Source organism: Mobula birostris, chromosome 2 (genome assembly GCF_030028105.1).
Source record: "Mobula birostris isolate sMobBir1 chromosome 2, sMobBir1.hap1, whole genome shotgun sequence".
NCBI classification, from domain to species: Eukaryota; Metazoa; Chordata; class Chondrichthyes; order Myliobatiformes; family Myliobatidae; genus Mobula; species Mobula birostris.
The window spans coordinates 151,902,164-152,046,342 of record NC_092371.1 but is presented as its reverse complement, the minus strand read 5'-3'; positions in this window follow the sequence as shown (position 1 = coordinate 152,046,342).

Here is a 144,179-nt window from a genome sequence, read left to right as displayed (position 1 = left end):
TGCGGGACTGGACAGCATCCAGGGCGGGCTCTCAGGATGTGCATGGCACAACTGGCAGGTGTGCTTACAGACATTCTTCATCTTGCAAACATGAGGAAATCTGCAGATGCTGGAATTTCAAGCAACGCACAAGTTGCTGATGAACACAGCAGGCCAGGCAGCATCTATAGGAAGAGGTACAGTTGACATTTTGGCCTGAGACCCTTCATCAGGACTAACTGAAAGAAGAGCTAGTAAGAGATTTGAGAGGGGGAGATCTGAAATAATAGGAGAAGACAGGAGGGGGAGGGATGGAGCCAAGAGCTGGACAGGTGATTGGAAAGAGATATGAGAGGATCATGGGACAGGAGGCCTAGGGAGAAAGAAAAGGGGGTGGGGGGAACCTAGAGGATGGGCAAGGAGTATAGTGAGAGGGACAGAGGGAGAAAAGAGAGAAAGAAAAAGAATGTGTGTAAATAAATAATGGATGGGGTACGAGGGGGAGGTGGGGCATTAGCAGAAGTTTGAAAAGTCAATGTTCATGCCATCAGGTTGGAGGCTACCCAGACAGAATATAAGATGTTCCTCCAACCTGAGTGTGGCTTCATCTTTACAGCAGAGGAGGCTGTGGATAGACATATCAGAATGGGAGTGGGACGTGGACCCTCTCCCAGTGTAGAGTTCCCTCCTGCTTCAAAACATCCACCATTATTCCTGTACCTAAAAAGACCATCTGAATGACTGATGTCTTGTCACACTTTTCTCAATCATAAGCAAATACTTTGAGAGGTTAGTCAAGATCTACATCTGTAACATGCTACCACCCACACTGGACCCTCTACAATTTGCCTTCTGACACAATTGATCGACAGATGATGCAATAGCCACAGCTCTATACACTGTCCTTACACAGCTGGAGAAGGATGCTTATGTGAGAATGCTGTCCTTGGGCTACACTTCAGCATTCAACACCATAATTCCCTCTAGGCTCAACAAGAAGCTCAGACCTCTGCTTTCACTGTCTTGTGCAGCTGGATCCTGAACTTTCTGTTAGATTGCCGGCAGGTGGCAAGAGTCGGCTCCCTCACCTCTGTTCCTCTGACCCTCATTTCAGCAGCCCAGCAGGGCTGTGTCCTAAGCCCCCTCCTTTATTCTCTGTATACCCATGACTGTGTCGCCACCCACAGTTCCAATCTGCTAATCAAATTTGCTGATGGCACTACATTGATTGACCTTATCTCAAATAATAATGAGGCAACCTACAGAGAGGAAGTCATCACCCTGACACAGTGGTGTCAAGAGAACAACCTCTCCCTCAATGTCGCAAAAGCAAAGGAGCTGGTTGTAGGCTACAGGAGAAATGGAGACAGGCTCACTCCTATTGACATCAATGGATCTAGGGTTGAAAGGGTGAACAGCTTTAAGTTCCTTGGCATACACATTACTGAAGATCTCATGTGGTCTGTACATACTGACTCATTCATCTTAGAAGGTTGAAGAGGGGCACAACTGAGAGCATCCAGGCTGCCTGCTATGGGAATGTTAATTCTCTTAAGCGCAGGACTCTGCAGAGCATGGTGCGGACAGCCCAGTGCAACTGTGGTTGTGAACTTCTTCCCACTGTTCAGGACAGTTACAGAGACAGGTGTGTAAAATGGGCCCAAAGGAGCATTGGCGACCCGAGTCACCCCAACCACACTGTTCCGGCTGCTACCATCGAGAAATAGTGCTGCAGCATTAAAGCCAGGACCAACAGGTGCTGGGAGAGCTTCTTCCACCAGGCCATCAGATTGATTAAATCACGCTGATACAATTATTCCTCTATGCTTTATTGACTGTCCTGTTTACATACTATTTATTACAAATTACTATAAATTGCACATTGCACAGTTAGATGGAGATGTAACAAAAATTTTTACTCCTCATGTATGTGATGGATGTAAGAAATAAAGTCAATTCAATATAAAGTGTCCATAAGTATTGCCAATAGCCTCCACTACAGCCTTACACACTGATGATATGTTGAGAAGCCTCTTCTCAAGGACTGGTGTTCCAGTATACTTGGTCCATGACAATGGAACACAGTTTGTTGTGGAACAATTACAGTCATTCCTGAAAATGAATGGAATAAGACATATCACATCTGCACAGTACCATCTAGCTACAAATTGGTGTCCAGACTATTGAACTGGAAATGTGAATTTAAATCTCAATGGGAAGGCTGGAGAATTTAAGTGTAGAATCTTGGCATGAAATAAATCTTAAATGAAAATGTGAAAATATATTTTGTTCTGGAATAAGACACAAGTATTAATAACTGATAATGGGAGGGGTATTGAAAATACAGACTAGTCAATTTAACATCTATCATCAAGAAAAATATTAGAAGCTCTGATTAAAATCAAGATAACAGTTCAGTAAACCTCAAGCCAATGGGTGAAGACAATATAGTTTTGCACAATGAAATCATGTCTGACATTGGTTTAAACTAATATGGCAGGGGGATGGGAACCAGGCTGATAGGGCTGGGGATGAGTCTGCAGGTTTACAAGTAGATCATTGATATAACACGAATGTAAGGAAGGGCAAGCCGATGATTGGGTACAAATGCAGACAGTGCAAAGAATTAAATTGTACCACAGGGTCAAAATTCATCAGGGCGAAGAATGCAGGATTGAAGGTGTTGTATTTAAATGTGTGTAGCATTCAGAATAAGGTGAATGAACTAGTGGCGCGATTAGAGATTGGTCAGTATGATATCGTGGGTATCACTGAGTCGTGTCTGAAAGAAGGTCAGAGTTGGAAGCTTAACATCATATTAAAGGGACAGACAGCAAGGCATAGGTGGTGGTGTGGCTCTGTTTGTAAGACATGGAATTACATTTTTAGAAAGAGGTGACATGGGGTTAGAGGATGCTGAATCTTTGTGGGTGTAGTTAAGAAATTGCAACGATAAAAAAAAATTATGGGAATCATATACAGGTTTCCCCTGCCATCTGAAGGTAGAGCGTTCCTTTGAAACAGTTCGTAAGCCAAGATGTCGTAAAGTGAAGAAGCAATTACCATTTATTTATATGGGAAAATTTTGTGAGTGTTTGCAGACTCAAAAATAACCTACCAAATCATGCCAAATAACACATAAAACCTAAAATAACAGCAACATATAGTAAAAGCAGGAATGATATAATAAATACACAACCTATATAAAGTAGAAATACTTTTCTACAATGATTGCCTGCACAGATCTCCGTAGCGAACATCTCAGGCAAGCGCTCTCGGCAGAAAATCTCACACAAGCGCTGTTGGCATGAATGCGCTCTCCAGTAACCTTTAAACTATGAAGCTGCCAAATCTATTAAATAATACGTACAAATACACAGCCGATATAAAGTAGAAATAATGTATGTACAGTGTAGTATCACTTATTGGAATCGGGAAAACAGGGCCGAGCACATGGATGATAGTGTGTTAGACTGCATCGTCACAGGTTGGGGTGGTGCAGTGGCTTCTACCCTCCGGGCCACTGACCTGATACATTGCCGCAAAGCACGTAGCAGTAGCCAGGAGGCACACAGCACACCTTTAAGAAAATAGCCGAAATAAACATGCTAATTAATTAGGTGCTGCCCGGCACGTAAATATCGGTGCAGATCAGTGCCGATTGCATCGCCTCTGATCTGGGCGGACAATTACGTGTCGGCAGCACCTAAATAATTAGCATGTTTATTTCGGCTTTTTTCTTAAAGATGTGCTGTGTGCTTCCTGGCTACTGCTGTATTCTCCGCGAATCGGTACAGCATCTGTCCGGGGGTTGGGGTGGGGGGGATATAGGGGTGTCATCTCATCCATTGCTTCACTTTTGCTACTGCATTTGGTTTCGATTGTTATCCTTTCCTCTTCCAATAGCATCAGCTCTTCATCTAACAGTTCTTGGTCATGAGATGCCAAAATCTCTTTAACATCATCTTCGTCAGCTTCCACAAGCCAAACTCACTTTGTCCTTGTTTTGTTCACCATGATCGAAATCCTTAATTATGTCTAGTTTTACGCTAAGTGTAACACACTTACGAGCTCTTTCAGGCTTTTCCGACACCTTGGAACTCATCTTGCTAATGGCTGCTCAATGCAACGTGTTTAAGCAATGCCGTTCAGAATCCAGGGGAGAGTGGCTGCTCGGGGTGTGTGCTGCCTTTTATCGCGCGCTGATTTTTTATCACGCACTGCCTTTCTTCGTAACAGTGAAAACACCTTCTGAAAGCGAAAACAGGGTACCAATGTAGGTCTTTCGTAACAGTGAGGTTTCGTAAAGCGAATGTTCGAAAAGCGGGGGACACCTGTATAGGCCTTCAAATAGCAGCCAAGATGTTGGGATGAAATTGCAAAGGGAGCTGGAAAAGGCATTTCATAAGGGTAATGAGATAGTTGTAATGGGGAACTTCAATATGCAAGGGGATTGGGAAAATCAGGTTGGTGTCAGATCGCAAGAGAGGGAATTTGTTGAATATCTATGAGATGGTTTTTAGAGCAGCTTGTGCTTGGGCCTACTTGGGGAAAGGCTATCTTAGATTAGGTGTTGTATAAAAACCCAGATTTGATCAGGGAGCTTAATGTAAAGGAAACCTTAGGAGGCAGTGATCATAGTAGGTTTGCATTCATACTGCAGTTTGAGAGGGAGAATCGTAAGTCACATGTGTCAGTATTGCAATGGAATAAAGGGAATTACGGAGGCATGAGAGAGGAACTTGTGTTTCTATGTTGCTACTCTCATCCAGATCATTGATATAGGTGACAACAAAGGACACAGAACTGATCCCTGCAGTACACCACTACTCACAGGCCTCTAATTAGAGATGCAGCCATCTACTACCACTCTCTGGCTTCTCCCACAAAGCCAATATCTAAATCAATTTACTGCATCATCCTGAATGTTGAAAGACTGAACAATCTTGACCAGCCTTCCATGCGGGATCTTGTCAAATGCCTTATTAAAGTCCTTGCAGACAACATTCACTACCTTGACTTCATCCACTTTTCTGGTAACTTCCTCAAAAAGCTCTGTAAGATTAGATAGACATGACCTACCTCACACGAAGCTATGCTGACTATCTTTAATCAGTCCATGTCTATCCAAATACTTAAATATCCAGTTTCTTAGAATACCTTTCAATAATTTTCGTAAAGCTGATGTCAGACTCACCCGCCTACAGTTCCCTGGTTTCTGTTTAGAGCCATTTTTAAACAGTGGAACAACATTGGCTATCTTCCAATCCTCTGGTACCTCTCCTGTCACTAAGGATGTTTTAAATATCTCTATTTTAAATAGGGCCCCAGTAATTTCTGCACTTGCCTCTCGTAGGGTCCAAGGGAGCACCTTGACAGGCCCTGGGGATTTATCCACTCTGATTTGCCTCAATGAGGCAAACACCTCCTCTTCTGTAATCTGTACAGGGTCCATGAAGTTGATGCCGATTTGCCTCACTTCTACAGACTCAGTATCTGTCTCCTGAATAAATAAAGATTCAAAGAATTCATTTAAGACCTCCCCCATCTGTTTTGGCTCCACACATGGATTACTTTTCTGGTCTTTCAGAGGAACAAATTTGTCGCTTGCAATCCTTTTGCTCTTAACATATCTGTAGAATCCCTTAGGATTCTGCTTCACCTTGTCTGCTAGAGCAATTGCATGCTTTCTTTTATTCTTCCTAATTTCTTGAAGTGTTATCTTGCATTTCTTGTACTCCATAACCACTTTATTTGTTCCCATTTGCTAATACCTGCTATGCACCTCCTTTTTTCTTTTAACCAAGACCTCAATATTTCTTGAAAACCAAGGCTCCCTCCACCTGCTATCTTTAACTTTTATTCTGGCAGGCACGTACAAGCTTTGTGCTCTCAAAATTTCATTTTTGAAAGCCTCCCACTTTGCAAGTACACCTTTGCCAGAAAACAGCCTGTTCCACTTCACACTTGCCAGACCTTTTCTGATAACATCAGAATTGGCCTTTCTCCCATTTAGAATCTCAGCCCGTGGACAAGACCTATCTTTTTGCATAGTTACTTTCAAACTAATGGTATTGTGATCACTGGATGCAAAGTATTCCCCTACACAACCTTCTGTCACCTGCCCTGTCTCATTCCCTAATTGCAGATCCAGTATTGCACGCTCCCTCATTGGGTCTTCTATGTACTGATGAAGGAAGCTTTCCTGATCACATTTGACAGACCCTATCCCATCTGGTCCTTTTATAGTATTGGATTTACAGTCAATATGTGGAAAGTTAAAATCACCTATGGTAACAGCCTTATGTTTCTTGCAACAGTCTGCAATCTCATTACAATTTTTTTTTCACTAGGACTGTTGAATGGTCTGTAATATAGCCCCTTTAATGTGGTCATACTTTTCTTATTTCTCAGTTCCACACATGAAGCCTCACTAGTCAAGTTCTCCAGTCTGTCTTGAAAGAGCACTGCTGTGACATTTTCTTTGACTAGTAATGCCACCCTTCCTCCTTTGGTCCCTCCCACTCTGCCACATCTAAAACAATGTAACCTCAAAATATTGATCTGAGGTCTTGCTGCTACTACAACCAAGTCTCACTAATGGCTACAACATCATAATTCCGGGTGTTGATCCATGCTTTGAGCTCATCCACTTTTCCTACGATGCATCTTGCATTGATATATACGTAACTCAGGACACTAGTCGCACCATGCTCTACCTTTTGATTCCTCACTTTGTCTGAGGTCTTACCAACATCTGCCTCCACAACCTCTCTACTATCTGTTCTGGCCCTCTGGTTCCCATCCCCCTGCAATTCTCGTTTAAGCTCCACCATGCAGCATAACAATCTTTCCCACTATGATGTTAGTTCCCCTTCATCCCCCTAACTAACAACCCCCTATCACCACAGCATGCTGCCTCTCACACTCCCTTCCTTTCTGAGTCACAGAGGCAGACTCAGTGCCAGCGACACAACCACTGTGATTTTCCACTATTAGTCATGCCACCCAACAGAATCCAAAGTGGTATAGCTTTTATTGTGGGGGATGGCCACTAAAACACTCTGCATTAGCTCCTTAACTACCTTCCCCCTCCTGACTGCCACCAGTTTGCTTTGCTCTGCGTCTTGGGCACTACCTTGTTATATATCCTATCTATCACCCCTTCTGCCTTCCAAATGATCTGGAGTTCATCCAGTTCCAGCTCCACCTCCTTAACGTCGATTGTTGGATGCACTTCTTGTAGTCGTAGTCATCAGAGACACCGGAGGTCTCCCTGCCTTCCCACATTCTGCAAGGGGAATATTTACCTATCCTGTCTTGCACCTCTAATGTCCTAACTGATGAGATATAAAGAAGGGAAGGAAAAAATACTCTATATGGAGTTTTTCTTTCTTTTGTTTTCTCGGAGTGAACCTTCTTTTTGCTGAAGCCTCAAAAAGCTAAAGCATCAAGATCATTCTCTTCTGTCTATTCCGTCTCTACCTTCATTCCCCCCCATTCTTCTCCCCATTACCCATCTGAGTCTATCGACCCATTATCACCACACTTTCCTGGCTCCACTTACCACATAACAGCCTCCATCCCTACCTTTCTTATATTGGCTATCTCCCCTCTGCATTCTCAGTTCTGTTGCAGGGTCTCAAACTTAGACACTGACTATCTCTTCACTTCCACAGATGCTATCTGATCCATTGAGTTTCTCAAACACTTTATTTTTTAACAGCAGGCAGCATTTGTGGCAAGAGAAACAAAATAAACATTTCAGATGCAGGTTTATGATTTCCAGTATCTCCAGTTTCTTTTAATTTTTTTTTGCTCAACACAGTACAAAGGGATGTGTGCAAGCTAGAGATAATTTTCAAATTAAATAAAATGCTAATTGTATTGTTTCTCAGTCAAAGTTACTTACTAAACAATGAAGTAAATAGTTCATTGTTAACAATGAACAACAGAGAATAATAATTCTTTGGAATTCTCTATCCCGTTCAGCAATAGAATCATAATATTAAGCAGTATAGGAACAGGCCCTTCAGCCCATTAAGTACATACTGGTCATCAAAATCTCATTTTATTCTCACAATATCCGCCAGCCCAAGGTTCTGCCACTTGGCGACACATGCAGTTTACAGTGACTAGTTAACCAACCTTCACCTCTTTGAGATCTGGGTCAAAGTTAGAGGACCAGGAGAAGATGTGTGGTCATAGTAAGAACCTTCAAACTCCTTACGGTCAGCAGCTGAGGTCAGGATTCAACCCAGATCACTGGGCCAGTGATGCAGCTGCACCACTGAATTGTATGAGCCAAGTCAACTCTGTTTTTTTTTCTTGGAGCTTCTAGGAATTAAAGTCTGGTCTAAGCTACCCAAATGAAAATTCACCAATTGTACAGGGTGGGTTATTGAAGTATTTAAAGAGGAGGAAGATACATTTTTGAAAGATCAGGGAGTTGAGGTTTATTGGACACTGGAATAGAAGAGTTGAGGCCTGAGCTGGTCAGCCATGAGGGCATTGAATGGCATGACAGATTTGAGTGGCCTATTTCATTTTGCAGAGTTGTGTGTGTCATCTTAAAGAAGCAGATAAGCATTTATGACAAGTAGTAGAAACTGCCTATTCTTCCAGACATTATTTCTCACTGGCTCTTTTTTATTCTATAGATAGTAAAATAAACTTAAGATACGGAAGCAAATGAAACAAAAATATCTTCTTTCACCCACAGAAAGAAAGAAAGAGGAATATATTCCACGTGCAGAATAGTTGTTGCATATTCACAGGTTGTAGAATATCTTTGCAATTTAAAAAATGATCAGCTTCATGTTGTTACAAGTTATTTCCAAAGCATTTTTATCTTAACAACTCTCTGACTACTACCAATTCTGTCCAAAATGCCCTTTCAGGATCTAGTCATCTCAGTATGTTGTTTCAGCTATTTGGGATGTTCATAATCTAATATAAATGAGACAATGGTATCATTCAGATTGTATAAGTCTTAGTATATTTATTTTAGTTTATTTCCTGGATGGCTTTTGTTACGTGCCCACTGGTTTTGTTTACAGTGAGTGTCACTTTAAGAGATACCTGGATGAGGCGGGACTATGATATCAGTATAACAAGCTGTGAAAGACCGCTAAGATTTTCAGTGGTGGTAATGAGAGAGAGAGAGAGAGAGAGAGAGGGAGAGAGAGAGGGAGAGAGAGAGAGAGAGAGAGAGAGAGAGAGAGAGAGAGAGAGAGAGAGAGAGAGAGAGAGAGAGAGAGAGAGAGAGAGAGGGAGAGAGAGAGAGAGAGAGAGAGAGAGAGAGAGAGAGAGAGAGAGAGAGAAGAAGAGCTTTGGACAGCAAATTGCCAGTGGGAGTTTGCTGTGAAATGCGAAAAGTCTGATACTTTCCCATGCCCAAAAGATTGGATTGCTCGACAGAACGCAATGCATTGGATGTGGGACTGTCACTTCATATAATCCACACGTGGATTTTTTGTTGGAATATTCTGTGGGACCACTGTTGTTAACCCTTACCTGGATTTGGGTATGTTATGTGGTAACCACTTGGAAGAAGGGATATTTTGTGACTGTCACACTGTGATGTTTTACGTGGATTTTGGAATGACTCGACGGATAAGATCTTCGCCGACTGTTATTTTGTTTACCCAGTGTGGAACTTGTGGAATTTCTTAGTAATCGCCTTCTCTCTACATTTTAACGTGGATTTATAAATCTCTTCCCTCACTCATTTGTTCTATGGATTACTGAACCTTTCTACTTTGTCATCTGAATCTTAAGACTTTAAGAACTGTTCCTAAACTTGACTGTTTGGGAGCCACACACACGTATACACACGTAACACTATTAACTTCTGTTTATTTCATTTAATCTTTTACATTTTGAGTAGATACTAATAAAGATAGTGGTTTTAATATTAAAACCTGACTCAGTTTGTGATCTATTGCTGTTGGTATGTAACATAAATTGGGGGCTCGTCTGCAACATGAACAAAATTGGAGCTTATTGATTGATTGTTTATCGATCTGGTTATCTCCCTTTTGATTGATTTTGTGTGTGGAAACCAGCACCTTTAGATATTCGGGAATTTCTGACATTGCCAACCCCTAAGGTATTAGGGGATGCCAGAAAGGACGGCTTGTTGGCCATTGCTAAAGAGCTGGAACTCACTGTGGTAAAGCCGGCAATGAGCAAGGCAGTGATTCAGAGGAGAATAGCTGAGCATTATGTATCTACGGGGAAGTTTGAAGAGGTGGTGTTAGAAAGGTTTCCTGAAAGTAAACCAGTTAACCCTGAGATCCATTTGAAGCTGGACCAAATAAAGTTAGAGGCACTTAAATTAGAAGACAGGGAAAGACAAAGGCAGTTTGAGGCTGCAGAAAAGGAAAGACAAAGGCAGTTTGAAGCTGCGGAAAAAGACAAACAGAGGGAGGAAGCAGAAAAACAAAGGAGCTTTGAACTAGAGAAGTTAGAGAGACTACAGCAATGGGGTCTAGGATTTGACTCTGGTGATAGGTTTGTTGCCAGTTGGGAAGTTAAATTGGTCCCACCATTTGATGAAGCTAAGGTTGATAAATACTTCCAGCATTTTGAGAAAGTAGCTTAGAGCTTAAAGTGGCCAAAAGTTGGTTGGCCTCTTTTGTTACAGAATGTAATTAAGGGTAAGGCCGAGCAGGCTTATTCTGTTCTATCAGTTGAAGATGCAGCTGATTATGAGATTGTGAAGCAGGCTGTGCTCAAAGCTTGTGAGCTGGTTCCAGAAGCCTATAGGCAAAGGTTTAGGAATTTGAAGAAATCTGTGAAGCAGACTCATGTGGAATTTTTGTATGATAAGTCTGTGTGTTTTGAACGATGGTGTACTTCTAAAAATGCGGATGGTAATCTTGACAAACTGAAAGAGTTGTTTTTAATTGAAGAATTTAAAAGGTGCGTCCATAATGACATAAAGACATATTTAGATGAGAAGGATGCTGCCACTTTGCAAGAATCCACTAAGTTAGCAGACGAGTTTGCTCTAACCCATAAGTTTAAGTTTACCCCAAGTAAGACCTTCCAAAAGAGTAGCATGGATAGTCAGAGTAAACCAGAAATCAAACCTGGGACTAGTGACAAAGGTAAGGATGAAGGAAAGCAGTTAAAGGAGAAACATTCTGGTCCTACTTGTCACTATTGCAAGAAACCTGGTCATGTTATGGCTAAATGTTTCCTCCTAATGAAGAAGAAGGAAAAAGAAGTAGTTCCGGATGCCTGTATTCAACACGTTGAAACACCTGTGAACCCACAGGGTTCCAGGCATTCTGATAAAGCTCTGTCAAAGGCTAAGCCACCTGACCTAGTTAGGAAAGAATTCATTCCTTTTATGTCAGAGGGGTTTGCTTCAGTGAATGAGGGGTCAACCCCGGTACTGGTGAAAATTCTTCGAGATACTGGGGCTTCTCAGTCACTCTTGTTAGATAATGTTCTAAAGTTTAGTGATGAGACTGCCACTGATGAGGTAAATCTTATTCGAGGCATTGGGGACAAAATTGTTTCTGTACCTCTGCACATGGTAACTTTGGAGTCAGAGTTAGTTTCAGGACCTGTTAAGATAGGACTACAACCCAGTTTATCGGTGCCGGGTGTTTCTTTGTTGTTAGGGAATGACCTAGCAGGTGGTAAAGTTTTCACTGCAGTGCAGCTGATAACTAAACCAATCACTGCTGACCCAAAGATGGATTCTAACATTTATCCTTCCTGTTCAGTAACTCGAGCTCTGGTCAAGAAGCTAGCCAATGCGGATGGTGCTGTGCAGAATGAATCTGCTACCATGATAGCTCAGATCGGGATTCAGATCTTGATGACTCGTCAGCTACTTTCCTTCCTTCATTATTGGAACTGGATCCTTGTATTAGGTCTGACTATAAAGATTTGTCTTTGTCCAGAAAGGAATTTATACCAGAACAGACCAGAGACCCTGAGATTGCAGCCTTGAGGGAAAAAGCTCTCCCAGGTAATGATTCATGAGGAAGTGGAGACCATCTGATATTCCTGCAAGTGAGGAATGTGCAGTTATTCACCAGGTTGTAGTTCCTAAAGTCTATAGGAACGAGATTTTAACCTTGACCCATAGTATGCCTTTGGGTGGCCATCTAGGTGTGAATAAAACTGTGAACAAGGTTTTGAAACAATTCTTCTGGCCTGGTTTGAGGAAAGATGTTGCGACATTTTGCTGAACTTGTCACACTTGTCAGATTGTGGGTAAACCTAATCAGATCACCCCAGTGGGCCCACTGCAGCTTATTCCTGCATTTGGTGAACCCTTTTCCAAAGTAATTGTGGACTACGTTGGCCCATTGCCAAAGACTAAAACTGGCCATCAGTATTTGCTAACCATCATGTGTACAGCATCTGGATTTCCGGAAGCAATACCTGTCAGGAATATAAAAGCTAAAACTGTGTTGAAGGCTCTCATAAAGTTTTTCACCTTATTTGGTTTGCCTAAAGAAATCCAATCTGACCAAGGAAGTAATTTTATGTTGGGATTATTTCAGCAGGTAGTTTATAAACTGGGAGCGAAACAAATTACGTCCTCTACGTACTATCCAGAATCACAAGGGGCCTTAGAAAGACTTCATTCTACCCTCAAAACCATGATTAAGACATTCTGTGTTGAAAATGAGAAGGATTGGGATGAGGGAGTTCACTTGCTTTTATTTGCAGTAAAGGAGTCAGTGCAGGAGTCCCTAGGCTTTAGCCCCTTTGAACTTGTGATTGGACACTGGGTCCGAGGACCATTGGCATTATTAAAGGAACAGTGGGTTAACAATGACCAGCATGTTAATTTGTTAGACTATGTTTTAAAATTCAAAGACAGATTGCAAAGGGATTGCAACTTAGCAAGGGAAAATTTAAAATCAGCCCAGGAAGGAATGAAAACTTGGTATGATAAGAAAGCCCAAATGAGGTCATTCCAGGTGGGAGATAAGGTGCTTGTTTTATTCCTGGTCCAGACAAATCCTCTGCAAGCAAAATTTCATGGTCCTTATGAGGTTGTGTCTTTTGTTGGAATAGCCTGTGGGACCACTGTTGTTAACTCTTACCTGGATTCGGGTGTGTTATGTGGTAACCACTTGGAAGAAGGGATATTTTGGGACCGTCACACTGTGATGTTTTACATGGATTTCAGAACGACTCGACGGATAAGATCTTCGGCAACTGTTATTTCATTTACCCAGAGTGGAACTTGTGGAATTTCTTCATAATTGCCTTCTTCCTACATTCTAACGTGGATTTACAAATCTCTTCCCTCACTCATTTGTTCCATGGATTACTGAACCTTTCTATTTTGCCGTCTGAATCTTAAGACTTTAAGAACTGTTCCTAAACTTGACCGTTTGGGAGTCACACACACATATACAAGCATAACACTATTAACTTCTGTTTATTTTGTTTAATCTTTTATATTTTGAGTAGATACTAATAAAGATAGTGGCTTTAATACTAAAACCTGACTCAGTTTGTGATCTATTGCTGCTGGTATGTAACACTTTGGTCATGAACCAAGTACTTTTCTTTAAACCAAATATCACTGTCCTTTCACTCAGTAAAAGGGAGGATGTGGACTTAATTTACACAAAGTTATATAGGTTTAGTGTTTGTTGTGCAGTATTTTGCTCTGAAGAACCCACAATAAGATTTGTTTCATTTCAATTAATTGAAGGAAATTTCAGTGGGCCCAGCTGATCTGCTGTGCCAAATACCCAAGACGAGCCCCAAAAGATACATTTCTTCTTCCAGTGCTTAGATTCATAAAAGGCAACCTGTTGTACTTCCTTTTTGTTTAAAATACAAGCCAAAATTTAAGGTCAATTACCACCAGCATTAATTATCAATTTGGTGGATAATCTATGAATGAAAGGAATTCCTCTAAAAGCGTAATATAAACTGACAATGTTAAAATTACCATAGATCAGACAACAAGTGTGTCATGGAGTCATAGATTTGTACAGCACAGAAACAGTCCCTCCACCCCATTGCATCAATGCCCAGCTACAGTCCTCCTATCTCTCTGCATGAGGACCATGTCCTCCTATGCCGAGTCTATTTAAGTGTCTATCTAACTATGCCTTAAGCATAGTAATTGTATCAGATTCCACATATCAATCAGTCTTGGTGTAAAAAAAATTCCTTTCAAATCTTAAATCTCACCTTATACTGTACTATATTCTCTTGTTTATGATTGTTTTGATGCAGTAAATTAATATTTCAGATTGATCATCTTTCATTAGAAATAGTTTTCAGCATTTTATTTTCATATTTCCAAAAACTGCATTTTTGTTTTTACTTTTCAGATATATTTATCAGTACTTGGGTCATAAATATTAACCAATTTCTCTATAATCGATGCTCCACTTATTTCTGTTTCCATTCTGCTTAGATTCAGTGAACTGAAAAAAAAAACAAGAATCATCACAGATGAGTGCGAATAATTCAGTCTATTCAGACAAATTTATTTCGGTCATCATCTATCCCTGCATGATGTTGTACAGGATATTGAATTATCGACTGTGATTATAGTATTCTTAGAATTACTTGTAAAGCAGGTACAAAAGAGTAAATTCTTAAATTCATGCATGGATATTAAACCACACATTTGTCCCCCTGAAGATTTATACTTAAGAGTTTTGGGATGTACTTTTTGAATGGTTTCTAAAAGTATAGTAGTATAAAATATAATATTACACATACTCTTTACAATACAGTGCATTCAGGTTAATTGTGTCATCATTTAATCAAGGAGACACCTTAAGACAAATCTTAAACAATAAAAGCTAATTGAGAAAATAGCTGGTATTCCCTTCATTTAATTGGGTTACTATGCCGCTTAGTTGGGGCAGGAGACATTTGCCGAACTGTGTCTAACTAGCCTCTGACACATGCATTTGTGCAGCTGTTAGATATTACATGATGCTTAGAGCGAACAGTTTTTATAAAGCATCAGTTGTGTGTGCTTGGGTTCAAAAAGCTGACATTTTTGTTACTGATAGTTAGCCAGAAATAAGTAGGAAGACAATTCAGAACTGTTTTGCTCACCGCAATTTCAAGCATGGAGATACCAGAAATGGCCAGAGTGAAAGTATTTTTCATTCCTCTGGAATAGGAAATCAGAGTGTCTGCACTGATTTTGTTTATTTACAGTCAATCAAAAGAATATAGCATCATACAGATACACTGGATGAATTCCTCCATCTATATACTACTAAAATTCTCATGCTCTGTTTTTCTGTTTGTGACCTCCAGTTAGCCCAAACCGTGCATTACAGCGGCGTTTTTTGTCTAAATCGACTTAAAATATGCTAACTTACAGAATGCATGCAAAGTTCAGGGTTATATATTCATATAAAATTGCTCACTCATCAATCAACAGGCATCGCTTTCCACAACCTGAGCCGATTCCAGCTTTAATGGAAACCGCGACCAGACACCACGACGCATGCGCACAGCCAGCCTCAGCAGGGCCTCATGATTTGCTGTGGCGATTTCTGTAAGCTTCTAGCAGTTGTGAAATACGGAAATGATGCTGATGTGGAGAATTCATGCATAAAAAAATCCTACTTATGGAGAACCTTCATCAAGTTTCAACTGAAAGGACACACGCGATTGAGTGAGGAAGAAGGACGATATTCTGAGTTTTTATTGGATGTTGGAGAAGTCAAGATTGAAAAAAAAGGAAATGATGAAATCTAATTAACTGAAGATATGATTCGCCAGCAAAAACTATGGAAGAATGCATTGATTTCATCTACCTGACATTCGACAATCCTGCAGAACTGTTCTTGAGGAATTCTATCTTGGTTCCTCTCAATGAAATGGTGCGAAAAATAAACTTCACATGCATTAGACGCTTCCCTGGAATCATGAAAGAATACTGTTCCTTCAATGCTCTAAGTTAAGGAGCTAAAGCCACTCATTTTCCAACAGAATTCCCTGATTCGGTCGAACTCTCTGGACTGCCAACACATAAACTGAAATTGAAGCGGGGATCTCCCATCATTTCAATGAGGAACTTGGATCCACCAAGGCTTTGCAATGGAACGCGAATGATGGTGGAAGAACTGCACGACAATCTCATCGTAGCAAAGATAAACAGTGGTGCGTTCAAAAATGATCTCAAGAATTACTCTCAATTTTTCAGGAGGGGAAGATGTCACTCTTCAGCGGAGCCAGTTCCCGATACAGTCAGGCTTTGCTATGACTATACATAAGGCACAAGACCAAACCATGGAGAATGTGTTGATTTATTTGGAGAAACCGGTATTCCAGCATGGTCAGCTGTATGTGGCTTTAAGCCAGGGAAAAAGAAATGAAAACGTTAGAGTATTCTTGAAGGGTGGCAGATCAACCAGAAATGTTGTCATCAAAAGTGTCCTTCGTTAACCGTGGAGGAGCTATATTTGTCTTGCTACGCATCTTTCTTGTTTAATAAACTGAGTTTTTCTTCTTTAATTTCCAAAGCACATCACATCAGACTGCACTAACTTTCTCTCAAAGGGTGTCCCAATGGGTCACCGGGTTGTCTAGTTGATTATAATTCCAAGAAATACAGTTTTATATTACAGTAGTAGTATTGATAGTGTTCTATGTTTTTTGTATATCAATTAAATGCATAATTTGTTACTCAGTTAAACAGTAATTTGTCTCTTTTATACATTTTTAACTATTTCCATGAAACTTCAGCTGATTGGGGCAGGCATTTAACTGGGCCAAAATATACTAGTCCCAAGGTGTCCCACTAACCCAGAATCTACTGTATGTTCATGCTTGCCTTATGATTGGAGATAATTGTACAAATTTCCAAAATTAGTTTAAACATTACAAGCGCCAAATAACTCAAGATGATCAACCTTGTTTAGACTTTACTCATTAGCTCAGTGAAGGTTTCTGCAGTAAGCTGCTGACCAGCTCACAGAAGGCAATTTAGAACCTTACTGTGAAATGGAATCAAGAGGCTGCTTCTAAAACCAGTGTGTTTAAGTTATTGAGAAAAGAACAGCAATGTGATAGAGAAGCAACTGTAAATTAGATTAGATAATAGTAATATAAATTTATTTCATATTAGAGTCAAATAAAATAAAGACACATGAAAAGAAGAAAGACTAGGTTAAAGGAGGGAGAAAATCACAATAACAAAAGGGAAAGTTAAAATTTGGGATGTTTTAAATCTCCCTCTGTAGGTTGAAGTGTACATAGGAATAATAAACTTATGTCGTTGTCTTGTAGTGTAGTAATTGTGTTAGTCACTGGTTTGTATGTATTGTAACACTGAACATGTAATAAAGATAATTTATATAAAACAAAAAAAAAGGAATGACAAACTTATATTGATTGGCATTGTTGAAAGGATACAAGCTATTCTGGATATGCTCTGTAGGAAACTAAGTGCAAATTATGCAAATCCGTGTTCAAAGTAATGATGTAAGTTGCTATGGGTGTGATGATGTCTGTCTGAGGTAAATAGTAAATGAATCAGATAAGTCGGATCCCACCCTTGCATCCCTTATCCTGATTTTGTATTAAAATTGCTTCCTGCTGTTGTTCTTGAGGAATTATCAAGGAAAGTACCTTAATTCACAAGGCATAGAAGGCTCTGGACAAAGCGCTGATAAATGGGATTGGTATAGATGGATTCCTGATGGTCAATATGAACACAGCAGACTCTTACTATGCTACAAGTTACTCCCTGAACATTTGGCCTTAAATTTATAAATGGCTTGAGTTGTCCACATTCAAGGTTCACAAACCAAGAAAGGCTGAATAAGATCATCAGCCTGATAGGAAATGCTGTAACCCCGGATGCCTTTCGGAAAATAAAGTAAAGGCATCCGTTAGTCTTGCGAGACCATGGATCTGTGCCTGGAAAGTTTTCACTCTCCAGGGCGCAGGCATGAGCGAGGTTGTATGGAAGACCAGCAGTTGCCCATGCTGCAAGTCTCCCCTCTCCACGACACCAATGTTGTCCAAGGGAAAGACATTAGGACCCATACAGCTTGGCATCAGTGTCATTGCAGAGCAATGTGTGATTAAGTGCCTTGCTCAAGGACACAACACGTTGCCTCTGCTGGGGTTCGTACTCACGACCTTCAGGTCGCTAGTCCAATGCCTTAACCAGTTGGCCATTTTGGGAAAATATAGTACTGATAACTGAAGAGCCACAGTCTCTCCCTGATGACATCTCTGTTGCCCTGTGAGCAGCCCCCAGCATATCCTTGTACTGGTCATTGAGGTAAGAGGCACATTTTACTTTATGTTTTGATGTATGTACATGTGATAAATAAAGGTCATATTTCATCATTACTCTTTAGTACATGCTAAGGACCATGTACAGCCAACTATAACCAGTGGGAGCTTCTCAGAGCCAGAACTAAAATGTGATTGTTGACAATGCTACAAGTTACTGCAATTTCTCTTAAAGCTCACACATTGAGATCCAACAACATCCAAAGCAACAAATGGAAAGGTTTCTACTTGATAGTATGGATGGTCATTCATTGAATTAGTAAATAACTCTTGCGTTCAACTGCCAATTTACTAGGAAGTTAGTAATGTAATTATGTGATAATTTACTAGGATAGTTCTCACAACATGAATACCAGTCCTTTTGAAGGGGCATGGCCCAAAACATCAATTGTTTGTACGCTTTTCTATAGATGCTGCCTGGCCTGCTGAGTTCCTCCAGCATTTTGTGTATGTTGCTTAAATTTCTAGCATCTGCAGATTTTCTCTTGTTTGTGAAGCATATAGCTTGATAGTTTAACCTTTGGATCTTGCATCAGATTACTGTCTCAAGGAAACTAATCTATCAGTTACTGATAGTTATGTCTTCTATGAACACAACATTTTCTGGGTGCTCCTTTTCTACTTCTATTGCACAGATGGTGGTAAGGATCAAACCTTTTGTTTGAGGCAAGATAAGAGAATGTCAGAGCCATATGAAAAATATTGACACACAACCCACGATAAGTTGATGGGCTGACATGTAGTCCCTTTAAATGAAGTATCCTTGAACTATCTGAGGCACCGATGACAGGCTGGGAGAATTGATCGAATAGCTGTTTGTTATAATGGTGATTGAGTGTTTGCAAAGGTGGCTCTTTGTAAGTTCCCCTGACAACACTGTTGAGAAAAATAATGCATTAAGTAAGATAGTGACTGAAGGCCAGGGGGAGGAGAATCCAGATCGATCTTCAGCTCTTAACAAACTGTGAAGGAAAGGATTAAATTCACATTAATCTACGTAACACAGTTTAGACATGCCATATTATTGCCATTGCTCAGCATTCTTCACGAGACACAAGTGTTGAAAGAAAGCAGCTCAGATAAATATTGAAGCCACACTCAGGTTGGAGGGACAACACCTTATATTCCATCTGGGTAGCCTCCAACCTGATGGCATGAACATTGACTTCTCTAACTTCTGCTAATTCCCCACCTCCCCCTCGTACCCCATCCGTTATTTATTTACATATACACATTCTTTCTCTCTCTCTCCTTTTTCTCCCTCTGACTATACCCCTTGCCCATCCTCTGCGCTTTTTCCCCCCTCCCCCTTTCCTTCTCCCTGAGCCTCCTGTCCCATGATCCTCTCATATCCCTTTTGCTAATCACCTGTCCAGCTCTTGGCTCCATCCCTCCCCCTCCTGTCTTCTCCTATCATTTTGGATCTCCCTCTCCCCCTCCCACTTTCAAACCTCTTACTATCTCTTCCTTCAGTTAGTCCTGACGAAGGGTCTCGGTCCGAAACGTCGACTGTACCTCTTCCTAGAGATGCTGCCTGGCCTGCTGCGTTCACCTGCAACTTTGATGTGTGTTGCTTGAATTTCCAGCATCTGCAGAATTCCTTGTGTTTACTCAGATAAATATTGAGTTTGCTTGTAGTGTAGCATTTTGATGACAACCTAAGTTCCTAAAGATATTTCTGCCTTTGTTGATTCTAGAGAGAATTACCTTTCTTGTTTCACCGTTCAGGCTGTTCATAGTGGCCAGATATGTTAATGTTTTTGTGTTAAAGAAAATAGAACCCTCTTTCTGCACTAGTGAGGTCAAATAAAAAGTTACAGCATTTGCTTCATTGTGCCTAATCTTCAATTTGATTTGCTGGATGAAGGTACATAGTGCGCATGCGCTGGTCATGCATGCTGCCTGTTACAGCCGTTCCGATCAGTATTCTTACTTTTTTCTTCTTACTTTTTAACTTACGTTATTTTTTTTTTCATGGTAACACATCGAAGCTGCACCCTCTCTAACATGCTGGTAGAGAGAGTTTTATTTGGGTTTTTAGCACTGGAAATAGTTACTTCCCGACACGCGGGACGGAAGCATAGTGGCATTGTTCATTCCAGGGACCAGCTGCTTGCGCTAATGCTGGCCGGTTTAGCGAGCAGGGCGGCAGACACCACTGCTGAAATCTGGAGGAAAACACACAGAGGATGCAGAAGAGGATCACAAAGTCGAGGAAAAAGGACCAGGTCGAGACAACAGAGACTTCTGGAGAAGAAGAGTTCGGTGGGTAATAAAATGGACGAGTTCACGGCGCTAGCCAGGCGTCAGAGAACATTTCGGGAGTGCAGTGTTATGTGTTTCACTGGAACGGGGCTGCACGAGGACATACCCAATCAAAACTTCTCCATGGACGGCTTCCAGACCGTTCTGGCTGACCGGAAGTGCACTGAGAGCGGTAAGCGTAAAGGAGTTGGGTGCTTACTGTTCTGGTTAACAACAGATGGTGCAATTCGGGTCACATTACGATCGAGGAACATGTTTTAGACCGGATATTGAACTTTTTACTGTTGGGCTTCGGCCACATTCCACCGAATGAGGTACAACACCAGGCGGAACGGGAAGTCATTCCTGCCTGTGTCCATCAAACTTGCAGCTCCTCCTGTGGAGGGTCAGACACCCTGAGCCAATAGACTGGTTCTGGACTTATTTTCCATCTGGCATAGTTTGCATTTTGTTGTTTGATTGTTTGTGGTTTTTGTATTGCTATATTTATGCTCTATTCTTGGTTGGTGCGGCTGTAACGAAACCCAATTTCCCTCGGGATCAATAAAGTATATCTATCTATCTATCTATCTATCTATCTGAATCCATAGAGTTGGGTTTACTTTGCTTGCATGTCATGTTCCAACCTGCTCCCCTGTATGATAAGAAGACAGAATCATCTGCAAAATTAATGTCTTCAATGGATGAAAAGGTTGCCATACTAACGCACTATGCACTTTAATATGTCTTCTGTTGTACACTGCTTTGATTTTAAATTAGGCACCACCATTTTCTGGTTACAGCAAATGATGCCTGGATCTTCCTCCTTAGATGCTTTTGTAGTATAGAGTCTCTAAAGTCATGAATAGTGAGCTCCTGTTATCTTCAACAATCTCTGGCAAAATACACAAAATACTGGAGGAACTCAGCAGTTCAGGCAGCATCCACGGAAATGAACAGTCAACATTTCAGGCCAAGACCCTTCTGGCCAGAATAAAAAGATGGGGAGAAAGGAAGAAGAACAGCTAGAAGGTGACAGGTGAAGCCATGTGGGTGGGAAATGTAAAGGGCTGGAGATGAAGGGATCTGATAGGAGGGGAGAGTGAACCATAGGAGAAAGGGAAGGAGGAGGGGACCCAGTAGGAGGTGATAGGCAGGTGAGCAGAGGTAAGAGACGAAGAAGATAAGAGGGGGAGAGAATAGATTTTCATACCATCAAGTTGGAGGCTACCCAGATGGAATATAAGGTGTTGCTCCTTTCTGCTGAGGGTGGTCTTATCATGGCACAAAAGAACCAATAAGTCAGAATGTGAATGAGAATCGGAATTAAAATATTGTGCGGCTGGGGAGTTCTGCTTTTGGCGAATGGAGCGGTAGTGCTTGACAAAGTGGGTCCCCAATTTATGGTGGGCCTTACCAATGTAGAAGATGCTGTAAAAGGAGCACAAAATACAATAGATGACCCTAGCAAATTTGCAGGTGAACTGTTGCCTCACCTGGTAGGACTGTTGGGCCCTGAATAGAGGTGAGGGAGGCGGTGAATGGGCAGGTGTTGCATTTTGGCCGCTTGCAGATTTAAGTGCCGGGATGAAGATTAGTGGGGAGGGCCAAATGGACAGGGGAATCACAGATGGAGCTATCCCTGAGGAAAGTGGTGGGGAGGGGGGAAGTAAAGATTGTTTCGTGGTGGGGTCCCTTTGGAGATATCAAAAGTTGTGGAGAGTGAATTACTAGCTGCAGAGGCTCATTGGGTAAGGACAAGATATCCACCTGAGGACCCACCAACAGGCAGCCCCATAGGAGAACATCAAACTCAACTCAAGTGATTGCACTACTCCTAAGTGCTTAGAAGTAAAAATATTGCTTTGGTCAACCTATGTGTTGTCAGGTAAGTTTGTAGATTATGGAAAATGTAGAGAATGTACTAATTCGTCAGGTAAACTTGTCATAGGCTATAATTAAAATATTAATTGTCCTTTCCTTCTCAGATGGTAGAAGCTAGTGAAAGATATGGGCATTCTGAGCATTTAATGTGATAATTTCAGTAGAACACAAGGATCTGGAGTGAGTAATAAATTAGACGATTAGCAGGAGGAATAAAAGAGAAAGCTGTTGGAGTCAGGAACAGGATAAGTAATCACCAGAATAACAAAGATGAAGTAAAAGGTTTTACGAACTCTGGAAGAGAGCTGCTCTGGCAGGTTGTAATTACCAGCTGTAATTATAAATTAACTATGCAAATAGCAATTGATACTGGGTCAACCATTAATTTGAATCTGAGGTTGATAAAATTTTGCATTACTTGAAAATTAATCCCTAGTGAGGAATGCGAAATGCATTCTACAGTAAGTATAAAACTTTGTTCAGCTTCTTAAATTCACCTTCCTTAAAGTTAATCAAAATCATTATGAAAAGCTTGGCCTTTGCTGTGTTAAATGTCGAGCTTTATTGACAAGGACTGAAATTCAAGGTAATTATAGATGTAATGAAGGATCTTCAGTTGGAAATGTCAGCAGGTATTGCCTGGTCTAGTGAACATTTCCATTATTTCCTGCTTTATATTATCAAGGAACTATGGATTTTTTTTTTTTACTTATCAACCATGATCTCATGAATTGGTGGATATTGAAGTGCTTGCATCCTGCTTCCATGTTCTTACCTGCTGTGTACATACATCTATTGATGCTTCTGGACACATCTTCAGTGATGTTCCTGGAATCATCGGGTGTTTCGGGTCTTTCAACATCATACAATCTCCTCCAGGTGACCCAGCCGGGACTGATCAGACCCCAGCTTGTCCAGATGGCTAACTACTTATGACTCCATGGCTCCCCGCTTTTGAGCCACAGCCATCTTGAGGCCCTCTCTGCCGCATCGGTGGTACTGCGGATGGCTCTCCTCTTCCTCTCTCCCTCGATGCCCAAAATGCTGAAGACTCTAACTAAAGAACGGGCTACGAATCCCCTACAACCAACCTCCACTGGGAGACACCTCGCTCTCCATCCAGCCTGCTGACAGATGCTGACCAGTCCTGAGTATTTGGAGAGCTTCCTTTCAAAGGCCTCTTCCAAGTGACCTTCCCATGGGACTGTCAGCTCCAGCAGCACCACTTGCTTAGTAGACTCAGACACTAGGACAATGTCTGGTCGCAGGGTGGTGGCTGCGACATGTTTGGGGACCTTCAGCTGCCCTTCGAGGTCCACCAACAGCTGGCAGTCCTTTGCAGAGGTCAGAATGCCTGCAGATGTTCTTTTGGCAGGTATTGGCTGCTCCCCAGCTCTGACAAAGGCAATAGTCTGCTTGGAGGGTCGGGACCGCTTCGCCCACTCAATTCCTGCGCTGACGGCTTCAGCGATGGTCTTCAGGACCTGATCATGCCTCCACCTGTACCGTCCCTCACCAAGTGCCCTTGCACAGCCGCTGAGGATGTGCTCCAGAGTTCCTCGCTTGGAGTACAGTGGGCACGCAGATGACTCTGCCTTGCCCCATGTGTGCAGGTTTGATGGGCTTGGAAGCACATCGTACACTGCCTGGATGAGAAATTGGATGCAATGTTGTTCGGCTTTCCAAAGATCAGCCCAGGACATTTTCCTCTCAACCGCATTCTCCCATCTTGTCCAAGCTCCCTGTTGCTTCATTCCCACCGCCTTGCAGGCTCTCATCTCCTCCTCTACTGCTCTCACCTCCTCCTGAACTAGATGACGCCTTTCCTTCCCTCTGGTGTCCATTTGGGGAGTTGGAAAGGATCCTAGCCCAGCTCAGCCTCGTGTGACCACTGCCACCAGCCTCTTGCGACGTAGCCTCGCCTCTGCCTCCTGAACAGCTTCCTCTGCCCTCCACTTCCTGCCAGTACTTACTTGGATCCCTGCTCTAGCCACCTTCGGGTCACTTGAGTCCCTATACTGTAGCACTTCTCTGGCTTTTGTTACCTTGAATTCTTCCTCCAAGGATTTGAAAGGCACTTGCAGTTTGTTGTGGTGTCCATAGAGTGCGATGCTGCTCAGGCTCTTTGGCAGCCCCAGCCAGCTCCTGAGGTGGTTGCTAACCCTCCTCGCTAAGGTTTCAACTGTCGAGATCGGAACTGCATAGACGAGGAGGAGCCACAGGATTCTGGGAAGAATGCCATGCTGATACACCCAGGCTTTAAGCTTCCCGGGTAGGCCAGGCTTGTCCACAGATAGAAGGTAGAAAGAGAAGCAAGCAAAAATCTGTCAGGCAGTGAAATATCTAGCCCAAAATCATGAACAGCTTAGATTATTTGCATTAGGACATACAAATAGAGTCAACAGCTGCCATAGCCCCTCCTGATCCTGTGTGTGGCATCCGTTAGTCTCACGAGACCATGGATCTGCACCTGGAATTGGTCTCCAGGATGCAGGCCTGGGCAAAGTTGTATGGAAGACCAGCAGTTGCCCATGCAGCAAGTCTCCCCTCTCCACGACACCGATGTTGTCCAAGGGAAGGGCAAAGGCCAATACAACTTGGCACCAGTGTCATCGCAGGAGTTGCCAGAACGAGGTTGAAGGCAACGTCAGACTGCCTTAGGGACTCCAGCTCCGGATTTGTTCTCAGGGTTTACTCCCGAAGCCTTTCCTATGAGTGGATATGGCCGCAGCAGAGGTTTGAAATCAGAGTTTTCTCTCTCTTAGATGGACTGCCTTACCAGGCTGATGAGCTCCATCTACCCGAAGCACTGGTGTTAAGGCACCAGGACCCGCCTCCACCCCTTCTCCTGTCTGTAGAAACAGTTCCGCTGGGCTTAGAGGCTAAGCCACACGAGAAGGCCAGGAGTTGGACTTGGTTGTCAGAGGCTATTTGAGGCACATGCCATGAGGAGCACTTTTGGGTAGTGGGAGCTTGTTCCCTCTACCACTTCTCGGCTTGACAACCTTGGAACCCTCTTGATCCTACACTATAATCAGGTGTTCTGAACCTGAACTTGGCTTCACTTTTTTTGACTGTTCCCCATACCCGTTACTGATTACAGTAGATTAAAATGACTACACTCAAACATTCAGTCTCTACAGCTGCTTGAGGTTGAGAATTCCAAAAATTCACCACACTCTGAGAGAAAAAAAAATCTATGTACATATTCAATAGATAACTTTATATTCTGAAACCCTTGTTCTAGGTTTTGCCACATTACATATGTTGTCAGGTCCTCTCAAAAGGTTTCAATAAAATCATTTTTCTAAACTCCACTTTAATGCAGACCTAATCTACTTTTCTTTTTGGACAATTCCTTCATATCATGAATAAGCATGGTGAACCTTCATATCATGAATAAGCATGGTGAACCTTTTCCAAACTTCCTCCAGTGAAATCATAACCCCCTTCAAAATAGGTAGACAAAAATAGTGCACAATATGCCAGATGTGGTCTCACAGATATCATATAACTATATTACTTTTGTTTTTGACCCCTTTGAAATAAAGTTCAAATTTCCATTTTTTTCCTGATTATTTGCTCTAACAACATTGACTTTGTATTTCGTATATAAGCATGGACAAATCCTGTTATAGTACAGTATCTCTCCATTTATCTATGTCACTGCCCACAAAGTCATGAATCTTACCAGAAGACCATAAGATCATTAGATGTCAGAGCAGAATTAGGCAACCTGGACCATCAAGTCTGCTTCACCACTCCATCATGGCTGATTTATTATCCAGTTCAATCCCATTCTCCTGCCTTCTCCCCATAACCCTTGACACCTGACTAACCAAGAATCTATTGACCTCCAGAGACTTGGCCTCCACAGATATCGATGGCAATGAATTCCCCAGATTCACCACCCTCAGGCAGAAGAAATTCCTCCTTCTTTCTGTTCTAAATTGACATTCCTCTGTTCTGAGGCTGTGATCCCTGGTCCTAGACTCACCCAATATAGGAAAAATCCTCTCCACATCCATTCTGTCTAGGTCTTTCAATGTTTGATGGACTTCAATAAAATCCTCCCCTCCCCCCCATTCTTCTAGGCTTCAGTAAGTACAGACCTAGACCCATCAAATGCTCTGCATACATCAGTCCGTTCATTTCCAGAATCATTCTTGTGTACCTCCTCTGGATCCTCTTTAATGGCAGTTTTGGGCCACTTATTTTGGATAAGGGGCCCAGAAACTGCTCGCAATACTCAAGCGCGGTCTGACCAATGCCTTAAAAAAGACTCATATTTTAGTCCTTTCAATATGAGTCCTAACATTGCATTTGCCTTCCTCAATACCAAGTGAACCTTCAAGAAACCCTTAAGGGAATTCTGCATGAGGACTCCCTAGTCTCTTTGCACATCCGATTTTTGAATTTTTTTTCCTGTTTAGAAAATAGGCTCAGCCTTTATTCCTTCTACCAAAGTGCATGACTATACATATGACATCACTGTATTCCATCTGCCGCTTCTTTTCCCACACTCCCAATCTGTCCAAGTCCTTCTGCAGACTCCCTACTTCCTCACCACTACCTACCACTTCACCTATCTTGTATCATTTTCATGAAGCCATCAAATCTGTCATCCAAATTGTTGACATATAGCGTGAAAGGAAGTCCCAATACTTAGCCTGTGGAACACCACTTGTTACGTGCAGCCAACCAGAATAGTCCCCTTTTATTCTGACTGCTTGCCTCCTGCTATCCATGCTAGGATCTTTCCTGCAATACCATAGGTTCTTATATTGTTAAACAGCCTCATGTGTGGCACCTTATCGAAGGTCTTCTAAAAGTCTAAGTAAAAACAACATCCTTTGACTCTCCTTTGTCTATCCTTCCTGTTATTTCCTCAAAAAATTCCAACACGTTTGTCAGGCATGATTTCCCCTTAAGGAAACCATGCTTACTTTAGCCTATTTTATCACTCGCCTGCAAGTACGTTGAAAATTCATTGTTAAAAATTAACTCCAACATTTTGCCATCCACTGAGTTTAGGCTAACTGGCCTATAATTTCCTTTCATCTGCCTCCTTTCTTTGCTTCTTAAAGATTGGAGTGATATTTTCAATTTTCCAGTCCTTTGGAGCCATTCCAGAATCTCGTGATTCTTGAAAGATCATTACTATTACCTCCACAATCTCTTCAGCTACCTCTTTTAGAACCCTGGGGTGTAGTCTGTCTGGTCCAGGTGACTTATGAATCACATCATATGCCCTCTGTCTTGCTTTTATGCTGAATTAGTCATCCTCTGTCAACCACAGTTGCCTCATTCTCTCTTTAGGATACTACTTCTTTGGGATGTATCTATCCTGCACCTTTCAAATTGCCTCCAGAAACCCCAAGATTGCTGTTCTGCTATCATCCCTACTAATGTCCCCTTCCAATCAACTTTGACCAGCTTCTTCTCATGCCTCTGTAATTCCTTTTACTCCACTGTAATACTGATACATCTGACTTTATCTTCTCCCTTTCAAACTACAGGATGAATTTTATCAAATTATGATCACTGCCTCCCAAGGTTTCCTTTTCCTTAATGCTCCCAAATCAAATATGGTTCATTACACAGAAGCTAAACAAGATTTGCCTTTCTCCTAATGGGCTCAGCCACAAGCTGCTCTAAATAAACATCTTTTAGGCTTTCAACAAATCCCCTCTCGGGATTTAGTACCAACTTGATTCCCAATCTACCTACATATTGAAATCTCCTATGACTATTGTAACATTGCCCTTATTATATCCAGTTTCTATTTCCCATTGCAATTTACATCTCACATTCTGGTTACCATTTGGGGGCCTGTGTATAAATCCCATCAGGGTATTTTTACTCTTTCAGTTTCTTAACTCTACCTACGTGTATTCTATATCTTCTGAATATATGTCACCTCTTTCTATAGATTCAAATATACCAGATCTATGAGTTCCCCTTTCTTCCTACTTCATTTATTTCCATCTCATAAAACTACATTAGCTTTTAGAACATATGACAGTGTGCCACAGTACAGGACCTTCAGCCCTCAATGTTACTTTAACCCACTGCAACACCAAATTAACCCTTCCTCCCACATTCCTCTCCATTTTTCTTGCATCTGTATACCATCTAAGAGTTTCTTAAATGTCTCTAAAGTATCTGCCTCTACCACCACCCCAGCAACTCATTCCATGCACTTACCACTCTCTAGGTAAAGAACCTAATTCTGACATCCCCACCCCTCTCTACTTTCCTCCTATCCCCTTGAAGTTATGCACTCTGGTATTTCCTGGGGAAAAAAGTCTCTGTCTGTCTATTCCTATGATTTTGTATACCTCTACCAAGTCAGTTTTCATCTTCCTTCTTCTCAAAGTGAAAAGCCTAGATTTCCCAACCTATCTTCAAGATATGTTCTCTAGTGCAGGCAGTATCCTGGTAAATCTCTTCTGCACCCTCTCCAAAGCTTCCACATCATTCCAGAACTGAATATAATTCTGCAAGTATTTCTTCATTATATCCAACAATTACTTTTTTAAGGACAATGACAGAGCTTACAATGGGAGACCCATGACTGAAGCTTAAGACTTTACTTTAAAGTCTATGATATTGTTGTCAATGCAGGAGAATGATTAGAGCAGCAATTGAAAAGCTGTCAGATTTTCAAAACCTGGCATTGCTGAGACTGTCACAGAAAAACAATAGTAATGCTCTCCAGCCCCTTTAACAAAGAAATCTTCACAGAAATGTTCACATGGATTTTTCAATGGAAGACCCTTTTGAATAGATGTTTAAAACAATGAAACCAATAACCTGAATAAGTAATTATAAATTTCCATTGGGAATCCTTTGTACTGGCAGCTCACACGTCAAGATCCAATAGTTCAACTGGCCGAAAATCAGAAATGTTTATTAAGGCATTAAAATAAAATCTCAAAGAAGGAGAAATTGCGCCACTTATAGAATTTAAGATGTCTGTTGTATGTTTGAGAGCAAAATATATTGGATTTTGCTTTAGCTTTTATATAAGAACATAAGACCATAAAACATTACAACAGAATTAAGCCACCAAGCCCATCAAGTTTGCTCCACTATTTAAATATGGCTGATATAGTTTTGCTCTGAACCCCGTTCTCTTGCCTTCACCCTGTAACTTCCGAAGCCCTTATTAAACCTCTGCTTTCAATATAAAGTTGTTCAGAAGGGAACACTAGCTGTGATGATAGCACAACAACAATGGCTGGCATTTCTGAGAGCAATTTAGAAGGCACAAGATAGATACAGTACATCCCAAGGAAGAAGTACCCTAAAGGGCAGATGGTTCATACACAACACTCAATCCAGAACTGCATTTTCCCTAGTGTGATCAATCACAAGATGCTCTAAAATGCCATCTCATAGGTATTCTACAAATTCCCTCACTTGGGATCCAGCACCAACCTGATTTTCCAAATCTACCTGCACTTTGAAATCCCCTATGACTGTTGTAACATTGCCTAGATTACATGCTTTTTCTATCTCACATCAGGACTTTTTTACCCTTGCAGTTTCTTAACTCTGCCCATCTTCTGAGATTATGTCACCTCTTTCTAAGGATTAGATCTTATTTTTTACCAACAGAGCCCCCACCCTGTCCGCCTAACTGCCTGTCCTTTTGATACAATGTGTATCCTTGGATGTTGTGGCTATAAGATGATCATAGTTGGGTGCTTAACATAAAGTTCATCAGAAAATCGCTGAACATAAAGTTGCAAATGCTGGAAATCTAGAATAGCTGAATATTTTAGGACATAAAATTGCAAACTAAATAAAGTTACAAATGCTGGAAATCTAAAATAAAATTGGATAATGCTGGTAAAAACAGTTAGCCTGGAGAGTTCTGTAGAAAGGTCATCAACCTGAAACATTGATGTTGTTTCTGTCTACACAGATGCTTCTTGATATACAGTATTAAGAATTTCCAATGTTGCAGATTTGCATTTCAGTGATCTTTCAATGTCGATCAATAGGCATGCAGGTAGATTGGGAAAATCAGATCGGTTCTGGACCCCAAGAGAAGGAATTTGTTGAATGCCTATGAGATTACTTTTACAGTAGCTTGTGGTCAAACCCACTAGGGAAAAGGAAATTCTTGATTGGATGTTGTGTAATGAATCAGACTTGATTACGGAATTTATGGTAAAGGAACTTTTAGGAAAGAGTGGCCATAATATCACAAAATTCATCCTCCACTTTGAGAAGGAAAAGCTAAAATTGGATGTATTGATATTATAGTTGGTAAAGGGATCTAGAAAGGCATGAAAGAGGAGTAGGCCAGAGACAATTAGAAGGGGACACTAGCAGGGATGATGGTGGAGCAGCAATGGCTGGAGATCCGGGAGGTAAGTTGGAAAATGTGGGATCGGTTCATCCCAAAGAAGAAATACTCTAAAGGAAGAGTGAGGCAACTGTGGTTGAACGTCAAAGACAACATAAATGCAAAAGAGAAGGCATACAATATAGGAAAAAATAGTGGAAACCAAATGATTGGGAAACTTTAAAAGCCAACAAAGTGCAACTAAAAAAAAATTAAGAGAGAGAAGATGAAATATGAAATTAAGTTGGCTAATGATATAAAAGAGAATACTAAAAGTATTTTTCTGATAGTGCAAGAGAGAAAGAGTAAAAGAGAGGCAAGAGTGGATATCAGACTGCTGGAAATGCCACTGGAGGGGTAGTAATGGCCGGGGGCAAGGATATGGCAGATGAACTGAATAGGCACTTTGTGTCATTCTGCATTGTGGAAGATTCAGAGAGCATGCCAGAAATTTGAGGATGTTAAGTACAGAAGTGATTGCAGTCACTAGTTCAAAGGAGAACATACTTGGGTAGCTCAACAGTCTGAAGGTGGATAAATCACCTGGGCCAGGGTTCTGAAGGAAGTAACTGAAGATACTGTGGACGTATAAGTAGTGATATTTCAAAAAACATTACATTCTGGAAAGGTTCCAGAGGAATAGAAAATCACAAATGTTGCTTCACTCTTTAAGAAGGGAGGAAGGCAAAAGACTCAAAATCATAGGCCCGTTAATCTGACTTCAGTGGTTGGCAAAAATGCGAAACTCCATAATTAAAAAAGAAGTTTTGGGATACATGATAAAATAGGCTGAAGTCAGCATGGTTTTCTTCAGGGAAATCTTGTTTGACAAATCTGTTGGATTCTTTGAGTAAATAACAGTAGGATAGACAAAGGAGAGTTAGTGGATGCTGTTTACTTAGATTTTCAGAAGGACTTTGACAAGATGCCACACATGAGTCTGATAAACAAGGTAAACACATTATTACAGGAAAAAGACGACCATACAGAAAAGATTGACTTGTGACAGAAGGCAAAGAGAGATAATAGAGGGCCTTTTCTGGCTGGCTTCTGGTGTTTAGTGGTTTCACAGCGGTCTCTCTGCAGTCCACTTCTTTACACGTTGTATGTTAGCCATCTTGTTGATGCAGTTGATGGCTGTATGATTAAGTATGTGGATAACATAAAAAACAGGTGGAGGGGCAGGTGATGTTGAGGAAGCAGCGAGTCTAGAGAAGGGCCTAGCCAAATAAGGTGTATGGGCAAAGAAGTAGCAGATGAAATGAAATACAGTGTAGGGAAATGTATGATTATGCACTTTGGTAGAAAGAATGCAGATGTAGACCAGAGGGCACAGTCTCAGAATATAAGAACATTCATTTAGAACAGAGGAAGTTCTTCAGCCAGAGGATAATGAATCTGGAATTCATTGCCTTAGACAGCTGTGGAAGCCAAGTCATTCATTTTATTTACAGCACAGGTTCATAGGTTCTTTATTAGTCAGGGTGTTAAAGGTGACAGACAAAAGACAAGAGAACTGGGTTAAGGAATGCTAAATCAGCCATGCTGGAATGGCAGAGAAGACTAGTTCAGCCGAATGGCCTATTTCTGCTCCTATGTTGTATGGTCTTATGTTTGATTTTTCCCCTAAATCTACGAGGGGTGATTGATAGGTTTCTGGCCTAAGGTAGAAGGAGTCAATTTTAGAAAACCTAGCATATTTATTTTTCAATATAATCCCCTCCTACATTTACACACTTAGTCCAGAGGTCGTGGAGCATACGGATCTTGGACCTCCAGAAAGTGTCCACAGATGGGTGACTGATAAGTTTGTGGCCTAAGGTAGAAGGAGATGAGTTAATACAGCTCTCGTTATATGCAGATGCAGTTCAACTCTTTGAGTGATTATGCAGAAAGTTTGAAGTTAATAACTCATCTCCATCTACCTTAGGCCACGAACTTATCAATCACCCCTGATGAGTTATTAACTGATAAGTATAGCCTCAGAATAGGACATAGAATATGGAACATGGAACAAAGAACAGTACTGCTCAGGAACAGGCCATTCCGCCCCACAGTGTGTGGTGGACCAGTTGAGATGCATATCAAAAACACCCAAACATTAACCTCTCCTACATATAGAATGTCCATATCCCTCCATCTTCCTTGTATTCATGTGCCTATCCAAACCTCTCTTAAAAGTCTCCAAAGTATTTGCCTCCACCGCCTTATCAGACAGTGCATTTCAGGCATCCATGCCTCTTTGAGTAAGAAACTTACCCCTCACATCCCCCTTACACCTATCCACTCTCACTTTCAACGTCCTCTGGTACGAGACATTTCAACCCCACAAAACAGATACTCCCTGTCCACTCTCTCTATGCCTCTCATAATCTTGTAAATCTCTATCAGGTCACCTCAGCCTCTGATGCTACTGAGAAAACAACCCAAGTTTATCCAGCCTCTTGTGATAGCACATGTCCTCAAAATCAGGCAGTGTTCTAGTATACCTCTTCTGCACCATCCCCAAAGCCTCAAAATTATTTCTATTGTGAAGTGACCAGAACTGTATACAATACTCCAGATGTTGCCTAACCAGAGTTTTAAAAGGTTCAACATAACCACCTGACTTTTGAACTCAGTGGCTTGACTAGTAAAAGCAAACATTCCGTAAGTATTGACCTGTGTTGCCACTTTCAAGGAGCTATGAACTTGGATGCAAGATCTCTCTGCTCGGCAACACTCTTTAGAATCTTGTCCTTAACAGTGTACTGCCTCTATGCATTTGCCTACCAAGGTACAAAGCCTCACATTTATCTGGGTGAAACTCCATCTGCCATTTCTCAGCCAATATCTGCAAATGGTCTATATCATGCTGTATTTTTTGCCATACTACTACACTATCCACAGCTCCACCAATCTTAGTATTATCCACAAATTTACTAACCCACCCATCCACATTTTCATCCAGATCATTCATATATGTTACTAACAGCAGAGGTCCCAGCAAAGATCCTGGCAAAACTCCACTAAATACAGACCTCCAGCTCAAATAAGTCCCTTCAACCACTACCCTGTCTTCAATGCGTAGGCCAGTTCCAAACCCAAACAGCCAATTTGAGGCAGATCCCATGCATTTTAATCTCTTGGATTAGACTCCCATGAGGGACTTTGCCAAATGTCTTACTAAAGTCCAAGTATACAACATCAATTGCCCTACCCTCATCAATCTCTCTGGTCAATCAAGGCATTAAGACATGACCAGCCATGCACAAAGTCATACTGGTTCTCCCTAATTAGGCCATGGGTTTCCAAATGTTCGTATATCCTGTCCTTAAGAATTTTTTCCAGCAATTTGCCTGCAATTGATGTGAGACATCTCTTTGGAACAGAGATGTGGAGGAATTTTGTTAGCTAGAGCAGAGGTCCCCAATCACCGGGCTGCAAAGCATGTGCTACTGGGCCACGAGGAAGTGATATGATTTGACGATATGAAATGGTATGAATCAGCTGCAACTTTCCTCATTCCCTGTCACGCCCGCTGTTGAACTTTAACACATGCGAGGTCATCAGAGACCCAAGATGTGCAAAGGAATGGGTCCGTGACCCATTTGCGAATGTTTCCGGTGAATCTTCCATGTCAGTGCGGGAAAAAGACCAACTCCTCGAGCTGACAAATGACGGTGGGCTGAATAGTATGTTTGACAGAACATCTCTGCTGGCATTCTGGATCAAAGTCAAGGCTGAATATCCTGAGATAGGAACGAAAGCACTGAAAATGTTGCTTCCATTTCCAACATCATATCGCTGCAAAGCGGAGTTTTCTGCAATGAATGCAACAAAAACTAAATTGTGGAATAGACTGGACATAAGGAACCCCCTTCGAGTATCACTGTCCCCCATCACCTCTCAATGGGACCATCTTGTTGCAGGAAAACAAGCCCAGGGCTCCCACTGATTCAACAATATTGGTGTGTTGCAATGATTTTATATGTTAATTCGAGGAAAATATGCGCTGTGTGTTTAATATCCAAATGTTACTTAAAATGTTAGGATGCTATTGACTTATAAGTGCCTTATAATTCAGTGGTCCCCAGCCTCCGGGCCGCGAAGAATGCAGCGGTACAGTGGCAGCCAGAACGCACCCAGCACATCTTTAAGAAAAAAGCCGAAATAAACAGGCTAATTAATTAGGTGCCACCTGGCACGTAAATTTCGGTCCAGATCAGAGGTGATTGATGACTGCGTTGCTTCTGATCTGGGCCGACATTTATGTGTCGGGCAGCACCTAATCAATTAGCTTGTTTATTTTGGCTTTTTTCTTAAAGATGTGCTGGATGTGTTCTGGCCACCACTGTACTGCTACATTCTTCGCGGCAATGTTTCGGTCTGGGGCCCTGAGGTTTGGGACCACTGTTATAATTGATTTATCACTATATTCATGCGAGGAAAATACGTGCTGTGTGTTTAATATTAAATTCGTTAGATAAACCCCTTTAGAAATGAAATTGAGTGTATTCGCCACTTATAAGTGACTTATAGTTGACTTATCACCTATATTCTGGTCGTGATTAACACCCACTCCTCCACCCCACCCCAACCTGGTCGGCCAGTCTGCAAGAATATTGTTAATATTAAACCAGTCCGCGGTACAAAAAAGGTGGGGACCCCTGAGCTAGAGGGTGGTGAATCTGTAGGATTCATTGCCACAGACGTCTTTGGAGGCCAAGTCTTTGAGGATATTTAAAGTGGAAGTTGATAGGCTCTTGAATACTAAGGGGCATCAAAGGTTATGGGGACAAGGCAGGAGAATGCAGTTGAGAGGGATAATAAATCAATCATGATGGAATGGTGCAGACTTGATGGGCCAAATGGCCAAATTCTGTTGCTGTGTCTTATTGCCTTATAATGATAATCATTATTGCCTTAATTTACTCTCCGGATTACAGTCTGAATCCAACTGGTTCACATCTACCATTGGAAATACTGCTTAGCAAAAGTCACTTTACATGTTGGCTAATCAACATGAAATTTAATAATGCTACCGATTGTTGCTGCTATGTAACCCATTGAATATTTCATCATGAAGTAGAATGTACATTAAATTTGTTGCTTAAGACTTTAAAGTCATTCATGTCATTCACTTTTATCTTCAGGACCACTGATATTAGGCACTGCTTCTGTTTATCTTTGCCTTTAGGCAAGAAACATCAATAAAGCAATGGATATATAACAAGAGAAGATGTGGGACTTTAACTCAGAAGAAAGAGGGAGAGGGGTTGACATTGAAGATTATCCTCAAAGGAGTGATCAGTGCATCGGGACAGACATTTACACTTTGTACTAATATATAATAAATCCTGTTGTTAATGGGCAGTGAATTCTACAACATATTCTATTATTCATGATCTTTGCTTTATAGTTGGGTAATAATGCATATTGTAGAAAAACATATTAAATGCCTTTAACATTGAATGTGTCCTTAGTGTATAATACACATTCTAATGAACTCACAAACACAAAGGTTTGTGAGAAACTCAAAGGTGTGAGAACTGCAAGAAACTCATATTACTTCACTGGCAAGTTGCATACTTTAAATCAACTTGTGCAGCTCAAGAAAACGAAAGCTTCAAAATGAAATGACAGGAATATCAATACAAACAATTAAGCAACCTGACTGGCAGGATATTAAACTTTTGGATCTCAGCATCATCCTATAACAGAAATGAAGGTGCAGTGTGAATGTGTATAAGATCTGAGATACCAGTGGTATCTTGCAACAGACTTGCAATGGATTTCAGTGATAAATAAATTACTACCTTATAGGATATTATTAGGAGTATTCAGCAATCTGACATTTTTTAAAGGATTCTTAGAACTTATGTAAAAAATAAACCAGAATCATTAAGAGAATTAAATGTGGGATGACATTGTAGCACCAGTGATCAGAAATAAATAAAGATTAAGGAAAAATCAATAACAAAATAATAAAAACAAGGACTAATATCTTTTATACTTTTGGAGACAAAAATTGAACAAGGGAAAATAATCTGAGAATTTATTGGCAGAGACAATGGAAGAGCAGTGGAACACATTTAAAATGCCAATAAATAGCATGCAGGGAAAATAAGTTTTGGAAGACAATAATAAATCATTTTGAATAAATAATGAGACATAAGGTAATTAAAACTGAAGGAAGGGACATACAGGTAGGTAATGGGTAAATGGAATGGCGACGTAGTACAAAAGGACAAAGAAAGAAATCAGTTAGAAGGGCAGATATTAAAAATTAACTTATTCTACAGATCTATAAATGAAAAGCAAAATTCTAAATATGCTGAAAAGGTAAAATAAAGCAAAAAACGTTTGAAATAGCCAACAGCATCAGTGGAAAGAGAAGAAGTTAATGTTTGAAGCCATGCCATTAAATAAATAGAAAAAAGATATCAGCAGAGTGATGGTGGTACTAAAGAAGATTCACAGTAAGCTCACAGATAATGATAGCAAAACTACAGCAAAATTAAAGAAATATATTGCCAGTATGTACCAGGGATATCAACATGTTGGATGTAACAGATAAAAAGATTTAAAAAAATAAAGACATAAAGACAAAAAAATGGGAATTGCTTTTTAAAACAAAGCCATGGAAGGGAAAACAACAGTCCCATTACATATTTACATATATTAATAAGAAAAATAAATAATTCCAGAGAAAAAAGGGATATATGAGGAAAAATTTATATATGGAATTACATACATACTTAAAGGATTGAGAAAAGTTAGGTATAGACCAATTAAAATAACAATGACGGGAATATATAACGCAATGTAATAAAAATAAAATTTAATTCAGAGCAGCCAACATGAAATCAGACAGCAAAGTTGAGGATTGTGCATTACTATTAAGATTTTTGAAGCTATAATAGAAAAGTTTCTTCAATATGAATGATTAATTTCAATTTTCAAGAAGTATTTTATGTGGTATTTCTTACCATAGAACCATAGAAACTACAGCACAGAAACAGGCCCTTTGGCCCTTCTTGGCTGTGCTGAACCATTTTCTGCCTAGTCCCACTGACCTGCACACGGACCATATCCCTCCATACACCTCCCATCCATGTATCTGTCCAATTTATTCTTAAATGTTAAAAAAGAACCCGCATTTACCACCTCGTCTGGCAGCTCATTCCATACTCCCACCACTCTCTGTGTGAAGAAGCCCCCTCTAATGTTCCCTTTAAACTTTCCCCCCCCTCACCCTTAACCCATGTCCTCTGGTTTTTTTCTCCCCTTGCCTCAGTGGAAAAAGCCTGCTTGCATTCACTCTATCTATACCCATCATAATTTTATATACCTCTATCAAATCTCCCCTCATTCTTCTACGCTCCAGGGAATAAAGTCCTAACCTATTCAACCTTTCTCTGTAACTGAGTTTCTCAAGTCCCGGCAACATCCTTGTAAACCTTCTCTGCACTCTTTCAACCTTATTTATATCCTTCCTGTAATTTGGTGACCAAAACTGAACACAATACTCCAGATTCGGCCTCACCAGTGCCTTATACAACCTCATCATAACATTCCAGCTCTTATACTCAATACTTCGATTAATAAAGGCCAATGTACCAAAAGCTCTCTTTATGACCCTATCTACCTGTGACGCCACTTTTAGGGAATTTTGTATCTGTATTCCCAGATCCCTCTGTTCCACTGTACTACTCAGTGCCTTACCATTAACCCTATATGTTCTACATTGGTTTGTCCTTCCAACGTGCAATACCTCACACTTGTCAGTATTAAACTCCATCTGCCATTTTTCAGCCCATTTTTCCAGCTGGTCCAAGTCCCTCTGCAGGCTCTGAAAACCTTCCTCACTGTCTACTAAACCTCCAATCTTTGTATCATCAGCAAACTTGCTGATCCAATTTACCACATTATCATCCAGATCATTGATATAGATGACAAATAACAATGGACCCAGCACTGATCCCTGTGGCACACCACTAGTCACAGGCCTCCGCTCAGAGAAGCAATTCTCTACCACCACTCTCTGGCTTCTTCCATCGAGCCAATGTCTAATCCAATTTACCACCTCTCCATGTATACTTAGCGACTGAATTTTCCTAACTAACCTCCCATGCGGGACCTTGTCAAAGGCCTTACTGAAGTCTATGTAGACAATATCCACTGCCTTCCCTTCATCCACTTTCCTGGTAACTTCCTCGAAAAACTCCAACAGATTGGTCAAACATGACCTACCACGCACAAAGCCATGTTGACTCTCCCTAATAAGCCCCTGTCTATCCAAATGTTTGTAGATTCTGTCTCTTAGTACTCCCTCCAATAACTTACCTACTACTGACGTTAAACTCACCGGCCTATAATTTCCCGGATTACTTTTCAATCCTTTTTTAAACAACGGAACAACATGAGCCACTCTCCAATCCTCCGGCACTTCTTGGTGGTGGTGTTGTCTGTCATGTCTGATTATGACAGGAAATCTGTGCAGGAGAGCTTATAAGGTAAAAAAAACGGTTTCACTCTCTCGATTTCAGAGGTCTGGATCCAGTGCTACAAACAAGCATCACAAATGGGTTCTTTTCTTAGTTGTAATGGATAACCATGGCCATTTCTAGGCTTCGTCATGCCCTTCCCTCTCCATTCAGCACTGCAGAGACGCCTTCCTGGCTGTTGGATCTCATCTGCCTGGTCTGGTAGAGGTGACTTCGCAAGCTAGGACAGGCATATCCCTTTTTCACTGGGTTGTTAGACCACTGGCTACTCTCACGTAGTTTAGCCCATCTGTCAAGGGGATGTACTGCAGTGTGTCCACTGTCACGTGCAAACAGCTAGTTGGAACCACAGGTGAGAGCTGAATGTCTGGTGGGGATGAAAGATAAGAGTGTTGTCCTGGAATAGACCCAACAGGCCCCTTCTCCAAAGGTGCTAACCCTCCCTGGATACCCCATACATCCCATCTTGGTAGTCTTGTGACTAAGATCACAACAGATGAAGTCAGAGAAAACAATCAGAGTGAATAGTAAACTGGCAACAGAAAAGAAATCAGACAGCAGGGCTTATGTGCTATCCAGAACAAAAATATGATTACTGCGATTTACAATTCTTGATGTGTGGGCTGTCAACGTTCTCCTTTTCTATCAACTATTTGGATATAGAAATTTTTAAAAATTCAGAACTTATAAATAACACCAATTGTGTTTGAAATTAATTCAATTAATGACAGCAATGAAATAAAGGAAAAATTCAATATATCTGTAAAGTAGACATATCACTAGCATTTCTCAAAGTGCCTAGAGATAGAAATACAGCAGTGATTTTTTTTAAAATTGTCCAGAATATTTCCAGAATATTAAAAGGCCTGAGTTACAGCAAAAAGTTGTGTAAACTGAGACATTTGTTCCTGGAAGACAGGAGATTGAGGGGTAATCTGATCTAAGATCATTATGTGCTGCGTTGTATGACATAGACGATTATGGTCTCATGACCATGATTGTCCTTGACTAGTTTTTTCTCGAGAAATGTTTGATATTGCCTTCTGGGTAGTGTCTTTACAAGATGGGTGACCGCAGCCATTATCAATACTCTTCAGAGATTGACCACTGCCTGGCATCAATGGTCGCATAACCAGGACTGATGATATGCACCGGAGGCTCAGAGGATCATCCACCACGTGTTCCCATGGAATCATATGACCCTGATCAGGAAGCCACATCTTGCCCAAGGGCAACCTGCAGGTCAGTGGAGGGAAGGACACCCTATACATCCTTTGATAGAGATGTATCTCCACTCCACCAGCAAATGAGATAAAAACACATAGTCATCTGTCCAAGGTGAGGGTGCTAAAAAAAAAACAAAAGCATTGGTTTAAGATTCGAGGCAAGAGATTTAAAAGGGACATCAGGGCAAAGGGTGTTGCACATATAGCACTCGCTTCGCCTAGCAGCTTAATATAGGGGATGATAACCCCCCCCCCCCCCGCCCAGCCAAACTTAAGAAATCTTGTTTGAGTGGATGCTACATGATGTTTCCCCTGTTACAAATCAGTACCCCGAAATAACAAACAGTATATAATATGCGATTAAATGATTAAGCTTTATAACTCTTACTTTGACTATATGGTTAGTAGAGAAATGAAATATTAAAAAAAGGCCCAAATCTTATTAAACAGTCTGTGCACAAAGTTGGAGCTCACTCATAGGCTGAACGATCCCCATCGACCTCCTCTAATCGTCGCTGCCCTACGGACCCTCGCTCCGATACCACCCCGTCCAGCGGTCTACCAAATCACTCCATTTGCGTCTTCTCTCTTCATCTCTCTCCCTTTGGCAAAAGCCCTCAAAATCAACTACTTCCAGAGTCACAAGACAGGGCAACAAAATCCTGATTGGCTAACATGCATCCATAGTCCTGTTATCTCCAGCCGTAACCCAAACATTGCTGCTACAGAGAAATCGTTACTTCAGCAGTGAACATTACATAAAAACCATTACATTAACAGTGAAACCTTACGGCGCGTTACATGTATTTGGAACGAGCTACCGGAAATAGAGGCTGAGTTGGACACATTAACAATACTTAAAACCACCTAGATAAATACATGGATAGGAGAGGTTTAGAGGGTTGCGGGCCTGATGTGGGCAGATGGGACTAGATCAATGAGCAATAGTTTGCATGGATGAGTTGTGCTGAAGGGTTGGTTTCCATAAATCATGTCTCTTATGACTCTATGTCTTTAATTCCTGAAGCAAAGAAAGAAAAAAAAATAGACTGAGTATCTTTTCTCAAAAGAAATGAAGAATGTACACAAATTTAAGCTTATAAACTTAATAACATAGACATTGAAAAGGCTAAATGTCTTTTTGAAGAGGTAATTATGCAGAAAGGGTAGCAGGCATTATATACGTGAACTATAGAAAGGCTTTTGACAGAGTTTCATTTGGTACACTGGTCCAGACATTAGGCACATAAATCTAAAATTAGCTGGTTAATTGGATCCAAAATTGACTTGGTGATAGGAAGCAGAATGTGGTAGTGAAAAGATGTTATTCTGAATGGTAATCTGTGCCCAGTGACACACTGCAGGCTTTGTGCTGAGACCACTGTTGCTTGTGATATATATTGATGTCTTTGATGTGAATGATTAGTAATTCTGCAGATGAGACATAAGTTTTAGATAGTAAGGAAGGTTGTCTAAAGCTACGGCAGAATACAGACCAATAGAAAATTGGATGGAAAATTGGCAGATGGAATTTAATAATGACAAGTGTATTGTGATACACTTTGAGAAGTCAAATTAAAGTAGGTCATATACATTATATTGTAGGGCATTGAGGAATATTAATGAACAGAGAGCCCTTGTGATCAAGTTCGTACTTCCCTGAAAGAGGCAACACAAGTAGATAGGGTGATGAAATAGACAGATAGCTTGTTTGCCTTAACAGGCTAGGCATACAATATAAGAGTTGGGAAGTTATGTCGCAACTTTACAAATTACTGTTTAGACCACGCTCAATTCACTAAAGGAAGGATGTGATTGCACTAGAGAGGCAGCAGACAAAATTCATCAGGATGTCTCCTGGATTGAAGGACTAATAGTGGGGAGAGATTAGATAGATTGGGCTTGGTTTACCTGGAAGAAAGGAGGCTGAGGGTTAACCTGTTAGAGATATAGATCGGGTAGATAATAACAACTCCTTTGGTAATGAATACGTTCAAAGTACAAAGTGAATTTACTGTCAAAGTACGTATCTATCACCTAAGAGTCAATTTCTTGCAGGCATTCACAGTAGTACAAAGAAATACAATAGAATCAATGAAAAACTACACACAAAGACTGACAAACAACCAAGGTGCAAAAGAAAACAAACTGTGCAAATACAAAAATAAAATAATAATAATAATAAAAGTGAATAAATAACTAAAACTTCTGAGAACATGTGTTGAAAAGTCCTTGCAAGTGAGTCTGTAGGTTGTCAAATCAGGTCACTGTTGAAGTGGGTGAAGTTATTTGCACCGGTTTAGGAGCCTGGTTGATGAAGTGTAACAATGGTTCCTGAAACGAGTAATGCGAGACCTAACGCTTCTGTGTCTCTTTCCTGATAGCAGCTGCAAAAAGCAAGCATGGCCTGGATGCTTTCTCCAATGATAACATAATGCCTGCATTGAGAACGCAATGTTAACTGGGGAAATACCATCATCGTATATAAAAAGTGACGGGTTTCAGAATAAAACAGTCAGGTCTGCATCAATTCTTCATCAATCAGAAGTTTAGGTATATTTCACTTTTCTGCTCAGCCTCTATTTCTTTCAATATTCTGGTTTGTCAGGCCAGGATGAGATTAGTGGATTTTTGTACCCAATAAAACTAGGGATATGGAATAAAGTAGGGAATGTGAATTTGAGATTGAGTTTGGTCTTGATCTTGTTGCAGCAGTTTCAGTAGGTTTTGTGGCTTGTTCATCCTTCTGCTCTATTTGCTCTTAATCTTTTATTCTTTTACTGAATTTGATAATCTCTGCTTTTCTTTCTGACCAGAGTAGAAACAATCTTCACTGCTCATCTTTTCATTATTCATGAATTTTAAAGGGTTCATTTAGGTAAGATCCTTACGTGTCTTTGTTCCAGTGAAAGACCAAAGGCTTAAAAGTTGGTGGGCCAGAAGACCATTCCTGTTTGAGGTTATGCAAGCAATAAGACTGTTTCAAACTCAGGCAATCCAGAAAAAAGTTAGTGTCAGGGTGTTAATATCCAAATAAGCACCATTGCCAAAAAAATCAATAACCTCACGTGATCATTTGAGGGCAGTAAGTTGCTGAATATCATATAATTATCTTCCTCCAATGTTCAATTCATACCAGCCCATCACTGAACTATAGATAATTTCAATTAACGAGTACTTTTAATAATATTTTCCCTAATGAACCCTCACACATGTAACACTATAGGATGACTCATGACATACCTTATGGTTTCCAAGTACTGCAAGCCACTTTACCATGGTAACCTTAACACTAAGTACATTGCACTATACCAAAACACAAGCTTGAACCAAACAGTGCATTGGTGGCTGTGTGTCCTATCTTTTTGGTGAGAAGATTCAGCGGAAATTTGCAGATTCTGGAGTCGGACCTTACACAGTGCAGAGCATATGTTCTCATAATTCAATTTGTAAGTTCCCAGAAAACATCATCTCAACCACACAGCCATTATCAAACCTTTCACTTAAAATAGGTAAGAATCTGATTGTGCTGTAGAGGATGCAGAGGGTATTCACTGTATGTTGACTGGAATGGAGTGTTTCAGCTATGAGTAGAGAGTGAGGGACGGAGTGATTCTCCTTGGAACAAAGAGTGACCTATTAAAGCAAGTAAAACTACAAGGAACATTGATAGGGTAGAAGGCAATGGAGTATTACTTATTCTTTGATGAGTATAAAATATGTTGAACAGGGGACTAAGCGCACAGCCCTGTAGTGCACATGTGCTACACTAGATTATTCTTTAGAAGCATATACGTTCTATTACATTACTGCCCACTCCATACATCCCCTTTAATCATCACTCTCCAATAAACTCAAACTTTGCTAAACATAAATGGTCTTAAGTTGAAGCTGTAGAGCACAAGAAGGAAATAGGATGAGAAGGTTACACTGACAGAATAGATCAGGAGGGTTGGGGGAAGGTCCAATAAATATGTAAGCTTAAGTGCCTGTCCTTAAGCTATCATCTTTATGTAATCAAATCCATTGATGTTTTAAGTGAAAATCAAGTCTGCATGTAAATAGCCAAAGACTTGCTTTGGCACTTGCTTAAGACTTAGGTGCCCATCAAAGTCAAGGCAGCATGTATCTCTGTGTTCTCCTTATAAAGAAGAGGGGCTGTCAAGCTACAATCTTTGAATCTGTATCACAACGGTTTCTAGGATTCCTTGTCATCTACAAGATCTTATTAGAAACTTCTATTATCAATCATAGCTAAGAGGAACTCATAAGCTTTCCGGTTAAAGCTTAACTAGCCAGATGTGTGGATTAAATATCCCCGGCAGGACATAAGCATGACTGCCAATGAGAGGATCCTGTACGGAAGCAGTCCGTCTGGTCATCTTATCAACATTCCGGCTGCTGCTGATGAACTTCTGGATCTGAAGGTTAATTCTAAATGACTGTTTATTTCCCTCATGGGTGTTGCCTGACCTGCTTAGTTCCTCTAGTATTTAGCGTGTATTGCTGAATTTAACTTGTCTATAGGATCAATGGTTGAAGCCAGACTTCCAAGACCTAAACACTTGGTCAAAGTGCAATGGTCGGAAGGAATGTTACACTTTCTACTTTGTAAGACATTGGATAAAGCCTGTGCAAAGATTTAGATAAAACTTATACCCCTAATCACTTGTTTGAGGCAGATGTAAAAATCCTTATGGTACAGTTTAAAGAGAAGATAATTCTCAGCACATCCTTCTCAATATTATTCCATCAATCAATAACATGAAAAATAGATTAGCCAGCTAATCATACTGACTTGGAAATTTTCTTCTGCCAGTGGAACAACTGCTGAGCTTCAAAGCAATTTGTTCTATACGAGTTTTGTGAGAAATGTGATCAGTGGGGACATAACACAGTGCCTGTACAAAAGTACTGTTGAAACTGCTGCCTCACAATTACAGCCACTCAGGTTCAATCCTGATCTCTTGCATTGGCTATGGGCAGTTTGCGTATTCTCCCTGTAGCCCAGTGAGATTCTCTCATCCCAAAGACATACAGTTTGATAGGTTAGTTAGCCACTATAAGTTGCTTCTGGTCTAGGTGAGTGGTAGAATCTGGAGAGAAGTTAATGGAAATAGTCAGGACACTGGAGCAGGGATCCAATCGTAGTCCCAGTACTGTGCGCACAGTGATATTAATTGAGTAACAAACCCCGAGGTGCAAACAAGGTCGGCGTCAAAATTCAGGCAGAGATCAAAACATCCAGAGAAATCCAAAAACCAGAATTGGGAAACAGACAGAGTCAATATTCAGACGGACAGAGTACAAATACAAATGCTGGAAAAGCTCAGGAAAATTCACTGGCACAATCTGGCAACAAACAGGTGAAAACACGGGACTGAAATACACTGAGCAATAAACAGAGAGGCAGATGATAGGTGGAGCACAATGAGACAGAAGTGGCAGCAAAACAGGTAATAACGAGAAACAGGTGAGAGGCGGAGTACTCAGTAATACAGGGGCCGGAGTAGAGCAGGAGCGGGGACAGGAGCACATGGGGCATGAAAACATACAAGAGCACGTGGCGATACAAAACTACAGACTGACGGCTAGGGGGAAAACACACAAAAAGACAAAGTTCAACTGGAGGTACTGACAAATACGGAGGATTCTGGTTACTTAGGCCATTGGTTAATTGGGACAGCTGCTTATTTAGGACAACTCTTAAAGAACAAATACTAATCAAGAAAATAGCTGGAACACCCTTTGTTTATTTGGGACACAATGCTATTTAAATAGAGACCATTGCCAAAGTTTCTAATGAGTGTCAACCACTCGCACCTGTGTGGCCATTATACACTACACCGTGCTTAGAGTGAATAGTTTTTAAATAGCATCAGTTGCATGTGTTTGTCTTTGAAAAGCAGGGATTTTTGTCACTGATAGTTTGTAAGAAATAAGCAATAAGACAATTTGGAACCGTTTTGTTCACTGCAGTTTCAAGCATTCAGGCTTGGAGATGCTAGAAATGACTGGGAGTGAAAAAGAAACAATTTCCCTACTTCACTGAGTTAGGAACTACAAAGAATTTGAAGGTATCAACAATCATCTTGAAGGTTACAATGAAAATGAAGATTTGGAGGATGCAATCATTGAAAGGATTGTCTGATGGCAGTCTATTGTCTGCGTTGATTTTGTACATTGACAAGGCAGCACACACTGAATAAATTCCTCTGTCAATAACTATTAGGAACTACAGTTCTGTAATACTGTAGAATCATTGTTAGTGTTCTAATTTAGTCTGTATTTCATTTAAATCCATAATTTGTTACTCAGTTAAACAGTAGTTTGTCATTTTTACACATTTTTAACTATTTCCATGTAACTTCACCTATCTGGGGTGCCTCTTAGTTGGAACAAGATGTACGGGTCCTGATATGTCTGAATTAACTGTATAGATAAAATAAACTCGGTTTAATGTACATAGATTTAATATAAATAAGTATTAAATTTGATAGTCAGCACTGACTTGGGCCAAAGGGTGGATTTCTATTCTGTATGACTCAGCGACTACCCAGGATAAACTAAACAATCAAGGACAATCAAGAGGTGCATCCTGTTCACTGTTTCAATACTTTTTACAAGTTTCATCTTTGGCACTGTCACATCAGTTAGTGCTTCTGGTAAATTGGCAAATTGATTTATGACGTTCACATGCACCCAAATACAGTGAAAGCATTGTTTTGGAAGCCATCCATACTAATCATTCCATCATATCAGTTAATTGAGATAGCACAAAGGAAAACAACAACATAATGCAGAATGAAGGGTTTGTGTTTCAAAGTGTAGTAGAGGTAGCCAATAAGGTGCAAGGTAGATAGTGAGGTCAAGAGTCCACCTTATCATAGAGGGGAACCATTCAACAGTCTTATGCAAGCGGGATAGAAGCTAACCTTGACTCTGGTGTTATGTACTTGCTGGCTTTTATATCTCTAGCCCAATGGGAGTGGTGAGTCTTTGATTATGTTGCCTGCTTTACTGTGGAAGTGAGTGTTGCAGACAGAATATATGCAGGGGAGGCTGGTATCCATGATGTGCTGACCTCTGTCCATAACTCTCATCAGTTTCTGCAGGGGTAAATGCTACATAGAAACATAGAAAACCTACAGTACAATGCAGGCCCTTTGGCCGACAAAGCTGTGCTGAACATGTCCTTATGTGTGAAATTACCTAGGGTTACCCATAGCCCTCTATTTCTCTGAGCTCCATATACCTGTCCAGGAGTCTCTTAAAAGGCCCTATTGTATCTGCCTCCACCACCGTCACCGGCAGCCCATTCCACACACTCACCGCTCTCTACGTAAATACTTACCCCTGATAGCTCATCTGTAGCTTCTTCTAAGCAACTTAAAACTGAGCTCTCTCATGCTAGCCGTTTCAGCTCTGGGAAAATGCCTCTGACTATCCACGCAATCAATGTTTCTCGTCATCTTATACATCTCTATCAGGTCACCTCTCACCATCTGTCGCTCCAAGGAAAAAAAAAATGAGTTCACTCAACCTATTCTCATGAGGCATGCTCCCCAATCCAGGCAACATCCTTGTAAATCTCCTCTGCACCCTTTCTATGGTTTCCACATTCTTCCTGTAGTAAGGCGACCAGAACTGAGCACAGTACTCCAAATGGGGTCTGACCAGAGTCCTATACAGCTGCAACATTACCTCTGGGCTTCGAAACTCAATCCTGCAATTAATGAAAGCCAATGCACTGTATGACTTCTTAACCACAGAGTCTACCTGCGCGGCAGCCTGGAGTGTCCTATGGAATCAGACCCCAAGATATCTCTGATCCTCCACCCTGCCAAGAGTCTTACCATTAAGACTAAATTCCGTCATCATATGTGACCTACCAAAATGAACCAGCTCACACTTATCTGGGTTGAACTCCATCTGCCACTTCTCAGCCTATTTTTGCATCCTATCAATGTCCTGCTGAAACCTCTGACAGCCCTCCACATTATCTACAACACCTTCAACCTTTGTGTCATCAGCAAATTTACTATCCCATCCCTCCACTTCTTCATTCAGGTCATTTATAAAAATCCTGAAGAGTAGGGGTCCCAGAACAGATCTCTGAGGCACACCACTGGTGACCAACCTCCATACAGAATATGACCCGTCTACAACCACTCTTTGCCTACAGTGGGCAAGCTAGTTCTGGATCCACTAAGCAATTTCCCCTTGGATCCCATGCCTCCTTACTTTCTCAATAAGCCTTGCATGGGGTACCATGCTGAAATCCATATACACCACATCGACTGCTCTACAGTCATCAATGTGTTTAGTCACATCCTCAAAAAATTCAATCAGGCTCATAAGGCATAACCTGCCTTTCACAAAGCCATACTAACTATTCCTAATTATATTATGCCTCTCCAAATGTTCATAAATCCTGCCTCTCAGGATCTTCTCCATCATCGACAGTGATGAAATGTTTTGAAATGTTGGTTATGACCAGACTGAACTCCTGCCTCAGCAAGAACCTGGACCCATTGCAATTTGCCTATTGTCACAATAGGTCAATGGCAGACACAATCTCCATAGCTCTTCACACAGCTTTAGACACCTAGACAACACAAACACCTACGTCATTGACTATAGTTCAGCATTTAATATCATCATTCCCACAATCCTGATTGAGAAGTTGCAGAATCTGGGCCTCTGTACCTCCCTCTGGAATTGGATTCTCGACTTCCTAACTGGTAGACCACAATCTATGCAGATTGGTGATAACATATCCTCCTCTCTGACGATCAACACTGGTGCACCTCAGGGGTGTGAGCTTAGCCCACTGCTCTACTCTCTATATACACATGACAGTGTGGCTAGGCATAGCTCAAATACCATCTATAAATTTGCTGATGATACAGCCATTGTTGGTAGAATCTCAGGTGGTGACGAAAGGGCGCACAGGAGTGAGATATTCCAACTAGTGGAATGGTGCTGCAGCAACTACCTGGCACTCAACGTCAGTAAGATGAAAGAGCTGATTGTAGACTTCAGGAAGGGTAAGATGAAGGAACACATACCAATGCTCAGAGAGGGATCAGAAGTGGAGAGACTGAGCAGCTTCAAGTTCCTGGGTGTCAAGATCTCTGAGGATCTAACCTGGTCCCAACATATTGATGTGGTCATAAAGAAGGCAAGACAGCGACTATACTTTATTAGGAGTTTGAAGTGATTTGGCATGTCAACAAATGCACTCTAAAACTTCTATAGGTGTACTGTGGAGAGCATTCTGACAGGCTGCATCATTGTCTGGTATGGAGGGGCTACTGCACAGGACCGAAAGAAGCTGCAGAAGGTTGTAAATCTAGTCAGCTCCATTTTGGATACTAGCCTACAAAACACCCAGGACATCTTTAGAAAGCGATATCTCAGAAAGGCAGCATCCATTATTAAAGACCTCCAGCACCCAGGGCATGCCCTATTCTCACTGTTACCATCATGTAGGAGATACAGAAGCCTGAAGGCACACACTCAGCGATTCAGGAACAGCTTCTTCCCCTCTGCCATCTGATTCCTAAATGGACTTTGAAGCTTTGGAACTACTTCACTTTTTTCAATATACAGTATTTCTGTTTTTGCACATTTTTAATAATCTATTCAATACACATAATTGATTTACTTGTTTATTTATTTTTTTTCTCTGCTAGATTATGTATTGCATTGAACTGCTGCTACTAAGTTAACAAATTTCATGTCACGTGATAATAAACCTGATTCTGATTCTGAATTTTCCAACCACTGAAGTAAGACTCACGGGTCTATAATTTCCTGGGCTATCTATACTCCCTTTCTTGAATAATGGAACAACATCCGCAACCCTCCAATCCTCTAGAACCTCTCCCGTCCCCATTGATGATGCAAAGATCATTGTCAGAGGCTCAGCAATCTCCTCCCTCACCTCCCACAGTAACCTGGCGTACATCTCGTCCAATCCCGGTGACCTATCCAACTTGTGGTTTCCAAAAGCTCCTGCACATCCTCTTTCTTAATATCTACATGCTCAAGCTTTTCAGTCCACTGTAAGTCATTCCTACAATCAGCAAGATCTTTTTCCATAGTGAATACTGAAGAAAAGTGTTCATTAAGTACCTCTGCTATCTCCTCCGGTTCCATATACACTTTTCCACTGTCACACTTGAATAGTCCTACTCTCTCACATCTTATCCTCTTGCTTTTAACATATTTGTAGAATGACTTGGGGTTTTCCTTAATCCTGTCTGCCAAGGCCTTCTCATGGCCTCTTCTAGCTCTCCTAATTTCTTTCTTGAGCTCCTTCCTGTCAGCCTTATAATATAATTTTGAGAATGCAGAGTTTGTATGTTCCTGTCAGGATTAAAGGCAAATTGAATAGGAATAAGGAACCTTGGTTCTCAAGGGATATTGCAACTCTGATAAAGAAGAAGAGGGAGTTGTATGAAATGTATAGGAAACAGGGGGTAAATCATGTGCTTGAGGAGTATAAGAAGTGCAAGAAAATACTTAAGAAAGAAATCAGGAGGGCTAAAAGAAGACATGAGGTTGACTTGGCAGTCAAAGTGAAGGATAATCCAAAGAGCTTTTACAAGTATATTAAGAGCAAAAGGATTGTAAGGGATAAAATTGGTCCTCTTGAAGATCAGAGTGGTTGGTTTTGTGCGGAACCAAAGGAAATGGGGGAGATCTTAAATAGTTTTTTTTGCGTCTGTATTTACTAAGGAAGCTGGCATGAAATCTATGGAATTGAGGGAATCAAGTAGTGAGACCATGGAAACTGTACAGATTGAAAAGGAGGAGGTGCTTGCTGTCTTGAGGAAAATTAAAGTGGATAAATTCCCGGGACCTGACAGAGTGTTCCCTCGGACCTTGAAGGAGACTAGTGTTGAAATTGCGGGGGCCCTGGCAGAAATATTTAAAATGTCGCTGTCTACGGGTAAAGTGCCGGAGGATTGGAGAGTGGCTCATGTTGTTCCGTTGTTTAAAAAAGGATCAAAAAGTAATCCGGGAAATTATAGGCGGGTGAGTTTAACGTCAGTAGTAGGTAAGTTATTGGAGGGAGTACTAAGAGACAGAATCTACAAGCATTTGGATAGACAGGGGCTTATTAGGGAGCGTCAACATGGCTTTGTGCGTGGTAGGTCATGTTTGACCAATCTGTTGGAGTTTTTCGATGAGGTTACCAGGAAAGTGGATGAAGGGAAGGCAGTGGATATTGTCTACATGGACTTCAGTAAGGCCTTTGACAAGGTCCTGCATGGGAGGTTAGTTAGAAAAATTCAGTCGCTAAGTATACATGGAGAGGTGGTAAATTGGATTAGACATTGGCTCGATGGAAGAAGCCAGAGAGTGGTGGTAGAGAATTGCTTCTCTGAGTGGAGGCCTGTGACTAGTGGTGTGCCACAGGGATCAGTGCTGGGTCCATTGTTATTTGTCATCTATATCAATGATCTGGATGATAATGTGGTAAATTGGATCAGCAAGTTTGCTGATGATACAAAGATTGGAGGTGTAGTAGACAGTGAGGAAGGTTTTCAGAGCCTGCAGAGGGACTTGGACCAACTGGAAAAATGGGCTGAAAAATGGCAGATGGAGTTTAATACTGACAAGTGTGAGGTATTGTACATTGGAAGGACAAACCAACGTAGAACATACAGGGTTAATGGTAAGGCACTGAGGAGTACAGTGGAACAGAGGGATCTGGGAATACAGATACAAAATTCCCTAAAAGTGGCGTCACAGGTAGATAGGGTCGTAAAGAGAGCTTTTGGTACATTGGCCTTTATTAATCGAAGTATTGAGTATAAGAGCTGGAATGTTATGATGAGGTTGTATAAGGCATTGGTGAGGCCGAATCTGGAGTATTGTGTTCAGTTTTGGTCACCAAATTACAGGAAGGATATAAATAAGGTTGAAAGAGTGCAGAGAAGGTTTACAAGGATGTTGCCGGGACTTGAGAAACTCAGTTACAGAGAAAGGTTGAATAGGTTAGGACTTTATTCCCTGGAGCGTAGAAGAATGAGGGGAGATTTGATAGAGGTATATAAAATTATGATGGGTATAGATAGAGTGAATGCAAGCAGGCTTTTTCCACTGAGGCAAGGGGAGAAAAAAACCAGAGGACATGGGTTAAGGGTGAGGGGGGGGAAAGTTTAAAGGGAACATTAGAGGGGGCTTCTTCACACAGAGAGTAGTGGGAGTATGGAATGAGCTGCCAGACGAGGTGGTAAATGCGGGTTCTTTTTTAACATTTAAGAATAAATTGGACAGATACATGGATGGGAGGTGTATGGAGGGATATGGTCCGTGTGCAGGTCAGTGGGACTAGGCAGAAAATGGTTCGGCACAGCCAAGAAGGGCCAAAAGGCCTGTTTCTGTGCTGTAGTTTCTATGGTATGGTATGGTTTCTAGATCTCTATCATTACCTAGTTTTTTGAATTGTTCATAAGCTTTTCTTTCCTTCTTGACTAGATTTACAACAGCTTTTGTACACCACGGTTCCAGTCCCCTACCATCCTTTCACTGTCTCATTGAAACGTACCTATGCAGAACTCCGCTCAAATATCCCCTGAACATCTGCCACATTTCTTCTGTACATTGTCTGTAAATCTGTTCCCAATTTATACTTCCAAGTTCCTGTCTGATAGCTTCATATTTCCCCTTACTCCAATTAAACGCTTTCCTAACTTGTCTGTTACTATCCCTCTCCAACGCTATGGTAAAGGAGATTGAATTGTGATCACTATCTCCAAAATGCTCCCCCATGGAGAGATCTGACACCTGACTAGGTTCATTTCCCAATACCAGATCAAGTACACCTTCTCCTCTTGTAGGCTTATCTACATATTGTGTCAAGAAACCTTCTTGAACACACCTAACAAACTCCACCCCATCTAAACCCCTCACCCTAGGGACAAGGCAATCGATATTTGGGAAATTAAAATCTCTCACACGACAACCCTGTTATTATTAAACCTTCCCAGAATCTGTCTCCCTATCTGCTCCTTGATGTCTCTGTTACTATTGGGTGGTCTATAAAAAACAGCCAGTAGAGAAACTGATCCCTTTCTGTTCCTAACTTCCATCCACAGAGACTCTGGAGACAATTCCTCCATGTCTTCCTCCTTTTCTATGGCCTTGACACTATCTCTGATTAACAGTGCCACGCTCCTACCTCGTTTGCCTCCCTCCCTGTCCTTTCTGAAACATCTAAAGCCTGGCATTCGAAGTAACCACTCCTGCCCCTGAGCCATCTAAATCACTGTAATGGCCACAGCATCATAGCTCCAAGTACTGATCCACACTCTAAGCACATCCACTTTGTTCATAATACTCTTTGCATTAAAATGGACACATCTCAAACCTCGGGTCTGAGTGCACACCTTCTCAATCACCTGCCTATCCCCCCTCTTGCATTACCTCCAAGCTTTCTCTATTTGTGAGCTAACCACCTCTTCCTCCGTCTCTTCAGTTTGGTTCCCAACCCCCAGCAATCCTAGCTTAAACTCTCCCCAATAGCCTTAGCAAACCGTCCCGCCAAGATATTGGTCCCCCTGGGATTCAAGTGCAAATCGTCCTTTTTGAGCAGGTCACTCCTTCCCCAAAAGAGGCCCCAAAGATCCAGAAATCTGAATCCCTGCCCCCTGCTCCAATCCCTCAGCCACACATTTATTCTCCACCTCTATTCCTATACTCACTGTCACGTGGCACAGGCAGTAATCTCGAGATGTCATTTGGAGATTAAATGCTCTTGCTTTAGTTAAAACAAAGTACCTCCAATGTTTTCTTTTACTCAGAGCAGAGTATCTTATTTCATTTTCTGACAGGTGTAATTATTGTTAATGGTATAATTATGCATCCAAGTCAAAACAAAATTAAGGGAAACTAAATGTGATAGTTTGATTGTTTCTGGCCAGAGCACAATCTTACTTTAAAAAGCTTGGTCTTGACCTTTTAAAAATACATTAATTGATTTTTTTAGTAGCTGCAGATTTTCAATTATCTCTTATAGCACCTACTCAAAAAATAACAGAAGGACAAAATGAGCAAGAATAAAAAACATACGCCTGAATATAGTAGATGTGAAGAACTTTTAAATAGGTGCCTACAGTTTCTAATTTAATGAGAAAATGCCTCTTCTTATAATCTTGTGCAGAAAGCTACTATTTGGGAATTAATTCAGCAGCATGTGTGAAGTCTGAAAGCAGTCGTAGGTTAACCTATAAGGAACACAGACTTTGACAATATAAGAAGGCATCAACAAAATTGTGACTCTTGGACTAAAATCTACAGTGGGTGAACCAGGTTGCAATGATGGACAATCACTGAACTTTCTCCTTGTCACAAACCTGAGCTCATGGCCCGAGCCTTGGACTCTACAGGCAGAGAAAAGAGCTTCTCAGCATCCACTCTGTCAATCTTTCAGAGCATTTTAAGTATTGATGAGATCACCTCAGTCAGTGATTACAGGACAATGCCAAAACAAACCAACACTTCATCAAGCACTAAATTATGTACTCAAGTCTTTGAGTGTGGTTAAAACACATGACCTTTCATCCAATCTCTTCTCATGGGATAAGCCCTTCATTCTAGGAATCAATCAGTGTATTTGTGCAACACAAACTTCAAATCTACTATGGCCTGAATTTAATATCAACAGCAAGCTGCACAAGCTTAACTCTGACATACTTACTAAATACTTCCTTCCCTATTAAGAATCTACCAATGTGAATATACTGCCTGAAGCTGCCAGTTCCAAAGGCGGAAATAGCAGTAATATTGTTATATGAATGCCCAGAACAAGTCTTTCCCTAGATCCCCAAATAAACCTTGACAGGTAGATGAAAATAATCCTTAAAGATGGAATACAAGCAAACTAAACTATTTAAAACACAACAGAAAATATGTTCAAATGATTTAAAAGTAATAATACAAAATCAAATAAAAAGGTATAAATTACCTCAAACTTACACATTAAGCTCCTAACCATTCTTCTCCCAAATGAATGGGTTTGCTGGTCGTGCATCATGTTTAACTTGCCATAGGCCCCCAAGTATTTGCATGATTCATTGCTGGAGATTCAAACCAAGTTTATGCTTCATTGCTGGAATGCATGAGGACTTTAAATTTGAAGCGCAGTCATTGCCTGTGGATCTCACTAAGCAAGTTCAGGATCATGTTGAAATCGTGCTCTTCCTGATATTCACTGGGATGGATGAATGCTGAGTTCAGTTGGCGTATGCCAGAAATTTGCATAGCATTGTATTGAATTTCCATTGCATAGGCATTGCCTGTTAAATGTGAATGTGTTGTTTCTGAATGTGGCAGTATAGGTAAATCTAAAACAAGAAGTGAATTTTGATCATTACCGGTTAAGCCCAAAAAGCAGCAGGTATTCTCAAACCACTATAATAGATCATCTGCTCTGTGCTTATTGCTAGTGATGTTCCATACTGTATATGCATTGAAGTATGACTTGATGTCTCACATGATTCCTTTAACAACAGTTGCACACAAGAAATGCCTTGAGCATTCTAAGAAAGTCCAATTCTCCATCTCCAGAGGCATTATTATCAGTGTGATTCCACATTCTAATGCACTAGCAGCTCTGAAAGGGGTAAGCTATTTTCCTTTTGTGGTCACTTTGCAGTGGCAGAAGTCAAATGAATGTCTATGTTATTGACAGCCAGAGATTTAATTTCATCACCAGCCCTGAAATGATCCCAAATGTTCTTTGATAACTTCAGTACTTTATGCTATTGCTGAAGCAGTTCTTCTAATATATTTGTCTCCACTTGAGTATTTTAACCAAGATAAATACCCTATTTATATTGTAACTCTTAACTTCAGTGAGACGTCCCCACAAATTTTGGTTGATTGACTTTTTAAAACATTGCAGCATCTACATCGTAGGTAAACATAGCAGCAAATGAACTCAACAAATATTCCCAAAGCAATGAGTGAAAGATGGTCCTGATAATGGAGTCATTTATCTTCAATTACTACTAGTGAATGTGCAATGTGGCAGCAGTTGGAAGATCCCTTTTAGTTGTGCAGTTTTGCTCTAGTGATAGAGTAACAGAGAGTGGGAAGGAGCCAGTGAGTGTAGCTAACTGGATAACTCCATCAGGGGGCATCTCTAGCACAATTTGTGAAAAAACTCCTTCAGTGTTGCATCAAAACTTTGGTTCTATACTCTGAGGAATTTTGGAAGAGAAGTTGAACGTATATAGACCATATGATATAGAAAACTGCTGACAGACAGGCAAAGTGAAAATAAAAGAGAAAGAAAAGCGGCTGAGGAGCTCTGAAACAGGTCGATAGCTAACGAAGAATAAAGCGTGGAGGAGGCAGTGCATGAAGGTGGCAACTAAACATGATTGATGAGATGGAAAATGTTTATGTTCACACAGAACAAAAACGTTAAAAGTCACCACGATCATATCTATACTTGTAAATAAATTAACTGTGAAACACCATAAAATGAATATGTAATAGAAACTAATAGAAAAAGGAAAGTGTTTATTTTTATTCTTTCTTGTGAGTACCTGTCATTGTCAAGGCCAATATTGATCGCATATTTCTAATTATTTCACACACTGTGCTGGTCAAAATGTCTATTTCTATCTCATAACATTTCTGCAATCTAGTGACTAATTGTCCTTGAAAAACTGTTGTTGAGTTACCTTCCTGAACCATTGGGCTCCTGAACTAGCATGGAAAATGACACAAACCTCATTTAACAACTTGATTCCACAACCTATGGACACACTTTCAAGGCCCATGGAACTCATGTTTTCAGTTGTATGTATTTATCTATTTATCTACTATATACCTAATATTTGCACAGATTGTCTTCTTTTGGATAATGGTTGTCAATCTTTTTTTGCATGTAGTTTTTCATTAATTTTATTCTATTTCTTTGTTCTACTGTGAATGCCTGCAAGAAAATGAATCTCAGGGTAGTATATGGTGATGTATATGTACTTGCGGAGTTCTGTGTAAGATCAGGCCAACTACAGCTCCTGTTGTCATTGGTAGTGGAAAAATTTAAAGGTAGCGAAGTGTAGAGTTGTGTTAAGATTGAGGTATTCTAATGACAAGCTAATAAATCACGCAGGAGTCACAACAACATTGGGCCAAAGGTGAGCACCCAACATGGCCATAGACCAGGCAGTGAGCTCCCTGCAACTGAGAAACATCATCGGCAAACTCATTCCTAGGACAGCAAGGCCTCGGCTCTGTACACTTACAATGACAGGAGAGTGTAAATGCATGGGATAGGTGTGGCATGGTCCAGGCAGAGGTATGGAACCAGGAAGACAAAAGACAGTTATGAAAAGCAGTGAAATTGGGGTCACAGGACGCCTGGACGAAATGGGATCTTCCCAAACGCAAGACCATATGGGCAGAGCTTTGGAGACTAGAACCCTTCCGTATCTTTCCTCTTGCAGTCCATGTATGACATTCTCGCTACACCAGGGGGCTGAGAAAGGACCCTAACTGCAAGCTCTGTGGTCAGCAGAGTTCACTGGCACACATACTGTCGGGATACAAAACAGCTTTAACATAAGGAAGGTATAGGTGGCGCCACGACAAGGTCCTGCTGACAAACTGGAGCGAAAGAGGTGTAAAAAGAGACCAGCTGGCAGAGAGACAAAAGAGACAGTCATTTACACTAAACAGGGGGCCATGCCATTTATATATAAGAGGCCTAAATTCAATCTACTGCAAACTGTCAAATCATGGGAGGTGAGGGTCGATGTGTGGAGGAACTCACAGTTTCTGGTGGTGGTGCAAACCACACTTCATCCAGATATTGTACTGTAGTCCACTGAAGACAGGACAGTCATCTTGGTGGAGCTCACAGTACCATGGGAGGAAGAATGTGAAGAGGCTCACGAGAAGAAGGCCCTGAAGTACCAGTCCTTATTCCAGGAGTGCAGGGACAAAGGGTGGCTATTCTCTGTGCAGGATGACTGTAGAGGGTTCCTGGTGAAGTCAACATGGAGGCTGCTCTCTGTGCTGGGCCCTGATGAAAAGAGCAAGAACCAAGCAGCTTGCAGGATGGAGGAGGAAGAAGAAAGAGACTCTTGCTGGATAAAGAGCAGGTGAGTTAAGCGGGAAGTTGGGAGCAGATGGGCAGTGTCTTGTCCTCCACTGCTGACCCATCAACTGGAGAGTGTAATGGTTAAGGGTAGAAAAGTGCTATGAAGTTTGGGCACAACCTGCTGACATCTGCTCTTGGCTTCATCAGGTAAATAGTTTTGGTTACCTTCAGATAGCTGAAGAGAGCACCCCGGTGTATGATGTAATGCAAGTGATAATAAATTTACTTTCAAATTTGAACCTTCAATTATCACATTCTGGGTTTCATATGGAGTTCTAGGATCCTGGCCAGCAACAGTGATATTCAGAATCAGAATCAAGTTTAATATTACTGACATATGTCATGAAATTCATTGTTTTGTGGCAGCAGTACATTGCAACACATCATAATAAAATCTATAGATTACAATAAGCATTAGGTTCATTGTCCATTCAAAAATCTGATGATAGAGGGGAAGAAGCTGTTCCTGAAGTACTGAGTGTGTGTCTTCAGGCTTTTGTACCTCCTTCATGATGGTAGTCATGAGAAGTGGCCATGTCTTGGGTAATGGGGCTCCTCACTGATGGAAGCTGCCTTTTTGAGGCATTGCCTTTTGAAGTTGTCCTGGATGCTGGGGAGACTATTGCCAATGTTGGAGATAGCTGAGTTTACAACTTTCTGCAGCGTTTTCCAATCCTGTGCAGAGCCCCTACATGCAAGACCATGATGCAACCAGTTGGAATGCTCTCCGTGACACACCTGATGAAATTTGCATGTACCCTCGGGGCATAGCAATTCCCCTCAAACTCCTAATAAAATATAGCCACTGCCATAACTGGAAACTGCTCACCTTTACAACTTCTGTTCCCACAATGAAGACTGGCATGTGTTTCCCTGACTTTCCATTCCTGAAGTCAACAATCAATTCCTTAGTCTTACTGGCATTGAGTGCAAGGTTGTTGTTGCTTCGCCACTCAACAAGATGATCTATCTCACTCCTGTACGCTGCCACATCACCATCAGAAATTCAGCCAACAATCGTTAGGTCATCAGTAAATTTATATATGTCATTTGAACTGTGCTTAGCCACACAATCATGAGTGTAGAGAGACCAGAGCAGTGGGCTATGTTGATTATCAGTGAGGAGGACAACACTGATCCTTGTAAACTGTTGCCTCCCAGTGAGGAAGTCAAGGATCTATTCGCAAAGGAAGGTACAGAGGCCCAGGCTTTGGAGCTTGATAATTAGAACTGAGGTTAAGATTGTATTGAATGCTGAGGTGTATTCAATAAACAGTAGCCCGATGTAGATATGGTTCAAAAGATCCAAGGTGGGGTGGAGTGCCAGTGAAATTTCATTTGCTGTAGACCAATTATGGTGATAGGTAAGTTGCAGTGGGTGGAGATCCTTGCTTAGGTAGGAGTTGGTTCTAGCTATGACCAACTTTACAAAGCAGTTCATCATAGAAGATGTGAGTGTCACTGAGTGATGGCCCTGCATTTATCCAAGTCAGAGTAGGCTGTAGCTCAGTAAAAACAAATTGGTTTTGACATACTTCTCACGTTTGTCTTCCTGGACGATGGAGGTTTGGGAGGTGTGGTAGCATTGGCAGCTTACTGCAGTGCAAACAGTTGGCATTGTATTTGGTAGATATGGTGGTTGTTCTGTCCATAAGACCAAAAGACTGTAAAACATAGGAGCAGAATTAGGTCATTCATCTCATCGAGCCTTCTCCACCATTCCATCATGGCTGATCCCAGATCCCACTCAACCACATACACCTGCCTTCTTGCCGTATCCTTTGATTCCCTGACCAATCAGGAAACAATCAACTTCTGTCTTAAATATACCCACACGCGTGGCTTCCACCACAGTCTGTGGCAGAGGATTCACTACTCCCTGGCTAAAAAAAAATTCCTCCTTACCTCTGTTCTAAAAGGTCACCCCTCAGTTTTGAAGCTGTGCCCTCTAGTTGTGGATACCCCCACCATTGGGAACATCCTCTCCACATCCACCTGATCCAGTCCTTTCAACATTTAGTAGGCTTCAATGAGATCCCCACACATTCTTCTAAATTCTAGTGAGCACAGGCTCAAAGCTTATACGTTAACCTCTTCATTCCCAGAATCATCCTTGTGAATCTCCCCTGGAGTCTCTCCAATGACAAAATAAGCTTTCTGAGATATGGGGCCCCAAACAGTTGACAATCCTGCAAGTGTGGCCTGACTATTGTCTTACAAAGGGTCAGCATTATCTCCTTGCTTTTATATTCTACTCTCCTTGAAATAAATGCCAACAGTGCATTTGCATCCTTTACTACAGACTCAACCTGTAAATTACCTTCTGGGAGTCTGCATGGGGACTCCTAAGTCTCCCTGCACCTCTGATTTTTGAACCTTCTATTAGATAACAGGCCATACTATTGTTCCTTTTACCAAATTTCCCAACACTGTATTCCATCTGCCGCTTTTTTGCCCATTCTTCCAAATTGTCTAAATTGCTTCCTTAGCACTACCTACTCCTCCAGCTATCTTTGTATCATCTGCAAACTTTGCCACAAAGCCATCAATTCCATTATCCAAGTCATTGACAAGCAATGTGAGAAGTAATGGTTCCAATACTGACCCCTAAGGAACACCACTAGTCACTGGCAGCCAACCAGAAAAGGCCCCCATTATTCCCACTCGCTGCCTCCTACCTGTCAACCATTCCTCCATCCATTCCAGTATCTTTCCTGTAAAGCCATAGGATTTTACCTTGTTAAACAGCCTCATATGCAGCACCTTATCAAATGCCTTCTGAAAATCCAAGTAAATGACATTCACTGCCTCTCTTTTATCCACCCTGCTTGTTACTTTCTCGAAGAACTCTAACAGATTTGTCAGGCAAGATTTCCCTTTGCAGTAACCATGCTGACTTTGACTTATTTTATCATTAGTTTCTAAATACCCCGAAACCTCTTCCTAAATAATAGACTCCAACACTTTACCAACCATTGAGTTTAAGTACTGGCTTATAATTTCCTTTCTTTTGCCTTCCTTCCTTTTTAAAGAGTAGAGTGACATTTGCAATCTTCTAGTCCTGTGGGACCATGACGGAATCAACTGATCCTTTAAAGATCATAACCACTGCATCCGTTATCTCTTCAGCAACCTCTCTCAAGACTCTGGGATGTAATCCATCTAGTCCAGGTGACTTATCCACCTTAAGAGCTTCCAGTTTGCCTGGCACTTTTCCCTTTGTAATAGCAATGGCACTCACTCATGGACCTCTGGCACACTGCTAGTGTCTTCCATAGTGAAGACAGAAACAAAGTACTGTTAAGTTCATCTGCCATTTCTTCCTCACCATTACTATCTCACCAGCATTATTTTCCAATGGTCTAGTATTAACTCTCACCTCTCTTTCACTCTTTAGATAAATGAAAAAAAAACGTTTGGTATCCTGCTTTATATTATTGGTCAGTTTGTCCTCATATTTCTTCTTTTTCCTTCTTAAAGCTTTTTAGTTGCCTTTTGTTGGATTTTAAAGCTTCCTAGTCATCCAATTTCCCATTCACTTTTGCTACCTTATGTGCCCTTTCCTTGGCTTTTATGCAGTCCTTAACTTCCCTTGTCAGCCATGGTTGCTAGCCCTAACATTTGAGAGCTTCTTCTGTGGGACATATCTATCCCATGCCTTGTGAACTATTTCCAAAAACTTCAACCATTTCAGCTCTGTCATCATCCCTGCCAGTATCCTCCTCCAATCCACCTAAGTAAGCTCCCCTCTCATGCCTTTGCAATTCCCTTTATTCCATTGTGATATTGATACATGTCACTTATGCTTTTCCCTCTCAAACAGCAGTATGAATTCAATCATATTATGTTCCCTTACATTATCCTCCCCAAAAATGTAATTTCATCTCTTACCAACAGAACCACACCACAGCCTATGACTTCTTGCTTGTCCTTTTGATACTAAGTGTATCCTTTGATGTTAAGATCCCAACTATGGCCTTCTTTCAGCCAAGTCTCAGTGATGCCTATAATATCATACCGACCAATCTCTAATTGCGCCACGAGTTCATCCACATTATTCCGAATGCTATGCACATTTAATATAGCATCTTTAGCCCTGTATTCATTTCCCTTTTGAATTTTTCCTCTGTAGTACAATTTAATTCTTTGCTCTGTCTGCATTTGTACCCAATCATTGGCTTGTCCTTCCTTACACTCATGTTACATCCATCATCCACTTGTAAACCTGCTGGCTCATCCTCAGCTCTTTTATATTGGTTTGCATTCCCCACCATATTAGTTAAAACCACTCCTAACATTTCTTGTAAACCTACCTGGTTTATTGGTCCCCCTCAGATTCAAGTGCAACCAAACCCTGTTGTACAGGTCATACTTGCCCCAGAAGAGGTCTCAATTGTCCAGAAATCTGAATCCTTGCCCCCTGCTCTAATTCTTCATCCACGCATTTATCTGCCACCTCATTCCATTCCTATCCTCACTGTTGCATGGCGACCATCCTCTTCAGTTCCGTACCTTTCTGAGTTACATGGCCAGACTCAGTGTCAGAGGCATGACCACTGTGGCTTCCCCCAGTTAGGTGGTCCCCCCTAACAGTATATAAAATGGAGTACTTATTATTGAGGAGGACAGCCACGGGGTGCTCTCTACTATCTGATATTCTCCCTTCCCTCTCCTGACAGTCACCCATTTATCTGTCTCCTGTCTCCTTGGGGTGACTTCCTCCCTGTGCCTCCTGTCTATCACTTCTTCACTTTCTCTATCAAGCCGAAGGTTATCGAGCTGCATCTCTAGTTCCTTAACTCGGTCTCTATGGAGCAGCATTTTGATGCACCTGGTGCAGATGTGGCCGTTGGGGAGGCTGGAAACCACCCAGAAATCCCACACCCAGAGGAGAACACGGCCCTATAGACACCAGTTGCTTCTCTAAAGTACTCCAGTCAACGACTCCTGTCGAAAAACTTTCTGCTTTTTAAAGCTCTTCACCGGATCTCTGCAAGAGTGCTTCTGTTTTGTCTGTGCAGTACTCTAATCAACCTGTGTCTGCGCGCAACTGCATATCAATTAAATAAAAAGCATGTACATGGGAGATAGCTTTAACTGGTGTATTCACATTACAGCGAGAGAGAGAGAGCAATGTGTATGGATAGACAACAGTGCATGTGCAGACAACAGATCAATACATAGTTCTAAGGGGGAGGGGTGTCATTGCTCTAAAAGAAATAGATCTATAGATTACACCTCATTCCCCTTTAGATTAATACAACGTAAGACTGTATACAAAACATTCAATTTCTCTTTCATAAACTCATATTCCAAATAAACATGCTCTCATAATAACAGTCCATAACTAACTTCACAGTTCCAAAGGTTCAGACTTTTGGGTAGCACACTATTTCTTTCAAGTTTGAGCCTCAGCTGAGGTAGCGTGTTGTGTCCTTGAGCAAGGCACTTAGCCACACATTGCTCTGCAACGACACCAGTGCCAAGCTGTATCAGCCCTAGTGCCCTTCCCTTGGACAACATCGGTGGCGTGGAGAGGGGAGACTTGCAGCATGGGCAACTGCCAGTCTTCCATACAACCTTGCCCAGGCCTGCAACCTGGAAACCTTCCAAGGCGCAAATCCATGGTTTCACAAGATGAATGGATGCCTATAGTAGAGTGGCATCAGGTTTGGCCAGTATCTTGTCAATGATGATGTTCCCACTGTGCCTCTGGACCTGTGTAATGGCATCAGGTTTGGTAGGTGTCTTGTCCAAGACAACATTCTTGGCTTTTGGTGTCACATTGCTGTCATTGACATCATCTCTGAGAGGTAAGTCCAGTGACTGTAATATGTCCGTCTTGTTGGACAGATGTGTTCTTCGGTTGAACATCCATATCTAGTCCCCATGACGTCTCCATGTCTGATCTCCCACATCCACTGTGTACATCAGTTGACTATCCTTGTAGCTATCCTACCAAGAGTCCACTTGTCTTCTCGGTAATTGTGCGCTAGGACATCTGGAAGCTCCTTGCTGCTTCACTTGGCAGCTGGCCATTCCTAAGGGTGTAACAGAGCCCGGGGGGGGGGGGGGTGAATTTTGAAGCTTTCGGCATCCCAAACAGCTTTTGTCCAAGTTTTCAATCTGTTTACCTATTGCCAGCCACCACATGTAGCTCCAGGTGAGAATCTTCATCTTGACTGTACCCAGGTGTCCTTCATGCAAATTTTCTAACACCTTGATGCACAGTTTAGAGGGAACCACAACACAGGATCCACACATCAGCGTTCATTGACATAGCAACAGTTGGCCTTGTCTCCCTGAGAAGTCGGGAAACATATGGTTACCATGAGCTGGCCATCTTTGCATGGTGAATTCATAGACTTTTGAAAATGTCAGGCCATTCCTTGTTTCCCTTTGTATTTTGGAATTTGTTACCAGCAACTGGTCTACCAATGTGGTGTGGAACACTTCTGCTGGGTCACAGTATGAAGGCGTTTAGCTTCTTCAGTTGCCAATAGTGGAAGATGTGACAAACCATCAGCATTGCTGTGTTGTTTGATACCCTTGAACTCTATGTCATAAGAGTGGGCTCCTAGGAATAGTGCCTAATGCTGCAACAGGGTAGCAGTCATCACTGGAATTTCCTTAGTCCATAGAGGCAGTTATAGAACTTCTTTTATTCTCCATTCTAGACTAAGGGCCTCTCGGTCGAACTGTGTGTAGTTACGTTCTGTTCTTGTCAGTGATCTTGAAGCAAATGCAACTGGGTGTTCCGATCCATCTTTCATAATGTGTGATAAAACAGCTCCAATGTCATAAGGGATTGCATAGCATGCCAGTTTGATGGGCAGGGATGGGTCATAATGAGTGAGCAATTCATTGCATGATATTAGTCTCTTTGTTTCTTGAATGATCTTTCACATCTTTCTGATCACTTTGCTCTTGCCTGTAATAATGCTTTTAATGGATGCAGCACAGTAGCAATGTTTGGGAGAAACCATTAGTAGTAGTTTACAAGGCCCAATTATGACCTGAGTTGTGACACATTTTCTGGTTTGAGTGCCTGTAGCATTGGTCCAATCTTCTCCTGTGACTTATGTAAGCCCTGCTTGTCAATGACATGTCCACAATATGAGATTTCATAATTGAAAAACTCACATTTCATCTCTCTTAGCGTGCAGACCATACTCACTCAGCCTGCTAAGCTCTTTACCAAGGTTCAGCAGATGTACTTCATAACATTTGCCAGTCACAATGATGTCAGCTCAGCATCCATTTTAAGACGTATTGTGTAAGACACTGGACGCGCTTTTTGGAATCTTGGTGTTGCTGTTTTATCCAGTTCAACTCTGGCTTTCATGCCTTTGAGTTTACCAATCCGCTTCTCTAACAACTTCTCATTAGCATTACACATCAGTACCAGTCTCTAGTTAGTGCCACCATTGGTGTTGTTGTTGCCTGTTGATGGGTCACACTGAGAGCTTTGATTGAGTGTAGCTGGATTTTTCTCAACCATTCACGTCCAAAAAGTGCTGGCCCTCTGCTTTTCAACAAAGAAAGCTCTAACCGTTGTGCTTGGACTCCATACGTCACATTTACTTTCAGTTTCCCTTTGGGAAGGAGATACTTTTATTGCCTGTGTAAGCCTTTAGCATCACTGAGGTCTTCTCAAATGGCACCTTAGAAAACAATCTGTTGTAGTCAGCCTTTGGAATTATGGGGAAAGCTGACCCTGTATCCAGCTCCATTTTCAGTTTAACACTGGACACACCTATTATGATCCAGATGATTTTATGATCTGCTTCATTTATACTATGTAGTTCCAGGTATGATAGTTCACCTTTGTCAGACTCTATGTTGTCTGATTCTATTTTACATTTGGCATTTTTTGTTTGAGGTGCTTCACTCAGTTGTGCTTCTTGTCTGTTTTGCACATTTTCACATTCTCTCTATGTAACCTTATCTGACACTTTATGCAATTTCTTTCTTTGAATCAACAGTCATTTGCATCATGGGAGGATTTGTCACATCGATAACACTCTTTAGCTTTTTGTACATCCAGGGACATTTCGTGCATTTTACCTTTTAACCTTCCTTTCAATAGTTCTGCTGCATCCTTTCCTGCAGTCTCGAATGATATTGCAATGGTCAATGCCCATTCTAAGGATAGGTCTCTTTCGGATAGTAGCTTCTTTTGAGTGCTTTGACCATGCGTCCCTTGATGCATCAGAAAGTCTATCTCTAAAGTCAAAGTACTGGGAAAGTTTGCGCAGTTCTGTGATGTATTCAGAAATGCTTTCATCTTTTGACTGGTTCCTTTTGTAAAATCTAAATCTCTCAGTTATCACCAGCAGATTAGGGCTCATAAGAGTTTGTAAAATTGTAACAATTTCTTTGAACATCTTGCTTCCTGGCTTTTCAGGGGTTACTAAATTGCATGAGACTGTATGTTCTTGAGCTCATTAAGCTGAGATGTGTAGGGGCTTTCTTTTGCTCCTCCACGTTCTTCATTACAATGCTGTTCAAATCTCTCGATGTATGATTCCCAGTCTTCATTCGTGCTATCAAATTCATCAACTTTTCTGAGTGACGCCATCACCAAGTTATTTTCACTTTAAATTCAGTGCATCTTTCACTGTTACTATGCACTTTACTCACACCTTCATTAGCATCTGTGAAAACCTTCACTGTACCGTTTAACTCTTGCTCTTTCATCCCATAATCATGGCATTACTGTCGATGCAGTTTGTGATATTTCCTGACATTCAGGTTTGTACTCATCATCAAATTATTGTGTCTGTGCATGATTACATATCACATGGAAGATGGCTTCAACTGGTGTATTCACATTGTAACGAGAGAGAGAGAGTGAATACGCATGCATAGACAACAGCACATGTTCAGACAACAGATCAATACAGAGTGCTAAGGGGTTGGGTCATTGCTCTAAAAGACATAGATCCATACATTACAGTGGTAGTGATGTATAATCTGTTGGATTTACCTTCCTCATGTAGGGTTCTCAGTATACTATGTGGACTGATAACTGTTGATTGCTTATTACCAAAATGGCTTCTCTGAAGTGTTATATTAAAATGGCTTCTCGTAATGTTAACTGCTGAGCAAGGGGTTCTCTGTAACTGCAATGTTTGGGTTATACAGGGCGATAATGGAAATTGTATTCATTTGTTAGCCAAAGGAAGTCATGTTCTGTTTTCTTGTATATGTGCGCGGAGTTGAGAAGCGTGGGCTTTTTCAGGAGGTGAGCGGAGAGGATGGACATATGAGGAATGGACAGGGTTCCTGGATGGCAGACACCAAACCTCGGGGGTTCGGAGGGTTGCCAGAGTCTCGGAAGAACATTGTGGATGGAATCGGAGGCGTGAGCTCCAACGTATTAAAATATTATGTGCACAAGACTGATAAGTTACTTATGTGGCGCCTTTTCTTGTAGTTGTTTCTACTAACCCATCACCAAAAATTTGCTATAAAGTATAATTATTTACTCGCACTTGGTATATTGTTTCATATTTGTGTCATGGCTGATCAGTGGGCGACTCACACCTCATCCACACCAAAGCAATTGCACTGTTGGCAGGGTTGACGGCTATTCACCCTAGGCAACGGGGGGGGGGCAGTGGAGCAAATACCGTTACACTTAGGAAGGTCCTGACTGTTACCAGTCTGGCAAGATATTGCAACAAGCTAGACTATCATTATGATGGTGGTTGGCCTTATTTGGCTTCTCAGGAGGTGAGCTGTTCATAACAAAATATCCATCCCTTAATCAAGCCATGTGATGAGTGTGTTTGAGAGGCACATCCAGCTCCTTTCCTAGTCTAAAATGATTGTGACCTATCAAATGCATGGGACAGAGAACTGGTGAGCTGGCTTTCAATAGTCCATGTTGCTTGATAGCTCTGTCCACCTTATGGCTCATGACCGAGATTTATAGGGTGATACTTCACAAACTTGAAATTTCATCAGTCTTTTTGAAGACATTGCAACTATATGAGACTATATTATATTCTCAGAAAAGTCCATATGAATTAATTACTTTTCCAAAGTCCAATCATGCTGGATTAGAGGAAAGTATGGCAATAAGTAAAACTTCAAGCAGTAATTATATTGATGATTAGGTAAATTGATTTATGGAATACCAGTTTCACTGGGATCTATGGCTCATCTTTGAATAACATAAAAACATCGTTCATGCACACACAATCAGGGAGATGGTGCCTCGCCCATTTGGAAATCATATATCTAGCTGTCAGATCTCTCAATACAATATGCACAAGTCTCTTAAAGTGGGCTGGTTCACTCACATTCTGCTTTTGTGTGAAATCTCTCCTTACATCGCTCATTCATTTATTTCATAATTTGATGGTCCTAAAGCCACTTTGATTATATTGGACGACAAAAATTTTATTTCCTGAATACTTTTGGGGGTACCTAATAGACTTTGGGCTACTGATCATGCAAATCACCATGGAGTTTAGAGGAGGCAGACAAAGATGCCATGATACATGAACCAGGAATAGAGACTAACACTGATACTGATACAACTTTTGAACACTTCACGTCGAGTGGGCTTCATCCAATAGCTCAGACTGAGTTAACTGACTTGGTCAGAGACTTGGGTTTGTCAAAGTCAAAAGCAGAATTACTGGGTTCAAGACTGCAAGGATGGAATCGCTGTCACCACGCAGGAACATTTCTGTGAAGGACTTCAGTATTAGAGACAGATGTTTCCCAGAATCAAACAGGTCATCAATGACAGGCAATTTGAAGAACTTCTAGTGCAACTGGAGAAATTCACATGGAAGCCATACAAGGATGTTGTTGAAAAATTTCTTTGCAGCTACTGAGCACCAACCTATGTGCAGCTGGTTGGCAACGTACTCCAAACATACGAAACTATGAAGAGCAACACATCACTGAAGGTTCATTTTCTGCATTCCTATTTAGCTGAAGGACAAAGTGTATTGTGGTGAGCATTTGGTCCATAATGACAGATGAGGAAGCTCCTTAAACTCAACAACCATTTTATTGTGATAAATACAAAACAGACCGGGTTACAGAACCCAACCCATCGCATACAGATGAGGAGGTGACCATCACACACCCCGGTTACAGTTAGGGTGACCCACAGCTACACAAGCAAATAACTGTATAACCCAAGCTAAAATTTAACAATAAATGAACTGGAACTTCCCAACATAATCCCACAAAAGCATTTAAACACAAGAACAATGAACACTGCTGGTCATTAGAAATGCAGGGGTGAGCTGTAGACCACACCCCCCAACCCCTGGAGCATTACAGTATAGAGTCAGTAAAAGAAATCGAAACACTGAAATTATACTGGTTTTGTTTTCTTTTTAGCTATTTGGAAGAGCAATACAATACTACTGCAAATTCAGTGACAGCAACTTCTGATTTGCAATGAGGAATACTTTGTGAAGTGAAGTGGTATGAGAAGTGCGAATTAGGGAATTGTAGACCACATTGTGCGCAGGAGCTTGCATCATCTTATCTGCAATGAAAATGTGCATATACGTGATTTGATTATCCTGGTCAGCATCAGAAAGTGCAAACAAGTAATACATTAAAATATCCTCTTGCATTTGCTGGTAGTGACATAATGAATATATTTCTAAATGGGAACATTAAGAATATATTTTTGCAGGTTCCAGCTTGCATTAAGTGGGAGAATATAATACATTACAAACCTGTCAAAGTAAACACCAGTGTAGTTTATTTTAGTTACCTTCTGTTGTCAGTGGAGATATGAATGTCCATTGTGATCCGTAAATTTACTGCAAACTGACACTTGAATGAATTTACATGTCCCTAAGCCATGTTGCTCTCTTCTCTATCAATCAGATCTGGAGCAATTTAGTGAGCATGACTAGGTATTGAAGAGTGACAAGGCAAAGACAACTTTTCCTAAAACTTTTACAGCTACAAATCCTTAATATTGTTGCTCATTTTAAGTTAATGTATGTACTGATACCTTGTATATACTGATACTGATATGTTTACATGTATACATATGTCCCTTCAATGTAGATAAGAGATCAACTCAAATAAATTTTGCATGGAAACTCTGGAAGAGACATCATAACTATTAATTCAGGCTTAATAATTTAAATATCACATCAGGGACAAATTGCTTCCAATGTATTCAACAATTGCATGAGAGCCAATTAAAAAATGAATGATTTCTAAAGCATTCTTGACATTGCCAGGAAAATATTTTGAATGAGTTCCTGCAGCTGCCAGTACAGTTACTGACAATTAAGTTGGTTGCTGGAGCCTTGAACCCGTTTGACACTGAACACTCTCGGCTGAACACCAACTGTCATGAAGCATATGGACTCCAGCAGCAGTCCCATATGCCAAAGCGCATTTAGCAGTTGACAGCGCTGCAGCCTAGGACTAAAGAGCATGAGGTGTGATGCATTGACAAGCCAGACATCCTTTTGTGTCTGCCCTAGCTCAGAGGCCATTTTGTTCCAAACTCTTTCCCAGACGTTGTGTTTGGATTGGTTCTAAACTGCCATTTATTTTCAAATCCCTAATGGGATTTTTAATCTATGTCCATTGTCACTAACCAGAATGTTAATTCCTGCTGCAATTTCACAGCTCCGAGCTGATTTTACTGACACGAATGCTTTATGTTCATCACAGGGTGCTCATCCAAGAGCACTCAAAAAACTCAGCACCATACAGAATAAGGTGGCAATGACAGTGTATTCACTTCTTCCATCCCGTGGCTGCAGTCAACACTACCTACTCACCTGAGCTTCTCCCAAAGGATCTTGTGACTCTTGACCTCTGTTACCAAGGACAAGGGAATCAGGCAGATGGGAACAACACCCCTTTCAGGTTCACTACCAAGTCTCTCACTAGTTAACTAACTTCATATTGCAATGGTCTACTGTGTCAGTCATTCAGCTTGGGCAGAAGCCAAAAATTATTTTTCAATATCTTGGAGAGTTGTTATGGGAGATATTGAGACAGCTATCACCTTATCAAAAAAAAATCACACCCCCTCCCCTCTTTCTCTATTCCCCACTCTTGCCTTTTACCTCTTCTCAGCTGCTGTCAATTCCCCCTGGGTCCCCTCCACCCACCTTTTAATTCTGGCATCTTCATCCTTCCTTTCCAGTCCTGAAGCAGAGTCTCAGCCTGAAATGTTGATTGTTTATTTATTTCCATAGCTGCTGCCTGACCTGCTGTGTTACCTTATCAATGGTTGTTGGGAATGGAGTATTTGTATAATGATCCGGAACCCAAATACAGATATATCTGAGGTGAAGTGAAAAAGAAAATTTATATTTGGTTGCTCCGAAGCTAATATTGTAAAGGATACCAGTAAACTGTCATTGAAAATTAAAAGATTGTCCAGGTAAAAATATTGTGTCAGGAACATAGCTGACAGTCATCAATTGCAACTCAAGGTTACACAATTGGATAATTTAACTCAAAGAAGCAAAGATTCTTAATATTAACATGTTTTATAAGATGAAGGAACTGGTGCCTTAACTGACATGGAGAAAGATTGAGTCGACGTGCATTTTAACTCTCATTGAGGATGAATCTTCTAAATGTGATAATACACATTATGATATGAAGAAAGAAACTGCTTATTTTATCCATAAACACCACTCTGATTCAATGGTGTCATATAGTCATCATTGTTTAGACAAATTGCAACACAATTTTTTGTAAATTTCTGTTGCATTGCCTGTAGTAACATGCAGATTTCTGTAATTTATTTTAAATGTGGCTATGAATTAAACAAGATGGAGCAACTGCTGGAAAACAAAAATTGTAGTAAAACAGGAAATGCAGCAAAGTCCAAATAGGGTCAATTATGAATTGGCCAATGCAGGCAGCTGATCTGCTACTTGTTACACGTACTTGGACCATATTTGGAGATCAGTTTTGCTACAATCCCGTGAGTGTTATAAATCCATAGCCTCTCCAGGCAGAAATGTCACTTTTAACCTCCCTCAACGGATTAGGCCATTCAATTCCCAAGCACCCATTGCTGTTTGACAAGATAACTGCTCATTTCTTCCCTTAGTGTCACTATTCTGTACTAGACTTCATCTTGTTGCCCTTAATATCTAAAAAACTATCAAACTCGGTCTGGCATATAACACTCTTGGGAAAGAATTCCATACCTTCACTGCCATCCGAATGAAGAAATATAATGTTATCCCCTTACTTTAAGACTTCAGGCATGCTAGGAGCCACACTCACATCCCCATCTACATCAACGGAGCTGTAGTGGAGCATGTATCAAGCTTCAAATTCCTTGGTGTCCACATTTCCGAGGATCTCACCTGGTCCCTGAACTCCTCCATCCTGATCAAAAAGGCGCAACAGCGCCTTTATTTCCTGCGGAGCATCAAGGAAGCTCACCTCTGTCCCAGGATACTGACAGACTTTTACCGCTGTACCATTGAGAGCATACTCATCAACTGCATCCTGTATCAGACCGCAAAGCACTCCAGCGTGTGGTGAAAACTTCCCAGCGGATTATCGGCACCCGATCACCCACCATTGAGAACATCTACCATAAACGCTGCCTGGGCGGGGCGAAAAGCATTATCAAAGATGCATCTCACCCTAACCATGGAATTTTTACTCTCCTCCCATCCGGTAGGCGCTACAGGAGCCTCCGCTCCTGCACCAGCAGGCACAGGAAGAGTTTCTTCCCTGAGGCTGTGACCCTGCTGAACCTCACATCACAGCGCTAAGCAGTATTGCATCCGTATTGTACTGTCTCAGTACTTTTATATTTGTGTGCTGGAGCACTTACTTTTTATTAGCAGTTATTTTGTAAATAACACTACTCTTTGCATTTCTGGTTAGATGCTAACTGCATTCAATTGGCTTTGTATCTGTACTCGGCACAATGACAATAAAGTTGAATCTAATCTAATCCAAACAATAACCTCTAGTACAGGCGAATCAACATTTCTACATTCCCCTATTAAGCTCCACAGGAATTTAATAGGTTTCAATCAAATTACCTCATATTCCTAAATCGAGCTGATTTGAGAAAAATATGAGGTTGATCTGTTTAATCACTTCTCAGAGGAGAGCCATCCGCAGTACCACCGATGCAGCAGAGAGGGCCTCAAGATGGCTGTGGCTGAAAAGAGGGGAGCCATGGAGTCATAAGTAGCTAGCCATCGGGACACAAGCTGGGGTCTGATCAGCCCCAGCTGGGTCACCTGGAGGAGGTTGTATGATGTTGAAAGACCCGAAACACCCGATGATTCCAGGAACATCACTGAAGATGTGTCCAGAAGCATCAGTAGATGTATGTACACAGCTCATTTGACACTTTTCTGATTGCAGGGCTTCAGCTGATGAACTGTTACACCACTTTATTGTATGTAAATTCTCACTTGAAAACATAAACTAGATTTACACATAATATTCTATTCCTTTACTCGAAACTTTCTGCAATTGAATGGTGACGTATATACATGGAATCTCTCATTTTTTTACAGACACCAACAATTTACTGCTTTTACTTGTACTTTACTACTAAAGTCAAAGACCTCCACAACATACAACCTGCATTTGGTGCATATCCCTGTGCACTTTTCCCATTCATATACCTATCCTAAAGTCATGGTCCGGATCAGGTTCCCTTTAAATTTACTTTGTTTGTGTTACGATCTGGACCGTTGACTCCCTGTGTCCCTTTGGTTCCCTGTTTTCCCGTGTCCCTTGGGCTTGGTGATTAGAGGCAATTTACTCTCAGCTGAACCGGCAGTTTATAAGTCTCTGGCTTTCAGTCGTTCGGCGCAAGAGTGTTAACAGTCACCAAAGGTTCTGTGAGCCAATGTTATCTGGCCAGAGCAAGCCAAGTCTCCTCCCGAAACAAGTGCCAACAAGCTGCCTTCCCTTATCAGAGTGGGTCGGTCAAAGTTAAACTGCCGGGGTAAGTCAAGAGCTCGCCGCTGCTTGGAGCGTACTTGTGCCCAGTGATAGTTCTGTCCATCATTGTGTGGTCTCCGTATCCATGTCCTGCATCTAAAAGGGGTCCCGGCCCTGTACCCTGGAAGGGTCCTGACCCTGTGTCAAGAAGAGTCCTGACTCCATCCTGCGTCTAAGGAGGATTCCTGGCTCAATGTTTTGAGTTTCTGGCTCCGGGGGTTTCAAGTATCAAGTCCTGGCCCTGGAGATCCATGATTCCGAGCCCTAGCCCAGACCCTTAGTCCCAGCCTAGTCCAGGGCCTGAGTCCTTGTCCAGTACGCTATTCCTGCTTCTGCTTTGTCTCCTTGTAACGAGCAACAAACTCAATTTAAGTTAACCTCACAAGATGTGTTTGTGTCTTGCATTTGGGTCCACCTTTGCTCCCCACCTTTATGACACCTAATGTCTTGCAAACATTGTAATTATACCACCCCCACCACTTTCTCTGGAAGTTTGTTCCACATACACTCCACCATCAAGGATATGAAGGTAGAAGGTGCAGGAAAAAGGCCAGAAAGTTCATAAATGATTCCATCCACCTGATCATGTACTATTTGACCCATATCTATCAGGGAAGCAGCTTCGAGCCAGGACTGCCAGACTCAAAAACAGTTATTCTCCCTGAGCCGTCAGGCTGATCAACACCTCCACCCATTAAACCACCCCACCACATCATGTTTCATAAGCCCTGCTGCTACCTAGAAGAGTTCCACTTGGCGTCACTTTGTTACCTTATCATTTCCTGTTCCCGAGATCCCTCTGATCCTCCACACTATATTCCGCCTTCATATTTGACCTCCCAAAATGAACCATCTCACACTTATCTGAGTTGAACTCCATCTGCCACTTCTCAGTCCAGTTTTGCATCCTATCAATGTCCCGCTGTAACCTCTGACAGCTTTCCACACTGTCCAGAACACCCCCAGCCTTTGTGTCATCAGCAAACTTACTAACCCAACCTTCCACTTCCTCATCGAGGTCATTTATAAAAATCACAAAGAGTAGGGGTCCCAGAACAGATCCCTCAGGCACACCATTGGTCACCAACGCCACGCAGAATAAGACCCGTCTACAGCCACTCTTTGCCTTCTGTGGGCAAGCCAATTCTGGATCCACAAAGCAAGGTCTCCTTGGATCCCATGCATTCTTACATTCTCAATAAGCCTTGTCATACCTTATCAAAGGCCTTGCTGAAATCCATATACAATACATCTACTGCTCTGCATTCATCAATGTGTTTAGTCACATCCTCAAAAAACATAATCAGGCTTGTAAGACCTGCCTTTGATAAAGCCATGCTGGCTATTCCTAATCATATTATGCCTCCCCAAGTGTTCATAAATCCTGCCTCTCAGGATCTTCTCCATCAACTTACCAACCGCTGAGGTAAGACTAACTGGTCTATAATTTCCTGGGCTATCTCTACTCCCTTTCTTGAATAAGGGAACAACATCTGCAACCCTCCAATCATCAGGAACCTCTACTGATAATGCAAAGATCAGTGCCAGAGGGTCAGCAATCTCCTCCCTTACCTCCCACAGTAGCTTGGGGTACATATCTTCCAGTCCCGGTGACGTATCCACTTGATACTTTCCAAAAGCTCCAGAGCATGCTCTTTCTTAGTGCCCATATGCTCAAGCTTTTCAGTCCACTGTAAGTCATCTCTACAATCGCCAAGATCCTTTCCGTAGTGAATACTGAAGCAAAGTATTCATTAAGTACCTCTGCTATCTCTTCCGGTTCCATACGCACTTTTCCACTGTCACACTTGATATGTCCTATTCTGTCACATCTTATCCTCTTGCTCTTTACATACTTGTAGAATGCTTTGGGGCTTTCCTTAATCCTGCTCACCAAGGCCTTCTCATGACACCTTCTGGCTCACCCTAATTTTATTCTGAAGCTCCTTCCTGCTAGCCTTATAGTTTTCTGGATCTCTATCATTACCTAGTTTTTTGAACCTTTTGTAAGCTTTTCATTTCTTCTTGATTAGATTTTCAACAACCTTTGTACACCACAGTTCCTGTACCCTCCCATCCTTTCCTGTCTCATTGGAACATACCTATGCAGAACACCACGCATATACCCCCTGAACATTTGCCACATTTCTGCCGTACATTTCCCTGAGAACATCTGTTCCCAATTTATGCTTCCAAGTTCCTACCTGATAGCTTCATATTTCTTCTTACTCCAATTAAACGCCTTCCTAACTTGTCTGCTCCTATCCTTTGCCAATACTATGGTAAAGGAGATAGAAATTGTGATCACTATCTCCAAAATACTCTTCCACTGAGAGACCTGACCAGGTTCATTTCCCATTACTAGATCAAGAACAGCCTCTAATCTTGTAGGCTTATCTACACATTGTGTCAGGAATCCTTCTTGAATACACCAACAAACTCCACCCCATCTGAACCCCTTGCACTAGTGAGATGCCATTCAATATTGGGGAAATTAAAATCTTACATCACGTCAACCCATTATTGCATCTTTCCAGAATCTTTCCACCTATCTGCTCCTCAATGTCCTTGTTACTATTAGGTGGTCTATAAAAAACACCCAGTTAAGTTATTGACCCCTTCTTGTTCCTAACTTCCACCCACAGAGACTCTGTAGACAATCCCTCCATGACTTTCTACTATTCTGGAGCTGTAACACTATCTCTGATCAGCAGTGCCACGCCCCCACCTCTTTTGCCTCTCTCCCTGTCCTTTCTGAAGCATCAAAAGCCTGGCACTCTAAGTAGCCATTCACGCCCCTGAGCCATCCAGGTCTCTGTAATGGCCACAACGTTACAGCTCCAAGTACTGATCCACGCTCTAAGCTCATCCGCTTTGTTCAAGATACTCCTTGTATTAAAATAGACACATCTCAAACCATCAGTCTAAGCATATCACCTGCCTATCCTCCTTCTCGCACTGTCTCCAAGCTTTCTCTATTTGTGAGCCAACCGCATCTTCCCCAGTTTCTTCAGCTGGGTTCCCACCCCCCAGCAATTCTAGTTTAAACTCACCCCTTAACAAACCTTAGCAAACCTCCATGCCAGGATACTGGTCCCCCTGGGATTCAAGTGCAACCCGTCCTTTTTGTACAGGTCACACCTGCCCCAAAAGAGGTCCCAATTATCCAGAAATCTGAATTTCTGCCCCTGCTCCAATCCCTCAGTCACACATTTAATCCTCCACCTCACTCTCTTCCTATACTCACTGTTGTGTGCCACAGGCAGTAATCCCGAGATTACTACCTTTGAGGTCCTGCTTCTCAACTTCTTTCCTAACTCTCTAGTTTGTTTTCAGGACTTCCTCCCTTTTCCCTTTTCCCTTTTCCTCTTCCTTTTCCTACCTATTTCATTGGTACCAATATGTACCATAACCTCTGTCTGTTCACCTTCCCACTCTAGGATATTGTGGATGTGATCAGAAACATCCTGGACCCTGGCATCTGGGAAGCAAACTACCATCCGTGTTTCTTTCCTGTGTCCACAGAATCGCCTGTCTGACCCCCTAACTATAGAGTCTCCTATCACTGCTGCCATCCTCTTCCTTTCCCTACCCTTCTGAGCCACAGGGCCGGATTTTGTGCCAGAGGCACAGCCACTGTTGCTTCCCCCAGGTAGATCCCCCCCCAACAGTACTCAAACAAGAGTACCTCTTGTTGAGGGGGACAGCCACAGGGGTACTCTCTAGTATCTGACCCTTGCTTTTCCCTCTCCTGATAGTTACCCACTTATCAGTCTCCCAAGGCCCTGATGTGACTATTTGCCTATAGCTCCTCTCTTTCACCTGCTCACTTTCCCTGACCAGACAAAGGTCATCGAGCTGCACCTCCAGTTCCCTAACCCAGTCCCTAAGGATCTGCAGCTCAGTGCACCTGCAGCAGATGTGGCTATCCAGGAGGCTGGGAATTGCCCGGACATCCCACATCTGACACCCAGTACAGAACACCCACTTTACAGAAATACTTCTTATTCTTATTCTTCACAAGTAACTTACCTTGCCTCAACCTATTATCGCCGAAGCCCTGTTGAACCAAAACCCTCCTATTCTGATTCCCTCTACTCCATCGCCCACTCCTCAGTCACCTGCTCTATAAAGCCGCCTTCTTTTTAAATATTTCCCGCCGGACTATCTCACTGACGCCCACATGCCTGTACAGTCGTGCCTCGATCAAACCGCTGAAGAAAAATTGACCTCCTTTTAAATTCCTCCCACCGGTCTAACTCGCTGACAACCATGCGCCTGCTCAGTCATGCCTCGATTTTCTGCTGAAATAATTTACATGAACATTAAAGTTGGGCAAATCTTTGAGAAATCTTACCAAATTAAATGTAAACCATTCATCCACTGCAGCAAGAAACAAGCCCATTGGCCTATCTAGTCAATGCCAAACTGTTATTTTTCTAGTCCCACCAACTTGTACCTGGACCACAGCTGGCAGCTCAATCCACACTCACAACATACTCTGAGTGAAGAGGTTCCCCTTAGGTTATTCACATTTCACCCTTAACCTATGACCTCAAGTTCTAGTCTCACCCAACCTCTGTGGAAAAAGCCTGTTTTAATTAACCCTATTTAAAACTCTCAGTGTTGTATACTTCTAACAAATCTCCCCTTATTATCCTATGTTCAAGAAATAACGTCCTAACCTATTCAACTTTTCATTATAACTCAGGTTCTTAAGTCCCGACAGCATCCTTGCAAATTTATTCATTCTTTCAGTCTTATTGGCATGTTTCCTGTAGGCAGGTGATCAGAAATACACACAAAAATGAAAGAAATGCACATAAGTACTCCAAATTTGGTCTCACCAATGTCTTATACAACTCAAATATAACATCCCAAACCTGTACTCAGTATTTTGATACGTGATTGTCAACCATGATAGGAAAAAATGGAAAGGCAGTGCCCTTTTGTAGTGGTGACAGATCGAACAGTATTGATGTTCAGAGGGAATTGACTGTCCTTGAAAATGGATCATTGAAAATAAAGATGCAGGGTGAGCAGAAGTTTGGAAAGGAAAATAAAATGTTGGTACCTATTTCAGGGGGTTGAGTACTGGACTAGAAAACATCTTACTCAATTAAACTCTTGGTACCATGTCTGGTCGACATCCATAGAGGTCTCAATGTTGAAGTGCAAGTTGATAGGTGGCTCAGAAGGCATATGGTGTGTTGGCCTTCATTAGTTAGGGGATTGAATTCAAGAGCTGCCAGTTAATGTTGCAGCTCTATAAAGCTTGACTCGACCACACAGAGTATTATGTTCCATTCTGGTCGCCTTATTATAAGAAGGATGTGGAAGTTTTAGAGCGAGTGCAGAGGAGATTTACCAAGATTCTGCCTGGATTAGGGAACATGTTTTATAAGGAAAAGTAGAGTGAGCTAGGGCTATTTCCTTTGAAGTGAAAGAAGATGTGAGGTGACTTTGATAGAGGTGTATTAGATGAGGCAAAAATAAAATTGACAGCCACCTCCTCTGTCCTGGGATGGAAATGGCTAATATAAGGGCATAAATTTAAAGTAGAAAGTATAGAGGGGATGTCAGAGGTAGTTTTTTTTTACACAGAAAGTGGTAAGTGGATAGAGTAAATTGTCAAGGGAGGTGGTAGAGGCAGGTACATTAGGGAAATTTTAAAAATTCTTGATTAGGCACATGGATGAAAGAAAGTTGTAGGATTATGTGGGAGTAAACAGTAAGATTGGTCTTGGATAAGGTTAAAAGTTCAGCACAGCATCATGGCTGTACTGTGTTGTACTGCTCTATGTTCTATAGTAGGGTGTCAGTTTGTGGGCTGTGGGACAACTTTCTGTCTTGTGTTTGCTGTTTTCTGTACTGGAGATTCAGCCTCACTAGACCCTGTCATTTTGATATGGCCCATACCTTCAATCCCTGCTTCAGCCCTACTCATCTTTATTGAGATCCACACTTCATTGTTTTTTCAAAAATTTTTATTAAGACAAGATAGGGATCGTGGATCATGGGCATGAGTGGTGACCAGGCTTGTGAGTGAGTCAATATATTAGGAATCCTGAAACACTTGAATGTGCAGAGATTGCAGGCATGTTGACATTGTGCAGTTGTGTGATTAGTATGGCATTTAACGACTAGTTTAATTAGTTCATCATGGGGTGATGTTCATTCCTGTGCTGTCCTATGTTGGACATTCTCTTCTGTCTTTCCGCCCACAATTATCTCCTTCCCTCTCCCCCTCACTCTCACTCTTTCCCTCCTGTTTCCTGGTCGCGATCTCTGCCTCATGCTTTCCCTCCCTTCTTGACTTCCCATTCCCTCCCTCTCGCTGTCTATCACTAGGAGGTCTCATGGGATAGGGATGTCCCATTCTAGGGGTCAGCTTCTACATCTTCATCTCCGTCCATCACCTTACCGGCACCGTCTGAGTCTCTCAGGAATACCCTGCACTTCTGGCATTTCTGTACACTTCATGGTGGCACCTAATTGCTTTTGTAAAATTCTTCCTACACTCACTCCTCACACCTCCCCCAGTATTTCCAGTGAGAGAGGGAAGATCACGCAATGCTTGCTTCTGAAGGAGAGGCAGCTGAGAGGGAGGGAGAGAATGAAAAGGTCAGTGAGGAGGGAGGGTATCGCAGGAATAACAGCAAGGAAGGTGGGAATCCAGCAGAAGGGACAAGGATTGGTGGGGTGAGTGAGAAAGTTACAAGTCCACTCAACATTGGGGCACAAGACAAGGTGATTTGTTCTGAACAATCCCTTTATTATTTAATACAGAAGATCTCCCTCTCCCTTCTCCATTCCACCTTCCTGTTATACCTCTCCTACCCATCACCATTATCATTCCTGCTTTCCTCTCCACCCCCACTCCCACCCACCCACTGCCTTAAAACCCACATAGGATCACTAAGGATAAGAGGAGATACTGGAGGAGCATCGTATTAGGTCATGCCCATAAACATGGCTGACTTTGGTCTCAGGCAGGGCCTGATGCTTTGCTCCCCTGTCCCACATTAGTCCTACATTACTCTGTCTTCCTTCTGCAGACTCCTGATCCAACACCATGGGACCCTCTGCAACTTGCAGCCAGGGAACTGTGAGCTTCAGCTGGGACACTCTCATCAGCCTCTGTAATGCCTTCACATCTCCAGCATGGTAGAATGTGGCCCAGAGTTCCGGATTGGTGCAGGGCACCCTCACCAGTTGGCTCTCTGTGAGCATGGGGAGAGGAGAAGCCTGCACTATCAGCAGCCTTCTCAGAGGCTTCTCCTGTGACTTGAATCCTTGTGGGCGGAGGGTGGGGGGAACAACAAACCTCCCCCCACCTCTGTTCACCCTGGGACAGGATGCAGTCTCCTAGTCCTTGTCACTATGCTTGGCCAACCGAAGGATGGTCCTCATCCTGGCTAAGATCCCCATGGCTAACTTGGGTCTTCTCTTCAATCTGGCCTGGGGTTAAGCCTTCCCACTTGAATCTCAGTAGGTCCTCTCCTGTCACGTGGGAGGCACTGATGGTGAACACTGTCCTGGGCTCAGATGCGGAGAGGCAGGCCTCCACTGACTGGTTGCCATAGCCTCAGTGGCCTGGTGTAGGCCTGGCAAGGCTGAAACTCAGTTCTGGATATCGCAGGACTGTGTTACTCCTTCAGGATATGGGTTCCAAGTTGTACGGCAAGTTGGTGAGAGTCCAGATGCAGGTGATGTCATATGGAGGCTGAGATTGTACCATTGACAATGTTGTTCAACTTCAGGACCTGGCTGGCCCTCTGAGAAAGTGGCCAACTGACAATAGCCAAAAGGCAGTGTTAGCACAGTTGGGGAATGAGCCTAAGCCAAGGACTTTCTCAAGAATGGACCAGGAATATCAGAGATAGACCATATGACCAACAGAACATAAGACATAGAAGAAGAATTATGACATTCGGCCCATCAAGTCTGCTGTACCATTCCATCATGGCAGATTTATTATTTCCCTCAACCCCATTCTCCCTGTATCCCTTGATGCATTGACTAATCAAGAAGCTATAAAGCTCTGCCTTAAATTACTTGGCAATCTCACCCATCCATGGCAATAAATTCCACAGATTCATCACCCTCTGACACAACATTTCATAGATAAACGGTCCAAAACTGCTCACAATTCTCCAAGTGAGATCTCACCAGTGCCTTATAGAGCCTCAGCATTACATTCTTGTTTTTATATTCTAGTCCTCTCAAAATGAATGCTAACATTGCATTTGCTTTCCTCACCACCAACTCAACCTGCAAGTTAATCTATGCAGAATTCTGTATGACTCCCAAGTTACTTTGCACCTCTGATTTTTGAATTTTCTCCCCTTTAGAAAATTGTCTATGCCTTTATTCCTTCTACCAAAGTGCATGACCATACACTCCTTTGGACTATATTCCATCTGCCAATTATTTTCCCAATCTCCTAATTTGTCTAAATTCTTTTGCAAACACCCTGATTCCTCAACACCATCTGCCCCTCCACCTATCTTTGCATTGTCTGCAAACTTGGCCACAAAGCCATCAATTCAGTTATCTAAATCATTGACATATATTGTGAAAATAAGTGGTCCTATTACCGACCTCTGCAGCACACTACTAATCACAGGCAGCCAACCAGAAAAGGCCCCTTTATTCCACACTTTGCCTCCTGCCATTCAGCCAATCTTCTATCCTTGCTATTATCTTTCCTGTAATACTATGAGCTCTTATCTTGTTAAGTAGTCTCATGTATAGCACCTTGTCAAAGGCCTTTTGAAAATCAAAGTAAATAACATCCTTTACTCTCCTTTGTCTGTCCTACCTGATATTTCCTCAAAGAAGTCCAGCAGATTTATCAGGCAAGATTCCCTTTTGGGCTTCGGCCTATTTATCATGTGCTTCTAAGAACCACAAAACTTTATCCTTAATAATGGACTTCAACATCAGTCCAACCACTGAAATCAGGTTAAATGGCCTATAATCTTCTTTCTTCTACCTTTTCTCTTCTTAAAGAGCGGAATGACATATGACATTTGCAATTTTCCATTCCTCCTGAACCATTCCAGAGAAGCTAGAGATCCATGAAAGATCATTAATAATGCCACCACAATTTCTTCAGCCACTCTTTCAGATTCTTCAGGTGTAGCCCAACTGGTCCAGGTGACTTATCTACCTTCAGACCTTTTTGTTTCCCTAGCAGCTTTTCTTTGAGTAATATCAACAACACTCTCATCTGGCCGCTGACACTCGAAATTCTTGCATACTGTTAGTGTCTTCCACAGTGAAAACTGATGCAAAATAATTATTCAGTTTGTCTTCCATTTCTTTGTCTCTATTAATACCTCTCCAATGTCATTTTTCAGCAGTCCAATATCACTCTCACCTCTCTTTTACTCTCTATATATATGAAAATAAAAACTCTTGGGATCCTCTTTTGTATTAGACAGATGTTGACAGTGAGTGGTATGCCATATCTTGGCAGTGGGAAGGAAAGGGAGGAAAGGTTATAACGTCAAAACAAAAAGAAATTATTCCAGAATTGCCACGCGTGATTATTGCTCCTGGAGTGGAGTTAACCCTAGGGATAATTAGACAGGATCTATACAAGGTGTCCCCAGTGTGGTTCTAATTCAGGGATCAGAGTTGGGAACCATGCATGGTGCTCTCTTGATGGGTCTAAACCAGGTATCTGAAAGCAGCAACCGTGCACAATGCTCCCAGTGCTGGTATGACCAAAGCATACAGAGATAGGATCTGCACATGGTATTCTTTGGTCTAATCCTACTAGCCCTTCCTGGATTTAACCTACATTAGACAATCCTACTGCCCAATCATCATATGTGTAATTGATATTCCATGGGCATGTGTGTTGTTTCCAGTTTCCATGCTGGTATGTGGGAGATTTCTGGAATGTTATAATGGCTTGTCTCCTTTTCCTGCTACTCAACCTCAGGACCTGGAAATGGACAATCTGAAGCACAGTAGCAATGGGAACCTTGGGGGAAGAGATTGCAAAATCGCTGAATTATTACACTGGTTAGAACTATGCTCTTGGTGTGGTCTGACCCAGGAATAAGCTGTATAGAACCCTGCACAGTGTCCTCAGAAGCAGAGGTTCAGTGTTGGTCAGAAAGCTGGTATTGTCCAAGTCTTACAAGAGAAGATTAAAGAAAAAATTGGGAATATGTAAATGCAGAAGTAGGCAATGGTGCGGTAAATGGTTTTACTGAGTTTCTGCCTTCCAGCTGGAGGAGAGTGTGGCAGAATTTCCTGCCTCAGATTGTGTTGAATCTATAGATAATTCAATCCCAGAACTTCTTTGGGGGACATTGAACAGGAACAGGCCCTTCAGCCCAAGTTGATGTACCAACTTAATCAAATTATGCTAACTGAACACCTAACTAAACTAAACAAGCCTGATAGAGTTCTTTGAGGAGGTGACCAGGCATATAGATGAGGGTAGTGCAGTGGATGTGATCTATATGGATTTTAGTAAGGCATTTGACAAGGTTCCACACAGTAGACTTATTCAGAAAGTCAGAAGGCATGGGATTCAGGGAAGTTTGGCCATGTGGATTCAGAATTGGCTTGCCTGCAGAAGGCAGAGGGTCATGGTGGAGGGAGCACATTCAGATTGGAGGATTGTGACTAGTGGTGTCCCACAAGGATCTGTTCTGGGACCTCTACTTTTCATGATTTTTATTAACGACCTGGATGTGGGGGTAGAACGCTGGGTTGGCAAGTCTGCAGATGACACAAAGGTTGGTGGTGTTGTAGATAGTGTAGAGGATTGTCAAAGATTGCAGAGAGACTTTGATAGGATGCAGAAGTGGGCTGAGAAGTGGCAGATGGAGTTCAACCCGGAGAAGTGTGAGGTGGTACACTTTGGAAGGACAAACTCCAAGGCAGAGTACAAAGTAAATGGCAGGATACTTGGTAGTGTGGATGAGCAGAGGGATCTGGGGGTACATGTCCACAGATCCCTGAAAGTTACCTCACAGGTGGATAGGGTAGTTAAGAAAACTTATGGGGTGTTAGCTTTCATAAGTCGAGGGATAGAGTTTAAGAGTTGCGATGTAATGATGCAGCTCTATTAAAATCTGGTTAGGCCACACTTGGAGTACTGTATCCAGTTCTGGTCACCTCACTATAGGAAGCATGTGGAAGCATTGGAAAGGGTACAGAGGAGATTTACCAGGATGCTGCCTGGTTTAGAGAGTATGCATTATGATCAGAGATTAAGGGAGCTGGGGCTTTACTCTTTGGAGAGGAGGAGGATGAGAGGAGACATGATAGAGGTGTACAAGATAATAAGAGGAATAGATAGAGTGGATAGCCAGCGCCTCTTCCCCAGGGCACCACTGCTCAATACAAGAGGACATGGCTTTAAGGTAAGGGGTGGGAAGTTCAAGGGGGATATTAGAGGAAGGTTTTTTACTCAGAGAGTGGTTGGTGCGTGGAATGCACTGCCTGAGTCAGTGGTGGAGGCAGATACACTAGTGAAGTTTAAGTGACTACTGGACAGGTATATGGAGGAATTTAAGTTGGGGGCTTATATGGGAGGCAGGGTTTGAGGATCGGCACAACATTGTGGGCCAAAGGGCCTGAACTGTGCTGTACTATTCTATGTTCTATGTTAAACTAATCCCTTCAGCCTAAACGGTGTCCACATCCCTCCATGCTCTGCACATTCATGTGCATATCTGAAATTTTTTAACCACTTCTGTCACATCACCACCTCTGGCTGTGCTTTCCAGGCATCCAGTGTTCCACATGCAGGAAACTTGTCTCACACATCTCCTGTGAATTTACCCTCCTCAGCTTAAATGCATGATATCTGGTATTGGACAGTTGGACCCAGATGTCTGTTATAATCGTATAAATTTCTATTAGGTCTCCCCTCAGCCTTCATTGCTTCAAAGAAAACAACCCTAGGTCTCCAACTTCTCAATATCTTCCTCCCCAGACAGCATCCTGGTGAATCTCCTCTCCATTCTCTCCAAAGCTTCCACATCCTTCGTATGATGGGGCAACTTGAACTAAATGCCATGCTCCTAATGTGCCCTAAGCAGAACTTTATACAGCTGCTTGTAACTTCTTGACTATTGAACGCAAAGACATGACTAATAAAGACAATAATGCTGTGCATCTTCTTTACCTCCCTCAACCTGTGTAGCCACCTTCAGGAAGCCATGCAGTGGGATCCCAAGATCCTTCATGAAAGTGGGACTCAGGTAGATCTGTAGTAAAGGCAGACTTGTTTAGACTGGGTACGGAGATGTGTTGTCAGATCCTATGTGAGGGGTGAATTAGATTTTTGGAAGGGCGATGGTTCAGGAAGGTGAAGTGATCAGAATTGCAGAGAGTGCAGGATAGAGGGTAGGCATGGTCAGGGGGATGAATCTCTTCCACCCAGTCTTATTTCCCACAGGGTTTAGTCTTGGTGGAGAACTCACCGACAAACAACATGAACAGTAACAGAGAATTTTCCCCAATGTGTCAAAGAACGAAGTGGCATGTGATGGGATCCATTGTCTTCCTGAATGATTTGTTCTCTGCGGCGTCATGTTCTCTACAGTGGCACAGGAGTTTCACTCTGTGTCTGACCCTGGGGGTGTGTGATGTGATGTCGTAGAGGGAGCTTCACTCTGTATATGCTCCCTGGGAGGGTGTTATGGGACTCTGTGGGCAGCTTCTTCATCACAAACCCGGTTTGTGTATTGATCTGATATTTTAGTTGTTGGTTGGCAACAACAGAAGGAAGTGACACATGTCCTGCTCAAGGAAGGGAACTGAGTGAATCAAATGAAAGAGCCTCACTCTTTGGGTAATCTGAATTGCAGTTATTTTCAATGCTTTTCTATTGTGTGTGACAAGAAAACAATACAGCCTATGCACAATAGTTAGAAAAGGATAACAAGGATTAAATTCAAGAGTGTAATTTAACTACAGATTGCAAGTATAACAATTGGCCCAAGCTGTGTTGAGATTTATGACATCATCTAAACCCTGCAATTGGAAGCAAACCTGGAATTAATTTGGAAGTGCTCATTATTTTCATCATATGTATTTTAACTTTGCAATTTGCTCTACAGGTATGAACATTTTTTGCTTATATTTAAAATTGCACTGTCAGTCAGTAAACAATTAGAGTCAGCCCCAAGTAAACACATTGCTTGCTGAAGCATGGCACTCTCATGCAGCAGTCTGAATCCAATTGTACTGAGTTCATGATTCAGATTATCCCAATCTCATTTAATTCTGATGAGGTTCAGCATGTCAAATACAGTTAATCCATGAACAAATTTCATTGAGATTCCAACACAGATTTTCAGAAATAAATCAATTTAATGTGAAGCTCACTGGTTATTCAACTGCTTTTTATCATTTTGTTTATGTCAAATTGTTAAATGATTTATCAAATGGTTGTTACTAAAATAAATCTTCAGATTCCTGATGAAGGAACAATTCAAATTCTTGGTCAGACTTTTTTTTTCTCTTTTAGCCAAACAAACGTGCCTTTCTTTCTTTGGGATTTCGAGGATATGTTGCCTGTTTGCATCTGCTTTGAATTCTGAGCACACCAACACCTTTTGCAATGCAGCATTCACAGGAACTAGCATGTGAAAAACAAATGCTAATAGACAGTTACACGCATGTCAAACCAGAAAGAAAAGATCATGGACGGCTCGTTGCTTAAAAATGAAGGTGCCCAGTTAAATTGCATTTATCTTTCCAAAATTGTGCACAAAATCTCTTTAATTGTGTGCAGATGCAGCAAATTGGAGAATGGTACAAGAATAATTTGCTGATTGATATTGGAGAAAAATTGCAATGAAATTTACTTAGGGAAGGAGTTAACCATTGTTTTTGTCATCATGATGCATTAATCTGATAAAACAGAACAGATTATTGAAAAGAATTTTCAACTAGATTACAAACAGACAGCTGCTCATTTAATAAGCTTCTGAAGAATTGCTCATTTGACCTCATAATCAACTATTCTGTTTTTTTGGAAAGCAAGCCACTGATGTGTTGCATTGATGTGTTCCCAGTCATTCAGGAAGCTGTGTTTTACTGGGAACCTTTTGAGCATACATCATGAATAATTATAGTTATATGTAACCTGGTGTTGTGTTTGTTCATGTGTATATGATGCAGTGGGGGGGTGTTCATGAGTGGGAATAGGTTCTACTTTCATTAGACTGTATATAGCATAATATTCATGCAGGCATATAAAGTGACTGTAAATATTATTCTTGCCAAAATTCATTTTGGTCCAACAGTCTGGAGCAATTCTTAAGAAGGCATATCAGCAGCTATATTTCATTGGGATAGTGAGAAGATTTGATATGACACACAGATTCTAGCCGATTTTTACAGATATATAATAGAGAGCATTTTAACAGGTTGCCTCACCTGTGCAGATGGAGGGGCAACTGTGCAGAACCAGAAGAAGCTGCAGAGTGTTTTAAACTCAGTTACTTCCCTCACAGACAATAGCCTCCCCACCATCGAGCACAACTTCAAAAGCTGATGCCTCCAAAACACGGCATCCATCATTAAGGACATTGATCACCCAGGAAATGTTGTCTTTTCATTACTACCATCAGAGGGGAGATACAGGAGCCTGAAGTCACAAATTCAACAGTTTAGCAACAGCTTTTTCCCCTCTGCTATCAGATTTCTGAAAGTTCTGTAAGGACAATGAACTCATGAGCACTACCTTACTACTTTTGTTCTTTTTTTGCACAACTATATGTGTGCATAGTTTTTACATATTTCTTATTGTAGTTTATAGTTTTTTTTTAATGCATTGCTCTGTACTGCTGTACTGTTGCCACAAAGCTAAATCACCAAGATGCAAGACTGTACTTTGGAGTTAAGATATGGGCCTCTGTAGCGTAATGACCAGGGTGGATGGGCGGAAGAGTTTTAAGTGGCCTCAAAGTTGAGAGATCCAACATTTTAAAAATGTGCTTACTTGCTATCATGCAGGAAAAGTGTATTATGACAATATTATGCCTACCATGAAACAGAAAGCCTGCAGTTATTCATCTAACCAGACAATTTGCATATTTTTCTAGCTTTCAATAAATTGAAAGCAAATCCAACAAAAGGAACAGCAGTTGTTAACTTCACATTTCCAGTTTTATCTTTGCTAGGTTTTTCTACTCTCTTTGGAGACTTTCCCAGAGAGTTTACACAAGTATCAACAACAGAGTTGTAAAAGCAACACACATCAAAGTTGCTGGTGAACGCAGCAGGCCAAGCAGCATCTGTAGGAAGAGGTGCAGTCAACGTTTCAGGCCGAGACCCTTCGTCAGGACTAACGTAAAAGTCCTGTAAAGAGTTGTAAAATGATAGTTCTATTGGGTTGCATGTAATTTTGTAAGCAAAGGTTAATTAATGTCAGTGATGTCCTAAACACTGGTAAAACAACAATGAAAAAGCTCCTTTCTTATATTACCAGAACCTTGCTGCAGTGCGGAGACCAATACTTCAAGTGCAGCTTGGCCAAAATTTCATACAGCTTCAACATGATATCTGAACTCTCATATTGATATGAGAGTCTGCAAATGCTGTTACACTGAGCAATAAGCAAGCTGCTTGAGGAACTCAGTGGTTCAGACCAAACAGTAGTCATTGCTTTGAATTGAGACCCTACATTAGGAGTAAGGGTGTAGAAAGGAGATAGCCAATATAAGATATGAGAAGGAGGAATGCAATAGGTGGAACCAGATGTGGAGGGAAGTAATGGACGGGTGGAGACCAATGAGGGAGAGGAAGGGATGGAAGAAGGTGATAAATGGAGATACAAGAGGCTGCAGATGCTGGAATTTAATAAGTAAAGTAGGTGATAAATGGAACCAAGTAATGACGTGATGATGGACATCTGGAAACAGCTGAGAGAAGGCTAGCAGATATCATTGGTTAAGTACGTAGGCGACAGATGAAACAAGGCAGGAGACGGGAACAAAATTGAGTGTTGGGTGGGGGGATGAAGGGGAGATTGGGAGAACCTTGGTGGATTAGGAGGGAGAAGGGAGCACAAGGGAAGTAAGTTAGCTGTTCATACCATTAGGTCATCAACTGCAAAGGTGGAATATGAAGTATTTTTCTTCTTCTCTGCATCTGCTCTCGCAACTCTTAAACCCAATGCCTATGAACGCAAACATGCCAAATATCTTCTTCATTACTCTACCCACCTCTGTGTGTGTGTGCGTGCCCTTAACTCCTGGCGGAGTTGTCGGGGCACCTTCATGACAAGCTTTTTGCACAAATCTTCTTGGTATGCTAATCATACAGTGTGTCTTGGGCATATGAAACCTGGTGGAGCCCATCCCTCTCCAGGTTTTTTTTTTACGAGGTCGAGTTGTTAGCTCAACACTCAACCCGGGCACGGATAGAGGGCATGCAAGGGAGCCGGCCGGATTCGAACTTGAGACCTCTTACCCCGAAGTCCAGCGCTGATGCCACTATGCCACCCACCTATGTCACCATTTTCAGGACGTTATGATCTGGCATCCTGGGTCCCTGTGTTGATCGACATTCCTGAGGCTACTGCCATTTACCTTATAGGTCTGATTCATATTTGATTTCCCAAAATGCATCCTTTGACAACTTTGCCTTCGCAGCTGCGTCCTGATCAGTGGGCTAGAAGGTTGTAGGTATAAAATTCATCCTGGGCATGAACTTACTATCAATACTGATATTATAATGGTGAAAGTTCTATTGCCATTACCTGAGAACATGCATTTAAGGTGAGTGGAGGAAGGTTTAGAGATTTCAGGAGTAGGTTTTCTATGCAGTGAGTGGTATGTGCCTGGAATGTATTGTCGGGGTGATGGTAAAATACGGCTATTAAAGATGTTTTTAGATAGGCACATAGATGTATGAAGAATAGAATTTTATGAGCTGTGTAGAAGGGAATGGTTAGGTTGATCATGGACACGGAGTAGGCTCGTCTAGGCTGGGCTAGCAGAACATTGTGGGCTGAAGGGCCTGTACTGTACTCTTCTGTTCTATGTTCTATTTTTGAATCCTTCAAGATTGAGAAAAGGTCCCATTTGCTTCCTTGGGTGGATGAAAAAGATCCCACAGAACTAGACAAAGAGCAGTAGCTCCCTCTCTAGAGCATGAGCATTATTTTTTTTTCTCAAACACATCATCATCATTAATATTTAATCATATTCATACACTTAGTGGCCATTTAGTAGGTACCTTGTGTACCTAATAAGGTAGCCGCTCAGTGTATGTTTGTGGTTTTCTGCTGCTGTAGTCCATCCTCTTCAAGTTTTGACATGTTATGGTTCAAAGATACTCCTCTGCACACCACTGTTGTAATGTATGGTTATTTGAGAGACTGTCACCTTTTTGTCAGCTAGAACACCAGACTGTTAGTTCTTCTCTGACCTCTCTCATTAACAAGGCATTTTCATCCTCGGATCGCTGCTCACTGGAGGTTTTGTTTGTCTCTCGCTGCATTCTTTATAAACCCTAGCACCTGTTGTGTGTGAAAATCGCAGGAGATTAGCAGTGTCTGAGTTAGCACGCTGGATTCAGCAATTAGATCTGATGGCTTCTCAATACATGGTTTGATCCAAACTGCTGATTCCGAAAAGGCAAAAGGTGGGGTTTGTGCACATGATAAACTCTCGGTGGTACTCTGATGTGGCGATTTTGTCATACTCATGTTCCCTTCAGTATGAATTATCTAACAGTTAAGTGCCAACCATTCTATTTACCAGAGAGGTCTCCTCCATGATCCTGCCACAATTTGCATACCACCATTGGCTGGCTGTAATCAGATACTGCATGCTGCCATCACCAAACAAGAAACAGTCAACAACAGGAATTCTGCAGATGCTGGAAATTCAAGCAACACACATCAAAGTTGCTGGTGAACGCAGCAGGCCAGTCAGCATCTCTAGGAAGAGGTACAGTCGACGTTTCAGGCCGAGACCCTTCGTCAGGACTAACTGAAGGAAGAGTTAGTAAGAGATTTGAAAGTGGGAGGGGGAGGGGGAGATCCAAAATGATAGGAGAAGACAGGAGGGGGAGGGATGGAGCCAAGAGCTGGACAAGTGATTGGCAAAGGGGACACGAGAGGGTCATGGGACAGGAGGTCTGGGAAGAAGACAGTCAATGTCACTACCATCTTATTTCTTCTCCATTCTGTTGTTTGGCCTGAACAGCAACTGAACACCTTGACCCTGACTGCATGTTTTTATGCATTGAGTTGCTGCCGCGTGATCGGCTGATTAGATATTTGAATTAACAAGCAGGCGTACAGATGTACCTAATAAAATGGCACTATGTCTAGGTAGGAATAACAGTGTGGGCTGAAGGGTCTGTACTATTCTATTTTCTACATTCAATCTTTGGATCCTTCAAAATTGAAACAAAGTACCACCTATTTCCTTAAGTCAGTGAGAAGGTTCCCATGGAACTATACAAAGAACAGCGGCTCTCTCTCCAATACTATGAGCATTTTTATCCTCCGGCAGCATCATCAACAGTGACCATCTACATATTGAGACGTTGATACCAATAGGAAGATTACAAAATGCAAAATGCTTATCATTTTCCCCACACTGTCAGTATTTCATGGTTCCATGTTTGCTATATTTGTATACCTGAAGTATTTTATAATTAATGTGATTTTGAACATATACAGATCTCCCAAGAATCAGAAAAAAATAAGGTTTAAAAACAATGAAAATTGCTTGCATTTTGAGCAGGACAATCAGTCTCAATGGAGGGAAGAATATTTTTTTCTAGGATCTGTTGTACTTTGCTTTCGGTTTCCATGAAGATGAGATATGATGTGAAGGTTCACTTGTAAAGATCTACTCTTTGATTTTATTGCGCAGCTCATACTCAGTAAAAACTTGTTTGGAAACCCAGGCAATACATACAACCAATGATTACTGAAAATTGAAGTAAAAGTCAGAAGGTACGTTTTAAGTAGTGTCATATACACCAGTGAATCAATTAGCAGTTAAGTTGAGAGCTGGTGAAAATTTTCTGAATTTTAATAGTATGAGGAAAAAATAATTTTCTGAAATGAATGTGACCACATTAAACTTCGCCTTTGAAATTCATTCCAGTGACTTCAAAGAAATGGATTGCAAAGGCAAACTACAATGTCTTGATGCCACAGTATGGTGTGTTTAAGGCTACAGAATAGGGATGATTTTCGAATCAGTTAATATCTCAGTTCCTTTTGATATGATGTCTGCCTGTAGAATTGATTTTCTTGAACAACTACAGGTTTTGAGGTGTAGTATGCATCAATGGAAAACCTCAAAATGTCTTGCTCAGTTAACCCATTGAAGATTTCTCATTAAAAACAGAAAACATTGGAAAAACTTGTTAGCAGGTCAGACAAAATTTTGCTGAGGGGCCTTCTTTCTCAACAACGGCTACCTGATCTGCTGAGTATTTCCATCATTTTCTGTTTTCATTTCCAATTTCCAGCAGCTGCAGTATTCGAATTCTTAGGAGTTTTCCAATATCTGAATAATGACATCTGTATCTGTTCTAAATCAAATTAAGTAAAAGTTACTCCAGGCATAAAACTCTAGCAAACATAGAGGTATGGAAATTGCAAAGATAAGACTTGCATTGAAGACAGAGGGTGACAGTGGTAAAGGAACTCAGGGTCACCTGGACTACATGTGACAACATACGCTACATCATCAAATACTGCCACTGTCTGGGCCACGTCATTGTCTCACAGTACAATCAGGCAGGAGGTGCAGAAGCCTGAAATCCCACTTAACCCGGTTCTCCACTACTTTCCTTCAACCACATGGTTCTTAACCATCCTGCACCACCCTAATCATTACAGTATAGCAATACTATGACCACTTTGATCACTGAACTAAATTGAACATTTAGTTTTTATTGTTTTCTTCCTTGTAAAAATTGTGTATAAGTTATGTTTAATGGATGATTCTTGTGTGAATGCAGTTTACATAATGTGTTGTGTCTGTGATGCTGCTGCAATTAAGTTTATCATTGCATTCATGCCTATGTGTAGCTGTGCCTATGACAATTAACCTGACCCTAACCAGCAAATGTCTTTCCAGGTGAGCCCTCCGTTCCTGATTACTGTATTTTGTTTTTATTATTCTTTCCTGATTTCTCATCCTTTTATTTCTACTTTTCATGTAAGTTCTTTTCTTTTCCAATTCTGCTCAAATTTGTAATATGCCAATGACTAAATTCACAAACTTGAAAATTTACAAATAACACAAAATTTGGAGACAAGAAGTTTCAAGGAGATATAAGCAGGTTGGTGGAGTAGGTGGACATGTAGCTGAGAAATTTTAACGCTAATGAATGGGAAGTGTAACAATTTGGTAGGAACATATGAGATCTGTATTATAAATAGAATCAGAGTGTACAAGTGCAAGGAAATTGTGATATTTTTTATAAATCACTGCTTTGGCCACATCTGTAGTTTTGTGTCCATTTCTGGGTGTCACCTTTCAGAAAATGAGAAGGTGAACAAGAGATTTATCAAAATGATTCCAGGAATGAGGAAATTTACTTATTTAGATAGACTGCAGATTCTTTTCTCTTTGGAGAACAGGGTAAGTTGTGAGGGGACCAGGTGGAGTTATTTCAAATAACAAAGGGTTTGAATGATAAAAATAGATAGGGACTGCTCCATTGACATGGATTTGGCTGACATGAGGAATAAAAAAGTTCATTGGAAAAGGACCCAAAACCAACATATGGTTAAACTATTTTATAATAGTTTAAGTGGACTGCACTGCCGGGGATATCTTATAGGCAGATTCAATTGCAGTACTCAAGAAGGAGCTACAGTACACCTGAAAGAAAATATCTTGCAGAGGGTTTACGGGGGATGTGGGGAGGAGAGTCTAACTAGATTTTCTCATTTTGTGTTAGTGGGTCTAATGACTTTTTCCATGTTGCAACCATTCTGGGTCTGATCTTGTAATGCAACATCCTCATTCAGTTCAAATTCTAAAATATTCTACAATGTGTAAATAGCTTAAAAGCTATTTCTTGATGCAACAATTTATATCTCCCTCAAGAACAGTGAACAGAACAGTGCTGCTGCACTTGTTACACTTTATCTAAAATGTCAACACGACACCCTTCTCTTGTGCAATTATACTGAAGGAATTTGTGAAATCTTTTTTGATTGTCTTGTCAAGTTCAAGATTAAAAAGAAACAGATGGATTTGTTTTAATAACAGATCAGAGCTCACTAGTTCTCTGCAGAGAGAGCTTTGAATTGTTTGGGGTTCTTGTATTATATGTCACTTCTCAATAACTATGTTTGTCAGGAAACTTTTTTCTCTTAGTGAACACTTCATTTCTGTTTGTTCATGAAAATACTTGTTGCTTTCATTTCTAATTCTTCCTAATTCACAATTATATAACTAGGGCTCTGGAGTTCTTTTCAGATATTTCTGCAGCCTATGGTTATCAGTGGATGAATGCTATTTTTTTTATCCACTGTATTAACATTTGTCCATTAACTTTCTGCATCGTTCTGCTCTCAGGATTCCTAATTCCTAACCATTCAAAAACTTTGTCCCTATTTGAAAAGCAAGTGAAGCTTATTATAATGACATTAAGGAAAAATTAGAAGGATACTAGCAATCTTAGCACAATTAAATAAGAGAGAACCAAAATAATGAAAAATGTTACAAAATCAAAATAATGACAAAATAAAGATCAGATGTCCCGATGAAGGACCTTGGCCCAAAGCATCTCTCCAGCATCTGCTGGAATCCCTTGTGTTTATAAAGATTAGATATGTGTGTTAACTGAACAAGTGAAGATGGAAAAGGAGAAATGTGACAAATTATGACATTATGAAATGTTGGATTAGGACCTAAACTCACTTTATTATTCCAGTTAAATTTTGTTTATGATTGCTTATGTGTCTTGTTACGTACCCCGTAACTGGATTGCCAAACCAGCAGAAATGGACCACTTAGTTGGACTCTGGATTACTGGAACTAAGAAAGTTTTATTAAAGAAATAAGCAACACAGTACTCTAAACAAAAGGATAATAAATGCAACAGTTCAGCAATGATAAAACACACATGTACACAGAACTAGGATAACAGGATCAATCAAGCTCTATCGCCGTCTAGGGGTAAATGACCAGTTTCAAGTGACGCAAAGTTCAGTTCAATTGAGTTCAGCTCAGTTCACAGTAATCACTGTTGTGCCGTTGGGGGCGGGGGGGGGAGAGAGAGAACAAATGAATATTCAAATCAGATTCCAAACAGACCTTCGATATTCCTTGCAGTCAGTTTTCGGGCAAGCCCTTTGTAATGTCTTCTGAGGTCACCGACTGTGACCCCTCTGTTCCAGATACGATCGTTCTTCTGCGGTGAACCTGGCACCCAGACAAGGGTGGACACACACACCAGGTTCCCGCCGATCCGTACCTTTCTACCCTGTGAGTCTATGGCTAGTCCCGCGATCAGACCTCCAAAAACACCCACCAACTAGTGGGGGGGTACACCGCTTTCAGGGTCTCGTTGCCTCATGGAGTCGTGTGTCTGTTGCCTTAGTGAACCTGTCCCTTTTTATCCCCCTGCTGGGGTATCGCCTGTCCATCACACTTCAAACAGTTCAGGGTTCAAAGCCCCCGGTCTCTGACAATACTCGGAACTGTTTCACCTTTCCATTAATCCCTCTCGTCTCTCATTAACATCTCTGAAGTTTCCCCCATTGCCCTCTTATCGGCATCAATCTTCTGATAACTGGCTTTTTTTGTCACACCCTACACTTCAAAGGATTTTTACCGGAGTAAACATATAGTCATTAATACACTATCAGATACACACCAATATACATGTTTATCAGCTATGTGGCTAATACAGAGATTTTTACTTTGTCAACACCTGACAGACAGTCAGCAATCACATTTTCTGTTCCTTTTATATGTGTTATTTTAATAATCCTCTAAAACAGGCTCCAACTTAGCAAACTTCATAGTGGCCGAAAACACTAATGAATTGTGATCAATATAACGTCTCAGTGGTTTTCGCCCTGGACACAGATAACAAGGGTTGTCCCATACCAATTTAGCATTCTTTGGCAAGGGGTTAGTAAGAGGGTGGGTACCATCCACAAAGTTGTTGTTTTTTTTTCTGCAAAACTTCCGATAGTACCCCACCATCTCCAAGAACCTTCTTAGGGCTCTCTTGTCTGTCGGGGTGGGAACTTCAGAGATAGCCCGCACCTTAGCTTGCATCGGAGCCAGCTGCCCCTGTCCTACCACAAATCCCAGATAAGTGACCTTCGCACGGCCGAACTCACTTTTTGCGAGGTTCACTGTCAGGCTGGCTTCAGACAGCCATTTAAACAGCTCCTGTACCGCCATAATGTGTTCCTCCCACGTGTCACTCCAGACTACTACATCGCCAATATACACTTCTGTGTTCTTTAGCCCTTTTGACACTGAATTAATCATTCTATAGGGGTGTTGCTCACTAGGCTGACCTGACGTGACAACCACCCCATGTACCGTGACGTTCGGACATCCGTGTGCGTGCCGTTTAACTAGCTCGCTTTGTTCGGGGATTAAGGGAGAGACCTTATCAACCAAGCTGGCCAAAACGATAGACTTCTCCCATCTGGTCGGCATCATACTTATCTTTTCAAAATGGGCCCTCCCCTTATCAGGTGGCACCCTAGCCTCATTAATTTTCCTTAGCACTCCCTCCTCCACACAACAGCCCACTGGCTCTCCCCTCAACTCTGCTTCAGAGAGAGCTGTCCCCGCCGGAACCATCAGCTCCTCGTCTCGCTCCTGCGCCTGCACAAATTCCCTCCTTTCCAATGATAAATCTACCTCAATTTCCTCACTTCCTCCTGTTTCACTTTCTACCCTGTCCTGGTACAAGGCTGGTAGAAACGTCTCCGCTAGAGCTATTTTGGCAGTCTTTCTGGACATACGCCGAGTCACTGCGCAAACGGGATAAACCTGTGAGTCCATGGGCGGGGCCTCAATGCTGGCAGGCGGGCCTGTCAATTTTACTGCCGGATACACTTCCCCGCCGGCGAGGTCATTACTGAGCAAGATCTCCACGCCTTTCATCGGTAGTTCGAGCCTCACCCCGACCGTGACTGGTCCAGAGACCAAGTCTCTTTTTTAGGTGTATCTGGTGCAAGGGTACTGTCTCAGTTCCTTGCCCAATGCCTTTGACCCTGACCTCCCCAGTCTGGGTCTCTGAACTAAACTCTAACACACTCTTTACTATCAATGACTGACACGCTCCCATGTCTCTCCAGATCCGCACTGGAACTGGGTTTAACCCCTCCTTCACCAACACCAATCCGGCCGAGATAAACCTGTCACGCCCTTCCTGAACTTTGTTAGCCCTCTCCTCTCCTAGCGGTTGGTTTACCAGCTCAATACAGCCAGTCGGAAATTCCCGCCTTTCCCTTTTCCGTCTCCTTCTTTGGGGCAAAGCACCTGGACGTAAGGTGTCCAGCTTTCCCACAATTATAACATACGACCCCAGGAGACTTCCTACCACACTGCTCCCGGTCTACCTTATCCTTCTCACTAGTCCCCGGCTTACTTTCTGACTTTTCTGGCGGACTCTCCCTGCCATCCTGACTACCCTTCTGGTAGCCTTTACTCGGGGCAAACTTCGTTTTATGTGTCAACGCGTACTCATCCGCTAACTTAGCAGTTGTGGCTAAAGTGTCTGCCTCTTTCTCATCTAGGTAGGGTCTCATACCGTCAGGGACACAACCTTTAAACTGCTCAATCAGGATCAGCTGTAGCAGTCTGTCATAATCCCCATCTACCCCTTTCGAGGCACACCAACGCTCACAATATGTCTGCATCTCACGGGCAAACTCTAAATACGTGCGGTCCCATTGCTTCCTCGCATTCCGGAACCTCTGCCGGTATGCCTCTGGGACCAACTCATAAATCCTGAGGATGGCCTCTTTCATCACCTCATACCTCTGGGCATCTTCCGCGGACAAAGCTGAGTAAGCTTGTTGGGCTTTCCCTTTAAGTACACTCTGAAGCAAAACAGCCCACTTATCCCTTGGCCAGTCCTGACTTGCAGCAACTTTTTCAAAATGGAGAAAGTACCGATCCACATCGGTATCGTCAAATGGGGGAATCAACCTAACCTCCTGGGTCGCCCGGAACCCTCCACCTTGGTTCGGCATGGGCCCCTGCTCTGCCCTTATCTTTAACCTCTCCAGCTCGAATTCCCTTTCCCTCTGTTTCTCTTCTCGCTCCAACTGCCTCTCTTCTCGTTCCAACTGTTTGTGCCTCTCTCTCTCTTGCCGTTCTAACTGTTTTTCTTCGTGTTCTAGCTGCCGTACCCGGAACTCGTGCTCGAGTGTCAGTTTTTCAATCTGCATCTGTACTGCGTCTCTACCAGGTTTTCCCATAGATACCACCTCCAGTTCCCCTTGGGGAAACACACCTTTAGATACATAGTGCTCTATGATAGCTCTGTGTATCTCCTCTCTCCTCATTGTCGACTTCCCCTCAACAAGATTCAACCGTTTGGCCACAGCTGCCAATTCCGTTTTCCTGGCATCCTCTAGTGCCTTCAAGGTCGGCGCCTTTAGAAATTCCTCAATCTCCATTTCTGCTGTTTGCCTTTTCTTTCTTTCGGGAATTTTAACCCAATCAATTTACCCCGTCCCAAATTTAGCGTTTGAAATCGCAAACGAGAACCCCACTTATGTTACGTACCCCGTAACTGGGTTGCCAAACCAGCAGAAATGGACCACTTAGTTGGAGTCTGGATTACTGGAACTAAGAAAGTTTTATTAAAGAAATAAGCAACACAGTACTCTAAACAAAAGGATAATAAGTGCAACAGTTCAGCAATGATAAAACACACATGTACACAGAACTAGGATAACAGGATCAATCAAGCTCTATCGCCGTCTAGGGGTAAATGACCAGTTTCAAGTGACGCAAAGTTCAGTTCAATTGAGTTCCGTTCAGTTCACAGTAATCACTGTTGTGCCGTTGGGGGTGGGGGGCGGGGTAGAGAGAGAACGAATGAATATTCAAATTGGATTCCAAACAGACCTTCGATATTCCTCGCAGTCTGCTTTCGGGCGAGCCCTTTGTAATGTCTTCTGAGGTCACCGACTGTGACCCCTCCATTCAGATACGATCATTCTTCTGCGGTGAACCCGGCACCCAGGCAAGGGTGGACACACACACCAGGTTCCCGCCGATCCGTACCTTTCTACCCTGTGCGTCTATGGCTGGTCCCACGACAAGACCTCCAAAAACTCCCACCAACTAGTGGGGGGGGGCACACCGCTTTCAGGGTCTCGTTGCCTCATGGAGTCGTATGTCTGTTGCCTTAGCGAACCTGTCCCTTTTTATCCCCCTGCTGGGGTATTGCCTGTCCATCACACTTCAAACAGTTCAGGGTTCAAAGCCCCTGGTCTCTGACAATACTCAGAACTGTGTAACCTTTCCGTTAATCCCTCTCGTCTCTCATTAACATCTCTGAAGGTTCCCCCATTGTCCTCTTATCGGCATCAATCTTCTGATAACTGGCTTTTTTTGTCACAGTCTGTATAATAACCTGTTTGAAAATGGACTTATAATAATTTATAGCATAGCTATAGTCGGTTCTGTTCTTTTGTAGCTTCTTTGTCTGTAGCCTGTGTCCTGCCATAAATTAAACTGTCTCATAGGCTCTTCTTATCAAGGAATATCCTTATCTGTTTAGTCTGAGCTAGTTTTCAATATAAGATGACCACAACTTCTTTGTTCTTTGTCTTTTCCTTGTTTTCTTCCTTTGATTCTTGCTTACAGAGCACCTAATAAATGGCTGTAATCACAAGATTTATGCCTCGTGCTTTACTTCTTTAATCCCATCATAACAAGCAATACAGTGTATATACTGAAAATTATCAGTTCATGCACTGAGCAAAGTAAAGTGAGGGAAGGAAGTTTAGGATCTGAAAGAAACAGTTAAAAATATAATCACTTACTCATGTTCATTAAAAAAGTCATCTCACCTAAGTTAAAGCTGAGAGAATTAGATCCTAGAGTTGCAAAAGTTAACTCACTGTCTCAGAAATCTTGGTTAGCAGTAATTAAGAATTGTTTAGGGACAGAAAGAAATATTCAGTAATGTATCATTTACTCGCTTTCATTTAAAAAATCCTCTCAGCATAATTTAAAGTTGAAAGAATGAGATTCTACAAGTTGCATAAGTTAATTTACGGTACCTAAAATCTTGGGTGGCAATAGTAAAAGAATTGTCATGTGCTTACAACTGAAGTGATCAGCTCTAACACTCTTTGTGCAGTGGATCTGTGCCAGGAAGGCAATATCTATCATTAGGGACATCACCATCACACCCCTCCTACCATTCCACTCCGGCCATGTCCTCTCCTCAACAAGCAGCTGTAAGTTACATATAATTTACGTTAATTTAAGTTCATGCAAACGAATGTTTGCCAGCTTTGCAATGTACTGCTGCAGAAAACTAACTCTCATGGCATTTATTCCCTGAGAATGTATACCTATGACAATAAATTGAACTGAAGAATAAAATACTGGTCAGTTGAGTTCAGAAATATCAGTTCTATAGGTTTCAGAATCAGAAACACCACAAAGAAGAGAGGAATACAATATTCTGAAACACAACTTTCAGTTTTTTCTTATCTATTTGTATATGTTTTTGTCAGTGAGCACTTAAGTTCACATTCAGAAGAAAAATCTTCTGCAAGATTTTGCCTTTTCACATCTATAAAGGAACAAACGTTCTCGCAAGAATTAATGGAAAGTTTACATCATTTTCTCAAAGCGAAAGTAAGCATTGCAACCCCTAGAACATAAGCAGCTTGAGGCAAGATGGTTCTTTATGGAGCTTACTCGAATCTTTTGATTTTTTTTTACCTAAAAGGCACTAGGCATCAATTCCACTAAATAGCAGAAACTGAAAAAAATTACGATGTCATGCCTTGAACATGTATCCAAACATGTCAACATGAATTTTGCTGTAGATTAGGCAATCGACCTTCATCTGAAGAAAATTATTGAGTCACAGATGGCTAATTGTATACCCAAATGCAGCTCACCCCTGGAGTCTTTGGGATGTTCTTTTACATCTTGTACTTAACCACCAGACTTAGTGGCACTTGAAACCCAACAAGGGATACACATCCAGGAGAAGCTCATGAAACAAAATTATACCTGTCTTCATTCCCACCTCCCTCCCTTTCTTCTATTCCATGTTTCGCACTTATCAGATTCCAGGTTCCATTTTTGTCACTTCCAATTGACTCTTACCCAAATCCTGATATTACTCTCACTCTGCTTTCTCCTATCTCCTTATCACCGTCACCTATATTCACTTTAGTTTGAACTTTGAACTTTGAACCTATTCACCTGCCAGTTCTTTATGCAGCCATTCCCTGCACTGCCCTTCCACCCCACCCAACTTATACTGGCTATCTCCTGTCTTTCTTCCCAGTCTTTTCATAGCTATAAAGGAACATAAATTCTCGCAAGAAGATCTCAACCCAATAGCCAATTTCCCTCCACAGGTGCTGCCTGACCTGCTGTGGTTTCTTGAACACCTTTGTGTGTTGCTCCAGATTCCAGTATCTGCAGTCTTGTGTATTTCTATCTTCAAGCCAGCTCATATCTTACGGATACTTAGACCATAAGACATAGGGGCAGAATTAAGCCAATCGGCCCATCGAGCCTGCTTGCTATTCCATTATTGCTGTCCCATTCCATGATCCCTCTCAAACCTATCCTTCCGTTAACCTTTAACATTCTGACTAACCAAGAACCCATCAATATCCGCTTTAACTCAGTGATTTGACCTCCACAGCGGTCCATAACAATGTATTCCACAGATTTACCTCTCTCTGGCTAAAGAAATCACTCCTTTTGTCTGTTCTAAATGGATGTCCCTCTATTCTGAGGTTGCACCCTCTGGTCTTAGACTCCCCCACAAAAGGAAACATCCTCTCCACATCCACTTTATCAAGGCATTTCAATATTTGATAGGTTTCAATAAAAATGCTCCTCATTTTTTTAAACTCCAGTGAGTACAGACCCAGAACCCTCAAACGCTATTCATACATTAACCCTTTCAGTCCTGGAATTATTTTTGTGAACCTCCTTTGAACCCTCTCTAATGGTAGCACATCTTTCCTTAGTATTCCGAAGAGCTCCTCTACCTTAAGCTCCCTGATAAAATCTGGTTCATTATACAACACACAACACAGAATTGCCTTTCCCCTAGTGAGTTCAACCAGAAGCTGCTCTAAAAAGCCATCTCATATGCATTTTATAAATTCCTTCTCTTGGGATCCAGCATCAACCTAATTTTCCCAACCTACTTGCATATTGAAATCCCATTACTATTGTAACTGCACTTAGTACTACCTTTTCTACTTTCCTTTGAAATTTATATTCCACACTGTGGCTACTGTTTGGGAGTTGTATATAACTTCCATCGGGGTCTTTTTACCATTGCATTTCCTTCACTTTACTGCAAGGATTCTACATCCTTCATTTCTATGTCACCTCTTTCTAAGGATTTGATTTCAATTTTACCAATACAGCAATTTCCCCTGCCCCCATCTACCAATACAAGGTGTAGCCTTGATGTTAAGCTCCCAATTTTGATCTTCTTTCAACCACAACTCAGTCAAGCCCACAACATCAAACCTGCCAATCTGTAACTGCACTCAATTTGCAAGGTGAGTTCTATCATATTATGATCACTGCCTTCTAGGGGTTCCTTTTACCTTAAGCGAGATCATTTATCTTATTCTGTATACTATGTGCATTCAAATATAACTTCTTCAGTCTTATATTAATTATCCTTTCAATTTTGCCCCGATGTTACATCTCAACTCATCCCACTGACTGTAATTTTGCCCAATTATCTGGCTATCTTTTCTCACGGTCTCATACACACTACATCAACTTGTATACCAACTGCCCTATCCTCAGCCGTATCACTCCATTTCCCATCCCCCTGCAAACTTCATTTAAACCCTCCAAACAACTCTAGCAAACTTGCCTGCAAGGATATTGGTCCCCCTCAGGTTCAAGTGTAAGCCATCCATTTTGTACAGAAATCTGAAACCTGCCCCTTGTACCACTTCCTCAACCACTCATCCATCTGTACTTTCACCCTATTCTTGTCCTGACTGAAATGTGCTACTGGGAGTAACCCAGAGTTTACTGCTTTGTGCCTGCTGCTCTTCAGCCTCTTCCCTAACTCCTATACTCCTTTTGTTCAGGACCTCCCCCCTCCCCCCCCACTTTGTACCTCTGTCATGGGTGTCAATGTGCCCCATGATCTCTGGCTGCTTCTCTTCCTTCTTGAGAATTTTATGTAGCTACTATGAGACGCTCTGGTCCTAGCACATGGAGGGAAACACAACATCCTGGCTTCTTCTTCGCAGCCACAGAATCTGCTGCCCCTCATCCTAACTATCGAGTCTTCTATCACTACTGCTCTGCATGATTTTATCCTTCCCTGCTGAGCCTCAGAGCTAGCCATAGTGTCACTGCCCTGGCTACTGCTATGCCCTGACAGTTCACTCCCCACAGCACTATTGAAAGGGGTGTACTTGTTGCTGAGGGAATGGTCATAGAGGAAACCTTCACTGACCGCTTACTCCTGTTACTTCTATTACTTCTACTGGGGGTCTCCCATCTACTATCTGAAGCATGCACTCTATGTGTGACCACCACAGTAGAAGTCTCATCTCTGAGGTTTTCAGCCTCCAGCATGGCACTGAATGACCTTGTCAATCAAGAGCTGAGGTTGGGTGCACTTCCTGCAGATCCAGTCATCAGGGAAACCATTAGGTACCCTGAAATGGCACATCTCACAGGAGGACCATTCTACTGCCTGAACTATTCTCCTGCCTACACCTGTTATCCCTCATTTGTTTGTGATAAAGGAGGACAATTTCAGAGTACTTACAAAGATTGACAAGAATTGTTGCTATTAGGCGACTTTGTTAATCCCAACAATGACTGGGACAATATTAGAGAAAAAGGAAATAAGGGATGGAATTTCTGAAATGGATGCTGGAGACCATATGATGAAGCATGCATTGCTGAATCTTTTTATCATTCATATGTTAATTTATACAAATTGACCTTGAATTTGCTTGTGAAAGGAATCTTCTGAAATGCTCAGATTTTCATAACTGCCCCTTCAATTTTGCTCCAGTGTATTAGAAGTGCCAATTAACACTGGTATGGTAAGGCTGAATGCTGGGATCCTCGATTTTTCTCTGACAAAGAATTTTAAGGCAGGAAGGAGAAGACAGAAAAAGATTGTGGGGAAATGATGTGGATCAAATTCAAATTAAATACGAAATAAAGGATAAACTGAATGAAAATAAGATTGGATCGTAAGTGCAGTCAGAGCAGAAAAATATGACAATTAAAGCAAATAATTATTTTAAAACAGTACAGAATATTTTTCCACCTGCAGTTGTGAGATCCCTTTCTTCCCTTTCTGGGCTAAAAGTATTGGAGGAACAAAATAGTTTTTTTGTATGTTAGCAGTTTCTTTGTATGTTATGAAGCAACTTGCAACTTGAAGCTAACGCATCAAATGTACAAAAAAATTGATTGAAATTCACAACACAATTGATGAACTCCTGCTTTTCTCTGGACTGACAACAGGGACCTACTTACCAATTGCCAAGAAAGATGAGATATTTTCACATCTAGCCAGGTATTTCTTCCTCTCCTCAAGTTGTCTGGACAGTTAGATAACAAGGTCAGAGAAGTGCTTATTCTATACGCACAAGTACACGTGTGCAATGAAAAACTTACTTGCAGCAGCACAACAGGCACATAGCAATAAATAATAAGCAATAAACTTACTGATTCTTTGCTAGTAAATTCAAAATATCTCAAAATAACTTATTGCCAACCAAGATGCCCTGCCATATCAATATTTGGTCATTTTTTCTTTGAAATTTGCTCTCAATTACTTACTTTAGGGCTGATTCGTGCAAACAATGTAGAGGAAGTCAAATAAACCTGCTAACTGCTTCACTCCTGCATGTTCTGATCACAGGCTGTCCTGTCTAGTCAAACTCCTAAAGAACTGCATTGTTTTTCTTGAAAAAATTCATTCCTGAGGTACTTCAAGAATATATGATAAGTTTAAGATATTTTTGTGCAGAGCTATTAATTCTATTAACCAGTAACCATAGAAATTGATCATTTTTATTCTGATTCAAGGGCTTGATTATGTGTGTGCAGTGAATTTCATATATTTATCTCATGGTTTCTACCGGCACTTGTCTGCAGCACAGAGTGAATAGATTCTGGAGATTATACCCAGAGGGCATTTTCTGATCACAGTCTACTGTTGAATGTATTTGGTTCATTTTCTCTCCCCTCACCTTGGGAAATCTGTAAGACAATTTGTGCATGTTCGTCATGCTTCAGCTCATAACACCAGATGTTTTCGGGCATTTGCTTGTGAGTTGATTAGAAGAGAAACTTGATTTTTTTTCTCCGCAACATTTTGTATACAAGCACCATTTTGAAAACATTACTGGAAGCAGGTTCAGCCCTCAGGGACTTGTGTTGAAAACATTTTGCATTGCACATAATAGCACTGACATTAAAACTGATATTCTTTTTGTGCATCTATCAGGATTAAAAACGTTGTACATTCCTGAGCATCCTTCGACAGAATCCAATTTGTCGAATAATTGTCAAACTCGAGATGAAGTATCTACAGCCTCAGCTACAGATAGAATGATTATTTATCTCCTGGAGCTACTGGCTGTACATACTGGATATTGCAGAATTTATAGCTGCTTACGTATTGATTGGGAACTGAAAAATATAATAGATACCTGGGAGGAAGATGCGGTATTTAACATTTTCACCACAGAAGAGCCTAAAGTGGTAATTGTGTGGCAGACCATATTTATGAAAGGAATCCTCATTATTTCACCACCAGCATGATTTATTCATAGTGAAATTGGGTAGTATTAATGTAGGCAGCTTTTTGTTTGCAATATTCTTAAATCCACTTCCAAGAGAAAAAACAGGTTTTGCACAGAGCATTGGATTATCAATGTTATACATCAATAGGGAAAATAGTGGTGATTAGCTCAAATCATCTCCAGCTAACTTGGTTAAAATGTCCTGCTGTTTATATGAGGCTTCTTCAATGCATAGTCACAAAAGCTATTCAGCAGCAAGCACAAATTGTCCAAATTTACTGGTATCCTCTTCAATATCTTAACTATTTATTTCTTCCTCCAGTGGTATACAATTTCTATAACCAATCTCCTTCTCCTCTTTGTACTAGGCATCGTACCTCTCAGTTCTCAATCTTGATAGTATGATTATTTTTCATTCTGCAGAAATGGCGGCGGGCAGAGATACAGCTGCTTCTCCGGCTCCCAATAACAGTGCTAGTTTTCAATTCATAGACATTGTTTCAAAATTTCTAGTCAGGGATTTGAGTCAGCCAGGGCTTCGGATATATAGCACCACTCACCTCTTAGACAAGCATGCTTTCAATCCGCCTGCGCAGAGTTAATAGCAACGCTCAGCGGACAGGGGCTTCTACAGACCTGCTATAGGCGAACGCAGGCAATGCGAGAGAAAGCAGAAATGTGGCAAGAGGCCAGAACACCAGAAAGGCTAAGAGCTAATTTCAACAAGGCCAGTGGTACCATCACTATTCCTGATCAATGTCTGCTCATCACTACAGCAATCATTTTGTTCTCCTTTACACGTGTACTGAAAAATCACAATAATCAGTCTTAACTATTGAATCTTTATGCAGGGTTTTGACCAAAAGCACAGACGATTCCTTTCCTTTCACAAATGCTGCTTGATCTGTTGAGTTTCTCCAATAGATTGTATATTGTTCCAGGTTCCAACGTCCGCACTCTCTCGTAACTCTAGGGTTGCAGCACGTGCTATTTATAGAGAAGCTGTTGTTACTTACATGGACTTATTCAACAGCGCTTCACAGGCCCTCAAATGCAATTGCACAGGAGCCTTAAGCAGAATCAGAAGCAAATTTTTTTTTATCACTGACATACATTCGGCGGCCACTTTATTATGGACATCTGTACACCTGCTCCTTAATGCAAATATTTAATCAGACATGATCAAGAGGTTCAGTTGTCGTTCAGACCATACATCAGAATGGGGAAGAAATGTGATCTAATTAACTTATACTGTTGAATGATTTTTGGTGCCAGACAGGGTGGTGTGATTACCTTAGAAACTGCTGGACTTCTGAGACTTTCACGAGCAATAGTCTCTCGGGTTTACAGTGAATCGTACAAAAAATAGAACAACATCCAGTGAGCTGCAGTTCTGTGGGTGAAAATGCCTCGTTAATGAGAGAGGTAAGGGAGAATGGCCAGACTGGTTCAAACTGTCAGGAAGATGACAGTAACACAAATAACCTCGCCTTACAGCAGTGGTGTGCAGAAGAGTATCTCTGAACATGCAACCCATCAAAACTTAGAGTGGTTGAGCTATGACAGCGGAAGACCATGGACACAACCTCAGAGTAGTCAGGCATCCTTTTAGAACAGAGATGAGGAGGTATTTCTTTAGCCAGAGAGTAGTAAATCTGCAGAATGTGTTGCCACAGGTGGCTAATGAAGCTAAATCATTCGGTGTATTTAAGGCAGAGGTTGATAGGCTCTTGATTGCTCAGGGCATAAAGGGATATGGGAAGAAGGCATGAGATTAGGGTTGAGAGGGAAAATGAACCAGTCATGATGAAATGGCAAAGCAAACTTGATGGACCAAATAGCCTAATTCTGTTCCTATATCTTATGATCTTATGGCCATAATATACACTCAGTAGCCACTCTATGAGATACCACCTGTATGACATGAAGTGTACTGTTTTGCAGCAGTGGTACAGTACAGGCATATAAACCTATAAATTACAATTACAAATAAATGGTGGAAGAAAAAGAAGTAATGAGGTCCATGGGTTTATGAGCCATTCAGAAATCTGTTGGTAAAGTAGAAGAAGCTGTTCCTAAATCATTGAATGTGTTCCTTAAGGATCCACTATGTTCTCTCTGATGGTAGTAATGAGAAGACAACATGTTCCAGATGGTGAAGCTTCATAATGACGGATACCGCCTTCTTGAGGCACTGCCTAACAAAGACGTCCTTGATGGTGGAGAAGGTAATGCGTGTGATGGAGCTGGCAAAGTTTATAACCCTCTGCAGTCCTGAGGGTGTCTTGGTTCCATGCAATCTTTGTGAGTTCTGAGATGGACTGTCATGAAGGCTGTGAATTAACTGTCCACATCACTCATGTCATTTACAGCTGGTGAAATCCCAGGATATCTTTCCATTTACTCTGAATGAGCTCCTTGTTCTGGACGCTGCTCTGGTTGCAGGCACATTTCGATTTGTCATCAGTGTTGTGTTGAAGCTGATGAGCAGGAGGTCACATGACTAGAGAAAGTTCCTTGAAACCATGTGGTGTGTTGCAGAGTTAAAATTGAAAGCACTGGGAACCACCGAATGGGGGTTGACTTTGGAAGTCCAGTAACTGCTTGCACAACTGAGTTTAGCTGCATGTCTGTCAGATTCGTAAGGTGACTGTTCAAACAAAATGGAGAGCATAAACACAAGTATCCACTCGGAAATGTTGTCTTTTGTGGTTGATTGAGCGAGATGTTCAACAAAGTGGTCACACCCATTTGAATTCAACTTCCTATTCCCATTTTGGAATGTCAATCCATGACCTCCTCTGTTGTCGCCATGAAGCTACTCTCCGACTGGAGGAGCAAAATCTCATATTCAGTCTGGGGAGCCTCCAACCTGATGGCATGAACATCAGATTTTCTAACTTCCTATAATTTCTCCTCCTTCCTCCTTTTCTCTTTTTGCATTCCACATTCTGGCTCCCCTCTTACCCCCTCCCCTTCTCCTTATCTGCTATTTACCACCCTCTGGTTCCCTCATCCCCTTCTTTTTCTCCCATGGTCCACCCTCCTCTCCAATCAGATTTCTTCCACTTTAGCTCTTCCAGCTATCATCTCTCTGCTTCTCACTTCATCCTCCCGCCCACTCCACACCCACCACCTTCTCACACACTAGTTTTTACCTGTTACCTGCCAGGTTGTACTGCTTCCCCTCTCCTGCCTTATTATGGCTCCTTCCCCCTTCATTTCCATATCTGATGAAGGATCCAGTCCCAGTGTGTTGACTGCTTATTTCTTCACTATATCTCAGTGTTGGCACCGCAGATGCTCTCTGCAAGAATATAGATTACATTAATATGCACTTTAATCATGGCTGTTATGTTCCACAGATGACCAGATAAGGTCAAGTGTGGAGATATGGGTTGTTCAGGTACCATAATGCTTTCAGGGCTGTCTAGTTGGTAGACAGATGAAGGCAGTTAGAGAGAGGCTTAAAGAAGTGAAAAGTGCTGAACCTGTGAGATGCAGAGCACAGCAGTAGCTGAAAACTTCAAAGACGAGATTATGCTCAGAGGATCAGGCAGCTTCTCAAGGATCAGGGTCAGACCTGTGCAATGAACAGAGATGGAGTGGAAAATCAGAGCAGAAGCACAAGCAACATAAATCTTGCAACTGTTGTACACCTGCCATTAATCATGCAACCCAGGGTGGCCCACGATGTCACTGCTTCACACATCGCTGACAGTCCAAAGTGCAAAAATGAATTTTTTTTTAAAAATGCACATTTTGCAAATCAAAATTAAAAGCAGACAATAATGGAAATATTCATCAGATCATGATGGCATGAGAAATGGAGTTTTAGACTCTCTTTTTTATCTTCCCACAAGTGCAGCCTGACCTGCAGAATATTTCCAAAATTTTTACTATTTTTAGTTCAAAGCACATAGCAGCATTAACTGCCACTCATATTACTCACGGAAAACAAACTTATCAGTGATGTCACGGTCACCTTCAAAACCAGAGGAGGACCAACAAGTGCTAACTGCAATGCATTCATAAAAGAGAGATGCGTGAAGCAGCAGTACATACGTGATCAGCAGTGGATTGATTGCACATTGTCACAGCACACTGGGAGAGCACTTAGTTCCTCACACACAGGTTTGACAGAAATGCCATCTGAATTCAGGAGGAGATTCAGTTATCTCAGCTGCAGCTGGAAAGTCCCAATTGTATGCAAGTGTAAAGAAACTTGTTCTGAGATGCCTGCAAGCAACTGTTGGTGAAGTGACGTGTATTTAAAAGGTTCACTTGTGCTGAGGAGGTTTTAAGGAGATTGGTATGAACTTGCATTGTGACAATGACACTGACAGTATAGAAGTATTTAAGTAGAGAGGCTCTCATCCCTGGGGTCTAATTGTCCCCTGATGAATCACTTCCTGTAGTTTATCAATTGCAGAAATTAAGAACCTTTCAATCTTTTGTTGAAAACGGGAGCTATTCTATTTCATTTTTAAATCTGGACTTGCATCACACCTTTCACAAGCTTGTGATGTTCCACTGTATCTTACAACCAGTGATGTCTATCTGAAGTGCAGCCTTTGCCTTGATGCAGGATGTATATGCAGGGAAAATCCCACAAATACAATGTGAAATACACAAAGTATCTTTTAAGAGATGTTGTGGATGGAGGATATGTGAGGGGATGTCAGACCAGTGAGGGTAATTTCCCAGGGATGGAAAATCAAAAACTAAGATGATGGGGAGAGATTTAATTGGAGACTAAAGGGCAACGTTTTCATCCAGATGATGGTCCATATATGGAATCAGCTGCCAGAGAAAGTGGATCAGGCAGGTATATTAACAATGTTTAAAAAAAAACGTGGACAGGTTGATGAATAGGAAAGGTGTAAAGGGATATAAGCCAGATGTGGGAAAATGGGACTAATATGGACTGGGGATCAGTTAAGGCCAAAAAACTGTTTCAAATACTTGATTCCTCTTTAATACTCTTCACTGGAATATATCATATCAACCCAAGGAATACTGCAAGGAAATAGATCCTAACAGCTGTAATTTAGGTAGGCAGCAGATCAGTCTGCAGAAAAAGTTATAAAGAACCTGCTTATAGACAATTTGTCTCACTCCATCAGGAAAGGGTCTAAGCAAAACCCACACCAAGCCGAGTAGGCTTAAAAACAGTTACTTCCCTAAAACTGTCAGGCTGATGAACACCTCCACCCATTAACTCACCCCATCACCTGCTACAACTACATACATATCACCTAGCATCACTTTATGTTCCTAAAATTAGTCTATGTATAGAAAAGTTACTTGTACATCGTGCTTTTTATAAAATTGCTTTTATTTTTATACTTACTGTTTGGTTTGCTTTTTTAATTGTATTATTCATTCTTGCTGTATTTTTAATGCTGCATCGGAACCACGGTAACAATCATTTTGTTCTCCTTTGTACTCCTGGACTGATGGATGACAATAAGCAATCTCCACTCTTGAATCTTGAATCTTGAACATCAATCCTACTGTAGCTTAGGTTGGTTTCACAAGAGATTGCAGATGGTAAAGTAAACAAACTGCTGGAGGAACTCAGCAGGCCAGGTAGCAGCTGTGGACGGAAATGAACAACTGATGTTTCAGCTCAAGGCCCTGTCCATTTCCCTCCACAGATTCTGACCTGCTGACTCCCTTCATCAGTTACTTTGTTTTGTAGCATAGCTTATTTTTGATCAATATTCAGCAGGATGGGGTTCCTTTTCTTTTTTAATCTTTTTATTAGATTTCAAGTTCATAAACGTAATAACAATAGTGATATAAAGAGATTGGAATTACATTATTGATAATAAACATATACAAGAGAAACTACAAATAGTACAGCAGGATGGGGTTTCAGCTTTCTCAATTATTGCAAAGATTTTTTTCAATATATCAATGGGGTAGAGACTCTTTTCCTCTGTTACTGAATGTGCAGAGATAAAGGAATATCCTTGCTTCTGAGTTTTACTAGTTGCTTACAGGAATCTTAATGGCAACTCAATCTCTGAACGCAGCATCTGAGTGCCTATGTTTCATCTGTTGCTATGTGTCTAAAAGCAATGAGTTTCACTTCTGCTTGGGCAGTGAGTAATGGAGAGGTCCAGTAACAGAAAGGTAAGTAACCCTGAACAGAGTGTGATGGAGAGCTCTTTCTTCCAACTGAAGCAGTGTGGTAGTATCGAGCAGTAATCACTGATACAATGAGCAGCTTACACTTGAAAGCTTTATCTGTCTTTCATTAGTTTAAGGCACTTTAAAACCGGTACTTCCCACACAATTCCCATGATTATTAGGTAAAATAATTTCTTGCTGCAGGAAAGGCAGTGACAAGGAGAAACTTAACCAGAATTAGCAAGATAATGGGGTTGATTTAAAAGCTTATAGAGTCATAGGGTACTAAAGCAAAGAAAAAGGCCGTTTGTCCATCAAGACCATGCCCAAATATTATTCTGTCAAGTATCATTGACCAGTGTGTTGTCCATAGTCCTCTGTTCTCCTTCCATCCATGTACTTATCCAAATTTTTCTTAAATATTGAAATTGAACCCACGTCCACCAATTCCATTGACAGCTCGTTCCACATTCTCACCACCCTCTGAGTTCAGAAGTTACTTCTTATGTTCCCCTTAAGCATTTCACTGGTCACCCTTAACCCATAACCTCTAGTTTTAGTCTCAGCAAACCTGTGTAAGCCCTGTTTCATACACTTCAGGGAATAAAGTCCTAATGCATCAAGGCTGTCCTTTTAACTTAGTCCTAGCAATGTCATTCGCAAATTTTCTTAGCACTCTTTCCATTATATTGATACTTTAGCTTGCTGAGTGCAACAAACTGAAAACGAGGAATTCAAGCCAGGTTTATTAGAACAATCTTGAAATATAATAGATAGTGTCTACTTGTTAGAAAGATGTCAGCTGGAGTGACTACTCAACCCAAACCCAATGGGACCAAACTATGTGTCCAGATGAAGGACCCCAACCTGAAATACTAGCTGTCCATTTCCCTCCACAGATTCCACCTGACCTGTCGAGTTTCTCCAGCATCTTGTTTGTCGCTCCAGATTCCAGATCAGTAGTTTTTATGTTTTCAACTATATATGTTGGGTTTGGGTGTAGTCAGACATGGAAAGCGTCACAAATCCTCAGGAGCGGGTCAGGTTTGGATTGAATAGGATTAGGCTGGATTTTAATCTGAAACTGGAGAAAACCTATAGACAGGAACCCATCACCTGACACAGTTTACAGTCCCAACCATGAAATGAAATCTTTATGGAAGGCATGTTTTGGAAGAATTGTGGAATGGGGTAGGAGACAGAAGCTCAGACTGGGCAGGTGAAAAACTACTGAGCCTCTGATCCAAAAGTAATGTGTTACATTTTGTTTAACAGAATCATGGTTCCCTGCTCTGATCTCAAAAGCAGCACCTGGCCATTTCCAACCAATGGGAAGTCACCACAACTGGTTCTTTCAGGTCTTCGATACCCATTACATTTATTCTCCAGGTCTACTCAATGAACTATAAGCTCCACCTTAAAAGGACCAACCTTGCATTGTTTACAGAGGATGCTCCTGTCCTTTGAGATGCGAAACAGGGCTGGTAGAACTGCAACAGGAAGCAATCTGGGGGCATGTCAACTGCCCTCCTACCCCATTTACCTTCTACTAAAAAGGAAATCCATTAATCCACTAAATCACTCCTGAGATGTTAATTGGCAACATATTCCTGGCTGGCAAAGCAGCAGTTTTGCATTTTGGATTCAGAAGGATCTGACAAATTGTAGTTGAGTTACCAAGGCAATGACAGTGGGAAATCTTTTAGCCTGTGTGTTGGCTCACAGGGCCTGTATTTGCTGCTCTTGAACATGGATTCTGTCACTTCTGAAGATGCCCGCAACTTTATGAGAACTACATTTTTGGCCACCTACATCCAGAAATCCATGAAGATGCTCCATTACTCCTCCTGAATTTTTAATAACGTTTGTAAAGCAGACTTCGCCACTAGGATTATCCTACCATTTACCAACAAATCCAATCATATGGAAAAGTGTGAAGACAGAAAAAAAGAGAATCTGAGGGAAATTTAGAAAAAGAAAGATAACTTGGTGCAGATTTTTTGCAAATCTCCTTCACCTCATTGGATGGCTGTTGATTGCCACTTTTAACCACTGTCAGATCTTGGTAAACTTCAGGTACACAACTTACAACGGAAAGTCTCATGCCCAGGATTTGAATCAGGTTGAACGTCTCAGCTGAAACTGACAGTACATTATCAGGCAAGGAGCATCCATAGCAACTGAAAAGATATTCCTAGATAGCTGTTAGTCAGAATGAGAAAGAAAAGTTGCTATTCAGACAGTCAAAGTGGCTGTCATAAAAGGTTGGACATCAAATTCACAGATGAGGATGCTTATCTGTTCCCATCTGCTCAGGAAGAGAGTCTGCCACTATAATACACCACTAATGGCTATCACACATCAACACCAGTGAAGATGGTTGATAGCACTTCTGCCCTTGAAGAAGAGATCTAGGTTCAAACCTTATTTGAGGATTTCTGAACATCACCAAGGAATGAAATTCAGATTCATTTATTTGTCACTTATGAAATGTGTTATTTGCTTTAAGAACCAGCACAACCTAAGGATCCCACAAGTGCCAACTCACATTCCGGCACTGAAGTAGCATGCCCACAATGCTTAGAAGAACAACACAGAATACTATAAAATTGAACACAACAAATAACAAATCAACAGCAACAAAACAAGCTCTTTCCTCCTTCCTACCCATCCACACATCCATACAGACATGCCTGCAGGTCTCCAGTGGACTTGTGGACAAGGTGCCTTCGACTTCCTAAGTGAACTTCAGACTTGTAGATCCAGAGCTTTGGCCTTCGGGCTTCGATTTCTGAACTTCCGATTGACCTTCAGACTTCAATCTTCAGTATGTCAGGACTAACCGATGGTAATGATACTAGATCAATGAATTGAGAGAACACTGCATTGTCCAAAAATGCCTTTACCTAGGAGTTCACATTGAGGCTTCAATTGCTTCTGCAACTGGACACCAACCCCAGGGAGGATCTGAGGAAGAGCAATTGGGTACCATGGTAGTATAGCTGTTAGCACAACACCCTTACAGATTGGGGTGTTTCAGAGTTCAGAGTTCAATTCCAGTGCCACCTGTAAGGTGTGCATACATCTCCCCGTGAATGCATGGGTTTCTTCCAGGTGCTCCGGTTTCTTCCCAGAGCCAGAGATGTACTGGTTAGAAGGCTACTTGATCATTGTAAATTGTCCCATGATTAGGCTAGTATTACATAGGCTGATTGTTGGGCAGTGCTGCTTGTTGGGCCCAAAGGGCCTATTCTGCACTGTATTTCTAAATAATATTTCTATATGCCAACACTATAAAATCTAGATTATGTTGAATCTTCCTACTTACAGATTTCCAGAAGAAATTGCTACTGGTTGTCCTGGATGCCTCCTGAAGCAAATGGAAAGATGTAGAAGTTCATTTGAGCAGTGGTGATAGGTGACTCTATAGCTGGGTACAGAAAGGGAGCAAACAAAATGCCAGGTTGAAGAATTGCCTCCCTTACTTCAGGATCAAGCAAGTCTCTGTGTCTACCACTGGAACTGGACTTCTGATGTTGAGAGAGTGGAATGAGTTTTCCACTTTAACAACTCCCCTGCAGAGATTTCCTGTCATTGTTGGACACGATGGACAACTGCCACCACCTGCTAAGCCGTGTGTGAGTGAGGGATGAACTAGGAATGTGTGGCTGGAGGAGAGAGGTTTTAATACTTGAGTCCCTGGGCTCTCTTCCGAAACAAGTGGGACCTACACAAGAAAGTCAGAATGTACCTAAACTGGAGAGGCACTGATAGGAAACTGGTGTAGCAGGGGTGTGTGATGCAGAGCCGAAGGTCAACAGGTTAAGTCAAGTAAGCCTGAGGAGAAGAACCAGTGGAGCCACATTAATAGTGAACACAATGTCACTGATAGTCTGAAGTGTAAGGAGTATAAATGGAATGGCAAATAAATTAAGAGCCTGGATTAGTACAGGATCATCCATAGCTCCCTCTAAGTGTCAAAACAGTAAAGAAGGCATTAGCATACTTCTCTTCATGGTCAAGGTATTAGGTATGAAAGTTAGCAAGTCATTTTGCAACTGTATCAAACATTGTTTAGTCCAAATTCAGAATATTGCATGCTGACCTGATCAGCACACTAGGGGAAGAGTGTGGAGACTTTTGAGAGAGTGCAGCTGATAGTCTCAATTGGAGTGTACTACCTATAAAGGAAAGGAAGGACAAACTTGGGGTATTTTCTGTGGAGCATCAGAGGCTGAAAGCACATGAATTTTGAGAGGTATAGGCAGGATACATAGTCTTTCTCTCAGGGTGTAAATATTAAACACTTGATGGCATAGGGCTAAGATCAGAGAAGGAAAGTTTGAAGGATATTGTCCAGGCTGTTTTCTTTTTACACAAAGAGTTGTAGGTATCTGTAATGTGCCACCAGGGAAGAAGGTAGATGCAGATAGTAGAGCAACATCGAGGAGGTGTTTAGATCCGGCAGGGAATACAGAGATAAAGACCATGTACAAGCAAAACTGTTGGTTAGGTCGGCATCATGCTTGGCACAGTCCTAGAGGGCTGAAGGGCTTAACAGATAGAATCAGAATCAGGTTTATTATCACCGGCATTATTTAGTGAAATTTGTTAACTTAGCAGCAGCAGTTCAATGCAATACATAATATGGAAGAAGAAAAATAATAATAATAAATAAATATATCAATTACAATACAGGTTCAATGTCCATTTAAGCATCGGATGGCAGAGGAGAAAAAGCTGTTCCTGAATCACTGAGTGTGTGCCTTCATGTTTCTGTACCTCCTACCTGATGGTAACAGTGAGAAAAAGACATGCCCTTGGGTGCTGGAGGTCCTTAATAACGGACACCGCCTTTCTAAGACACCACTCCTTGAAGATATCCTGGGTACTTTGCAGGTTAGTACGCAAAATGGAGCTGACTAAATTTACAACCCTCTGCAGCTTCTTTCAGTCCTGTGCAGTAGCACCCCCCCCCCCACACCAGACAGTGATGCAGCCTGTCAGAATGCTCTCCACGGTACATCTATAGAAGTTTTTGAGTGTATTTGTTGACATGTTGAATCTCTTCAAACTCCTAATGAAGTATAGTCGCTGTCTTGCCTTCATGAACTCGGGGAGGTGGAGCGAAGTTAAGATGGCGCTAAACGGTGGCTCCTTTGCTTATATCTTTGGAAACAGCTCTATTTCCATCTTTAATATCTTTATTTTTCCCTTTCAGGGTTCTATTGAAGACCCTGACCTGGAGCTATGCACTGACTCCAGTTCTTTGTGGGATTGGGACCTGTTCCCGGGGTTTCAGGACTGGCCGTTGTTCGGAACACCAAGGATTCAGCCTGAGGATCCGGCTCGAATTTAGAAGCCTAAGGTCTCGGGGCTCTGGAGACGGGCGGATCGAGGGTCGGTGTCACAGCTGTGTGTTGTCGGGGGAGTCGGAAAATCTACTGCTGTGGGCCCAAAGACCTGGGATCCCTGCGACCTTCAGGCACAGAGCTCGAAAAAAGCAATGCAACTGACTTATGACATCGTAAACCAGTGAATTGTTTGTTATGTCTCCTCGCTCGCTGGGAAAACGGCGACACCTCTTTCTCCCTTATTAGGTATGTCGAATACTGTGTGAAACGCAGTCTTTGGGGTAACTGGAAGTCTGCGTCTTTTCTGTTGCTTTGCTCATGCTTGAACGCTCAGTGGCTGCAATGCTTGCTTTTTTAGTCGGTGGGGGGAGGGAGAATTGTTGCTTGCTGCCACTTACGTCTGGGAGGGAGGGGAGCTGGGGTGAGGGACTTTGGGGTGCTTATGTTTAACTGTCTGTCATTCTGTGGGGCACTTCTCTGTTTTTGTGGACGTGTGTGGAGCAAAAGCATTTCAAGATGTATATTGTATCCATTACGCTGACATCAAATTGAACCTTTGAACCTGCATCGATATGTTGGGACCAGGTTAGGTTCTCAAAGATCTTCAAACCCAGGAACTTGAAACTGCTCACTCTCTTCACTTTTGATCCCTCTACGATGATTGGTATGTGTTCCTTTGTCTTATCCTTCCTGAAGTCCACAATCAGCTCTTTCGTCTTACTGACATTGAACACAAGGTTGTTGCTGCAACACCACTCCACCAGTTGGCATATCTCGGTCCTGTACGCCCTCTCCTCTCCAGCTGAGATTCTACCAACAATGGCTGTATCATCGTCAAATGTATAGATGGTATTTGAGCTGTGCCTAGCCACACATATCCTTGTGTACTGTTCTGATTTTGATGTTCAACACATACAAAAACACTAGAAATAATTCAAACATTAAAGCAAAATAATATAGGCAGTATAACCAGCTTCCAGCTCTGTAGGGTCAGAATCCCCACTGCAATCAATCAATCCCAACAAGGATGGGACCCACTGCTAAAGTCAATGTGTGGACCAGTAGTAAGTCTAAATGACAAGTACGGCCTTCCAAATCTGTCACTGAGTTTCAAGCTTGCAGTACCTGTAATTCAGGTCTGGACTAAATTCCATTCAAATGGCTGAACTCTAGCATTTCTCTTTGAATCATGGCCATAGCCAGGATTCGGCCCGTTCACCTTCGAGCTTTCAACTTCCATGATTCCATAGCTATGAATACATCAAAATGTAACACAGCTTTCCAAGGTTAGGCAAAATTCTCCAGGGAAAGACTTTACAAGGTACACTTCCCTCCAGGGTAGAAGTAGCCCAGATGTTTTTTTTAAAGGACAATCTGCTCGTGTCGTGCCTCCTAATGCATTCTTATATTAGATATACTGTACGTAGCAACCGGCTAAAATATGATGTAATATCTGAATCATAATAGATATTTAGGTGAGTCAGTTTGTGATATATCTGCTGACAATTGGTCTAGGACAGATCAGTTGCTATAGGAGTATTAGGAAACAATATTATCTTCAAATTAACATCATGCAGATGTTTCTGTAAGAATGTTCAGATTAGATATTTGATAATTACACCTGTGGTAGTCAGATAGAATGGAAGATTACTGCTCCAGATTCTTGCTTGGATCCCAGAGGGAAAGTCACAAGAAACCATCTCATTATTCAAATACATCTGTCTTCAGGCTTTGGTGCTGAGTCAATGGGTGGGCAGGTAATAATGATGCCCTGTGGCATCACATATGGTGAACCAATGCTGTTGATTTCCATCCCAGGGTCTAAATACATTCCCAACTCACTGTTTCACCAATATTCATGTACATCTCGGAGGGGTACAAAGCAAGCCTCTTAACCAGTTTTTATGCTGTGGCTGCATTCATTGGCAAGGGCAGATATAACTTATTTAGTCTTCCTAATGGGGCTTATAAGCTTGCAAGATAACCTAATTTCCTTGAGGTGATAGTGTGAGTGAAAGGGTGGATGGTGGTAAACAAACTAGTGAAGCTAGCTGGTAGAATGTGCTGACAGCTAGAATAGAAGTTTATTTCTATTTCTACTCAGCAGTTTCCTGTCATTTCAAGATACCCAGGTTAAACTGTTATTCATATGAAGTAGTAACAGTGATGCAATCACTCAAATTGAGTATGATGCTCTCCTAATGGGTTTTCTGTTGGTGGGTCCTCAGATGGCTGTAGAGGCTGCTCTGAGATCCACATAATTTCCTTAATGGAGAAAGCCCATGCTTAACATGAGGAGGCTGATGCATGGGCAGCTATCACATGGTCTTTGACAGACTGGGGTCAATGCCCAGTGGCATGGAGTGCAAGATGACTGTGGACTTTTTTCCCAGTGGCCCAATCAAATCAGGAGCGAGAAAGGAGGTAACTCACTGGTCCGCGAGTGAGATTTAACAAGGAGCATTTGCAGGCCTTTGCTGTGTTTCCGGTGGCCTAATTGACTTGGGAGTGAGAGAGGACACAAATTATAGGTCCATCAGTGAGACTTACAAAGGAGTGTTCACAGGCATTCTGCATTTTCCGGTGGCCCAATCAAACCAGGAGCCAGAGAGAAGGCAACTCACAGGACCATGAGCGAGATTTAAAAAGGAACGTTAACGGACCTTCAGTGTTTTCCAGTGGCCCAATCAAATAGCAATTCACTAGCAAGGGCAAATAGGAACAGAGTGGCCACAGTGTGAGTGGACCAGTGTTAGTGTTAGAATGTGCTGTGGCTCACTGGGATGTGGTGAGAAGAGACTTGAGCAAGGTACATATCTGCTAACTTTCTTCTTCTTCATTCTTTATTCCTCATTCTGATAGTATACAGTTGGAGCAGTGTGAATGGCTCCAGGGGTTGTTTTGTGTTCTTCGTGTGAGATATGGGAGTTCCGGGAGACATTTGGTTCATATGCAGCAGATGGACCAAGCCTCAGCTCCTCAGAAAATGTATTAAGGAAATTGAGCTGCAGCTCAGTGATCTTCAGCTCATAAGGGAAACTGAGACGATGATAAATAGGAGCTACAAAGAGGTAATCTCCCTAAAGTTGCAGAAGGCAGGTATTTGGTTGACTGTCAGGAGAGGAAAAGGAAATTTGCAGCCAGTGCAAAGTAGCCCTGTGCCTGTTCCCCACAATAATAAGTATACAAGTTTGATATTGTTGGTGTGGATGAACTACAAGGGGGAAGCTGCAGCAACCTATGGTTCAGAAGGGAAAGGGAGAGAAGAGGACTGTGGTAGTAATAGGGGATTCCATACATTGAGGAATAGACACGAGATTCTATGGATTCAATAGAGACAACTGGGAGGCTTGTTGCCTCCCAGGTGCTGAGGTCAGGGATGTCTCAGATCGGGTCCATGGCATTTTAAAGGGAAAGGGTGAGGAGCCGGAAGTCTTGGAACATATTGGTACCAATGACATAGGTAGGTCCTGAAGAGATAACTTAGGGAGCTAGGTAGAAAGCTGAAAAACAGGACCTGCAAGGTAGTAACCTCTGGACGATTGCCTGTTCCATGCAACAGTGAGGATAAAAATTGGATGACTTGCCATTGAATGAGTGGCTCAGGAACTGGTGCTGGGGGCTGGGTTTCAAATTTATGGATCATTGATATGAATCTGTGGAAGTTGCAAACAGTACAAAAGGAAAAGGTAACACCTGAACCTGAAGGGTCCAATATCCTTGTGGACAGGTTTGCTAGAGCTTTTTGGGGGGGATTAAAACTAATTTGGCAGAGGAATAGGAAATTGAGAGATAGGGCTGAGGATGGGCCAGTTGGCATTCAAGTGTGCGCTGGGAGTGTGAGGAAAGACAAGCAGATGATGGAACAAAATTGTAGTCAGCAGGGTGAGCTAAATTGAAAAGAGTGACAAATACAGGAAGATAACAGCATCTGTTAATCATAAGTTGGAACAAATTGATTCATACTGGGAAGAATGGTTTAACTACATAATACCTCATAGGCCTGAATTTATTCTCACAACTCAATGAATATGTTAAAAAAAGATCATTCCCTACTTTGTACACAGTTTTCTTCTTTTGATTGTTCTTTCTTTCCTCTCCTTTCTATAAGTGTATACCTCAGATAAATATTATGTGGAGATTTGTGACAAATATGACTATATGATATATATGTACTGTATCTGAAATACATCTTATGGAAATGTTTGTTTGATGATGAACTTCAATAAAAAATAAATTACAAAAAAAAGATATTATTTTTGAATAAATGCAGTATATGGAATAAGGTGGATGAACTTGTAGCAGAGTTAGGGATTGGCAATTATGAAATGGCATCACTGAGTACTAACTGAAAGAAGATCACAGTTGGGAGATTAACATGCAAGGATACAGGTTTACCCAAAAGGACAGGCAGGAAGGCAGAGGCGGTAGGGTAGAACTGTTGGTAAAAAATGATACTAAATCCTCAGAGAGAAGTGACATCAGGTTGGAGGGTGTAGAATCATTGTGGGTAGAGCTAAGAAACTGCAAAAGTAAAAAGCTCCTGATGGGAGTTATATACAGGCCTCCAAACAGTAGCCAGGATGTGGGCTACAAATTACAATGACAGATAGAAAAGGCTTGACAAAAGGGCAATATTATGATAGTCATGTGCAATTTGATCATGCAGGTAGATTGGGAAAATTGGGTTACAGCTGGATCCCGAAAGGATGTATTTGTGGAATGCCCACAAGATAGCTTTTTAGAGTGGCTTGTGTTTTAATCCACTAGGGGATCTGCTGTTCCGGTTTGGGTCTAGTACAATGAAGAGGAATTAATTGGAGAACTTAAAGGAATTCTTTATCATAGAATATGATATATTTCACCCTGCAATTTGAGAGGGAGAAGCTAAAGTCAGATGTATCGTTATTACAGTGGAGTAAAGGGAATTACGGAGGCACGAAAGAGGAGCTAGCCAAAGATGACTGGAAGGGGCACTGGCAGGGATGATGGCACAGCAGCAATAGTTGGAACATCTGTGAGCAAGTCAGAATATGCAGGATGGATAAATCCCACAGAAGGAGTTTTCTAAATGCAGAATGATGCAACTGTGGCTGATAAGGGAAGTCAAAGCCAACATAAAAGCCAAAGAGAGGGCATATAATAGAAGGAAGTTAGAGGATTGGAAAGCTTTTAAAAATCAATATAAGACAAAAAAAATACTCATAAAGAGAGAAAATCTTCAGGTATATAAAGATTTTAACAAGTCGAGAGTAGATGTCAGACCACTGGAAAAGGATGCTGGAGAGGTAGTAATGTGGGACAAGGAAATGGCAAACAAACTGAATAAGTATTTTGCATCAGTCTCCACTGTGAACATACTAGCAGTATACGGAATTTTTCAGTGTCGGGGACGGAAGTGAGTGACATTGCCATTACCAGGGAAAAGGTACTTGGGAAACTAAAGGGTGCTCAGGTAGATAAATCACATGGAGCAGCCGTTGTACCAACCAGGGTTGTGAAAAAGGTGGCTGAAAAGTTTCTGGAGGTATTAGTAATGATCCTTCAGGAATCAGTAGATTCTGGCATGTTTCTGGAGGACTGGAAAATTGAAAATGTCACTCCACTCTTCAAGAAGGAAGAGCGGCAGAAGAAAGGAACCTATAGGCCAGTTAATCTGACCTCAGTAGTTGGGAAGATGTTGGAGACGATTGCTAAGGATCCGGTTTTAGGGTATTTGGGAGCACATGATAAAATAGTTCATAGTTAGCATGATTTCCTCAAGAGAAAATTTTGCCTGCCAATCTTTTAGAACTCTCTAAAGAACTCAAGATCAGGATGTGATGTCAGAATACTGATTACCCTGAAAATCGTGCCTGATTACCCTGTTGGGATTCTTTGAAGAAATAGCAAACAAGAGAGATAAAGGAGAATCAATGGATTTTTGTATTTAGATTTTCAGAAGGCCTTTGTCAATGTGGCAACATGAGGCTACTAAACACGTTAAGAACCCATTGTATTACAGGAAAGATACTTGCATGGAGAGAGCATTGGATGATTGGTAGAAGGCAAAGAATGGAAATAAAGGGAGCTGTTTCTGGTTGGATGCTGTTACTTTCTGGTGTTCCACAAGGGCCTGTGTTGGGACCGCTTCTTTTTACATCATATGTCAATTATTTGGATGATGGAATTGATGGTTTTGTGACCAAGTTTGTTGATGATACAAAGATAGCTGGAGGGACATGTAGTGTTCAGGAAGCAGAGAGGCTACAGAAGGATTTTGATAGATTAGGAGAATGGGCAAAAAACTGGCAGATGGAATATAGTGTTGGAAATGAATGGTTGTGCAATTTTGTAGAACTAAAAGTGTAGACTATTTTCTAAATGGAGAGAAAATTCAAAACTGTAAGGTGCAATGTGACTTGTGCAGGATTCCCTAAAAGTTAATTTGTAGCTTGAATCTGCGGTGAGGAAGGCATATGCAATGTCACCATTCATTTAAAGAGGACAAGAATATAAAATCAAGGATGTAATGCTGAGGTTTTGTAAGGCACTGGAATGAACTCACTTGGAGTATTGTGAGCACTTTTGGGCCCCTTATCTAAAAAAAGGATGTGTTGACATTGGAGAGGGTTCAGAGGAGGGTCACAAGAATAATTTTGGGAATGAAAAGGTTGCTTGAAGTTCAATTGATGGCGTTGCACCCATATTCACTGGAATTTGGAAGAATGAGAGGGGATCTCATTGAAATCTATCAAAAGTTGAAATGAGAAAGGTGTAGGACAAATGTATTCCAAAAATGGAGAAATACTCCAATGGCAAAATGGGACAACTGTGGCTGACAAGGTAAGTCAAAGCTAATATGAAAACAAAAGAGAAGGTATACAACAAAACAAAAATTAGTGGGAATATAGAGGATTGGGAAGCTTTTAAAAACCTATAGAGAGCAATTAAAAGAATCATTAGAAGTAAAAAGATGAACTATGAAAGCAAGCTATTGAACAATATCAAAATGGATTGCAAAAGCTTTTTCAGGTATGTAAAAAATAAAAGAGAGATGAGAGTGGATATAGGACCACTAGAAAATGAGACCAGAGAAATAATAACGGGACATGGAGATGGCAGACGAACTAAATGAGTATTTTGCATCTGTCTTCACTGTGGAAGACACTAGCAATGTACCAGATTCCTAGTGTGTGAAAGAAGAGAAGTGAGTGGATTTACTATTACAAAGGAGAAGGTGCTCAAAAGCTGAAAGACCTAAGGGTACATAAGTCACCTGGACCAGATGAACTGCACCTTAGTGTTAGTGTTCTGAAAGAGGTAGTGATAAAGATTGTGGAAGCATTAGAAATGATCATTCAAAAATCATTGGACTCTGGCATGGTGTCAGAAAATTGCAAATGTCACTCCACTCTTTAACAAAGTAGAAAGGCGGCAGAAAGGAAATTATAGACCAGTTAACCTTACCTCAGTGGTTGGGAAGATGTTAGAGTCAATTGTTGAGGATGAGGTGATGGAGTACTTGGTGACACAGGACAAGACAGGACAAACTCAACATGGGTTCCTTAAGGGAAAATCTTGCCTGACAAACCTGTTGGAATTCCTTGAGGAGATTACAAGTAGGATAAATAAAGGGGATGTTGTGGATGATGTATATTTAGATTTTCAGAAGGTGCCACACATGAGACTGCTTACCAAGCTAAAAGCCCATGTTATTACAGGAAAGTTACTAAAATGGTTCGAGCATTGGTTGACTCATAGGAGGCAGGGAGTGGGAATAAAAGGATCCTTGTCTGGTCAGCTGCCAGAGACCAGTTGTGTTCCACAGGGATCGATGTTGGGACCACTTTTTTTATGCTGTATATCAATGATTTAAATGATGGAATAGATGGCTGTGTTGCCAAGTTTGCAGATGATACGAAGATTGGTGGAGGGGCAGGTAGTGTTGAGGAAACAGATAGGCTGCCGAAAGACTTAGACAGATTAGGAGAATGGGCAAGAAAGTGACAAATGAAAAACAATGTTGAAAAATGCATGGTCATGCACTTTGGTAGAAGAAATAAGTGTGCAAACTATTTTCTATACAGGGAAAAAATTCAAAAACTCTGAGATACAAATGCACTTGGGAGTCCTTGTACAGAACACCCAAAAGTTAACTTGCAGGTAAAGTTGGTGGTAAGGAAGACAAATGGAATGTAAGCATTTATTTCAAGAGGTCTTGAACACAAGAGCAGGGATGTGATGCTGAGGTTTTACAAGGCACTGATGAGGCCTCACTTTGCTTATTGTGAACAGTTTTGGGCTCCTTATCTAAGAAAAGATGTGCTGGCATTGGAAGGATCCAGAGGTGCCTCACAAGGATGAGGAGGGATCTCATTGTAGCCTTTCAAATGTTGAAAGGCCTAGTCAGAGTAGATGGAAAGGATGATTCCCATGGTGGGGAAGTCTAAGATAAGAGGACACAACCTCAGGATAAACACGGGGTCCATTTAAAACAGAGATGCAGAGAAGTTTCTTTAGCCAGAGGTTGATGAATTTGTGGAATTTGTTACCACAGGCAGCTGGAGAGGCCAAATTGTTGGGTGTATTTTAGGCAGAGACTGATAGGTTCTTGATTGGACATGGGGAGAAGAACGGGGAATGGTTTGGAGGCGGAATGAAAAGGAGCAGCCATGATTCAATGCTGGAGCAAACTCAATGGGTCAAATGGCCTTATTCTGCTCCTATGTCTTATGGTCTTGATAGAGCAGATATAGAAAGGATGTTTCCTATGATGGTGGAGTCTGTATCCAGAGGGCACAGTCTCAGAATAAAGGGACGTCCATTTGGAGTGGAGATAAGGAGGAATTTCTTTAGCCAAAGAGTGATGTGTCTGTGGAATTCATTGCCACAAAAAGCTGTGGAGGTCAAGTCATTGGGCATATTTAAGGCAGAGGTTGACAGACTCTTAATTAGTCAGGGGAGAAGGCAGGAGATTGTGGCTGAGAGAAAACTAGATCAGCCATGATGAAATGGCGAAGCAGACTCGAAGGCCCAAGTGGGCTGAATTTGCTCCTATGGTTTTATGGTCTTATGTATAGGTAGGCATCATGTACAAGGGTGGTATCACACACAAGATGCTGGAGGAACTCAGCAGGCCAGGCAGCATCTATTGTAAAAAGTACAGTTGACGTTTCGGCCCGAAACATCGCATGTACTCTTTTCTGTAGATGCTGCTTGGCCTTGTGAGTTCCTCTAGCATTTTGTGTGTGCTGCTCGGATTGAGTCGGCTCCAGCATCTACAGATCTTCTCCTGTTTGTGTAGAGGGTGGCACAACCTCTTTGGTAAAAAATGAAAACAAATCATTAAAAAGAGATGACATAAGATGGGAAGATGTAGAATCGTTTTGTGTAATGTTAAGGAACTGCAAGGGGAAAAAGACACTGATGGTAGATATATACAGGCCTCCTAACAGTAGCCAAGATGTAGGCTACAAATTACAATGGGAGATAGAAAATGTGTGTCAAAAGGGCAATGTCCTGATAGTCATGGGGGATTTCAATGTGCAGGAAGATTGGGAAAATCAGGTTGGTGCTGATTATGGATACCAAGAGCCAATTTGTAGAATGCCTATGAGGTGGTATTTAGGAGCAGCTTGTGGCTGAGCCCACTAGGGGATCAGCTATTTTGGATTGGGTTTTGTGTAATGAACCAGATTTGATCAGGCAGTTTAAGGTAAAGGAACCCTTAAGAGGCACAAATAATATGATAGAATTTACTCTGCAATTTAAGAGAGAGTATCTAAAGTCAAATGTATGAGTATTACAGTGGAGTGAAGGGAATTACAGAGACATGAGAGAGAAGGTCGCCAACATTGATTGGAATGTTTACCAGAATGTTACCTGGGTTTTATCTCCTAAGTTACAGAGAAAGGTTGAACAAGTTGGGTCTTTATTCTTTGGAGCATAGAAGGTTGAGGGGGGGTCTTGATAGAGGTATTTTAAATTATGAGGGGGATAGATAGAGTTGACATGGATAGGCTTTTTCCATTGAGATTGGGGGAGGTTCAAACAAGAGGACATGAGTTAAGTATTAAAGGGCAAAAGTTTAGGTGTAACATGAGAGGAAACTTCTTTACGAGCTTCCAGCAGAAGTGGTTAAGGCAGGTTCGATGTTGTCATTTAAAGTTAAATTGGATAGCTATGTGGACAGGAAAGGAATAGAGGGTTATGGGCTGAGTGCAGGTCGGTGGGACTAGGTGAGAGTAAGAGTTCGGCACAGATTAGAAGGGCCGAGATGGCCTGTTTCCGTGCTGTAATTGTTATATGGCTATATGGTTATATGGTTATATGGAAGGGGACATTAGCATGATGGCAGAGCAACAATTGCTGGAGTTTCCAAGAGCAATGCAGAAGATGCAGGATAGATACATCCCAAAGAAGAAAAAGTATTCTGAAGGCAGGATGACACAACCATGGCTGACATGGGAAGTCAACGTTAATATAAAAGCCAAAGTAAGGGCATAAAATAGAGCGAAAATTGGTGGGAAGTTAATGAATTGGGAAACTTTTTAAAAGCCAACAGAAGGCAACTAAAAAGCCATAAGGAGGGAAAAGATGAAATATGAAGTTAAGCTAGCCAATAATTTTAAAGAGGATACCAAAAGTTTTTTCAGTGGTTAGAAGATTAAAAGAGAGGTGAGAGTAGTTATCAGTGCTGGAAAATGATGCTGAAGAGGTAGTAAAGGGGGACAAAGAAAGGGTGGATGAATTGAATAAGTGTTCTGCGTCAGTTTTCACTGGGGAGGATATTTGTAGTATGTTGGATGTTCGAGCATGTCAGAAGACAGTTGTGTCTACAGTTGCTATTACTAAGGAGAAGGCACTTGGGAAGCTGAACGGTCTGAAGGTAATTAAATCACCTGGACCAAATAGACTACATTGTAGAGTTTTGAAAGAGGTAGTTGAAGAGATTGAGGAGGCATTAGTAATGATCTTTCCAGAATCACTAGTTTCTGGCATGATTCTAGAGGACTGGAAAATTGTAAATTCACTCTTCAAGAAGGAAGGGAGGCAGAAGGAAGGGAAAAAAAATAGGCTGGTTAGCCTGACCTCGGTGCTTGGGAGGATGTTAGAATTGATGGTTAAGCATGAGGTTTCATGGTACTTAGAGGCATGTGGTAAAATAGGCCAAAGTCAGCATAGTTTTAAAGGAAATCTGGCCTAACAAATCTGTTAGTATTCTTTGAGGAAATAACAAGTACAAGAGACAAAGGAAAATCAATGGCTGTTGTGTACTTGGATTTTCAGAAGGCCTTTGACAAAATGTCACACATGAGGTTGCTTCGTGACGTAAGAGCTCATCATATACAGGAAAGATCATTCATAGGCATCCGTTAGTCTCATGAGACCATGGATTTGCACCTTGGAAGGTTTCCAGGGCGCAGGCCTGGGCAAGGTTGTATGGACGACCAGCAGTTGCCCATGCTGCAGGTCTCCCCTCTCCACGCCACCGATGTTGTCCAAGGGAAGGGCATTAGGACCCATACAGCTTGGTACTGGTGTTGTCACAGAGCAATATGTGGTTAAATGCCTTGCTCAAGGACACACACGCTGCCTCAGCCAAGGCTCAAACTAGCGACCTTCAAATTACTAGACAAACGCCTTAACCACTTGGCCACGCGTCAACACAGGAAAGATACTAGCATGGATAGAGCATTGGCTGATTTGCTAGAGGCAAAGAGTGGGAATAAAGGGAGCTTCTTCTGTTTGGCTGCTGGTGACTAGTAGTGTTCTACAGGGGTTCAAGTTGGGACCACTTCTTTTTATGTTGTATGTCAATGATTTAGATGATGGAATTGATGGCTTTATGGCCAAGTTTGTGGATGGTACAGAGATCAGTGAGAGCCAGGTAGAGTTGAGGAAGCACGGAGAGTGCAGAAGGACTTAGACAGATTAGGGGAATGGGCAAAGAAGAGGCAGATTGAACACAGTGTTGGAAAATGTACAGTCCTGTACTTTGATAGAAGGAATAAAAGCATAGACTATTTTCTAAATGGGGAGAAAATTCAAAGATCCAATGTGCAAAGGGATTTAGGAGTCCTCATGCAGGATTCCCTAAAGGTTAATTTGCAGATTGAGTCAGTGGTGTGGAAGGCAAATGCAATATTAGCATTCATCTCGAGAGGATTAGAATATAAACAAGGATGTAATGTTGAGGCTTTATAAGGCACTTGCGAGTCCTCACAGTGTATTGTGAGCAGTTTTAGGCCTCTTATCTCAGAATAATGCACTGACATCGGTTACAGTTCAAAGGTGGTCATGAAAATGATTCTTGGAATGAAAGGCTTATCATATGAGGAACGTTTGAAGACTGTGGGCTTGAATTCACTGCAATTTAGAAGAATGAGGTGGGGGGGGAGAATCTCATTGGAACCTATCAAAAATTGAAACGTCCAGATAAAGTGGATGTGTAGAGGATGCTTCTTATAGTGGACAAGTCTAGCACTAGCAGGCACAATCTCAGTGTAATGTATGGATCTATTTCTTTTAAAGCAATCAACCCCCTTCCACTTTAGTACTGCATATTGGAGTGTTATCTACGCATGTGCAGTTATCTATGTATGAGTTTTGTTGTCTCTCACCAGTGTGAATACACCAGTTAAAGCCATATCCTGCATGTGTCTTTTTATTTAATTGCTGTGTAGCTGTGCACAGACGCAACAAATTAGCAATGAATATGAAGCTGAATGTCAAAAAATATCATGAACTGCACCAATAGTAATGGGATGAAGCAGCGAGAGTTAAACAGCACAAGAAAATCAAAAGACACACGGTTAACCGTGAAATATGCACTGAATTTATAGTGAAATTAACGTGGTGACGGCTTCATTTGGGAAAGTTAATGAATTTGGTAGCAATAATGAAGGCTGGGAGTCGTATATCGAGAAGGTTGAACTGTATTGTAATACAAATAACATGGAGGAGCGAAAGAAAGCCCCTGTACATCTTAGCTTGATGGGTGCAAGGACGTACAGTCTCTTACACAACCTAGCAAGCAAAACATTCAATAAAATTGTTACAATTTTATTAAATCACTTGAGCTTCAAATCGCTGGTAATAATTGAGGTTGTTGGAGTGCTCTCATTCACCTGAGGCAATAAAATGCCACTAAAAATAACTCTTCAGAAAAACTTAGACTCTGCGGTTTTGCTGAGGATAGTGGTGGTTGTCCATCATGTCCAAAGCTGACAGGAGATCTGTGTAGGAGAGTTTTTAACATGGAAAAGCTGTTGCCCTGGTCTATTCTCTTGACCTCAGTAGTTCAAGTCCAGTGATACTGACAAGCATCACAAACTGGGGTCTTCCCTGGTTGCAGTGGATGAACATGTTAAGGAAATAATTGCCCAAGTTACCAAGCTGGGACTGAACGTTGGCATGGATGCCAAGAGATAGATAGGAGTGTGTGTGTGTGTGTGTGTGTGTGTGCATTTCAGCCCAAAGGAGTGATTGATGTCATCACATCAGGTTTTATCCTTATAAAATTGCCACCATGTCAACCAATTCCAAAACAAGCATGTCAGTTACTAGCTCTCTCTGGAGTCCTCTGTAACTTTACCTTCCTTTGACAAAAGTTTTCAGTATGAAGAAAGGTAATATCAGTAATAATTAACCACTTTACTGCATTCTGTGTGGCAGCTTAAAAGAAGAATTTGTATTCACTGCTTTTTGTTCTCTTTATTCCACATGGGAAAAAATGAACAGAATTTTTTCAGATATTTTTCATACCGACAGTGCTATATATTAGTGTCATTCATGATGGCTCAGTGGAAGAACATCTCTTCTTTGAGTAATTTGTTCCAAATATAAGTTTAAAGTGTATACAAGCAGAGAAAACTACCCCAGTACAGCAGTAATGGATCCAATACTAGCGTAAAACATAAAATGTCTATTTCTTCATTCTGTAAATAGCTAGAAAAATAGTGATAATAATGGTCACAAAAATCTATTTTTAAATTTAATCTTCTGAACATATATAAAATCCACTGTTTTTGTCTATACAGATTGAGAATCGATTTTATATTTAAAGTTAAGATAACTTATCTACTTTACAATCAAGTTGAATGTTCCAGTTCAAGTTTACTGCGGTAGGCATACATAATCAGGGTATAAGTGATATGAAAATTAGCTTTTTACAGCAGCAGCACAGTATATGACAAATATAAGTTAACATAACTTAACATAAACATAGAAACATAGAAAATAGGTGCAGGAGTAGGCCATTCGGCCCTTCGAGCCTGCACCGCCATTCAGTATGATCATGGCTGATCATCCAACTCAAAACCCTGTACCAGCCTTCCCCCCGTACCCCCTGATCCCTTCAGCCACAAAGGCCAAATCTAACTCCCTCTTAAATATGGCCAATGAACTGGCCTCAACTGTTTTCTGTGGCAGAGAATTCCACAGATTCACCATTCTCTGTGTGAAGAAGTTTTTCCAAATCTCGGTCCTAAAAGGCTTCCCCTTTATCCTCAAACTGTGACCCCTCGTTCTGGACTTCCCCAACATCGGGAACAATCTTCCTGCATCTAGCCTGTCCAATCCCTTTAGGATTTTATATGTTTCAATAAGATCCCCCCTCAATCTTCTAAATTCCAACAAGTATAAGCCTAGTCGATCCAGTCTTTCATCATATGAAAGTCCTGTCACCCCAGGAATCAATCTGGTGAACCTTCTTTGTACTCCCTCTATGGCAAGGATGTCTTTCCTCAGATTAGGGGACCAAAACTGCACACAGTACTCCAGGTGTGGTCTCACCAAGGCCTTGTACAACTGCAGTAGTACCTCCCTGCTCCTGTACTCGAATCCTCTTGCTATGAATGCTAGCATACCATTCCTCTTTTTCACCGCCTGCTGTACCTGCATGCCCACTTTCAATGACTGGTGTATAATGACACCCAGGTCTCGTTGCACCTCCCCTTTTCCTAATCAGCCACCATTCAGATAATAATCTGTTTTCCTGTTCTTGCCACCAAAGTGGATAACCTCACATTTATCCACATTAAATTGCATCTGCCATGAATTTGCCCACTCACCTAACCTATCCAAGTCACCCTGCATCCTCTTAGCATCCTCCTCACAGCTAACACTGCCGCCCAGCTTCGTGTCATCCGCAAACTTGGAGATGCTGCATTTAATTCCCTCATCTAAGTCATTAATATATATTGCAAACAACTGGGGTCCCAGCACTTAGCCTTGTGGTACCCCACTAGTCACTGCCTGCCATTCTGAAAAGGTCCCATTTATTCCCACTCTTTGCTTCCTGTCTGCCAACCAATTCTCTATCCACAGCAATATCTTACCCCCAATACCGTGTGCTTTAAGTTTGCACACTAATCTCCTGTGTGGGACCTTGTCAAAAGCCTTTTGAAAATCCAAATATACCACATCCACTGGTTCTCCCCTATCCTTTCTACTAGTTACATCCTCAAAAAATTCTATGAGATTCGTCAGACATGATTTTCTTTTCACAAATCCATGCTAACTTTGTCCGATGATTTCACCGCTTTCCAAATGTGCTGTTATCACATCTTTGATAACTGACTCTAGCATTTTCCCCACCACCGCTGTCAGGCTAACCGGTCTATAATTCCCCGGTTTCTCTCTTCCTCCTTTTTTAAAAAGTGGGGTTACATTAGCCACCCTCCAATCCTCAGGAACTAGTCCAAAATCTAAAGAGTTTTGAAAAATTATCACTAATGCATCCACTATTTCTTGGGCGACTTCCTTAAGAACTCTGGGATGCAGACCATCTGGCCTGGGGATTTATCTGCCTTTAATCCCTTTAATTTACCTAACACCACTTCCCTACTATCATGTATTTCCCTCAGTTCCTTCATCTCACTGGACCCTCTGTCCCCTACTATTTCCGGAAGATTATTTATGTCCTCCTTAGTGAAGACAGAACCAAAGTAGTTATTCACTTGGTCTGCCATGTCCTTGCTCCCCATAATCAATTCACCTGTTTCTGTCTGTAGGGGACCTACATTTGTCTTAACCAATCTTTTTCTTTTCACATATCTATAAAAGCTTTTACAGTCAGTTTTTATGTTCCCTGCCAGTTTTCTGTCATAATCTTTTTTCTCCTTCCTAATTAAACTCTTTGTCCTCCTCCACTGGACTCTGAATTTCTCCCAGTCCTCAGGTGAGCCACTTTTTCTGGCTAATTTGTATGTTTCTTCTTTGATTTTAACACTATCCCTAATTTCCCATGTCAGCCAATGGTGCACTACCTTCCTTGATTTATTCTTTTGCCAAACTGGGATGAACAATTGTTGTAGTTCATCCATGTGATCTATAAATGCTTGCCATTCCACATCCACCGTCAACCCTTTAAGTGTCATTTGCCAGTCTATCTTAGCTAATTCACGTCTCATACCTTCAAAGTTACCCCTCTTTAAGTTCAGAACCTTTGTTTCTGAATTAACTATGTCACTCTCCATCTTAATAAAGAATTCCACCATATCATGGTCACTCTTACCTAAGGGGCCTCTCACAACAAGATTGCTAATTAACCCTTCCTCATTGCTCAATACCCAGTCCAGAATAGCCTGCTCTCTAGTCGGTTCCTCGACATGTTGGTTCAAAAAACCATCCCGCATACATTCCAAGAAATCCTCTTCCTCAGCACTCTTACCAATTTGGTTCACCCAATCTATATGTAGATTGAAGTCACCCATTATAACTGCTGTTCCTTTATTGCACACATTTCTAATTTCCTGTTTAATACCATCCCCAACCTCACTACTACTGTTAGGTGGCCTGTACGCAACTCCCACCAGCGTTTTCTGCCCCTTATTGTTATGCAGCTCTACCCATATCGATTCCACATCCTCCCGGCTAATGTCCTTCCTTTCTGTTGTGTTAATCTCCTCTCTAACCAGCAATGCTACCCCACCTCCTTTTCTTTCATGTCTATCCCTCCTGAATATTGAATATCCCAGAATGTTGAGCTCCCATCCCTGGTCACCCTGGTTCCATGCCTCTGTGATCCCAACTATATCATATTCATTAACAACAATCTGCACTTTTAATTCATCCACCTTGCATTGACACACAAAGCCTTCAGGCTTGCTTTTACAACACTCTTAGCCCTTATACATATGTAGCCCCCCCCCACCCCCCGGCTAGCCTCAGGGTCGCTCGGCTCGCTGTCGTCTAGAGAAATAGCCCTCGGCCCCGCCAAACTGGGTAATAAGTTTGTGTGGATGCTGTGTGATGTACCCCACCCCACCCAAATAACAGACAATACATCAGATACAATTAAATAATTTACAGTTTATAGGTATTACTGGAACTATATAATTAATAGAGAATAAAATGTAAAAGGAAAATAAAAGGCGCCACACTTATCAAAGTTCAGTCTCTTCGTGCACAAACAGTTGGACTCAGTATCCTTCTTCTTCACCCAGCAACCCCTCGGACCACCTCGACCAGCCACCTGGGATCAACAATGGTGGTCGACCAGATGCTCCACATGAGTCCGTCTCCATATCCTCTTCTCGCCAAACGCCCCGCTCAGGGTCCGACGCCGTTAGCGGACTCACAGCACCTGGTCCATCCTCTGTCTCTCTCTCCCGCCTTCCGCCCCAAAACCCTGTGCATACAATATCTTCAGACACACCAAAAGCATAACAACTATCCCAATTGGTTCGTAACACCTTTCTTATCAGTATCATGATCCAAACAAACTGCTAGCGGGAGGACTTTCTCAGCAGTTAACATAATAAAGAAGCCCTTTCAATTATAACATAACAAAGAAGCCATTTTAATTATACTACGCAGTGACATATAAAAAAGAAACCCCCTTGCACATAACTGACATGACAAAATAAATATGACAACACTAGTGAAGTTGAGAGAGAGTGGAAAAATATAGACTGATGTAGTGTTAGGGTTGTTTGTTACAGCTTAAGATCTAAATGGCAGTGGAGAAGAAGCTGCTGTTGAACCTTGAGATATGGGTCAATGGGCTTCTATACATTCTGAGGGCAGCACTGAGAAAAGAGCATGGCCAAGCTGGTGGGGATCGCTGATGATGGATGTTGCCTTCCTGAGACATTGTATTCAATGAGTCTAAAGCAGTTAACTCAACTAACAGAAAAAAAATTACTACTACAATAAGATTTCTTAATGTTTTATTTACCTTTAAAGAACATATTTTAGTTCCCCAGTTCCTTGTTTAGCACAGAGACTTGTTTGGACTCACTGGGGCTCTGTTTCCAAGCTCCTTTTAAACTTAGCAGGACTATGTTAGTATCTCCTACAGGAACAGCAATTCAAAGGAAGGTCTCACCCTTCCAAGCAAATCATATTTCTCATCCTGAGAGTGAAATTTAGATCCACAATGACACATAAATCAACCCCTAATTCCAAGGAATAATATAGTTTGATTATTTTCCCTCCTCCACTTTTCCATGAGTTCTACTGCCATTTTATTGCTAAAAGTGAATGGTTCATTTTAATCTGTCAAATAAGGAAGTGCTAATTTTACAGTGGGTAGTTCTGGGCAGCAGTAAACAACCAAAATATAGTACTGGGCAATAGACTTAGGCACATATATATGATTAGGGTACCTAAGACTTTTACACAGAACTGCACTTGTCAACATGGAGCAGAGAGTAAGCTTATAAATCTGGCAGGAGCAAAGGATGTTGGGAATGCCAGGGGTGGAACACCATAGGAGGGGTGTGGGACATATGGCACAGAAGGAGTGGTGGAGTAGGTGCAGACATATCCATCCATGAGACACCAGGGAAGCTCAATTGTTTCCAAATAATTGGTTTATTGATCATTACAGAATGTCTCACTGATGCTTCTGCTCCCTTCTTCTCCCCTCTCCATTCCCCCAGCATGAAATCCCTCTCCCTGCCCCACTCTCAGACCACAATAGTCACCCATATCAGAATTAGGTTTATCATCACCGACATATGTCATGAAATTAGTTTAATTTTGCAGCAGCAGCACAGTACAATGCATAAAATTACTACAGTAAATCAGAGGGGCAAAAGTGATTTTATTAAAACATTTAGATTCTGATGAGATTGACGGGGGTCAATGCTGAATAGGTGTTTTCCCTCCTGGTGCATGGATTCAGAACAATGGGTTGCTGAGTTTAAGAACAAGATGAAGGAGAAATTCAATCTTTGGATAGTAGTGAGACATTGGAATTCGTTAACTGTGAAAATTGAGTCTTCAAGAAAAGAATCTAGGCTAAGCCAGACAGATTTATGAACAATAGAGGAATGCCAGAATATGAGAAACAAGCTGTAAAGTGAAGTTGAGGTTAAAGATGAAATCAGTAGGTTCCAAGAGCATTACTCCTGTTCCTGTGTTTTGTGATCTAATCATTTTTGATAGGACAGCTATGGCCCCTACTAATAGGTCTCTACCTTGTTTCTTTGACATCAGCCAATTTGCACGGTTCAAGTTTCCATAACGATTGGTTAGATGATGATGAAATACTCTCTTTCTGTGATATTAATTTATATCAGAGATAAATATTACTCAGAGCACATGGCGAAATCCTTCCACTGTTCTTTAAAGAAACACAGTAGAATGTGTTGTCATCTATCTTGGAGAGAAGCCTCAGTCTAATACATAACCAGGAAAAACGGCATGTATAGTACAGAAACAGGCCCCTCTGTCCATCTTATTCATGCTGACCAAGTTGGCAATCTGAGTTGGACTCATTTGCCTGCATCTGGCCCATTTTCATCTAAAGTAGGATTCCCTCAATTCTGTGCTGGTGTGTCTCTATCTGTTGTGCCTTACCCTCTAGAGCAGCCTCCTTTGAATCCATAGTGAGAATGCTTCCAACTGAAGCACAGATGATATTGCATTGAGCTATAAGTAGCAGAGTACTGAATAATGGGAAATTCCATGCTGTGCTGCAAGTGACCCTATTGAGCTGCAGGTAATATTATGTTGAGCTATTGATAATACTGTATTGAATCACTGATGGCACTATATTGAACTGCTAGTGATACTATATTGAATTTTGGCAAATATACCGTAGCTCAGTATTAAGGCACAAAAAATACTGTATTGAGCCACAGCAATTGCTGAACTGAAGTGATAACTCACTAAGTATCCAGGTGGAGCATCAGAAATCAGTCTTTTTTTTCCAGGCTTCAACTGCTTCTTTGGAACTGTGCACTAAAATCACTGATGCAACAGAACTAGAAACCAATCAGCACTGTCAGTCACTCTGGAAATGAAAACAACTCGTTTGGGAATTTTCCAGGGATGTCGCTTAGCTTTCCTTCTGCTGAGCAGCTTTCTTCACTTTCTTCCCATTAATAAAGGGCGAATAAAAAAAATCAAAAGATTCTGTTATCTCAAGGTGGACAGAAAAACCTGGCTCATCGTCCTGCCAACCAAATTCCTCAACAATAAACAAGTTACGTTCTCCCACTGGGGCAATGGATTCCAAAGCTAATTCATTAGGATGCATTATCTAATTGTCTTCATTCCTCTGCAGTCAATTAGATCAAATTAAAGTCAATTTTAGTTTCCTTACTTTGATTCTTTTAGTGTTTCTTTTACTGCCCTAACTAAATTGGATTTTAAAAAAAGGTCTGCTGGCAATAGCAAAGGAGAAATGCTGTCGACAGAAGTTTTATGGAATAAGATAAATGCTTCCCCATTATATACTGGAATACCTGAAAAAAGTCACATGAACCTGTTTACTAGATTCACTTCTTGAGAAGGTAATTGCAGCTGACATTATGTGTTTCCTTCAGCTGCAGAGGGTGTGTTGTAAAGCAAATGTGCAAAACATTTCTGGCAACTTTCAAAGGCTTTTTGTTCACAGGAACCAATCAATGATATGAATTTTTCATCACACAATCAGTGATCCCTGATCATTTGAAGGGAAAAGTGTGTGAATAAATTACAGTAAATTATGAAAAAACATTCAGACATTTTCTTAATAGAGGAGTTAATATTATTTTCCTCTGGAAACCAAGAGTCAGAAGAAATCAATTAGTGGTTTATGGATGTTGAATAGGGCATTGGTTCATTGACAGCCAATGCAAGCCATGTTAGCAGTCTGATGTTTACCAGTGCCAGACACACACCTAAGGGCATCAGTGTTTGTGAAAAGTCCATTTCCACCCATATTGACATAAATTGGAGCTTGGAGTTGCCAACGATTATTGTTAAAGCACACTGATAAGACCGCTAGAACCATTGCCTCACAGTTCCAGTGAACTGGGTTCATTTCTGATCTCTGGTGCTGTCAGTGTGGAGACTGCCCATTCTTCTTGTGACTGTAGGTTTTCCATAGGTCTCTTTCCAAAGACATACCAGTCTGTAGGATGCTTAGGCATCGTAAATTTCCCTGATTGGTAGATAAATCTGGGAACACTGTTGGACATATGAGGAAAACAGGTTTTTGAGCCAGCATAGGCATGAAAGTTTGAAATAGGCTCCTTTTATATTGTACAGAAATTGAAAAGAACTTGATATGTTTTGTGCTACCACCTCCAATGTTTGCACATCTAAAGACTTCCTTCCATGTTTGTGTGCCTGCTTATGGCTCAATGGAGGTGGTTCACCTTAACTCTCAACTTTCATTCATGAGATCTTTCCAAGCAGCCAACCAAGATATCTAATGCATCTTGTCACCACTGCATCAGACAGTCATGCAAGCATCATCCTCCACCTCCAGCCATCCTCCACAGCATATCACTGTCTGAATGCTGGAAGTGATTCAAGCCGCCACTGTTTCCTGACCAAGAGATTGATGTGGGAGTTCCTGCTGCTGAACTGCCATACCAACATGGGACCATTCATAGTGGAGAAGGACATTAACAGAGCCTCATACAGACTGTGCCAATCATTGTTGATGAAGATTCACCGAGTCTTCCATTTTTCCCAGCTTAAGCCGATGGCTTCTTCGTCCCTTGCTCAGGGTCAGCACCTTCTCCCTCCTACGCTCTTGGTGATGGATCTCTGGATTATTCTGTGCACACCTCCTGGAATGTTGATGCGTGTGGGGCAGGGACCAGTATTTTGTGGATTGTGAGGGGTATGGCCCTGAGGAACTGTTTGGTTCTGGTCTATGACATTTTGGACAAATCTCTCATCTGGGACTTCCAGCAGACACGGATCTCTGGTGCCTCAGAAGTTGTGCCTCGGGAGTGGGGCCCTCCCACATGCATGGATTCTGCCTCAGACAGGCTGCAGAACGGGGTTGGTAATCACATTCATGAGTGCAGGATCCAGTCAATTAATGTTTCATTTAACTCCTTTCTTCCCATTTCAATCCCGTCGAATCCTGAGCTAAACCTCAGCAATGTCAATGCTCCCTGCTAACCTTTGTCCATGTTCTGGGAAAGGAGGCAACTGTTTAGATTGATGCTGTAAAGGAGCGATATTCATTTAGAATTATTTTACTGCTTCCGAGCCACAGTGTCAACACTAGCTTTCAGGTTGAGAGTTTCAGTTAACAGCTCTGATGGCCCAGTATTTATTATTTTTACTTTAATTCTGCACAGTTCTTATTAAAAGTCAGTGAACTGCTTATCTACTTCAGTCTCTCTCTTTTCTCCCTGCACTTGTGCCATAACTGCACCCTGTACACAGTTTCATGTTGAAACCATTCATTTATTGCCTTCATCAATATTTTGGTAGTTGGGAATCATGAAAAAAATATCCTGATGATTAACAACATGCTTCCAGGAAGTACGATCTACGCTGCCTAAAGTATTGGATCTATGGGGACAGTGCACTCTTCAGCTACAGCAGCTGAGCATTGTCACATCAATCTCAGAATCATCAGAATCAGAATAAAAATCATGTCCAATATCACCAGCAAATGTTGTGAAATTTGTTGTTTTGCAGCAATAGCAGTGCATTGCAATACATAGTAATAAAAACTATAAATTACAAAACAAAGTAAATATAAATACAAATATAAATATACACAGGAAGTGTTCATAGGTTCATTGGCAAATTTGGGAACCTGATGAGGAAGGAGAAGAAACTGTTGCTGAAATGTTGAGGGTGTCGCTTCAGGATGTTGTACAGCATCCTTGATGGTAGCAATGAGAAGACAGAATGCCTTGGGTGGTGGGGTTCCTTAGTGATGGGTTCCACCTTTTTGAGGCATCATCTTTGAAAGTATCCTGGAAGCTGGGGGCATTAGTGCCGATGATGGAGCTGGAGATGGCTGAGTTTACAACTTTCTGCAGCTTTTTCCAAACCTGTTCAGTTGCTTCTCCATGCCAGATGGTGACATAACCAGACAGAATGTTTTCTGTGGAAATTTGGAAGTGTATTTAGTGACATACAAATTTTCTTTAAATTCTTAATGAAGTATAACCACTATCATGCCTTCTTTGTAACTGCACCAATAAGTTGGGCCCAGGATAGATCCGGAGAAATGTTGCACCTAGGAACTTGAGACAGCTCAAGATGATGACAGGTGTGTATTCCCTCAATCTACCCTTCCTGAAGTCCACAATTACCTTTTTTTCAAGGGGAAAAAATGGTTCAGTTAAATAAAAAGGCAGAAAACAGATGAAATCCATGGGTTCATAAACAGTGAGAACCGGATAAGAATCATTAAAAAACAGAATAGGCTGGCTACAGCAGAAATATAGATGCATTCAACTGCACAACAGATAACTGGGTGAAGTATGCTGAATGAATTGAGCAGTATTTTGAAGCAATTGAAATAGACAAGGAAAAGCGATTACCAGTTTTGCTGAGTGTAATAGATGGAAAAGCATACACTTTGCTTAGAAGTTTGACTGTTCCAACCTAGCTGGAATGAGCTTTGCTGATATCATGAAAGAAATACAGGAACATTTAGAACTGAAACAATTGTTGACTGCAAAACACATTAGGTTTTTAAGATGAGTTAAAAGGAAGGGAAGTCCATTTTACCCAGTGATGGGCTTAATAGATTGAGAGATTGCTTAGTTGTGGATTCCTACAAGAAAGCATTCAAAAACAGGTCCTAACTGAAGCACAACTCACATTTAAAACAGCTGTTGAAATCGATGCAATTGAGTTGCAGTCAGGAATGTAAGCCTGAACAAAATTGCAACATCTAAGCAGAAACCTGCCTAGCCATCCAAATTGTGTTACTGTTACGGCAGGGGTTCATATACATCAGACCAATGCAGGTTTAAAGGTGAAGCTTGTGGAATGTGGAACAAAGTAGGACATATACAAAGAGAATGTCAGGCAGATAGAAATAAATGGACTGCACAGGGAAGAGATAAAGATAAAAAGTCAAGCTGCAGTTTCAAAAAAGACACATAACTGTATGCTGTTGATGAAAAATCTGATAATGATGAGAGTAACACAGGACTGAGTGGCATTGAGATTTATGATGTGAATACTAGCAAGAGACAAGCAATATGGCTTACACCAGAAGTGAATGGTGAATTAATTAAAATGGAATTGGACATTGAAAAAAGCTGTTTCGGTCATTCAACAAGTTTGATTAGCATGTCAAATATACTGAACTGAAACCAGCAGCTATCCAGCTAAGAACTTATACTGGAGAAAAGGTAACTCCTGAGGGAATAACATCTGTATCAGTGTATGTGGAAAAGAAACCAGGAGGGCCAGCATTGTGTGGCCATGAATGGCTGAGACAGCTGCAACAAGATTGGAGATCCATCCACAATTTGCAGGCCACATCCCCTGCAATAGCGTCAACTGAAAGTCAATTAAGAAAGGTTCTGGATGATACTTCAGCAGTGTTCAAGGATGGAATTGGAAAGCTCAAATGTATCAATGGTAAAATAATGTTAAATGAAAATGCCACAACTAAGTTTTACAAAGTCCATCTGGTTCTTTATACCATCTGTGATAAAGCAGCCAGTGAGCTGAATTGCCTGAAGGCTGAAGGAGTTCTCTCCAAGTTTGAGTGGTGGCCATAGGCAATGCCGATGGTCCCAAAAACCAGAAGAATAGTTTTGCCAGGGTCTATAGTGATTTTTAGGTCACCAAGAACCCAGTACTGAAAGTAGACCAATGCCCTCTGCCCAGGATAGGGGATACTTTTTCAAACCTTTCTGCAGGAAACACATCAGCAAAAATGGATGTAGCTGAGGCCTACCTACTGTCATGGTCCGGTCTGTGAAGTCTGCATTCTGGTTCACGGTCCAGTCCGTGGA